The sequence below is a fragment of the Nicotiana tabacum genome, chromosome 17 (assembly GCF_000715075.1).
Source record: "Nicotiana tabacum cultivar K326 chromosome 17, ASM71507v2, whole genome shotgun sequence".
NCBI classification, from domain to species: Eukaryota; Viridiplantae; Streptophyta; class Magnoliopsida; order Solanales; family Solanaceae; genus Nicotiana; species Nicotiana tabacum.
The window spans coordinates 110863322-110986657 of NC_134096.1; the positions used below are offsets into that span (position 1 = coordinate 110863322).

Here is a 123336-nt window from a genome sequence, read left to right on the forward strand (position 1 = left end):
GTTGTAGGAACCTAATTAATAGTCAAACTTTAGATCATATTAAGGATCGTAATGCATTAGGAAGATTATGAATCATAGAGAGGGAATTACTTAAAGAGGAAACGACGTTGCGAGACCTTTTTTTTTGGGGTTTGGGGGGTGTGTTGGGGTTATGTGCCCACATTCAATTAATCTTGACATCAAGATGTTATTAATTCAATGAAAATCTAATCGGGTTCAAAAGAATTTTTTATTTCTACATTCATCTCAACTCTATGTCAATGTTCTCTTTTTTTCTCTTTGCTAAATCATACGAAACATGACATAAAATCTGGTATAACTAAAAATATTACTTATTATTAGGGATGGCAAATATGCGGGTCGGGTCGGATATGGAACATGTCTAAAACGAGTCATGCAAAAACGAATAAATTATTCGACCCGAATCATATTTAATACGGATAAAAAACGGGTTAACCGGCAGGTTATCCATATTATCCATGATTTCTTAAATATGATCACTTTTGGGAGAATTCCTAGTCTCCCATACTTCTCCCATACTTGTATGGAACCCCAATTTGAGGCTTTACAAATGTAAAAGACTAAAAGTTAAACTCATTAGTTATCCATTGGTTATTCATTTTCTAAGTGGATATTATGGTTATATTTGACCCGTTTTTAAATGTTAATTATCCAAACCATTTTTAATGGATAATATGGGTGGATAACTGTTTTCTTTTAACTATTTTGTCACCACTACTTATAATATACTCCTAATTTATTTTTGGTGGGCCACATGAAAAGCAACTCTTAATTAGGGTTGTGCATAATTTGGTAAATACCGAATTACCGTACCGAAATCGAAAATTTTGGTATTTGGTATTCGGTATGGTATTTGATTTAAGTTTTAAAAAATATTGGTATTAGGTATGATATTTGGTATTTTAAAATGAAATACCGATATCGTACCGAAATATATATTATATTACAATACACATATTATTAATTATAACATAAATATAAAAATCTAAAATTTTATTTTTCGTTATTCTCTAAGTTGATCAATTAACTCTAAGCAAGTAACAAGACATTTCTAATGATCAAATTTATTCTTTTATGTACAGTTTTCTCTCTCTGGGTTGATATTTGCTAGTTTTGGACAAAACTTTTACGAACAAATGTTTTTAATTTTATACTTTTGAGTACTTTAATTTAGAATATTACATTCTATGACTCTATGCACAAGTTAGTATTCAAACCGAATAAATCGAAGTTACCAAACCAAATAAACCGAAAGGAGAAAAATCGAACCATACCGAATCTAATTAGGTACGGTTTTGGTATTGTATTTTAAAAAACCGAATACCGAAAATATCGAACCAAAATATCTAAATATCGTACCATACCGACCGACGAACACCCCTAGTCTTTATAGACAAAGCAATGAAACTACAAATCCAAATAGAAATTCACTCTTCTTAATTAGAGAAAGAAAAGATAGTATACTTCATGAGCCAGTGGCAGCTAGAGGTTGCAATTTGTAGTCAATAATACTTGAGCATGTCACTCCTCTGAAATATCTAGTAAAGTATTTATTGGAAAACCTTTGCTCTTTTTTCAACGTTATGTTCAAGGCTTTTGTGTAAGTGTCAAACTGGGAGGAGCTGGAACATATCTAGACTGTCGACCGTGTGATGCTTCAGAATATGCAGGCAGAGGAGTGGAACATCTGCCATCCACATACGTCGACCACGATACCAAAACTCTGGTAATTAATCCAGCAATGAGCTCATCGTTGTAAGGCTTCCCGTCCATACCAACTGTTACACAAGATAGATAATTATTAAATTTTCAAATTGAATATAAATATTCTGACGTGTCGACCCACTTCCTCGCATAGGGTAACGATGGTGCATCATCGAACTGAACAGGCCGGTAATAATCTCTCCCAGGCCCATACCTAAGTTTCATCAAATTAGGACCCATTAGCTTGTTCCACGTCATCAATATGCCACGCATTTTGAGTTTTAAATTAATCTATAAAGTGAAAATAATTTGGGAGTGAGAAAAGCTCCAAAATCGGGCTTCAATGGAGGACACGAGGGGATCATTGACCGGAAGGGAAAGTGGAGGTGACCGTTTGAAATAAATGGGAGGTATAGGGCAGGGAGTATTGCGCGCTATACCTGTTCGACTTAGCTAACGACTGTTACCCAAGACACGTATAGCGTTATACTACCTTTTTTTATTTTGGGAAAATTACTCAAACTATCACTCTATAAACTTTTCCCTCCAAAAATAGCCCAAAATAAAATATCTACTAAAAGAGGCTCAAATATCATTTTGGGCCCAAATAGTTTCAATTAATGTCAGTTTTTTTGTATTCGTTATTTTTGTAATACAGACACCGAGTTTTCACTCTATCTCTCTCACTCTCTCTCTCTCTCTCTTTTTCTCTATGCGATTTTTTGCTAAATTGAACCAAAATTGCTGAAATTGACGACAAAACAAGAAACATTTGCGGTTATTTTTGTCTGATTCCAGATAATTTGGAGTAGAAAATCTCTTGTTTTGTATATTTTTTCGGATTGCATGTATTTTTGGAGAAGCGATGTTGCTTTTTTTTTTGGCATTTGCGACTGAATTGTTTAGTTAGAGTTCATTGTATGTATCTGTTATAGATGATTTTGTTAGTTTTGGTCGAGTTTTGTATCAATTTCTTCACAAACTTCTGTAACCGTTTGTTCATATAATTCTTTTTTAAAATTTTCTCATTGAACCTAGTTTCAATTGTGAAATAGGGCAATATGATAAGACAAACTCGTTCGATGAGTTCATCACCTTATTCAAAGTCGGTTTCAATTGAGAAATCAAGCAACATGACTAGAGAAACTAGGTCGATGAGTTTATCTCCTCATTCAACCCCTGTTTTAGCTGAAAAATCGATTGATGAATGAAATATAGGAAGACAAAATCGTTCCGACAGTGTAAAAGTGTTAGAATCTCGAAAGGATGTTATTGGACAATCTGAGAAAAAGAAGAGCAAAAGGATTAGAGTGGATGATGTTGAAGGTAAGAGGAAATGTGTCGTGGAGAACGAAGTGAATTTGGGTGTCAAACCAAAAAAAAAAAAAAAGGTAAGGTTCAGAAGGCAAAAAAAGTTAAAATTTCTGACAAAGTTTGTAAGGTACATACAATTACAGTTATATTTTTTTCTATTGCTGAATCTTCTTTTAAAATTGGATTTAGTTTGTATTTATTTGTTTTTAATTTGTGTTATTTATTTGTAGCCTTGAAAGCTTTATATTTCAGTTGGTGAGCCGTTTTCTGTTACTCATTGGACATCATACACTAATGTGGACATCGTATCAGTTTTACAGTAAAAGTTGACTGATGTCCAGCTTCGGATGTTTAGGAAAAGCTATTTTGGCTATTTCCTTTATTTACCTCGAGTTGCTATCCAGGCACAACTTATTCGTTCTTTAATGTTTAGGGAGTTGGTTCAAGATAAGTGTGATCAATTTTATGTGAAATTGAATGACGAATGTGTTTTACGTTTTGGTCTTCGGGAATTTGGTGTTGTAAGTGGTTTAAACTGTTGTGGCAATGAATATGTTGAGGGTAACTTCAGTGGACCCAATAGGTTGGTGGATACTTATTTTTCTGGTTTTGAAGTGGTGTCAAAGAAGTCGCTTATTGATTGTTTTGAGAAGAAGAAATGGCAGTCTGATGAAGACGCAATTAAGATTGCAATAATTTATTTCATAAACTCATTTCTAATGTCCACTCAGGCTCAGAAGACATTTATAAGTAAACGTGATTTCCATCATGTCGAGAGTGGTGAGTATGTGTCCTTTCTCTAGGTTAAGATTGTGTTTCGAGCTTTAATGAAATCGGTGAGGGACAGGTTGAGGGAAAGTCTGAGTTTTATAGGATTGGTGGATTTCCTCTTGCACTACATGTGTGGTTCTATGAATGTTGCATTGTAGTTGATCAAAAGTTTGTTGTTCGCATTGGAGATCATACACCAGACATATTGAATTAGGAAATAACAGACAGGCCAACGCGTGAGAACTTCTCTACTGGTTTCTTCAACAGCACATGGAATAAGGTACCAGCTTTTATGTATTGATGGGCTATACATATATGATACACTGTAATTCATTGTGATACATCAAATATATAATTTTTATACATCTTTGATACATCTAGGACTGAAGCATTTTTTGTTACATTTGAAGTTTAAAAATATTTCTCCTACAAGTGAAGAGCTAAGGAGATTTACTTTGCCTGTTGAAGTTAACGATAAGTATCAGAAATATTTGACATCACGTAATAGGGGAAAACTTCCTATTGATGATAGTGATGATTTTGTCACGCCACCCCCGAAACAGATTAAGGAGCCTATCCCACCAAAAAAAGTTGTCGGGTGTCCAACCTGTTGATTATGACCGTGAGTTGCAGAAGTTAAAAGCTGATGTTAAACAGGTTTGTATTGGTTTATATATATATATATATATATATATATATATATATTGTTTTTTGAAAGTTTTGTTAAAAATGTATATTCAAAGTCTATTATTTTTCTTATTTGTTTCCTTTTGTAGCTCCATAAGTAGTTAAAATCCTTCATGGAATATATTTTTGATAAACTCAATGAAGTCTTTGAGTTGATAAATTTTAAGGTATGTGTTTCTTTTTCATTATGAATTTCCTTTTATTTTTTTGGTTAACTTACTGTATCCTTTTTAAAAAAATAGTTTGATGCAAGCGAAGACAAATATGGTGCACATCCAGAGGAAGATACCAGTGATCGTCAAGACAATAATGATTTTGTGAGCAATTGTAATGACTCGGCCGGTCGTTTCGAGAGTTATAGCTTCGATCCCTTATTAACTACTTCTCCCATACCTATTTCTGCTATTGTGACTTGTCGAGAGGGTTCGTTTTGGTTTTGGAGTGTTTTGGGACACTTAATCCCTAAATGGAAGTTTAAGCCTTAGGATTTGAACTGTAGTCGAAACTATGTGAAGACGACTCCAGAATGGAGTTCTGTCGGTTCTGTTAGCTCCGTTAGGTAATTTTGGACTTAGGGGCGTATCCGAATAGTATTTTGGAGGTCTGTAGCTCATTTAGGCTTGAAATGGCGAAAGTCTAAGTTTTGGAGATTTTGACCGGTAGTGGACTTTTTGATATCATGGTTAGATCCCAATTCCGGAAGTTGGAGTAGGTCCGTAGGGTTGAATATGACCTGTGTACAAAATTTGGGGTCAATCGTACGTGGTTTGGTTGGTTTCGGCATCAGTTGTCGGAATTAGAAGTTTCAAGTTCTTTAAGTTTGAATCGGAGGATGATTCGTGAATTTAGCATTGTTTGATGTGGTTTGAGGGCTCGACTATGTTCGTATGGTATTTTAGGATTGGTTGGTATGTTTAGCTGAGGTCCAGGGGGCCTCGGGTAAGTTTCGGGTGCTTAACAGATCAAAAGTTGGGTTTGTGTTGTTTCTGAAGTCTTCAGGAATCTGGTGTTTTCACACCTGCGGCGGGGAGATCGCAGGTGCGGTATCGCACGTGCGGAGAGTCAAGCGTAGAAGCGGAAAAATGGAGGAGCTCCAGGGGTCGCTGGTGCGAGGTGAATTCTGCATCTGCGATGCCCGCAGATGCGATAGAGTGATCGCAGGCGCGGTGAATGACCGCAGAAGCCGACAGTGCTCCGCAGGCGTGCACACGCAGGTGCGGCCCCCTTTCCGCAGATGCGGTCCCAGCCCCCTTAGTGATTTTTTGCACCTGCGATGTTATTTCCGCAGGTGCGGTTGAAGGCCCGCAGAAGCGGGTTTACTCGCAGAAAAAGGACCAAATCGAGGGTTTTATCTCATTTCAATTTTTAGGACGTTAAGAGCTCGGATTAAGGCGAAATTTCGAGGGATTTTCAGACGAAGCTTGTGGGTAACGATTCTTAATTCCTTTATGGTTATATTCCACTAATCTATGGTTGATTTCATTATCTAATTAAGAAATTTGGTTGAGATATTTGGGGAAAATAGGAAGAAGTTCTTCAACTAAGATTTTGGGTTTTGATTGAGATTTTGAAATCGGATTTGGAAAAATTTGGTACGAGTGAACTCATGAGTGAATGGATGTTCATATTTTGTGAATTTTATCCGATTCCGAGACGTGGGCCCGGGGAGACTTTTTGGGGCGATTTTCTAATTTCTTGCTTTAGGTTTGATTTCATTAATTAGATTAATTTATTATAGTTGTATTTATGGTATGTAATTAATTTTGGCTAGATTTGGGCCATTCAGAGCTGGATATTCATGGAAAAGGCATTGTTACCGATTGATTGAGCTTGGTTCAAGGTAAGTGGCTTGCCTAACCTTGTGTGGGGGAAATCCCCTTAGGATTTGGTGTTGTTATGATATGTGAGCGACTTGTACGCGAGGTGACGAGTGCGTACACGGGCTATTTGTGGAAAAATCTGATTTTTACCAAGTAATAGCCTGCTTTTCATCTTATCTGAATATACTAGCATGTGTAGTTATCCTGTTAGCCTAGAATAGTATGTCTACGCGTCCTAATTGCCTATTTAAACTCTTTGCAGCATGTTTAGTAAATCTCACTTCTTTCTTGACTTGTACTTAGTCTAAATTATAGGTTTTCTTGATGTAACTGTTATATTCATTTGTTTGCGTTGTGTATTTACTTTGGGACTACGGGACGGTATCCTGGGAGATCCCCCTGCATATTTACTTTTGATACTACGAGGCGGTTCCTTGAGAGATCTCCCTGCATATTTACTTTTGAGACTACGAGGCGGTTCCTCGGGAGTTCTCCCTATATATTTACTTTTGAGACTACGAGGCGGTACCTCAGGAGATCTCCTTGCACTTTTATTTTGGGACTACGAGACGGTATTTCGGGAGATCCCATACTGTTATCCATGTGTTCTGCGTTGCTACTTTGCTATGTTCTCCTTGTTTAAATTCCAGTCTCTTATTATATTGTTATACTCTCCTGCTTATTTATTATATGCCAGTAGGGCCTTGATCTGACCATGTCACTACTCGGCCGAGGTTAGGCTTGATACTTATTGGGTACCGATGTGGTGTACTCACGCCCTTTCCTGCACATATTTTTCGTGTGCAGATCCAGGTTCCTTTTACCAGCCTCGTCCTTAGTTGCAGTCGATGCTGTTTTTCGGAGAACTTCAAGGTACATCTGCCCGCGCCCGCAGATCCTCGAAGTCCCCCTCTATCCTCCTTTGTTGATTCTTCTCTTATTTCTATAGATACTGATGTATAGAACAGTTAGAACTTCATAGAAAATTATGACTTACGGTGTTCCGGGTCTTGGGAGTATCATGTATATTTCGAGAGTTGATTATTGTATATGCCGAGCGGTATCTCAATTGCTTATTAAAATATTTGTTACTACTAGTTGTTAATTTTCATATTTTTTATTTTATTTTCGCAAGTGTTAGGCTTAGCTAGTCGTAGAGACTAGGTGTCGTCACGACGATTCATGGAGGGAGAATTTGGGTTGTGACAACAATATGGAGTTTGGTGGCAATGAAGATGTTGACATGGATGGTTGTAAGGTGTGTTTAGTTGTGCATTCTCCATTTTTCCTTTTTCTTTTCTTTGTTGTTTTTGATAATTCGATTCTTTTTTTAAAAAAAAAAGGTCGGTGAAAGTGAAGGCAAAGATGTTCCATATTCTCAAGGATATACCAGTGCGCATCATCGTAACAATATTGTGCTCTATGCAGCAGATCAGTTAGGTGCCAATATCATGGAAGAACCTTCTGGTGTGAAAGTTAACATGTTCGTTGCTAAAGTCACTTTCACACCAGATGTAGCACATGTTGGCGCTATTGGTGAGACTGCAGATGAGGCGGTAGGTTTCGGCGGCGTTTGTGGAATTTGAAAGTTTAGAAGTTCTTTAGGCTTGAATCCGGGTGTAATTGGTGTTTTGATGTTGTTTTGAGTGATTCGAAGGTTCGACTAAGTTCGCATAGGGTTATATGACTTGTTGGTATGTTTGGTTGAGGTCCCGGGGGTCTCAGGGTATTTTGGATGCCCATCGGAAGGAAATTTGGACTTAGGCATTGCTGGTTTCTTCTGGTGTTTCGCACCTGTGGTGGGAGCCCGCAGGTGCGGCCCCGCATAAGAGAAGAAGAGGACGCAGATGCGGGCAAGGCTGGGTTGAACTGGATGCGCAGGTGTGAGGTTAGGAGCACATTTGCGTAACCGCAGATGCGGAAGGGGGGCGCAGATGCGGAAAAGGCCTGAGTGGGAAGGATCGCAGAAGCGGGCAGGGCCCGCAGGTGCGAATATGTAACCACAGATGCAGAATCTGGGAGCTTAAGTGGGATCCACACCTACGATGGAATATCCGCAGGTGCGGCATCGCAAATGCGACAGAAGGTCCGCATGTGCGATTTTGCTGGGCAGAACCTATAAATAGAAGACTTCAAGATTTTTCACCATTTTCACATTTTGGAACTCGAATTTTGGAGGATTTTGAAGTGTTTGCTGAGGTAAGTTCCTTGTGCCTATTTATCTTCAATAATGGTGTTTACCCACTAATTTTCCACCTAGTTGGTGAGTTTTTGAAGTGAGATTTGGGATATTAGGGCTTGAGAATTTGAGAGTGAACTTTGGGGTTTTGGAGGGGCAAATGATGTCGGATTTTGATAAATTTGGTATGGTTGGACTCGTGAGTGAATGGGCTTTCCGGTTTTATAACTTTTGTTGGGTTTTGAGACGTGGGCCCAGGGGGAATCTATTTCGGATTTTTGGCTTATAATTTTGTGCTTTTCTTGTGGAATTGATTCTTTTAGCCTACATTAATTATATTGTACTGCTTGTGGCTAGATTCTGGGAGTTTAGAGATTGATTCGAGGGGCAAGGCATTGCGGAGTAGGATTTTGCGCGGTTTGAGGTAAGTAACCGTTTTAAATCTGGTCGTGAGGGAATGAAACCCCGGATTTTGGTATGATGTGACTATTTTGGAGGTGACGCACATGCTATGTGACAGGCGTGTGGGCGTGCACGGTGGGGGATTTTGACTTGGTCCATCCCGTGAGATGGTAAAGTCGAATAGACTATTGTTAATTACATGTTCTCTCTGTGTTATAGAGATTTGACTACAAATCATGTTAGAAATCATGCTTAGGCTATATGATAGTACGATTGGGACCCGCAGAGGTCGTGTACCTGTGAGTTATTTGCTAATTGTTGTCTTGTACTCAGTCATAGTTTTACTTGCACATCATATCTCAGTCTCTTCTTGATTCTTGTTGATACACTATGTCATTTTGTTTGGGCTGATCTTTATGATTTCTGAGGGCCGTGAGACTAGAGAGGAATATGACTGAGTGAGGCCGAGGGCCTGGTTATGAGATATAGATACCGTAGCATGTGAGTTGTCCGTGCGAGCCATGATGTTTATAATTAGCACGTGAGTTGTCCGTGCGGATTCTGATATAATACTGGAGCACGTGAGCAATCCGTGCAGATCATGATATGATACGATAGCGCGTGAGTTGTCCGTGCAGCACGTGAGTTAAGGTTGTAGGAGACCCTTCGGAGTCTGCACACCTCAGTGAGCGCAGGTACCTATTGAGTGTGAGTACTGAGGGATGAGAGCCGAGTGATTGAGCTGTTGTGACGAGTTGAGTGATTGTTGCCTTGAGAGGCTGTACTTGCTTTTTCATTTGTTGATGCACTTAGTTGCTATCTGTCATTGTCGTAAAATTTCTGAAAGATTCTATATCCGGATTTACCTGCACTTTAATTGTATAAGAACTGATTTGATTTGAACTGTTGGATTTGAAAGCATGTCTATTCTTTGCTGGAATTATTGAAAATGAGCTTTATTTGTATAGCTCGTCACTACCTTCTCAGATCTTTATTTATTTTTGTTACTTGCTGAGTTGGTTGTACTCATGTTACACCCTACACTTCATGTGCAAATCCAGGTGTGTTTGATCACGGAGGTCGTTGAGTTCATGCACGATCGAGTACCGGAGACTACGAGGTAGCTACCGACGTCTACAGACCTTGTCTCTCCTTCTATGCTTTCTTTCTTTTCAATAGTGATACTAAAACACTTTTGTATTAGGCTGGATATCTAGATGCTCATGATTCAGCAACACCCTGATATCGGGCTATTTTTCCGCACTTATATTTTCATTTTTAGGGGTTTTACCCCCGTTTTATGCAAAACTCCGGTTATTTTAAATATCTTAATTCATTTCTGTTAAATTTTAAAAATTATTTTGGAAAGGTCGGCTTGCCTAGTATCACGATAGGCGTCATTACGACGGGTTAGGTTTTGGATCGTGACAAGTTGGTAGCAGAGCTTAGGTTACAAATGTCTCACGAGTCATGAGCAGGTTTAGTAGAGTCTTGCGGATCGGTACAGAGTCGTCTGTACTTATCTTCGAGAGGCTGCCAAACCATTAGGAAACTTCACATTCTTGAATCCTTGTCGTGCGAATCTGTTGATTCTGGTGACTAAACATCTGTTATTTTATTCTCTCACAGATAGTGAGGACTCGTACTATGGGGCAGGACGGACAGCCACCAGTACCTCCAGTCATGGCCGCGAGAGGTCGAAGTCGCGGTAGAGGTCATGGTAGGGGCAGAGGTGCAGCTCGCATCGCAGCTAGGGTAGCACCAGCAGATCCACCAGTTTCCCCAGTTCAGGAGTAGGCTCCAGTTGTGGATGAGCCGGTGGGACCAGCTAAGGCACTACCTGTGCCCATGGTGATTCCAGGCCTTCAGGAGGCCTTAGCTCAGATTCTGACCGCGTGTACCAGTCTTGCTCAGGCGGTCTCTGTTCCGGCCACAGCAGCCACTTCTCAGGCCAGGGGAGGTGCTCAGGACTATGTGGTACCTATCATACCTGATGATGAGCAGCGTTGATTGGAGAGGTTTGGGAGACTCCAGCCTCCATCTTTCAGTGGAACCGAGGGAGAGGATGCACATGGTATCTTGGATAGGCGTCAGAGGATACTCCGTACAGCAGGTATTCTAGAGACCAGTGGGGTCTCATTCATTAATTTTCAGTTCTCTGGGGCTGCCTTCAGTTGGTGGGTGGCTTACGAGAGGCGTAGGACGGTCGGCGCAGCACCCCTTACATGGCAACAGTTCTCTGGTCTATTCTTGGAGAAGTTTGTGCCACAGTCCCGCAGAGAGGAGCTGCGCAGGCAGTTCGAGCAGCTTCGTTAGGGTGATATATCCGTGATGCAGTATGAGATGAGATTTTCAGAGTTGGCCCGTCATGCTATCTGGTTGGTTCCCACAGACATGGAGTGGATCATGAGGTTCATAGATGGCCTCACTTTTCAACTGCGATTGCTTATGATTAGAGAGAGTGTGTCTGGTGTTACTTTTGATGAGGTTGTCGACATTGATCGTTAGATTGAGATGGTTCACAGTGAGTAGCGGGTTAAGAGGGAGGCCAAGAGGCCTTGTGGACATGGTGGATTTAGCAGTGTTCCTTCTGGGGGTAGGTCCACCATGGTAGGGGTTGTCCTTTCAGACATGCTCAGACGGCTCGCGCAGTCCACCGTGGTGCATCATCTAGCCACGGGTCACACAGTCATAAGCAGGGCTAGTCGTTATTCAGTGCACTACCAGCGCAGAGTTCTCACCATGCTTCGTCAGCTCAGGTTTCCACGGGTAGCTCCAGTGGGCATCAGGAGCAGCAGTTCCGTCAGAGGAGGGGTTATTTCGAGTGCGGAGATTTTGGTCACATCAAGAGAGATTGCCCTAGGTTTTTGAGTGGGTCTCCACAACAGAATACTCGGCCTATGGCACCAACACCATCAGCTTCACCACCCATCCAGCCAGCTCGAGGTGGGGCTCAGTCAGCTAGGGGTCGCCCGATAAGGGGAGGTCGATCAGGGGGTGGCCATGCCCGTTTCTATGCTCTCCCTGCCAGACCAGATGCCATTGCTTCAGATGCTTTAATTACAGGTATTTTCTCTGTGTGCCACAGGGAGGCTTCTATATTATTTGACCCTGGTTCCACGTATTCATATGTATCATCGTATTTTGCTCATTATCTGGATATGCCCTGTGAGTCTTTAGTTTCATCTGTTCATGTATCTACTCCTGTGGGCGATACTATTATTGTGGACCGTGTATATCGGTCATGTGTGGTGACTATTGGGAGTCTGGAGACTAGATTGGATCTCTTAGTATGTTTGATTTTGACATGATTTTGGGTATGGATTGGTTGTCTCCATGTCGTGTTGTTCTAGACTGTCACGCTAAGACTGTGACGTTGGCGATGCCGGGGTTACCGAGGGTTGAGTGGAGTGGTTTTATAGACTATGTTCCCAGCAGAGTGATTTCATACTTGAAGGCTCAGCGAATGGTTGAGAAGGGTTGTCTATCATATTTGGCTTTTGTGAGGGATGTTAGTACAGAGGTCCCCGCTATTGATTATGTTCCACCGTACCGTATGGAACCAGCTGAGTTGAAGGGATTGAAGGAGCAACTTCATAAACTCCTTGATAAAGGGTTTATTCGGCCTAGCATGTCACCTTGGGGTGCATCAGTTCTATTTGTGAAGAAGAAGGATGGTACTATGAGAATGTGCATTGATTACAGATAGTTGGACAAAGTCACAATCAAGAACAAGTATCCTTTGCCGCGTATTGATGATTTGTTTGACTAGCTTCAGGGAGCGATGGTGTTCTCCAAGATTGATTTGAGGTCAGGGTATCACCAGCTAAAGATTCGGGACTCAGATATTCTTAAGACAGCTTTCAGGACCCGATATGGCCATTATGAGCTCCTTGTGATGTCTTTCGGGCTGACCAACGCCCCAACAACGTTCATGCATTTGATGAACAGTGTATTTCAGCCTTATCTTGACTCGTTTGTTATTGTATTCATTGATGACATCCTGGTGTACTCTCGTAGCCAGGAAGAGCATGCCCAACACCTGAGGATTGTGTTACAACAATTGAGGGAGGATAAGCTTTATGCAAAGTTCTCCAAGTTTGAGTTTTGGCTCAGTTCAGTGGCATTCTTGGGGCACGTGGTATCCAGTGAGGGTATTCAAGTAGACCCAAAGAAGATAGAGGCGGTTCAGAGTTGGCCCAGACCGTCCTCAGCCACGAAGATTCGGAGTTTTCTCGGTCTTGCTGGTTATTACTGCCGTTTTGTGGAGGACTTCTCATCCGTTACATTGCCCTTGACTAAATTGACCCAGAAGGGTACTCCTTTCAGGTGGTCGGAGGAGTGCGAGGAGAGCTTTCAGAAGCTCAAGACTACTTTGACCACGGCTCCAGTTCTAGTTCTACCATCAGCTTCTGGTTCTTACAAGTGTATTGTGATGCCTCGTGGATCGGCATTGGGTGTGTTCTGATGCAGGAGGGTAGAGTGATTGCTTATGCTTCACGTCAGTTGAAGCCCCAAGAGAAGAACTATCATGTCCACGATCTTGAGTTAGCAGCTATTGTTTACACCTTGAATATTTGGCGGCACTATTTGTACGGGGTCCATTATGAGATTTACATTGATCAGCGGAGTTTGTAGCATTTGTTCAAACAAAAGGATCTTAACTTGCGTCAGCGAAGGTGGTTGGGGCTTCTTAAGGACTATGATATCACCATTTTATACCATCCCAGGAAGGCTAATGTGGTGGCCGATGCAACAGAGAGGCCACTGGCATTGGATGTTCAGTCCTTAGCTAGCCAGTGTGTTAGATTGAATGTTTCTGAGCCGAGTCTAATATTGGCTTGTATGGTCTCTCGGTCTTCTCTTTATGATCGTATCAGGAAGTGTCAGTATGATGACCCGCATCTGCTCGTCCTTGAGGAAACGATCCAGCATGGTGATGCTAGGGAGGTCACTATTGGGGATGATGGTGCATTGAGGATGCAGGACGGTCTATGGGTGCCCAATGTAGATGGTTTGCGTGAGTTGATTCTCCAGGAGGCTCACGGTTTGCGGTATTCTATTCATCCGGGTGCCGCGAAGATGTATCAGGACTTGAGACAATATTACCAGTAAAGGAGAATGAAGAAGGACATAGTGAAGTATGTAGCTTGGTGCCTAAATTGCCAGCAGGTGAAGTATGAGCATCAACAACCTAGTGGGTTGCTTCAGAAGTTAGAGATTTGGGAGTGGAAATGGGAGCGGATCACTATGGATTTCGTTGTTGGGATTCCACGGACTCAGCGGAAGTTTGATGCAATTTGGGTGATTGTGGACAGCTGACCAAGTCAGCTTATTTCATTCCTGTGATGACTACATATTTTTCCGAGCAGCTGGATCGAGTGTATATCCGCGAGATCGTCAGGCTTCATGGCGTATCGGTATCTATCATTTTTGATCGGGGTACGCAGTTTACATCACGGTTCTGGAGGGTCTTACAGAATGAGTTGGCACCCGAGTGGAGTTGAGCACAACATTTCACCCTCAGACGGACGGATAGTCCGAGTGCACTATTTAGATATTAGAAGATATGCTTCGTGCGTGTGTGATGGAGTTTAGGGGTTCATGGGTTCAGTTCTTGCCACTAGCAGAGTTTGCCTACAACAACAGTTATCAGTCGAGCATCCAGATGGCACCGTATGAGGCTTTGTATGGTAGGCGGTGTAGGTCTCCAGTGGGTTGGTTCGAGCCGAGCGAGGCTAGATTATTGGGTACGGACTTGGTTCAGGATTCTCTAAAGAAGGTTAGGGTGATTCAGGTTAGACTATGCACAGCCCAGTCCAAACAGAAGAGTTATGTGGATCGAAAGGTTTGCGATATTGCATTCATGGTTGGAGAGCGGGTCTTGCTCCGGGTGTCACCCATGAAAGGTGTTATGAGGTTCGAAAAGAAGGGCAAGCTGAGCTCGAGGTTTATCGGTCCATTTGAGGTATTGCGACGTGTTAGGGAGGTTGCTTATGAGCTTCCCTTACCTCCCAGTCTAGCAGGAGTTCATCCAGTATTCCATGTTTCTATGCTCCAGAAGTATCACGGCGATCCGTCTAATGTATTAGATTTCAACTCAGTCCAGTTGGACAAGGATTTATCTTATGTTGAGGAGCCAGTAGAGATCTTAGATAGGCAAGTTCGAAAGCTGAGGTCGAAGAATATTGCTTCTGTGAAGGTTCAGTGGAGGGGTCGGCCGGTCGAGGAGGCAACTTGGGAGACCGAGCATGATATGCGCAGTCGTTATACTCATCTTTTCACCACTTCAGGTATGTCTTTATGCTCATTCGAGGACGAATGATTGTTTTAAGAAGGAGAGGACGTAACGACCCGGCCAATCATTTTGAGTGTATTAGCCCCGATCCCCAATTTACTGCTTTTCCCGTATCTGTTTCTACTTATGTGACTTGCCAGGAGGTCTTGTTTTTGGTTTCGGAGTGTTTTGGGCACTTAGTCCCTAAAACAGAAGCTTAAGTCTTAGGATTTTGACCGTATTCGAAATTATGTGAAGACGACTGCTAAATCGAGTTTCGTCAGTTCTGTTAGCTCCGTTGAGTGATTTTGGACTAAGGAGCATGTTCGGACTGTAAATTTGATGTCTGTAGCTAATTTAGGCTTGAAATGGCGGAAGTCGAATTTTTGGAAATTTTGACTGAAGGGGTTCACTTTTTGATATCGGAGTCGGATTTCGATTTCGGAAGTTGGAGTAGGTCTGTAATGTTGAATATGACTCGTGTGCAAAATTTGAGGTTAATCGGACGTGGTTTGGTAGGTTTTCGGCGTCGTTTGTGGAATTTGAAAGTTTAGAAGTTCTTTAGGCTTGAATCCGGGTGTAATTGGTATTTTGATGTTGTTTTGAGTGATTCAAAGATTCGACTAAGTTTACATGGGGTTATATAACTTGTTGGTATATTTGGTTAATGTCCCGGGGGCCTCGGGGGTATTTCGGATGCCCATCGGAAGGAAATTTGGACTTAGCATTGCTGGTTTCTTCTGGTGTTTTGCACCTGCGGTGGGAGCCCGCAGGTGCAGCCCCGCAGAAGCGAAGAAGAGGACGCAGATGCAGGCAAGGTTGGGTTAGACTGGATGCGCATGTGCGAGGTTAGGAGCACATCTGCGCAACCGCAGATGCAGAAGGGGAGGCGCAGATGCGGAAAAGGCTTGAGTGGGAAGGATCGCAGAAGTGAGCAGGGGCCGCAAGTGCGAATATGTGACCGCAGATGCGGAATCTGGGAGCTTAAGAGGGATCCGCACCTGCGATGGAATTTCCGTAGGTGCGGCATCGCAGATGCGACAGAAGGTCCGCAGTTGCGGTTTTGCTGAGCAGAACATATAAATAGAAGACTTCAAGATTTTTCACTATTTTCACATTTTGGAACTCAGATTTTGGAGAATTTTGAGGAGGATTTTGAAGTGTTTGTTGAGGTAAGTTCCTTGTGCCTATTTATGTTCAATAATGGTGTTTACCCACTTATTTTATACCTAGTTGGTGAGATTTTGAGGTGAGATTTGTGAGATTAGGGCTTGAGAATTTAAGAGTGAATTTTGGGGTTTTGGAGGGACAAATAATGCCGGATTTTGATAAATTTGATATGGTTGGACTCGTGAGTGATGGGCTTTCGGGTTTTGTTACTTTTTAGGGTTTCGAGACGTGGGCCTTGAGGGCCATGTTGAGCCTATTTCGAATTTTTGGCTTATAATTTTGTGCTTTTCTTGTGGAATTGATTCTTCTAACCTACATTAATTATATTGTACTGCTTGTGGCTACATTCGGGGAGTTTGGAAATTTATTTTAGGGGCAAAGGCATTGCGGAGTAGGATTTTACGCGGTTTGAGGTAAGTAACAGTTTTAAATCTGGTCTTGAGGGCATGAAACCTCGGATTTTGGTATGATGTGATTATTTTGGAGGTGACACACATGCTAGGTGATGGACGTGTGGGCGTGCACCGTAGGGAATTGTGATTTGGTCCGTCCCGTGAGACTGTAAAGTCGAATAGACTATTGTTAATTACCTGTTATCTTTGTGTTATAGAGATTTGACTGCAAATCATGTTAGAAATCATGCTTAGGCTATGTGATAGTACGGTTGGGACCCGCAGAGGTCGTGTACCTGTGAGTTATTTGCTAATTGTTGTCTTGTACTTAGTCATAGTTTTACTTGCGCATCATATCTCAGTCTCTTCTTGATTCCTGTTGATACACTATGTCATTTTTGTTTGGGCTGCTCTTTATGATTTCTGAGGGCCGTGAGACTAGAGAGGTACATGACTGAGTGAGGTCAGGGGCCTGGTTGTGAGGTATAGATACCGTAGCACGTGAGTTGTCCGTGCGAGCCATGATGTTTATACTTAGCGCGTGAGTTGTCCGTGCGGATTCTGATATGATATTGTAGCACGTGAGTTGTCCGTGCGGATCTTGATATGATATGATAGCACGTGAGTTGGCCGTGCGGATTATAGTGCTTGGGCTGTAGGAGCCCCTTGGAGTCTGCACACCTCCAGTGAGCGCATGTACCTATTGAGTGTGAGTACTGAGGGCTGAGAGTCGAGTGATTGAGCTATTGTGACGAGTTGAGTGACTGTTGCCCTGAGAGGTTGTACTTGCTTTTTCATTTGTTGATGCACTTAGTTGCTATTTGTCATTGTCGTAAAATTTTTGAAAGATTTTATATCCGGATTTACCTGCACTTTAACTGTATAAGAACTGATTTGATTTGAACTACCGAATTTGAAAGCCTGTCTATTCTTTGCTGGAATTATTGAAAATGAACTGTATTTGTATAACTCGTCACTAACTTCTTAGTTCTTTATTTATTTCTGTTACTTGCTGGGTTGGTTGTACTCATGCTACACCCTACACTTCATGTGCAGATCCAGGTGTGTTTGATCACGGAGGTCGTTGAGTTCGTGCACGATCGAGTACCGGAGACTACGAGGAAGCTGCCGACGTCCGCAGACCTTGTCTCTCCTTCTATGTTTTCTTTCTTTTCAATATTGATACTTAGACACTGTTGTATTAGACTGGTTATCTAGATGCTCATGACTTAGTGACACCCCGATGTCGGGCTATTTTTTCGCACTTATATTTTATTTGGGTTTTACCCCGTATTTATGAGAAACTCCGGTTATTTATGCAAAATCCGGTTATTTTAAATGTTTTAATTCATTTTTTGTTAAATTTTGGAAGTGTTTTGGAAAGGTCGGATTGCCTAATATCACAATAGGCGCCTTCAGGACGGGTTAGGTTTTGGGTCGTGACATACATAGATGATACAAATATGATACATAGCCGATACAACTTCTTTTTTAATCAAACAGATGTATAATTTATTGATACACAGAGATACATAGGCGATACATAAGAGCTACAAATATGATACATAGCTGATACAACTTCTTTTTTAATCAAACAGATGTATAATTTAAAAAATACACTTGCAACACGATTTTAAATGATAGATCAAATATTTATTTATATCTAAAATTCAAATGACATTCTGCATTGATACAGTTCTTGATATATTGGATTCTTCTAAATCTCTATGATATTCAGTAAAGTAAAATAACAAGTAATTCTAAGTTTGACATATTTCATCCTCTCTTTGGATTATTTCTATAAGTTTTTTTGTTGTGACCTTGTTCTCCACAGTGTCCACATGAAATCAACCTTTTTCGTTCCCTTTCATATATTGGCTTGCACCTCCCCTTCCTTGGCCTTCCTATTGATTTAGTCATGTCTGGTGGCAAGACTTTTTCATCTAGAACTTCAGCAGGAATTTTCCATGTGCTTTCATCAGGAACCAGATAAATTGGAATTTCATAGGTCTTCAATAGGTACTTTTTGGTGTAGTACACCGAGCAATACTCGATGTGATCAATGTATTTGCATTTTAATACTGCCCAAGCATGTGCACATGGCAGCTCATCTAACTGAAACATTCTACAGCTGCAAGTTCGATCTTTTAGATACACCATTCTCTGCTTACCCTTGTCAAGTACTGAATATAAGTAACTCGTCAAAGGGGTCACCAACAAAATTTATCAACTATCATTAGTAGAGACAAAGCATATGCCCTCAAAATACATATACTGTAGAGCCTACAACATTTCAAATAGCTTAATATCATGTCAAACTAACTGATATTTTAGCAGTGGGGTAGGCATAGATGATACAATAAATTGAAATCCTTATATATATGTTGGTGGCTGCCTAAAAGTTGAACAATTTGCTTACATAATGACTAATTTCTTGCATGCCCCAGAAGAAACAGAGAATAGAGGTAGACCAACCAGCTTTGAAAAGAAACAGAAAACCTGAAGCCTTGGGTAACAGAGATACCCTCCATTACTTAACACTATAATATTGCCTTTGTGCAAACAATGAATATTAGAAAACGTTAGCTTTAATCAATTTGGTCTCCATGTGTCGTGCAGGTGGACACTAGTTTAACAGAATCACATAAAGGGTTCAAGATATAACAAATTCGTGAATTCGGCATGATTACATATTATATGCACAAGTATCTACAGATTCTAGTCATACCTTCATCTGATGTGACAATTCGAGATTGTCCATCAGCATTGTATCATATTTTTCCCAAGATCAGTAAATGACTCTATTGCATTCTTTTGGTTTGTAACGTTCCATCGTCCGATCAATTGCCTTATGTACTCCAGCAAAGGCAGTACTAGGAGTTTCCTAGCAGCCTTGAGCGCTGCATTGATCGACTCTGCAATGTTTGAAGTCATTGTCAATGTTCTGTTGACAGTGGAATATGCTCTCGACCATCTTTCATACCCAATGTTGATTAAGTAATCTTTGACCCTCTTATCAATTCTCTCTACCTATGCCATATGGTAATCAAACTTCTCAACTGTGTATGCTTTGGCCATAGCAAAGAATATGTCTTTGAGCTGCAAATGGTTCTTCTTGTAATATTATTTTACATTATTCCATAGATGCCATATGCAGACATAGTGAGGTACTTGTGGATACAATATTGTCATTGCATTTTTAATGTCGTCATGCATGTCCGAGACTATACACATTCCTTCCCTTTTCCCAAATGAATCCTTGAACCTCGCGAAAAACCACTCTCAGGAAGTATTATTCTCTGAATCTACTATGGCATATACGAGTGGTAGGATACGACCTAATAAATTGAATCATATAAAAACATTTGAGTATATACATGAATAATATATGTTCCCTCCGTTTCAATTTATGTGAACTCATTTGAATAGGCACGAAATTTAAGAAAAGAGAGAAGGCTTTTGAGCTTGTGGTATAAAATAAGGCACATATATTTTGTGTGGCTATAAACCATTGCATAAAGGTAAATTGTTTTTAAATATGAAAAATGGTCATTCTTTTTGGTACACACTAAAAAGGAAATAGGTTCACATGTATTGAAACGGAGGGAGTATATATATATTTATTTACATTATTATTCTTATTCTTACCTGCTGGATCTTGTGTGGATGCTATCAATAATGTTCCTTTGTTTGTCGATTTAAGAAAGGTTCCATCTACAACAACAGCTGGTTTGCAATACTGCCATCCTTTTATAGACGGATATAGTGCAGCGAAAGCATACATGAACAGGTTTTCCTCTATTTTTTTCAAACTTACCACCGACATAGGATTTGTAAGAACCAACATATAAAAGTAGCTTGGCAGTTTTTCATATGATTCGCTTGGGTTCCCTCTCAGTAGTTGAACTGCATATTCCTTCAATCTCCATGCTTGTATATATGTCATTTGAAGACCATACTGCCTGTTCATGTCTCCAATTATGTCAGTAGGAGTGTATATTATTTTTGGGTCTTTATACTTGTCTATCAGAAGACTGCCGATGAGTTTTGCAGTAGCTTGACGTTGTGTGTAAGATCTGTCTTTCAGTGGGCATGAGTGCAGTTTGCTGAAATTTCTGACCTTGAAAAGTTTTACTTTTTTCAGGCTCGAAGACTTAAAACACCAATCGCAGTTGTTGTTGATCCACACTAGGCAGTACCTACGACAAGGATATAAACTTTTCCATCAATAAATAGAGCGACATGAAATACAATGATATATAGTGATACACACTGCCATCAACCACAACTTAAAAGTGTATATCCACCGACTTACAAGCAACAACTTATTTTCTGCATAATTATGCTTCTAACATCAACTACGATATACATTGAGATACATAATTATATAGTAAATATTCTGATACATGCTTTCACTTGATCTATGCACCTTAAACTGAAAAATTTCCTTTACTTCCAAGCGCTTCATGACTTTGACTATCGTAGCCTTCTCTTTATAAATTTAACCTTCTTCTACATCTATGTGGTGAGAGTCAGTTATTATTGTATTTTAATCAGATTATGTATCCTGCCAGTCTTCTCCATCCCCAAACTCAATCATATTAATTGTATCGCCATTGTATCTCTCCTGTATAACTGAGCTTTGTCCACACTCTGAGGAAATCACAGCAGAATTTGAATTGTAGTAGATCATATCCATATCCTTTTCACTCGATGTTATACAAAGGGGATACATTGTAAATTTCGAGCTTTTTCTTCAGCTCAAGATATACACATACACCCATATTATTGTGTATCATTATTGGTGGAGAATCGTTTTGGACAGTGTATTTGATTTCAATAACATTCAATGAAGTATCTATCATAAGTTGTTTCGAAATCACGTCTACAAAATCTTTAAAACTAATATTTAGAGTAACTATTACAGCATCAACATTGTAATCTACAAAACTGTTATCAACATTCTATCGGCCACCATACTGAATAAAAATTGGTAAATTTGTCATTGAAGCAGTTGAAATTAGGTCAAAACTCACTAATTCCTTGATTGATTTTGATTGTAGTTCGTAGTTCCTTCATCAAAGTTGTATCTACAGAGAAATCGCGAAAGGAAATTGTTGCTTCTACAGTAAAATTGATCGATTTTTGAGTGAAATTTGGAGCTCCTTTTGAGAATTTTTTGGGAGATAATGCCGCGATTTACAGAATGTAGGTCTCTGTGAAATTGATACGCTTGAAAAACAGGGAAGGAAGGAAGATCTTTAGCGTGATTCTCGAATGGAAGAATCCTTCCTTGGATGTATCTCTAACTTTCGGCTATTTTTGATAAGTGTCTAATTTTGGGCTAGAGGTTGGCAAGTTTGAGTTTAAATTAGCTATTTCTGTACTTTTTCCTTCTATTTTTTCCGCACATTAGTTTGGTTCTTGGACTATAATTATGCGTTATTTCGGTTTCAAACTCTTTGGTAGAAGGCCAATAAAATAGGGAACTTTACATAATTGTCACAGTTTAAAAAAATATAACAAATTGTTAGCATGAAACCCAATATCATAGTTGTGGCAGAAAAATATTTATATTTGTAGCACACGGTTCCATTAAAATAAGAATATTAATTATTAATCTCTAAACATAAGCAATTTGAATGGAAAGTCAATAATTCTTTGTACAAAAATCATGCCTTTTTTTCTCTTTATCTATTTGCTTTCCTTCTTTTTCTTCATCTTCTTAATTTTGTTTTCTGCCGAATTAATATATTTTCTAAATTTATTCCATTCGTTTTCTTTTTAATTATCTTTCTTAAGTTTTTCTCTTCCTTCTTTCTTCCTTTCTTAACATAAAGATGTTACTTCGATAATAATATATGTTAATATATACAAAATGTATATATAAAAAAAATACATTGAATTAACACATAAAATATACATAAAAATACATCTTCAATTAAGATGACACTTATACATGTGAAATATACATAAAAAAATATATCTTAAATTTAATTAAGATGGCATATAAATATACAAAAAAAATATACATAAAAAATACATCCTGAATTAAAATGGCACTTGACATATAAAATATATTTGAAATATACATTAAAAATACATCTTAAAATAAGATCGCACCTCACAAATAAATATACAAAAATTATATACATAAAAATATATTTTGAATTAAAGTAATACTTAATATACAAAGTATAAAAGAAGTATAAATCAATACATTTTGAATTTAGGTTGCATTCACATATGCATTAGATTTTTAAAAATGGAGTGAAAAAGATGAATGTTGGAAAGGGAAAATGAAGATGGACAAAAAAAGTACTTCCTGCGATTAGTGAGTCAGTTAACTTATTAAATATTGAGCTTAATTTTTATAATATGCTAATAATAATAAAAAAGTGTTCTTTATGAATAAATAATAAATGATTACTATTTTTTTAAAATAATAGTTAGATAAAAAAAAACTCAATAAAAAAAATAGCTAGCCCAATAATATTAAAATTTTCTTTTATTTAAAGCAATCTAATTGGATTTAAATAATCAACCAATTATTTCCTATTACTTATTTGGACTAATATACCAAATTTAAGATAAAATCCAATTTTCTAATGGATTCAAATTTGGTAAAATTTTACTTATCTACACTTACGTCGACAAAATTAACTCCAGCTGAATAAAAAAATTAAAATATTCAAAAACGGGCAAACCGTTTTTGACCAGTACGTAGTCGCCAAATATAGATCTTTCTTCATGTTAAAAACAGAGAGAAAATGACGAGAGAGAATACGGGAAATTAAGTGGGGCAAATTAAATGACACAAGTATGCATTACACTAGCATAGGAACACATTATACACCAATACAATTAGATTAATTTGAGAAAACCAAAGTACATAAACATAAAGACTATATCTGTTAAAACTAATCCTTCAAATGTAGGAGTAGTTGAAAAATCTTCTTCAGATGCACACGTGCATTCAAGATTGGAATTTGCATGTGCCATAACCTTAAAAAAAATACAAAACACAGAGAACGCGTCATTAGAATGTTACTATAGTGAACCCTTTTTTCTTGGACACTAATATATACAGTTATATAAATAAATTAACCATGGTAAAAACACTTATTCATTAGTTGTACAAAGGAACAAATTTCAACTCGGAATGTGACTTACTTGGATCAGCGGAGGCGACGACACCAGTACCGGCAAAGTCACAGTTGAATTGGTTGCGGCCCTCCCTTTGGTAATAAGAATTCATGGCAAAGGCAGCGTGAGACCTAATAGTGTTGGGATTAAAGCAGGGACCTCCAGCTTGAATTGGGGTGCAATCAACTCCTTGGCTGCACACATAGTTTATGTTGGATTGTAATTGTGCATCCGTCGCCTCAGCTTTCGGCATGCAGAATTTTTTGCTCTCGGCTGGTCTTACTGGTGATGTTGGTTGCCCGTTGTTGCCACTGCCATTTCTTGGCGCGGGCAATGCTGGTGTTGGTTGAGCCTGTGGGTATCAAAATCACAAAGATGAACTAACAGATAAATAACTAAGTGAAGATTATGTAAATGATTTGAGGTGACAAATGAATGTACTGGTTCTAACTTGGAAACAGGTCAAATCAATAAACCCATTGTAACTCAATTCACCCAAAATTTGCATGGCAACATTAATACGGGTCATAACTTAATCCGTCTAATATTATCCAACCTACTGCATGCCCTTCACATGGGCTGATCCAGCCTTTCGGAGGGTTCATTTGAACCCAGTACTTTTGACGGAGGAGCATAATTTTATATGTAAACAATTTATAAACTTATAATAAATAGTAGACATAAACTCATAACGTTAAATGTATAATGAGTTTAATGTTAGAAATATAAAAATTAAACAGTATAAATCTTGGCCCTTCACCTCTAAGATAATTTAATATGACGTAGAAAATATAAGGCATATCACTGTGATATGTGTGATTAACTTTTAAGCATACTCAAGTTTGAATTACTGGCCGGCCCAGTAAAGGAAAATTAACACATTAAAAAACAGCAGCATAAAGTACTAAAAACGACAGGATTCAAATTTAAAGATAGAAAAATGATGCTCAAATCTTTTTCTTTTTCATTTTCTAAATAGTAAAAAGACATCTCAGAAATGGGCTTAAAGGATTCGACAGCACATGTTCATTAGGTCGTAGCGGTTGAACTTTCCAGCACGCTACCCTTTTTTGTGTACTGAGAAACGATAGTACCGTTACTACTATCTTTTCAATGGAAGGGGAATCCAATGTAAAAAATTTAATATTGTAAGTGGTGGGACTGGTGTCAAGTTTATGAAGTTCCAGCTTGCAACGTATCTGGTTAAAATTTTTTGGTTTATTAGTTCGAGGATAAAAAAACAAACAATGAGCTAAAAATACAAACCTAGCTACTACACCAAAATAATTTGAGGTCCATATTCTAAAGCGTTCGTCTATTAGTATGTGTTATATAAACTAATAAAAAAAGGTATTTGCGCTAACACCGCCATTTTGAATCAATTAATTGTCGGTTACCCTATTCGATAGACAAAGTACATCCAAACCGAGGTAGGTGATATTTTTCACATGAAGCCAAGTGCCCCTCACATGGACAGTTTAACATAATTCATCTAGAGTGGGAACATGCAGTACAACCAGCTGTACTCAACTGGGAAAAGCTACTAACAGTTCAAGATTCTTGAAGCTTCGTCCCAACAAAAGAATAGGAAATACGTGAAACAAATTACAAAAGCTTGACCTTTTAGGAATATCTAAATAAGAATAATTTTGTAAAAACAAATTGAACTTTTTCTTGATTACCAAAATAAAACATATGGACCGCAATTACTTAGCATGAATGGCTAAACAAGAAGGTGCGTGGCGTGGTTTAAAAGAGGTTCCCTTGTTTTAGCTGGATGTCAGAATGGTGTCCAAATTGGACATTAAGCAGCCAGAAGAATATGAAAAAGAAAAGAAATTCAACTTAAGCCTATAATCAACAAACACTATATATATGCAAGAACATTAACCGAACACACACTAGTACTTTAACGCGAAACGGCAATACAAATTCTGAAGCGATGAAAATCAGGTGGTAATGAAGAAAGTTCAAATTACCTGCTCTCCTTTCAAGACTCCAATATTGTAAACCGGGGTAAAATCCGGGCGGAACAATCCAAAATTCCTCTCAGCAGTTGAACCGGGTTTAGTGTTCTCGTTGAACAATCCGAATATGTATGTCTCAATCTTCCTGTGCGGCATCAATGGCGTCCCTGTCCCAGAGTTGTACTTCCTCAACAGCCCACCATTGTAAGAAGCCGCATTTTCCACCGTACATTGAGGCTCAAATGACTCACCCTGAGATGGCCATCCTGTCTCCGCTGCTACAATCTCTACATCTGGGTATTTAAGCCTTACCATCGACATATACACCGCATCTAACAACATGTCGAACGAGTTTGTGTACCATTTCTTAGAAAACCTGTCGTAGACACCCTTGTTTTTTCTGAATAGAAGGAAGTCCTCTTGTTTTGGGTTGTAACCAAAATATGGGTAAGGGTTGACCATAAAAGGTCCTTTAGTCTCGCGCAAGAATTGGAGCATAGGGGCCAGAATACCCACATCCCAACCAGGCCTAAACCTCGCGGCGCTAGGTGGGTTGGATCTTAAAAGGATACCCAGAGAATGAGGAGAGGAGACCTTGATATCCTTTAACCCGGACTGACCAAGAGCTTGGTAAAAGGTTTTCATGGCAGGAACCAGCTTCATCTGGATATCTGGTCCGTCCCAGTGGAGGACTTCATTTCCCACAAGAATAACATCAATCTTGGTTTGTGGGTAAAAGGGCTTGATGTTGGCGTCGATATATCGGCGAGCATAGCTGATGTCCAAGAGGTTGGGGATCTCTCCGTTTGGAACAGTGACGGTAACTGAGATTCCTGTGTTAGCGAAGGCTCGGAGGATGTCTGGGTTGATATCGAAGATTTTGATGCGGTCAATGACGGTCTTGTCTTTGAGAAACTGAGCAACTTGAGCTGGCGGGGGAAGGTTGTTACCTAGTGTGCCATAGTTAACACCGATAGAATTAACAGCCGGGAAAAACAGAGGAGCAACAAAGAATATTAGCACCAACAACATGGACGGTCTTTTGTCTGGCATGTTTGGGTGAAGAAGGGAGAGGGAAAATAGAAGGATTATTAATGAAGTGGAGAAAGAGAAAGAGGGTCAAATTTGGATTTGGACTAGTTTGAAGTTTGAACAAAGGAAGGACGTTCAAAGGCTGTTGGCGATGGAGAGTTCTAGTTTTGAGCTTCGTTAATGCCTTGGGAATCGAGGGGGGCCTATTATTTTGAATTTTGAGGGAGCATCCTATAAACGTGTCGTGGCCACAAAGGTTAAAAGGGATGCCATAATTATTCTGATTACGCGTATGTTGCGCAACGCCACTTGTAAAATGAATATGTCCGAAAAGCAACAATGGACTCTATACACTTTTATTTATAGTAACACCCTCATTATCCAGCGCATGGGATTAACATCATGTTACCCGTGCCGACACGGCCCAAAATAGAAATTATAAGCTATTTTTGTATACTTCAAATTTTAATCTTATAATATTTCGTATTATGTGTACATTATGTTTCTTTATAATTTTAAAATTAAGAAAATAATCTTTTTAGATCTTTGTGCGTAAAAGAAAATCTCTCATATGTAAAAAAAAAAAAAAAGACATAATCATAAAACTAAAAACAAGTTTGTAAGCCGTCACAAAATCAACTGACCTTAATATAGAGAATTTGCAAATTCATATAAAACACAAAGTATGGCGATAGAATATGTCCAAGGCTTATGTCGAGTGATATATGTTAAATTGGTTACGATTAGTCCGGGCTGTGCTCGAGCCCAATAGCCATAGTCAAAGCTATAAAGTTTTCTTTTTCTAAAGTATCAATTTTCTAACCAATTATGTTTGCTACCTCATTTCCATTGTGTTTGATCTTGTAGATATATACAAATCCGCACGAGACGTAATAGTTACATCGAGCAACTTAAACAATTACGTCGACCTTGTTTTCGGATAGTCGAAACAGATTTATACATGCTAGCTATATGATTCAGGTGAGTTTGATTGCATCAAGTTTCTTCTCCTGCAGCACTTTGATAAATTGAAATGATTATAATGTATTCATTTCGACAAATATTGTTTGTTGCCATATAGAGTAGAGTACAATATTCAGCTGAAGAACATGTATTTTATACACCATGGTAACAAAATAAAACATATAAATTCGTTTCAGTATGCAGCTTATCCCTAATGGTCTCACTTATTGCTCTGAGATGAAGATAAGCGATTTCTGTTTCACTTGATGATGGCATCACCAAATCGGTTTTTCCAGCATTGCAACAAGTAGCGCTTTGGTGGGGGAAGTGAAAACCTTCCATATGGAGCAAACATCTTATAGAACGAACCAAAGAACTCTGCTTCTCCAGATAACCAGACATGATATTTAGGTGTGAGAAGTATGTGTACTCATCTCAACTAACATGAACTGCTAAAAATGCATCTAAAACGACTTCATGTTCACACTAATTGTTAGTATAATTGAACACCAAGTAATCAATCCTATGGTCATGGATTAGCATAGTTTATAAATGGTCATTGTTTAGGCCAGAGCCAGCTAGAGCTTGCAATTTGTAGTCAATAATACTCCAGCAGAATGGATAGGAAATTGGGAAGTACAAGTAAACGCGCATGGCAAAGATCGACTCAAACAAAAAGTTGCAGTTGGGATTTACTTTGAGATCTCCAGATTAAGCATTCAGCCATCCCCTCAGGAACCAGTAAAAAGAACACAACTATTTCACGCAACAAAAAAAAAAAAAAAAAAAAAAAAAAAGAAAGAGGAACGTGGGAAATCGTTAAAAGGCTCTGTTTTATTGGAATTTTGCAAGTACAAGTATAATACATGCAGCAGAGGTTGGGGGACTGGAAGTGCAGGGCTTACCGGCTATATTTAAGAACAAGAACACTCTCTTTTACAACATTTAAACAGTAAGCAAAATCTTCCCAATGTGCTTGCTGCTTTCCATTAACTGATGACCCTCAGCAGCTTCTGCTAAAGGGAAGTACTTGTACACCACCGGTTTCACCTTGCCTGCTGCAATTGCTGGCCAAACATTCTTCTCCACTTCTCTCACAATTTGAGCTTTGTTTTTTGCACTTCTACTACGCAAGCCAGCAGCTGTAGAAAAGTCACAAATCGACATAAAATATACTGAAACGCAACCAGAAATGATGTCCATGTCATTCATTCAAAGAAAAACTCCGATGAGTTTAGATTTCAAAGGGAGCTCTCTCAAAGATGTCAGTCAAGGAGTCTTTAACTAACGGGCGGGAAAACTTGCTTTGTTTTAATTTCATTGAAGTAGAAGCAATTTGCATAACCAAAATGGGAAGACAGAAAGAGAAGTCAGAGAATACTAACAGTTGAACATCTGATGAAACTATCGTGCATCATTATGACACGAGATATCAGGGTAAATCAGATAGCTTCGTTTCTCGAGCCTATTCTTAGAATTGAAGCTGCAACTGGGAACTACTGTGTATCCATGGAATTAACCAACTGAATCTACACTCTAAGCCCAAGTGAACACTATACCTTAGAAGTCATTTATTGACATGTGCAATTATTTGAATACATTCTCTGCCCACTCATTGAGCTAGTTGGAGACAAGATAGAAAGAAACTGAAATTGCAGTAGGCTTTTTTTAAAATTTCTCTTTTCCAGTAACTAACGATATTCTTCTTCGATGTATTAGGTAAAACAAATTCATCATGTCAAGCTTAAGAATATACTTTCACAGAAAGTTCTAACTCCAGGTCATCTGCACTTACCCTGCACTGTCAGGCGTCTTGCTAACAAACTGGCAAGATTTACTTGTGTCACTGTGCCTCCCATAAAACCAATAATGAAGAGCCTACCGTCAACATTGAGGCTGTCAAGGTTTCGTTGAAAGTATGAACCTCCAATATTATCTAGTATGACGTCAACACCTGCGTTGAACATTGATATTAGAATATCCTTGATCGATATAAGACATGGGAAGAAATTGAGTGGTGGCCCATTGGCCCCATGAGATATATGATAACCATCATTATTTTCTACAGAAAAATGGATTGTCAAATTTTAACTGATACCACAAAAACCTAGTTCCTAGTATAAGTGATGCCTATCAGAATGATTACCTTTCCCTCCTGTTTCCTCCTTGATGCGTGTAACAAAGTCTTCAGTCTTGTAATTGATGCAAACATCAGCACCAAGTTCTTTGCATGCAGCAAGTTTTTCCTCACTTCCTGGTGAACAAGATTTGACATGGTTAGCTGAATGACTTCAATCACATAATGAGGTACGATATCATCATGAACCTGCTGTGATGAAAACTTTGACTCCAAGGCACTTAGCCATTTGAATGGCAAAGGTACCAATTCCGCTAGAGCCTCCATGTATCTGAAAGTAACCCATGTAGCTATAAGTCATTTCACTTCCTTGATCTTATTCCACGGGAATCAGGGGTATAAAGATGCAACTATGAAGATACTACCCAAATGACTGTGCAAATTTAGTAAATGGCTGATAATCAACAATAGGGTAAAGAAAAAAGGAACTACTGCAAAACAGAAAATTGTATTAAAGAATAGCTTTGGTCTGTCTAATCACCAGGAACGTTTCACCCGACGAAAGCTTGCTCGTCATGAAGACAGTTGACCAAACAGTACATGCCACTTCAGGAAAACTAGCTGCATCTTGTAAAGAAACACCTGATGGAACAGGAAGAACTTGTCCAGTAGGTACAGCTACTTTCTCCGCATAACCTCCACCACCAATGAGAGCACATACCTATTATGTGAAGTTTTTAAATCATCAATGAACTGAAAAAAGTTCCTTTCAAACGTTAGACATGGAAATGTACTCCTAATTTACGAAGAAAAAGAACATAAGCTCAAAAAAAAAAAAAAAATGTGATGTCTCCTGCTAAGGCTTAACAGGAACTTAATTGTATAAGTTTTACCTCACCAAGCTAATGGATTAATTGCAACCTTAGCTAACAAGGGTTTGTTCAAAATCATTCAGGTTAATGTTCTAGGAAATGCTTTCACGTTGAAACTAGGAGGCTTTCACGTTATTTTGCACTCTACTCCTACTCCAGAGCCCTTAGTCTTTTCAAGACAGAGACATTATTTCCCCTCCTCGGTACATAATTAAACCTACTTCCACCACTCTTAGATTCAACCAAATTTATGTCAAACCAAACACCACAACATGGAGAAAATATTACCTCATGGTGAAATATTTTACACCATAATACAACAACAATAACTACCCCATAATCCCAAACTAGGTGGACTCAGCTATATGTATCCTCTAACATTCTGCTCTATTGGGGCTAGTTTTGTTCCAATACTCAATAATTGTTCTCTAAATCTTAGATATCCCTACAATGACATAGAAAACTCTGCCTAAAATATAAAAGAAACCACTGACAAATAACCAAATGTAAGTGCACCAATAATTATAAGTCTATAATCCCAACTAGTTATATTACCATATGGCTTTTGCTTTCTTCATGTTCTGATCATAGCTAAGTCCACATAGATTCCAAAAATATTGTAGGTCTTTTAAAGACAACTTTCATGTTATATTAAGTCATATACCAAGAGAAAAACTACCAATTCAACAATACCAAACAACTCAAAATTAGGCTTAATCCCAAAATAGTTGGGTTTGCTAAATGAATTCTTAAACATCCATTCCGCTCCATTTGAGCCCGGTTTCTAAAAACTAACAATTTCACATATTCAAGAATAAAGTTGACATCTTTATTAGTAATTGAACTGTAATCAAACAAACCTGGTCACCAATTTTCCAGCGAGTAACATCCTTGCCGACGGCTTCAACAGTGCCAGAACATTCAAGACCAGGGTATTCACTGTCACCTTTAGGGGGAGGGTATTTGCCTTGGCGTTGAAGGGTGTCAGCTCTATTAAGGGCAGTAGCTGCTATTCTAATCAACACTTCATCTTCTTTGATTTGTGGGTCTTCCACTTGTTGTATCTGCAACACCTCTGGACCACCTGGGCTTGTGATCACTACAGCCTTCATTCTTATCACTATCAATTTTACAGAGAGTGGACTCACTGAGTTAACAAGGTTTGGGCGATAACTATGGTGTGTCCAGTGGGAGATGCTTACACGACTTTATTACATACGTCTACTATTTTGTGTTTGTGTTCGAAGAAAGCTCTATGTTCTGTCTAATTGCAACATCACCCCCGACCTTATTTTAAAAAAAAAAAGATCAACCCCTCTAATTTTTGATAATTAAATTCTATATATTCTTTAGTCTTTACAACAAAAAAGAGGACAAAAAGATATGAAAAGGGTGTCCGATGTGCATCTCAAGTTGTACGCTGAGAATTAAATTAAAAAAATGTGTCTACTATAACAGAAATATATTTCGAATTTTTTTTTCTTGAAAATGTATTTTGTGTGTTTGGTCAAGTAGTGAAGAAAGTTCTTCGCTGAGAAAAAAGTTCTCTAGAGCTCTATGTTCTGTCTAGTTGCAAGTTGCAACATCACCCCCTCTAAATTTTGATAATTAAATTCTATATATTGGTCTTTACTACAAAAAAGCAAAAGGAGGACAAAAAGAAAATGTAAAGGGTGTCCGATGTGCAGCTCAAATTGTACGCCGAGAAATATATAAATGTGTTTAACTATAACAGAAAATATTTTTTGAAAACTTTATTTTCTGAATTTTTTTTTTCTAGAAAATGTTTTTTTTGTGTGTTTGATTAAGTTGTGAGAAAAGTTCTTTGAATTTTTTTATTGGAGACTGATAATAAATATTAGCAATTTTTATGGTATTTTTATGAAATTTTTTAGTATTAATGAAAGAATATAATGTAGAATAAGTAGTCACCCTATCAGGTTACTTATTAAGGAATTATGAATAAATCTAATAATAAATATTAATTGGCAATCTTATAAAAATGACAAGTAACATGTCATAAATAGGTTAAACTGTCTTTACATATTAACGTATATAACTTAAATTTGGTCAAAAATATATTTAGGCCGACCCCTTTTCTCTCTCACAATGCCCTCCGCCCCAAACAAGAGAAGGGTATTATCACTTTTATCCCGTTTCAGAAACTATTTACATTCGATAGTCGAAAAAAGTGTATCAAATTTATATAATTTTTGTATATAACATACATAACGTATATATACAAAAAATATGCAAAAATTATACTACACTTTTTCGGCTATTATTTCGAGAGAGTGTCATTTTCCCAACAAGAAAAGTCGCAGTGTGCTGCTTTAATATTAAGGATGCATACCAAACACCAAGTAATATTTTCCATGCAATTTATTTTAGTTTGGCCATTTAACACTGTTGGATGGCAAAGGAAAAGTCTTCAATAAAGTTGACATTACTGAAATTTTAGCAGGTTTGTTCATTCTCCACTTTAGTGCAAATTGCACCTAGAGAAGAAGATAACAAGTCTCCAAATGTAGTATCATCTCTCTAGTCAAATTACACTATATAAGAAGCACTAGATGAGGCATAATTCCTTGCATCACTCACTTCTGTTCTCATCCTTTGCCTCAAACTAAAAGTATAAGAAATGAAACCATTTTCCTTTCAATTTGCAGCTATCCTTCTGTTATTGCTTAATACTATTATGATATTAGAAACACAAGCAGCTTATGTTAAACCTCAGCGAGTCACGTGCTATAAACGTTACAGCAAATGCTATCTCAAGTACATAACTTGCCCCTCTGAATGCCCAGAAATTCGCCCAAAAGATCCCTATGCTAAAGAATGTTTTCTTGATTGTTACTCTCCCAAATGTGAAGCAGTATGTAGAAGTAAGAATCTTCAACTCATTCCAACTGTTACTAATGTCAAGCAAAATTTGAGAAGCTTAGCAATTTTTGACCTTTTTTGGTTGCAGAAGTAGTAATTTCTGTTACATTATATTAGCTAATGAATGTTCATTTGTATCAACAGAACGAAAACCAAATTGTGATGGTCCTGGTGCAGCTTGTTACGATCCTCGTTTCATAGGTGGAGATGGGATTGTTTTCTATTTCCACGGAAAGAAAGATGATCATTTCAGCCTAATTTCAGATGTCAATCTTCAAATAAATGCTCGTTTCATTGGCCTTCGTCCTGCTGGCAGAACACGAGATTTCACATGGATCCAAGCTTTAGGCCTCATATTTGGCTCCCATAACTTCACTCTCGAAGCCACAAAGGCAGAATATTGGGATCAAGAAGCTGATCACTTAAAATTCACATATGATGGGATGAGTTTAACGTTCCAATAGGCCATTCATCGGTATGGAATTCCCCTGATGAAAATCTTGAACTTGAAAGGACCTCAGGAACAAATAGTGTAAGAGTTACAATTCAAGAAATAGTGGAAATCTCAGCCAATGTTGTTCCTGTGACAGAAAAAGACGACGCAATACATGGTTATCAAATACCTAAAAATGATAGCTTTGCTCACTTAGAAGTGCAATTCAGGTTCTTTGGTTTGTCTTCAAAAGTTGAAGGCATTCTTGGAAGGACTTACCAGCCAAGTTTCAAGAACCCAGCCAAGCCAGGGGTCGATATGGCGGTTGTTGGTGGTGATGACAAGTACAAGACTAGCTCACTTCTATCAGCTGACTGCAACTCTTGTGTTTTGATCACTCCTGAAAAAAAGGTTGCTGAGAGAGATTTGGCATTAATGGACTATGGCTCTCTGGATTGTACTGGTAGGGGTATTGATGGTGGAAAAGGAATTGTGTGCAAGAAATGATCTTTCTGTCTTATTAATCACATAATAAAAGAAAGGAAGCCAGCCAAATATGGTTATCCAATTAGTACAAGTTCAATTCTTATGTTTTATGCTAGTAATAAGTAATGTAACAGTTTGAATTCAGCATTGTTTGTTCCCATCAATGCCTTGTTTATCTGATGTCAAATTTATTAGTTTGCTTTGGTGTTTTTCATGTATGTTAGAGAAGTTTACTACCCTTAGAATGATGACTCCATTTGACTGTTGATAACTGTTTAATAAACATTAGTTTAAGGAAAAAAACAAAGCAGAAAAAATTCCGAGCCCACAAGTTTCTTGTATTTCCTTAAGGAATTTAATCCGCTCACAATGCTCAAGGTTGCGGATTAATTCCTCCCAGGATAGAATGGAATAACTATTCTGTGATAGCGGCACTTCAAATCACAGAATTTCGGCAACTCAAATGGCGGAGCAAATCACACAAAATGCTTACGTTTTGCTTTTGAAAAACCAATGCAGTATGCAGAAAATTGAGAGGAGAGATTTCAGATTTTTCAGTGGTGGAAAATGAGGCTAAGCCTCTCTATTTATAGACAATGAAAGGGTGAGATGAAGAGGTACAATCCAGGAGGTGCCTCTTCCATTTCCTATTCACACCCAAGAGGTGCCTCTTCCATTTCTCATTCACATCCCTTAATAAAAGCGCAATAATCCCCCACATGAATGGGGAATGAACATATGTGAAAAAACATGCATGAAAATACTGTGTGATTCGCAATTAAGGATTAATCGCATCTGGATAAGTAGGTTTCCCTTTGAACTTTCCGTAGTGAGCTTATGTCGGATATACTCGGTCAATCGGTAGATTTGATATCTTTGAGCCGTCGAACTTTGGTGTATACCTAGACAACCATAAGTCACACAATCAACCCTTAACCGTCTTTGGTTCTCATTGTTGTGTTCGTTTCAGCCATGAACACCACCTGATTTATAAGTGCATAGAGAACTGGCCTTACAAAGTTCTCCTTGAAGCGGCTAACACTTCACACTTACATAGGTGATTCCTAAACTTGTCATCCTGTAGATACACTATTTGATATACCCCGTATCAAATTTAGAAATCATTAAAAAGCCTTAATGCTTTATCCTTGGTACTGAACATTGTCTCATCACGAGAACGGACTAAAATTTTATTTGATAATGTTGAACCGTCATTAATGACTTTGTTTGATCTCCTTGAACCTAGATCTTGGGATCTCCAGTCTTCTAGGTAGAGTTACCGCCACAATGACTTGTTCTCGGCCATAGCCCCATTCCCCTTGATGATTTCTCAACTACCTCTCTAGTTAGGCCTTTTGTAAGCGGATCTGATACATTATCTTTTGACTTTACATAGTAAATTGTGATAATTCCACTAGAGAGTAGTTGTCTAACGGTATTATGCCTTCGTCGAATGTGACGAGATTTTCCGTTATACATAACGCTTCCAGCCCTTCCTATTGTTGCTTGACTGTCGCAATGTATGCATACAGGTGCCACAAGTTTGGGCCAAAATGGAATATCTTCTAAGAAATTTCGGAGCCATTCAGCTTCTTCACCAGCCTTGTCTAAAGCTATAAACTCAAACTCCATTGTAGAGCGGGCGATGCATATCTGTTTGGACGACTTCCAAGACGCTGCTCCTCCACCAATGGTAAAAACGTATCTACTTGTGAATTTTGATTCCGTTGATCCGGTGATCTAATTTGCATCACTATATCCCTCAACAAATGTGGGATAATTATTGTAATGTAATGCATAGTCTTGGGTATATTTCAAATATCCCAAAACTCGTTTCATTGCTATCTAATGAGGTTAGTTGGGATTACTTGTATATCAACTAAGCTTACTTATCGCACAAGCTATATCAGGTTGTGTACAATTTATAATGTACATCAAACTTCCCAACACTCAAGCATATTCCAATTAAGACTTGCTTTGACCTTTATTCTTTACAAGAGTATGGTTTAAATTAATTGGCGTTTTTGCTTCTTTATAGTCCAAATATTTGAACTTTTCAAGTACCATTTTAATATAATGAGATTGAGACAAAGCTAGACCTTGAGGAGTTTGAAGGATCTTAATTCCCAAAATTAAATCGGCAACTTACTAGTAAGAATGCGCTTAGTAGCATTTATGTTAGCAATGTCGTTACTCATTATCAACATATCGTCCACATATAAACAAACAATGACTATTTGATTTGGAGTATTCTTAATGTAAACACATTTATCACACTCATTGATCTTCAAATCATTTGACAATATTGTTTGGTCAAATTTTGCATGCCATTATTTTGGTGCTTGTTTTAGTCCGTAAAGTGACTTAACAAGTCGACACACCTTCTTTTCTTTTCCGAAAACTATAAACCTTTCAGGTTGTTCCATTAGATTTCTTCCTCTTCCTCAAAATCTCCATTTAAGAAGGTTGTCTTTACATCCATCTGATGGATTTGAAGGCCATACACGGCGGCTAACGCTATTAACACCCGGATAGATGTAATCCTTGTTACCGGCGAGTATGTGTCAAAGTAGTCAAGAACTTCTCGTTGTCTAAACCCTTTAATAACTAATCTTGCCTTATATTTGTCAATAATACTATCAGCTTTCATTTTAATTTTGAAAATTCATTTAGAACCCAAAGGTTTATTTTTCGGAGGAAGATCAACCAATTCCCAAGTATGATTACTTAATATGGATTCTATCTCACTATTGACTGCCTCTTTCCAATATTGTGCTTCCGAGGAAGACATTGCTTCTTTGAACGTTTGAGGCTCATTTTCCAATAAAAATGTCAGAAAGTTTGGTCCAAAGGAAGTAGTTGTCCTTTGACGTTTACTACGTCTTGGATTTTCCTTAAACGTACTTTCCTTTTCTTCTTCTCGAGGTCGCTTAGATTTTTCACTAGACGACTCACATTCATTTTTATACGGATAATTATTCTCAAAGAATTCAGCATTATCGGATTCGATTACCGTATTAATATGAATGTCGGGATTTTCTGATTTATGAACCAGAAAACGATATGCTTTACTATTTCTTGCATATCCTATGAAAACGCAATCAACCGTTTTCGGTCCAATCTTCACCCTTTTGGGTTTAGGAATTTGCACTTTAGCCAAACACCCCCACACTTTAAAATATTTTAAGTTGGGTTTCCTACCTTTCCATTTTTCATATGGAATAGATTGCGTTTTGTTATGGGAACTCGATTGAGTATTTGATTCGCTATAAGAATAGCTTCCCCCCACAAGTTCTGGGGTAAACCCGAACTTATCAATAAGGCATTCATCATCTCCTTTAACATTCTATTCTTTCGTTCCACAATTCCATTATATTGCGGTGAGTAAGGGGTAGTTGTTTGGTGAATAATGTCATATTCCAAACATATTTCTTCAAAAGGAGATTCATATTCACCACCCCTATCACTTCTTATCATTTTGATCTTTTTGTTTAGTTGCGTTTCAACTTCATTTTTGTATTGCTTGAATGCCTCAATTGCTTCATCTTTACTATTAAGTAAGTAAATATAGCAATATTTAATATTGTCGTCAATAAAAGTTATGAAATACTTTTTCCCACCGTGAGATGGTATTGACTTCATGTCGCAAATATCTGTGTGAATTAAGTCTAAAGGATTTGAATTCCTTTCAACTGACTTATAAGGATGTTTAACATACTTTGATTCCACACATATTTGACATTTCGAGTTATTGCATTCAAACTTAGGCAATACTTCTAAATTAATCATTTTTCGCAAAGTTTTGAAGTTGACGTGGCCTAAACATTCATGCCATAAATTATTTGACTCAAGTAAGTAAGAAGAAGCTAAAATTTTATTCATATCAATGTCAATTACATTGAGTTTGAAAAGGCCCTCCGTAAGGTAGTCTTTTCCTACATACATTTCATTCTTACTAACTACAACCTTGTGAGAAACAAAAACATACTTAAAGCCATTCTTGACTAGAAGTGATGTCGAGACTAAATTCTTCCGCATTTCAGGAACATGAAGGACATTATTTAGAGTCACAATCTTGCCAGAAGTCATCTTCAAAGCTATCTTGCCCGTTCCTTCAATTTTTGCAGTAGCGGAATTTTCCATAAAAACTGTCTCGTTGGGTCCAGCGGGAGCATAAGAAGTAAAGAACTCCTTGTTAGCACAAACATGACGAGTTTCCCCCGAATCAATCCACCATTCTCTAGGATTTCCGACTAGGTTACACTCCAAAAGCATGGCACATAAATCGTCTATTTCATCATTCTTCTCAATCATGTTTGCTTGACTTTTCTTCTTGTCCTTCTTTGGTGCACGACATTCAGCAGCCTTGTGTACAACCTTTCCACAGTTGTGGAAATTACCTTTGAATTTATTTTTGCTTGGGTAATTCTTTGGACCATACGACTTCTTTCTCTTTTTGCTCGTTGAAGCTTCCTCAACAATTTTTGCACCCATAATTGTTGAATTTCCACGAGACTTCTCAGCAGCCTTGTTGTCCGCTTCAATCCGTAGATGAACAATAAGGTCTTCAAGCGTCATCTCCTTGCACTTATGTTTCAAGTAATTCTTAAAGTCTTTCCACAGCGAAGGCATCTTTTCAATAAATACCGCAACTTGAAACTCTTCATTTATGACCATACCTTCAATTATAAATTTATAATTAGTAAAATAATCAATATCTTGAATAAAAATATTGACTCGGTTTATACCTTCAGCAAGGAGGTCATGAACAATAACTTGCAATTCTTGGACTTGTGTTATGACAGATTTACCGTCAACCATTTTGAAATCCAGAAATTTGGCGGTCACAAACTTCTTTAGTCCAGCATCTTCAGTCTTATACTTCTTTTCAAGAGCATTCCATAATTCTCTTGATGTTTTCATGACGCTATAAACATTATACAAGTTGTCTTCTAAGCAACTTAAAATATAGTTTTTGCATAAGAAGTCACAATGCTTCCATGCCTCAGCGACCACAAATCGCTCATTTTCAGGAGTTTCTTCTTCCAAAACTGGAACGTCTTCGCTGATAAAGCGTTATAAACTGAGTGTGGTCAAGTAGAAGAACATTTTTTGCTGCCAACGCTTAAAGTCCACACCGTAAAACTTTTCGGGTTTTTCTGCCGGTGCCATCGCCGGTGTAGGAGTTGTGTGACTTGAAGACGCAGTTGCCATGGCAGTAGAACCATTCTGTTGTTCCGCACTTGTTGTCATTTTTCTGTAAAAGAAATTGACAAACAAAATTAGTATCCCGGTGAAGTTTTTATATCTTCAAACTGAATACAAGCAATCGAGTTTTTATATCTCCGATTAAGTAGAAAGTCACAAAGACTTTAATCTCAAACTGGAGTAGAAAATACGAAGATTTTAATCTCCAAAACGGGAGTAGAAAATCAAAAAGCTTTTAGTCTCCCAAAGCAGAAAGTAAGATGAATACAAAAATAAATATTAAATTCCTTAAACTTGTTATCACTCTGTATTCAAAACCAGTAAATCAATAAACGTTAGTTTAAGGAAAAAACAAAGCAAAAACAATTCCGCGCCCACAAGTTTCTTGTGTTTTCTTAAAGAATTTAATCCCCTCACAATGCCCAAGGTTGTGGATTAATTTCTCCCAGGATAGAACGGAATAACTATTCTGTGATAGCGGCACTTCAAATCACAGACTTTCGGTGAACTCAAATGGCGGAGCAAATCACACAAAATGCTTACGTTTTGCTTTTGAAAAACCAATGCAGTATGCAGAAAATTGAATGGAGAGATTTCAGATTTTTCAGTGGTGGAAAATGAGGCTAAGCCTATCTATTTATAGAAAATAAAAGGGTGAGATGAAGAGATGCAATTCAAGATGTGCCTCTTCTATTTCCCATTCACACCCCAATGAAAGGGTGAGATGAAGAGGTGCAATCCAAGAGGTGCCTCTTCCATTTCCCATTCACACCCAAGAGGTGCCTCTTCTATTTCCCATTCACACCCCTTAATAAAAATGCAACAATCCCCCACATGAATGGGGAATGAACATATGTGAAAAAACATGCATGAAAATACTGTGTGATTCGCAATTAAGGATTAATCGCATCTGGATAAGTAGGTTTCCCTTTGAACTTTCCGTAGTGAGCTTATGTCGGATATACTCGGTCAATCGGTAGATTTGATATCTTTGAGACGTCGAACTTTGGTGTATATCTAGACAACCATAAGTCACACAATTAACCCTTAACCATCTTTGGTTCTCATTGTTGTGTTCGTTTCAGCCATGAACACCACCTGGTTCATAAGTGCGTAGAGAACTGGCCTTACAGAATTCTCCTTGAAGCGGCTTACACTTCACACTTACATAGGTGATTCCTAAGCGTGTTATCCCGTAGATACACTATTTGATATACCCCGTATCAAATTTAGAAACCATTAAAAAGCCTTAACGCTTTATCCTTGGTATTGAACATTGTCTCATCACTAGAATGGACCAAAAAGAAATTTTATTTGACAATGTTGAAGCATTATTAATGACATTGTTTGATCTCCTTGAACCTAGATCTTGGGATCTCCAGTCTTCTAGGTAGAGTTACCGCCACAGTGACTTGTCTTCGGCCATAATCCCATTCCCTTTGATGACTTCTCAACCGCCTCTCTAGGTAGGCCTTTTGTAAGCGGATCCGATACATTATCTTTTGACTTTACATAGTCAATTGTGATAATTCCACTAGAGCTTAATTGTCTAACGGTATTATGCCTTCATCGAATGTGACGAGATTTCCCGTTATACATAACGCTCCCAGCCCTTCCTATTGTTGCTTGACTGTCGCAATGTATGCATACAGGTGCCACAGGTTTGGGCCAAAATAGAATGTCTTCTAAGAAATTTCGGAGCCATTCAACTTCTTCACCGGCCTTGTATAAAGCTATAAACTTAGACTCCATTGTAGAGCAGGCGATGCATGTCTGTTTGGACGACTTCCAAGACACTGCTCCTCCACCAATGGTAAAAACGTATCCACTTGTGGATTTTGATTCCGGTAATCCAATTTTCATCACTATATCCCTGAACAACTGCGGGATAATTATTGTAATGCAATGCATAGTCTTGGGTATATTTCAAATATCCCAAAACTCGTCTCATTGCTATCCAATGAGCTTGGTTGGGATTACTTGTGTATCGAATAAGCTTACTTATCACACAAGCTATATCAGGTTGTGTACAATTCATAATGTACATCAAACTTCCCAACACTCGAGCATATTCCAATTGAGACTTGCTTTGACCTTATTCTTTATAAGAGTATGGTTTAAATCAATTGGCGTTTTTGCTTCTTTAAAGTCCAAATATTTGAACTTTTCAAGTACCATTTTAATATAATGAGATTGAGACAAAGCTAGACCTTGAGGAGTTTAAAGGATCTTAATTCCCAAAATTAAATCGGCAACTCCTACGTCTTTCATATCAAACTTACTAGTAAGCATGCGCTTAGTAGCATTTATGTTAGCAATATCGTTACTCATTATCAACATATCATCCACATATAAACAAACAATGAATATTTGATTTGGAGTATTCTTAATGTAAACACATTTGTCATACTCATTGATCTTGAAACCATTTGACAACATTGTTTGGTCAAATTTCGCATGCCATTGTTTTGGTGCTTGTTTTATTCCGTAAAGTGACTTAATAAGTCGACACACCTTCTTTTCATTTCCGGAAACTACAAACCCTTCAGGTTGTTCCATATAGATTTCTTCCTCTAAATCTCCATTAAGAAGGCTGTCTTTACATCCATCTGATGGATTTGAAGGCCATACACGGCGGCTAACGCTATTAACACCCGGATAGATGTAATCCTTGTTACCGGCGAATATGTGTCAAAGTAATCAAGACCTTCTCATTGTCTAAACCCTTTAACAACTAATCTTGCCTTATATTTGTCAATAGTATCATCAGCTTTCATTTTCTTTTTGAAAATCCATTTAGAACCCAAAGGTTTATTTCCCGGAAGAAGATCAACCAATTCCCAAATATGATTACTTTTTATGGATTCTATCTAACTATTGACTGCCTATTTCTAATATTGTGCTTCCGAGGAAGACATTGCTTCTTTGAACGTTTGAGGCTCATTTTCCAACAAAAATGTCAGAAAGTCTAGTCCAAAGGAATTAGTTGTCCTTTGACGTTTACTATGTCTTGGATTTTCCTCATTAAACGTACTTTCCTTTTCTTCTTCTCGAGGTCGCTTAGATTTTTCACTAGACGACTCACATTTTTTTTACATGGATAAATATTCTCAAAGAATTCAGCATTATTAGATTCGATTACCATATTAATATGAATGTTGGGATTTTCTGATTACCGAGTGCCAAGTGATGAGTGACTGGGAGGCATGAGTGATTGTGAGGTATGCCCGAGTAGCATGAGTGTTTGTGAGGTATGCCCGAGAGGCATGAGTGATTGTGAGGTTTGCCCGAGGGGCTGTTTATGAGTGATATTTTCCCGAGGGGTTGTTTATGATTTCATCATTTTTGCTCATCTTTGCATTAAGCCTCTATTTGAAAAACTATTGAAAAATATCTTTAAATGATTTTTCTGGAACTGGTTTAACCTAGAAGATTTGATTCAAACACTGATTTTTAAAGCATGTTGTACTTTACTGAATTTTCGTGATATGAACTTTATATATTTTATAGCTCGTCACTACTGCCTAGTCTTTATTTATTGTTGTTACTTACTGAGTTGGCGTACTCACATTACTCCCTGCACCTTGCGTGCAGATCCAGGTGAAGCTGGACACGGTAGCGGATGTTGATTATTCGGGTTGCAGATTTTCTTGGGGATAGCAAGGTAGCTGCTTGGCGATCGCAGCCCCTGTTCTTCTCCCTCTTATCTTCCTTTAGTTGTATTTAGCTATTTTCCAGACTATGTTAGTCTCGATATTATTAGACAAATTGTTGTAGATGCTCATGACTAGTGATACCCCGATGTCGGATTTTTTTTTTCCGCACTTTTGTTTTGATTTGTACTCCTTTATGAAGGTTTTTTTTATGTTAAATAGCCTTGAGATCTTCTTGAAATAAAAATATCAGTTGTTTTGGAAAATGAGTCGGCTTGCCTAGGTTCACGATAGGCACCATCAGGATAAGGGTTAGTTTGGGTCGTGACAGATTGGTATCAGAGCCTATGTTACATAGGTCCCACGAGTCATGAGCGGGTTTAGTAGAGTCTTGCGGATCGGTACGGAGAAGTCTGTACTTATCTTTGAGAGGCTGCAGAACCTTTAGGAAAATTCTACATTCTTGAATTCTTGTTGTGCGAATCTATTGATTCTAGTAACTAAACATCTGTTGTTTCATTCTCTCACAGATGGTGAGGACTCGTACTACCGGGCATAAGGGCCAGCCACCAGTACCACCAGCCAGGGCTGCGAGAGGCTGAGGCCGTGGTAGAGGTTGTGGTAGGGGCAGAGGTGCAGCCCGTACAGCAGATGGAGCAGTACCTGCAGATCCACCAGTTATCCCAGATCAGGACCAGGTTCCAGTTGTTGATGCACCAGCTCAGGCGCCACCTGTGCCTATTGTGATTTTAGGCCTTCAGGAGGCCCTAGCTCAGATTCTGATAGCGTGTACCGGCCTTGCTCAGGTGGTCTCTATCTCGACAGTCGCAGCCACCTCTCAGGCCGAGGGAGGCACTCAGACTCCCGTCGCTCGCACACCCGAGCAGGCTGTTCAGGGACTTCAGACACTGGAGGCACCACCAGGCCAGTCGGTTGTAGCTGCGCATGATTATGTGGTTCCTGTTATGCCTGAGGATGATCAGTGTAGGTTGGAGAGGTTTGGAAGACTCCAGCCACCACCTTTCAGTGGCACAGAGAGAGAGGATGCTTAAGACTTCTTGGACAGGTGTCAGAGGATAATCCTTACTGCTGGTATTCTGGAGACTTGTGGGGTCTCATTCACTACTTTTCAGTTCTCCGGGGCTGCACTCAGATGGTGGGAGACTTACGAGAGGTGTAGGCCTGTTGGCGCAACACCTCTTACTTGGCAGCAGTTCTCCATGGTCTTTTTGGAGAAGTTCGTGCCTCGATCCCGCAGAGAGGAGTTGCGCAGGCAGTTTGAGCGACTTCGCCAGGGTGATATGTCTGTGACACAGTATGAGATGTGGTTCTCCGAGTTGGCTCGTCATGCGATATGGTTGGTTCCCACGGACAGGGAGAGGATAATGAGGTTTATTGATGGTCTCACTTTTCAGCTACAATTGCTTATGACCAGAGAGAGGGTGTCTGGTGCTACCTTTGATGAGGTTGTCAACATTGTTTGACAGATTGAGATGGTCTACGATCAGGAGAGGATTGATAGGGAGGACAAGAGGCCTTGTGGTCAGGGTAGATTCAGCGGTGCTCCTTTTGGGGGTCAGTTTCAGCACGGTAGAGGTCATCATTTCAGACAGGCTCAGTCAGCTCGGCCATTTCACCGTGGTGCATCATCTGGCCACGGTTCTCACAGTTCTCATCAGGGCCACTCATCACTTAGTGCCCTTCTATCTTAGAGTTCGTCCCGTGCTCCACCAATTCAGGGCTCCTCTATGCCAGGTTCTTCTACTGGCTATCCCCGTGCTCGGTGCTCCCCTCATTTCCCGCCACCAGCACCAGGGAGTTGTTTTGAGTGTGGGGATTTTGGTATATGTGGAGGCAGTGTCCTTATCGTCATGGAGGTCTATCTCAGCAGAGGAGTCAGCCTTCGACTTCAGCACTAGTTACTTTACCACCCGCCCAGCCAGTTCGGGGTGGAGGTCAGTCAGCTAGGGGTCGTCCTAGAGGGGGAGGCAGATCAGGGGGTGGCCAGGCCCGTTTCTATGCCCTTCATACCATACTAGATGTTATTGCTTCAGATGCTGTAATTATAGGTATTGTCTTAATTTGTCATAGAGATGCCTCAATATTATTCGACCCTGGTTCCACGTACTCATATGTTTCCTCGTATTTCGCCCATTTTCTGGATATGCCTCATGAGTGTTTAGTTTCATCTGTTCATGTATCTACTTTTGTGGGCGATACTATTATTGTGGACTGTGTATATCGGTCGTGTGTGGTGACTATTGGGGGTCTGGAGACCCAAGTGGACCTTTTGATGCTCAGTATGGTTGACTTTGATGTGATATTGGGTATGGATTGGTTATCTCCATGTCATGCTGTTCTAGATTGTCACGCTAAGATAGTGACATTAGCTGTGCCAGGATTTCCGAGGGTTGAGTGGAGCGATTCTATAAATTATGTACCAAGTAGGGTGATTTCATATTTAAATGCTCAGCATATGGTTGAGAAGGGTTGTCTATCTTATTTGGCGTTTGTGAGGGATCTTAGTACACAGACTCCTGCCATTGATTCTGTTCCGGTGGTACGTGATTTTCCGGATGTGTTTCCTGCAGACCTATCAGGCATGCCGACTGACAGGGATATTGACTTCGGTATTGATTTGGTGCTTGGCACTCGGCCCATTTCTATTCCATTGTATCGTATGGCACCGGCGGAGTTGAAGGAATTGAAAGAACAGCTTCAGGAACTCCTTGATAAGGGGTTTATTCGGCCTAGTGTATCCCCTTGGGGTGCACCGGTTCTATTTGTGAAGAAGAAGGATGGTTCCATGAGGATGTGCATTGATTACAGGCAGTTGAACAAGGTCACAGTCAAGAACAAGTATCCTTTGCCTCGTATTGATGATTTATTTGACCAGCTTCAGGGAGCGAGGGTGTTCTCCAAGATTGATTTGAGGTCCGGTTATCACCAGCTGAAGATTCAGGATTCGGATATTCTTAAGACCGCTTTCAGGACCCGATATGGCCATTATGAGTTCTTAGTGATGTCTTTTGGGCTGACCAATGCCCCAGCGGCGTTCATGCATTTGATGAACAATGTATTCCAGCCCTATTTGGACTCATTAGGTGTTGTATTCATTGATGACATCTTGGTGTACTCTCGTAGCCAGGAGGAGCACGCTCAGCATTTGAGGATTGTATTACAGAGATTGAGGGAGGAGAAACTTTATGCAAAGCTTTCCAAGTGTGAGTTTTGGCTCAGTTCAGTAGCATTCTTGGGACACGTGGTGTCCAGTGAGGGTATTTAGGTGGATCCAAAGAAGATAGAGGCGGTGCAGAGTTAGCCTAGATCGTTCTCAGCCACGGAGATTAGGAGCTTCCTTGATTTGGCGGGTTATTATCGTCGCTTTGTGGAGGGATTTTCATCTATTACATCGCCCTTGACCAAATTGACCCAAAAGGGTGCTCCATTCAGGTGGTCGGATGAATGTGAGGAGAGCTTTCAGAAGCTCAAGACTGCTTTGACCACAGCTCCAGTGTTAGTTCTGCCATCAGCTTCAGGTTCTTACACCATGTATTGTGATGCCTCGAGGATTGGCATTGGTTGTGTTTTGATGCAGGAGGGTAGGGTGATTGCCTACGCCTTGCGCTAGTTGAAGACCCATGAGAAGAACTATCCTATCCATGATCTTGAGTTGGCATCCATTATTCACGCCTTGAAGATTTGGCGTCATTATGTATATGGGGTTCATTGTGAGATCTATACTGATCACCGGAGTTTGCAACATCTGTTTAAGCAGAAGGATCTTAATTTGCGTCAGCGGAGATGGTTGGAGCTTCTTAAGGACTATGATATCACTATTTTATACCATCCGGCGAAGGCCAATATGGTTGCAGATGCTTTGAGTCACCGAGCGGAGAGTTTGGGGAGTTTAGCATATTTTCCAGCAGCAGAAAGACCTTTGGCATTGGATGTTCAGGCCTTAGCGGGCCATCTTGTGAGATTGGACATTTCGGAGCCTAGTCGGGTATTGGCTTGCGTGGTCTCCAGGTCTTCTCTTTATGACCGTATCAGGGAGCGTCAGTATGATGACCCCCACTTACTCGTTCTTCAGGATAAGGTTCGGAGAGGTGATGCTAGGGATCTGACTATTGGTGATGACGGCATGTTGAGGATGCAGGGCCGGACATGTGTGCCTAATGTAGATGGGCTTTGAGAGTTGATTCTTGAGGAGGCCCACAGCTCGCAGTATTACATCCATCCAGGTGCCGCAAAGATGTACCAATATTTGAGGCATCACTATTGGTGGAGGCGGATGAACAAGGATATAGCTGGGTTTGTGGCTCGGTGTCTCAACTGTCAGCAAGTTAAGTATGAACATCAGAGACCGGGTGGCTTGCTTCAGAGATTAGAAATCCCAAAGTGGAAGTGGGAGCAAATCACCATGGACTTCGTAGTTGGGCTCCCACGGACATCGAGGAAATTCGATGTTATTTGGGTGATTGTGGATCGGTTGACCAAGTCCGCGCACTTCATTCCAGTTGGTACTACTTACACTTCAGAGCGGTTGTCTGAGATTTACATCCGAGAGATTGTTCGCCTGCATGGTGTCCCAGTTTCCATCATTTCAGATAGGGGCACTCAGTTTACATCACAGTTTTGGAGGACAGTTCAATGAGAGTTGGGTACTCAGGTTGAGTTGAGCATAACTTTTCACCCTCAGATGGATGGGCAGTCCGAGCGCACTATTCAGATATTGGAGGACATGTTGCGCGCTTGTGTCATTGACTTTGGGGGTTCATGGGACCAGTTTCTTCCACTCGCGGAGTTTGCATATAGCAACAATTATCAGTCGAGTATTTAGATGGCTCCGTATGAGGCTTTATATGGGAGGAGGTGTAGATCTCCAGTTAGATGGTTTGAGCCAGGTGAGGCTAGGCTCTTGGGTACAGACTTAGTCCGGGATGCATTAGATAAGGTGAAATTGATTCAGGAGCGGCTTCGCATGGTGCAGTCTAGGCAGAAGAGCTATGCGGACAGGAAGGTTCGTGATGTATCTTTCATGGTTGGGGAGAAGGTTTTGCTGAAGATGTCACCCATGAAGGGTGTTATGAGATTTGGGAAGAGGGGCAAGTTGAGCCACCGGTTCATTGGGCCTTTTGAGGTGCTTCAGAGGATAGGGGAGGTGGCTTATAAGCTTGCCTTGCCACCCAGCTTGTCGAGTGTGCACCCAGTGTTTCATGTTTTCATGCTTCGAAAGTATATTGGAGATCCGTCCCATGTTTTGGACTTCAGCACAGTTCAGTTGGAGGGTGATATGACTTATTATGTGGAGCCGATGGCCATTTTGGATCGGCAGATTCAGAAGTTGAGGTCAAAGGATATAACTCCAGTGAAGGTGCAGTGGAGAGGTCAGCCTGTGGAGGAGGCCACCTGGGAGACCGAGCGGGAGATGCGGAGCAGATATCCACGCCTATTCGAAACTCCAGGTATGTTTCCAGATCTGTTCGAGGACGAACGGTTGTTTAAGAGTGGGAGGATGTAACGACTCGGCCGGTCGTTTCGAGAGTTATATCCCCGTTTCCCCCATTTCTGCTTCTTTATGTGTTATTTAGCTGTATTGTGTTGTATCGGGTTGGTTGTTTCGGGTCCAGAGTGGTTTCGGAGTGGAATGAGACACTTAGTCTCTTATTTAGAACCTTAAGTTGGAAAAGTCAACCGGATGTTGACCTATGTGTAAACGACCTCGAAAAATAATTATGAAGGTTCCATTAGCTCCGTTAGGTGATTTTGGACTTAGGAGTGCATCCGAAATGTGATTTGGAGGTCCGTGGTAGAATTAGACTTGAATTGACGAAATTGAAAACTTGGCGATTTTTGGTTGGCAATGAAAAATTTGATATCGGGGTCGAAATGGAATTCTGAAAGTTGGAGTAGGTTCGTGGTATCATTTGTGACGTGTGTACAAAATTTAAGGTCATTCGGACGTGGTCTGGTTGGTTTCGGCATCGGATGTCGAATTTGGAACTTTAGAAGTTCTTAGGCTTGAATCCGAGGGTAATTTGGTGATTTGATGTTGTTTTGAGTGATTCAAAGGTTCGACTAAGTTTGTATGTTAATATATGTCTTGTTGGTATTTTTGGTTGAGGTTCCGAAGGCCTCGGGGTGATTTCGAGTGATTAACGGAACAAGTTTGGATATCGGAGGATTGCTGAAGTTGGAACTCAGCTGTCATAATCGCACCTGCGGATGTCTCATCGCAGGTGCGAGCCCGCAGAAGCGAGCGGGATGTCGCAGATGCGAGGTTGGAGGAGCTGGGCAGAAGGCGCAGGTGCGATGAAGTTCCCGTACCTGCGAGGCCGCAAAAGCGCACAAGAGGTCGCAGGTGCGGACAATGTTGAGGTAGGCTGGGTCCGCAGGTGCGTAGGGTAGGTTGCATCTGCGAGTCCGCATATGCAGATAGATAACGCAGAAGCGGAAGTGAGAAAGTCAAGCAGTGGCCACATGTGCGAGGTATTTTTTGCACTTGCGTGGTCGCAGATGCGGAAATGGAGCGCAGGTGCGGAGTCTAGGCGTTTAAGTGACTTGCACAGGTGCGTCTATTTAGACCGCGGGTGCAGGGGCATAGAAGCGAGAAATTGTCCGCATGTGCGAAGAAGCCTCGGCAGAAACAATAAATAGAACCCTTCGCGAATTTGGTTCATTTCCACCATTTTCAAGTCAGTTTTTGGAGTGATATTTGAAGGGTGATTCAAGGGCTATCAGTGAGGTAAGTTGCTTGAGCCCTAATGCTCGTATATATGGTGATTTCCCGTTGTTTAACCATGTAATTAGTGAAAATGAGGGGTTAGGGCTTGGGATTTTGGAGAGTTTAATTTAAGGATTTGAGGGACCAAACGATGTCGGATTTTGATAAATTTCGTATGTATGGACTCGTGAGTGGATGAGCTTCCTAGTTTTGTAAATTTTATCAGATTTTGAGACGTGGGCCCGGGGGGAGGGTTGAGCCAATTTCGGGTTTTGGGCTAATTTGATAATTTTTCTTGTGAAATTCTTTCCATTAGCGTATATTGATGGCATTGCACTGATTGTGAATAGATTCGGAGCATTTGGAGGCCGAGTCGAGAGGCAAGAGCATTGCAGGGGTAGAGATTTGACCGGTTTAAGGTAAGTAACGATTGTAAATCTAGTCCTGAGGGTATGAAACCCCAGATTTCGTATCATTCTACTATTTTGAGGTGACACACATGCTAGGTGACGGGCGTGTGGGCGTGCACTGTTGGGGATTGTGACTTGATCTATCCCGTAGCAACTGTAAAGTTGCATATTTTGTTGAAACTATATAATACTTATATATTTTAGAAAGAGTTTCTGTAAATTGGGCTGAATGCCATGTTTTGGGCCTTGTGCCAGTGCTGTTTGGACCCTTAGAGCTTTTTCTTACTATCCTTTCACTGTTTTCGATTGAAAATCTATACTCAGTCATGGTTATACCTGTTTACTACATAACTCAGTTTTATTACTCTGTTTTAATGCATATATATGTTGTTTTGGGCTGAGTACCCTGTTTTTACTGAGAGCCCGAGTGGCTTAAGAGGTTTATAACTGAGTGAGGCCGATGGCCTTATTTGTGAGGATATTTATGGGATCGGGCTGCACGCCGCAACATGTTTGATATAGGCCGAGGGCCTGAGTGATTTATGCCATGATTTGGCTTGAAATAGCGCTTGGGCTGAAAGAGCCCCTCCAGAGTCTGTACACACCCCCAGTGAGCGCAGGTACCTACTGAGTGCGAGTGACAAGTGACTGGGAGGCATGAGTGATTGTGAGGTATGCCCGAGTGGCATGAGTGATTGTGAGATATGCCCGAGAGGCATGAGTGATTGTGAGGTTTGCCCGAGGGGCTGTATATGAGTGATGTTTTGCCCAGGGGGCTGTTTATGATTTCATCATTTTTGCTCATCTTTGCATTGAGCCTCTATTTGAAAAACTGTTGAAAAATATCTTTAAATGATTTTTCTGGAACTGGGTTTAAACGAGATGATTTGATTCAAACACTGATTTTTAAAGCATGCTGTACTTTACTGAATTTTCGTGATATGAAATTTATATGTTTTATTGCTCGTCACTACTGCTCAGTCTTTATTTATTATTGTTACTTACTGAGTTGGCATACTCACATTACTCCCTGCACCTTGCGTGCAGATCCAGGTATAGCTGGACACGGTAGCGGCTGTTGATTATTTGGGTTGCAGATTTTCTCGGGGATAGCAAAGTAGCCGCTTGGCGATCGCAGCCCCTGTTCTTCTCCCTCTTATCTTTCTTTAGTTGTATTTAGCTATTTTCCAGACTATGTTAGTCTCGATATTATTAGACAAATTGTAGTAGATGCTCATGACTAGTGACACCCCGATGTCAAACTTTTCTTTTCCGCACTTTTGTTTTGATTTGAACTCCTTTACGAAGTTTTTTTTTAATGTTAAATAGCCTTGAGATCTTCTTGAAGTAAAAATATCGGTTGTTTTGGAAAATGAGTCGGCTTGCCTAGTTCCACGATAGGCGCCATCACGACAAGGGTTAGTTTGGGTCGTGACAATTATGCCTTCGTCGAATGTGACGAGATTTCCCGTTATACATAACGCTCCCAACCCTTCCTATTATTGCTTGACTGTCGCAATGTATGCATACAGGTGCCAAGGTTTGGGCCAAAATGGAATATCTTCTAAGAAATTCCGGAGCTATTCAGCTTCTTCACCGACCTTGTCTAAAGCTATAAACTTAGACTCCATTGTAGAGCGGGCGATGCATGTCTGTTTGGACAACTTCCAAGACACTGCTCCTCCACCAATGGTAAAAACGTATCCACTTGTGGATTTTGATTCCGTTGATCCGGTGATCCAATTTGCATCACTATATCCCTCAACAACTACGGGATAATTATTGTAATACAATGCATAGTCTTGGGTATATTTCAAATATCCTAAAACTCATTTCATTGCTATCCAATGAGCTTGGTTGGGATTACTTGTGTATTGACTAAGCTTACTTATGGCACAAGCTATATCAGGTCGTGTACAATTCATAATGTACATAAAACTTCCCAACACTCGAGCATATTCCAATTGAGACTTGCTTTAACCTTTATTCTTTACAAGAGTATGGTTTAAATCAATTGGCGTTTTTGCTTCTTTAAAGTCCAAATATTTGAACTTTTCAAGTACCATTTTAATATAATGAGATTGAGACAAAGCTAAACCTTGAGGAGTTTGAAGGGTCTTAATTCCCAAAATTAAATCGGCAACTCCTAAGTCTTTCATATCAAACTTACTAGTAAGTATGCGCTTAGTAGTATTTATGTTAGCAATGTCGTTACTCATTATCAACATATCATCCACATATAAACATACAATTACTATTTGATTTGGAGTATTCTTAATGTAAATACATTTGTCATACTCATTGATCTTGAAACCATTTGACAACATTGTTTGGTCAAATTTCGCATGCCATTGTTTTGGTACTTGTTTTAGTCCGTAAAGTAACTTAACAAGTCGACACAACTTCTTTTCTTTTTCGGAAACTACAAACCCTTCAAGTTGTTCCATATAGATTTCTTCCTCTAAATCTCCATTTAAGAAGGCTGTCTTTACATCTATCTGATGGATTTGAAGGCTATACACGGCGACTAATGCTATTAACACCCGGATAGATGTAATCCTTGTTACCGGCGAGTATGTGTCAAAGTAATCAAGACCTTCTCGTTGTCTAAACCCTTTAACAACTAATCTTGCCTTATATTTGTCAATAGTACCATCAGCTTTCATTTTCTTTTTGAAAATCCATTTAGAATCCAAAAGTTTATTTCCCGAAGTAAGATCAACCAATTTCCAAGTATGATTACTTAATATGGATTCTATCTCACTATTGACTGCCTCTTTCCAATATTGTGCTTCCGAGGAAGACATTGCTTCTTTGAACGTTTGAGGCTTATTTTCCAACAAAAATGCCAGAAAGTCTGGTCCAAAGGAAGTAGTTGTCCTTTGACGTTTACTACGTCTTGAATTTTCCTCACTAAACGTACTTTCCTTTGCTTCTTCTCGAGGTTGTTTAAATTTTTCACTAGACGACTTGCATTCATCTTTATACGAATGAATATACTCAAAGAATTCAGCATTATCGGATTCGATTACCGTATTAATATAAATGTCGGGATTTTCTGATTTATGAACTAGAAAACGATATGCCTAACTTTTTCTTGCTTATCCTATGAAAACGCAATCAACCATTTTCGATCCAATCTTCACCCTTTTGGATTTAGGAATTTGCACTTTAGCCAAACACCCTCATACTTTAAAATATTTTAAGTTGGGTTTCCTACCTTTCCATTTTTCATATGGAATAGATTGCGTTTTGTTATGGGGAACTCGGTTGAGTATTTGATTTGCTGTAAGAATAGCTTCCCCCCATAAATGCTGGGGTAAACCTCAACTTATCAATAAGGCATTCATCATCTCCTTTAATGTTCTATTCTTTCTTTCCGCAATTTCATTAGATTGCGGTGAGTAAGGGGCAATTGTTTGGTTAATAATGCCATATTCCAAACATATTTCTTAAAAAGGAGATTCATATTCACCACCCCTATCACTTCTTATCATTTTGATCTTTTTGTTTAGTTGTGTTTCAACTTTATTTTTGTATTGCTTGAATGCCTCAATTGCTTCATCTTTACTATTAAGTAAGTAAATATAGCAATATCTAGTACTGCCGTCAATAAAAGTTATGAAATACTTTTTTCCACCGCGAGATGGTATTGACTTCATGTCGCAAATATCTGTGTGAATTAAGTCTAAAGGATTTGAATTTCTTTCAACTGACTTATAAGGATGTTTAACATATTTTGATTTCACACATATTTGACATTTCGAGTTATTGCATTCAAACTTAGGCAATACTTCCAAATTAATCATTTTTCGCAAAGTTTTGAAGTTGACGTGGCCTAAACGTTCATGCCATAAATTATTTGACTCAAGCAAGTAAGAAGAAGCTGAAATTTTATTCATATCAATGGCAATTACATTGAGTTTGAAAAGGCCCTCCGTAAGGTAGCCTTTTCCTACATACATTTCATTCTTACTAACTACAACCTTGTCGGAAATAAAAACATACTTAAAGCCATTCTTGACTAGAAGTGATGTCGAGACTAAATTCTTTCGCATTTCAGAAACATGAAGGACATCATTTAGAGTCACAATCTTGCCAGAAGTCATCTTCAAAGCTATCTTGCCCGTTCCTTCAATTTTTACAGTAGCGGAATTTGCCATAAAAAAATTTTCGTTGGGTCCAGCGGGAGCATAAGAAGTAAACAACTCCTTGTCCTTCTTTGGCGCACGGCATTCAGCAGCCTTGTGTCCAACCTTTTCACAGTTGTGGCAATTACGTTTGAACTTCTTTTTGCTTGGGTAATTCTTTGGACCAGACGACTTCTTTCTCTTTTTGCTTGTTAAAGCTTCCTTAACAATATTTACACCCATAATTGTTGAATTTCCACGAGACTTCTTCTCAGCAGCCTTGTAGTCCTCTTCAATCCATAGACGAACAATAAGGTCTTCAAGCGTCATCTCCTTGCGCTTATGTTTCAAGTAATTCTTAAAGTCCTTCCACAGCGGAGGCAACTTTTCCATAAATGTCGCAACTTGAAACGCTTCATTTATGATCATACCTTCAATAATAAATTTATAATTAGTAAAATAATCAATATCTTGAATAAAAATGTTGACTCGATTTATACCTTCAACAAGGAGGTCATGAGCAATAACTTGCAATTCTTGGACTTGCGTTATGACAGATTTATCGTCAACTATTTTGAAATCCAGAAATTTGGCGGCCACAAACATCTTTAGTCCAGCATCTTCAGTCTTGTACTTCTTTTCAAGAGCATTCCACAATTCTCTTTATATTTTCATGACGCTATAAACATTGTACAAGCCGTCTCCCAAGCAACTTAAAATATAGTTTTTGCATAAGAAGTCAGAATGCTTCCATGCCTCAGTGACCACAAATCGCTCATTTTCAGGAGTTTCTTCTCCTAGAACTGGAACATCTTCGCTGATAAAGCGCTGTAAACTGAGTGTGGTCAGGTAGAAGAACATTTTCTGCTGCCAACGCTTAAACTCCACACCGAAAAACTTTTCGGGTTTTTCTGCCGGTGCAGGAGTTGTGCGATTTGAAGACGCAGTTGCCATTGCAGCAGAACCATTCTGTTGTTCCGCACTTGTTGTCATTTTTCTGTAAACGAAATTGACAAACAGAATTAGTATCTCGGTGAAGTTTTTATATCTTCAAAACGAATACAAGCAATCGAGTTTTTATATCTCCGATTGAGTAGAAAGTCACAAAGACTTTAATCTCAAACTGGAGTAGAAAATCCGAAGATTTTAATCTCCAAAACGGGAGTAGAAAATCAAAAAGCTTTTAGTCTCTCAAAGCAGAAAGTAAGATGAATACAGAAATAAATATTAAATTCCTTAAGCTTGTTGTCATTCTGTATTCAAAACCAGTAAATCAATAAACGTTAGTTTAAGGAAAAAACAAAGCAGAGAAAATTTCGAGCCCACAAGTTTCTTGTGTTTCCTTAAGAAATTTAATCCCCTCATAATGCCTAAAGTTGCGGATTAATTCCTCCTAGGATAGAACGGAATAACTATTCTGTGATAGCGGCACTTCAAATCATATAATTTCGGCGAACTCAAATGGCGGAGCAAATCACATAAAATGCTTACGTTTTGCTTTTGAAAAACCAATGCAGTATGCAGAAAATTGAGGGGAGAGATTTCAGATTTTTCAGTGGTAGAAAATAAGGCTAAGCCTCTCTATTTATAGACAATGAAAGGGTGAGATGAAGAGGTGCAATCCAAGAGGTGCCTCTTCTATTTTTCATTCACACCCCAATGAAAGGGTGAGATGAATAGGTGCAATCCAAGAGGTGCCTCTTCTATTTCCCATTCACATCCAAGAGGTGCCTCTTCCATTTCTCATTCACACCCCTTAATAAAAACGCAACAATATCTAAAGAGGCATTCTGGAACTCATAAGGGATTAACTTAATTATCTATCTCATTCATGAAGTTAATAATTAAAAAAAATGATTAATAGAAGAATCTATGAGGAACTGATCACTTTTCATTGGACAAACACTTCTAATGTAATGGCCTTCTTTCTTGCAATAAAAGTTTACATGCCCCTTTACACCCTTTACATGTTAAAATATTTACACTTTTTTGTATAGTTTAACTGGTATAGCACGTTATTATTTTTATCTTACAACTTATTATATTAGGCTTGGTATTATGAGTTACTTGTTTTAACTCAACTTAACTTGATAATATAAAAGTCCTTCAACTTTTCATTAACTAGGTAAATAAAATTTAGTGCAACAAATGAATGTTGAACACTAGTAGTTAAAAGATTTAAGAGATTTTGATAAAACAAAAATTAAAAGGGGCATAATAAATTGTCTTCTACAAAAAAAAGTAGTTGTCGCTAAAAACAAATATAAAATCATGAATCATGCATCACACTATATTAATCTCTTTCAATCTTAGGTTAGTGTACCCAATCATATTTTCTTTTATATTCCTTTTGGGACGAAGTAATAAAGGTTTGAATTTGATCTAAAACCTCCTTTTCACGTCTTAGAAAAATAAAAACTTCCTTTTCTTCCATTTAATATACTCCTAGTACTTAGAATTAGTGATGAGATTTCTCAAGAAAGGAATTTTTTTTTATAAAGTGTGGGGGCCAGAATGACACGTAGAGAGTATTGCAAAAACTCAATTATTGAATATGCTTTAGACAATTGGACAATCTTATCTTAAACTTGGTTTTCTGAAATTGATTACCCAATCAAATTATCTTACTATTATTTAAATAGAAGTTTGAAACTACCGCGTTTCTTAACTCAACTAGTTTGATTCTGAATATAGTACATCACTTAGTTCAACTACTCAGTTCAATACCATTCATAGGGTTTACTCCACCTTAAAATCGTGTCATTCTTGATTCTTGAAGCTCCAATAACTCTCCCTAGCAACTGGTACTATTTATTTTTCCTTTTATTTATTTCTTTTGTTCTTTTTAATCCTGTATATGTACTTTAAACTACACAGAAACATTTCCTTTTTTATTTTATTACAGATTGTGCAATTTGATCGGAAGAGATGGGTGGGTTTGAGTTAAGATGGGTTGTAAGAGTAACTGTTGTACTAATGATGGTTCCAAAGATTCTTGGTTGGGGAAAAGAAGGACACTATGTTATCTGCAAAATTGCTGAGGTAACTGAATTTTTTTTTCTTTTTAAACTTTTTTGCTGGCCATTTTTTTTCTTTCTGTTATGTACTTTTTGAGTCAATTCTTGAAGAGATTGAATGTTTGGATAAAAGGGTTGTTTAATTTTTGTTATTTTTTATGGATTTAGTCATAAAGGTTGAATCTTTATGTACTTAATTGCAGGATCTTGTGTTGACTAGTTACTTGATTTTGTATTTGGCATTTGCCTGAATACATCGAGTGTTTTGAGAGGTTTTATGGGTGTCCATCCATTGTTGCAGATAATTGTTTGTAAGGAAATGAAAGAGAAGGAAATAGCAAAATAGAGAGAAAAAGATCGTTTTTCATTCGTTCATCAATGCTTTATAATTGTGATTACAACTGAATATGAACAGTGTAGTAGTAGTAGTCTGAATTGAAATTACCATCTTAACAAACTGAACTAGGGTGCTAAAGAAATAAAAATGGAAATTGGGACTATACTGTTAATGATGGAAACTCTGACATACTATTTCGGAAGCTCATGGTACTGCTACATAGTTTTTGCTAGAATCATCTGATTTGGAGGTTACTTGATCTGGCAATTATCTAGTGACATAGAATGTAATTTCCCAGGATACAATCAAATTTTCAACCCAGAAGGATCTTTTCTAATCTAGATCTCTTTTCAACATAATATTCCCATGTATCAAATGTGCTATTTCTGGGAAGTAGTGTCTATATCAGAGAATTTGGGGCCTCCATTTGGTTTTTGCCTTTTCATATTTACCCCCTTTTTAATTCAGTTTTGTTGATGTTCTAAAATAGATAGTCTTTGTGTGCTTCAAGTAATCAGGTACTGGATGAAGATTCTTGTTAGACATTCATATAAACTTGCTTGGTTGAAGCATATATTATATTGACTGATTTTATCTAAAATTTGACACTGCACTTCAAATTGAATTAAGTCTTTAGTATTTTTCTTTGAGTTTAGTGTTTAGATTGTCAAGGAAGTAAGCATATGGAAAAGGATCGCCAATTTTTTTTTTTCAAAAAGTTTGGTCGAGCAAGCTCTTTTATTGGGAGTTAATGTGAATCTTGGGCCTTTCAGGAATATCTAACAGAAGATGCTTTAGCTGCAGTCAAAGAGTTACTCCCAGATCAAGCTGAAGGTGATCTTGCAGCTGTCTGCTCCTGGGCCGATGAGGTTAAGCACCACTACCCGTACTACCGCTGGAGTTCTCCATTACATTATGTAGATACCCCTGATTTCTTGTGCAATTACAAATATTGCCGTAAGTGACACTGCTTATAATTGTACTATATAAATATTTGTTAATTTTTTGGTTCATGTTTAGCTATTCATCTTTGGTATCAAGACTTTATCCCTAGAAATCAATTGAAAAGAGAGGTACAGTAAAAGTTTTATAAGTCGTGTCTGCATTTCCTATTATTATTTGGTGCACTGAAGTCAATGTACCTCAACTGGATCCAGCGTTTCGTAGTTGACATTTTTTTCTGTAATAACGATGAACCCTGATATGACTTATGAAGATAAACTTTTAATGCCGCGCTTTTATATCTTAGCTTTGAGCTGTTAATAACCTTTGGTCTAGCAACTTATCTTTTACCTACTTTCTGATAGGAGACTGCCATGACGGGCATAGACACAAGGACAGGTGTGTCACAGGAGCAATATACAACTATTCAATGCAACTTTCACAGGGATACTATGATTTGAATTCAGAAAAATGTGAGGAAGACCCCCCCCCCCCCCCCCCGTGTTACTGATGCATTTTGGACTGGAACTAATTGGTTTTTGTGACAGACAACTTGACTGAAGCGCTTATGTTCTTGTCTCATTTTGTTGGTGATGTACATCAGGTCAGCTCACTTTTCCGGGAACCTTGGTATATGTAACTGTAAATAAACATAAATGTATGAGTAAGCATATAAATGTTTGGAACTATTGATAAGTTTCTTTTAGTCTTAAATAACAATGTCCATACTGCTATACCTCTGGTGTAGAAATACACCGTATAACTGATGAAAGAGTTATCCACGGTACACGGAATTGAACCATTGGAAATGACATCATTAATTTTCTCTTCATAAACCAGTTGTTTGTTTACCTCCTATCGTGCGGATGTCTTGATTATGATCATGAGACAGGATTACTGATTTAAAAAATTATGACCGTGAGGCAAATTTCACCAAATGCTAACCTTGTACAGCATATATTTGATTTTTTTTTTTAACTTACATCCAAATTTGAGTGGTGATCAGGAAAAAAAAGTCCTGAAAGCTAACTTAGTTTTGTCTTATTTTCTTTTCTGTGTGCAGCCTCTACATGTTGGTTTCACTGGAGATGTTGGTGGAAACACTATAGTAGTCCGTTGGTACAGGAGGAAGACTAATTTGCATCATGTAGGTCGTGAGTTTCTTTCGAGTATCAATTCATTCTGATCTCATTTTTTGGGTCACTGAATAAAATTGTTGAGGTGTAACATCTTCGAGCAGATTTATTCATTTCGTGTTACTATTAAATATACAAAATGTTCATTCATTTATAGTCCCTTTCGTTTGAAATATATTTAGATGGTACCTTCTTTCTACCTCTCGAATTACTTATTCACTTTTCTCTACTCTGAAAACAAATGGCAAGTTCTGAGCATGTTTGCCTCTTCTTAGATTTTAACTGTCAAATGATACTAGAGAAGTTGTATGTGCATCTTAATCTGTATGAGCATAAGAGAAGAGGTGTATCTTTAAACTTAAACTATTTATGTGAACCATGCACAAATTAGATATCTGTTTAGAAATAGTCACTGTAACTTCTTGAATTTACTTCATTCAGGTATGGGATACCATGATTATTGAATCTGCATTGAAGACATACTACAAATCTGACCTCACGTTAATGATACAAGCTCTTCTGAGAAACATCACTGTAAGTTTTAGTTGAGTCTTCATGCAAAGTATTAAATATCTATTCATTAGAGATATGACCTTTACATTTCTAAAGGTGAAGTTGGGAATTGTTATATTGTGCATGAATTGTGGGAGGATTTCATCATCCCAGTGCCACAGTCGCTCATTGAAAAGAGTCTCACACTCTGTTTTATTCTCTTAAAGAAAATATTACTATCCTTTCAGCATAAACCGAGTCTCTGAAGTCGTAGTCAAAATCTACTTCACATGGATTCCACTTTCTGATCCAGCAATATGTAACATATTGTTTTCCCTAGCTTATCTAGAAAATCTTTCTGCAGTATATATGTAAATGGAGATAGTTTAGCAGAGAAAATTAAATTAAAAAAATTCTTTCCCGCCAAATGATCTTTTCTTTTCAAGAAATAAGATGAATGTTACAAAATGGATGTTCAACCACTATCTCTAAGGGGAGTTGCTTCGGTGACCGGAAGTTCCTCAACAACATGTAATTGAGATCTCTACCATGCCTCTTCAAGTTCATGCAATTTTTGTTTTTGTTTTGATTTTTGAATGTATAGAAAGCACCAACTCTCGAACTTGCTAAGCTCAAAATTTAGCAGTTTGAGTATGTCTCTTTTCACTAGCTTCTCAGGACCTGGAGAAGACATTGTGTTCTTGATGCTTGTCAAAAGAAAAGAAACGGTTTAATTGTTGATCCTGTCTTCTATTCTCTTTATTCCCGTCATCACTTGTAATTTATGTATTTGTAACTGGAAATAGGATGAATGGTCCGATGATGTTCCATCTTGGGAAAATTGCAAGAAGATGGTCTGTCCTGACCCGTAAGTTTATTCTTTTTCTTTTCCTTTTGGTCCCTTAGAACCTGCATCCCATTCTCCCGCCCTCTTTTCTTTGTGGATTACGGTGTTCTGATCTTTGACTTTGCTCAATATATGGTCAGAGCAGAGCTAGATGATTTTTATTTCTTGTGTGGAGAATCTTAAGGTAAATATTATTAAAAAAGTGACACCAAGTAGGTGTATTGGTGTGTGCATTACAAAAAGCAAAACCTCAAGACCTTACTCATGCAAGGAATTGAAGAATTCTATCAATATATCCACATCAATTACATTTGTCATCTTGCACCAGTATGCTAATGTAGAGATACAATTTTTTGTAAGTATTTATTTATGAGTTCTTGTCTTCAAGGATTATTGAGTCTCGCATTATAGGGGTGTGATCCTTGCATACATACGTACATACATACATATATATAAAAACAGCGCACTACTTTGAGGAACATGCTTTTACAGGTATGCTTCTGAAAGTGTCCGTTTGGCCTGCAAATTTGCCTACAGAAATGCAACTCCGGGAAGCACTTTAGGAGGTAAAAACTGATTCTCTGGTCTTCTTTCACTTTCTGGCATTTATTTGAATGACATGCTTGACATTCATAAAGATCCAACATTATGTTGGAAAACCCTCTAAATCTTAATTGTCCAAGTAGATCAGTAAAAGATTAAAGACGAAATTGCTTTATGAACAAGGTTCGCTTCTTAATCTGAGTGTCATCAGGGAAAGCCTTTTCTTTGTGGCTCTGACTATGGGAAAACTCAACTTAGAAGAAAATATTCAGTCATGCTATGGTCTGTAATAATTGAGCTCTTGACGCTGTAATGAAATTTGAATTGATAATTATCAACCAATTCTTGAACGTGCTGTTACGTGATGTTGGGAAGTCCTTTTTGCCCTGGTTGATAATAATTAGACTGATGTGTATATCTTTAGTAGTTGTCGTCCTTATCTCTTCACTATTATTACACGATCTTGCTTTGCCTTTAGATAGGTCCATTTTCTTAACAACTTCTCTCTACAAATCAACTACCTACACATGTATTGATCGATATGTGCATGGAATGATGGGAAGCCTAGCTATGTACAGTTACAGTCTTTCTGTAACAGTAATTAGCTGACATTGACCAAATCTCATCATACAATCAGTAATTAGCTGACATTGACTATATTCAGTATAATGCCATGTCTCTTAGTTCACTAATCTTCAATTATCTGTTTGTTGCCTAGACGATTACTTCCTTTCTCGGCTTCCTGTTGTGGAGAAGAGGTTAGCGCAAAGTGGGATCCGCTTGGCCGAAGTTCTCAACAGAATTTTCAGTAAGCAACCATTTGCTGCACAATGAAGATAACAGCGAAGTAATGAAGATAAACTGCAGAAGAAAGTCACAAGTAGGGGACCACGCAATGCAACTTCTTTCGTAACTTGGAGTTTCCCACACTTCAAGAAATGAAGCCTACCTAAAATGCCTTATAAGTCAACCATTACTTAAAAAGGTGTAATAAAATGTACCTTCAAATATACAAGTCACCACATGTGGTAGATGCTGCAGTCACATTAGAATATGCTCTATGTTGCTTTTATGAATAATCTACTTCTATTTACTTAAGATAGGAGGAACCGTTAGCTTGTACACAATAAGAACTATATTGAACATTTTGTATATATATATATAGAACAAGCTCATCTTAGTGGGACATTTCTGTTTCTTGGTACCTGTCAAGTTATAAATCCATTTTTACTTCTTTGAGGATGTTGAGGTTAACATCATTAAGCATTATTTTCTTTATCTGCTTTGCTTTTATTACCCAACCTGGTGTTAAAGCATGGAGCAAAGAGGGTCATATGATGACTTGTCGGATCGCCCAGGTATACATGTATATATAATTTCTTGATATTCATTAAGCAAAACAAAACTTTTAATTCTCCTAATTCTCAAATGTCAATTTTATTCTGTTAACGTAAATATTTTAAGAAGAGTTATTTCATGTGAAAATAGGACCTGTTGAATGATGAGGCAGCTCATGCAGTTAAGATGTTGTTGCCGGAATATGTTAACGGCGACTTATCGGCACTCTGCGTGTGGCCGGACCAAGTCCGGCATTGGTATAAATATAGGTGGTCAAGCCCTCTACACTTCATTGATACCCCTGATAAAGCTTGCAACTTTGACTATGATAGTAAGTCAAATGCTTATATCAAAAATGTGATGTCTTTTCTCTTTTTTCACATTTTGATCCTATAATATTATTACTGGGCAATGAATTCATAGTGTTATTTTATATGGTGAAAAGGGGACTGTCACGATCAACATGGAGTGAAGGATATGTGTGTGGCTGGTGCAATCCAGAACTTTACCGCTCAGCTCTATCATTACCGAGAGGGAACTTCGGATCGCCGATGTAAGAATCAAAATAGTAAATTTTTTATACTGTCAGTAAATAAAACTGAAACTCGAGAGAACTTAAAATTAACTAATTTTACCCATGAAGATTGATGTTCAAGAGCTTGGTGACATTTTCTCGATTCAGTTATGATTCGTTTTAATTAAACTTTTGGGGTTTGATAATTACAGATAATATGACAGAGGCCTTGTTATTCTTGTCACATTTCATGGGAGATATTCATCAAGTATGCACCAACTCTTGTTTGCGTTGGAAACTTCAATTTAAACGTTACATAATTAATAGCAGCTTATGATTTAAAATAAATAAATAAAAATAACTTGTTCCCTTGAGGGTTTTGGTGATTTCAGCCATTGCATGTCGGCTTTACAAGTGACGCAGGAGGAAATACAATTGATTTGCGCTGGTTTAGGCACAAATCAAACTTGCACCATGTAAGCATGTATATTAGTAGAGTTAGATCCATGATTTAAAATTAGTGAATTCAGATTTGTGGATACGATTTATTATATACATAAATTTGTACATATATAGATCAGTATGATCCAAAGTCATTATGTTAAGCTTAAATCCGGCTATGATAATAAGATAAGAAACAAATCTATATACTGTAATTATCAGAGAAAATATTAATGGCTTGTATTATTTGTATTAAAAAAAAAATTGATGGTATAGGTATGGGATAGAGAGATCATTCTAACAGCTGCAAAAGACTACTACGCAAAGGATGTAAACCTCCTTGAAAAAGACATTGAAGGAAACTTCACTGACGTAAGAGCTTTGTTAATTTTGTTTAGATTAAAATTGTCATATATAATAATAATTTTATTTGTAAGATTAATGGGGTTAACGAACATACCACAGGGAATCTGGTCCGATGATCTTGCTTCCTGGAGGGAATGTGGCGATCTCTTTTCCTGTGTCAACAAGTGAGTTCTTCCTCCTTTTTGTTTTTCAGTTTATCGCTCAAATAACTTATTTTCTACTAATGGCGAGTTGTTTAGAATTTCTCCACCCTTAACTAAAAGTATCAAGTAAACTAAGAACCAATGAAGAACCTTTCGCAATGGAGTGATTTACTTTCTTTAGTAGGTTTATCCGGCGCAAATCCAAATTAATCGAGCCAATACGCTTCAGAAATTAGATGATAAACCAAAGAAGAAACTTACTTTCTTCTACTAGTATACCATGTCATTTTGTTGTTTTAATAGAAAGGAGTCACCAAAATCTTGGTAAGGTATGACCCAATTTTATCTGGATCAGGGTCAATGTAGTTGCTTCATTTTAAGTTGTGCCCTTGACCCCCGATTGAATATGTATACCGAACAATCCAAAGGTATAGACAGCACAGATATGAATCTTTAGAGATTTAAAAATAGAACTAACAAAAAAAAGTTTATTTAAAACGTTAAAAAAAAAAAAAACAATATTATGGTAAAAAAATGACTGTTATTTGGGATGGAGGAGTATCAATAAACACTGAATTTGTCATAGTGTAAATGAATATTTACACGATTAATGTGATCTAATCAGGTTATTCGCTTTGTTTTTTCAAGTTGTAATTCCATTATAGCCGGGCATATTCATTATTTTTTTTAGTCATATACATAGATTATATATTGATTATATATAATTATACATAAATAATACATAAATTATGCATATATTATACATCCATCGGCTATTTTTAATTTAAGCGATTGGATGGACGGTTATTTGGGTTAATTATTCTTGAGAAGAGAGGATAATAAGAAGAGAGTAAGCTGGGGCCATGTCAACTTGAATGGGTTGAGAACATGTGGATGGGCTTCCTGAGCTAGTCCACTTCTTATGAAGCCCAATTATTGCAAGTTTCGTTGGGCTCAGACTTGGCAGGTTTTGACCCAACAGGTTTGACATTGGAGCATGCTAAGGTTAGGTCTTAGGATGCCATACTCATTGTCTGAACCTTCCCCAAAAAAGTAAGACAAGTATGAGTCGTAGAAATTATTACTCTATGACAACTATATTTTCTTAGAAATTCCCTCTTTTAAAGTTGAGCATTAAGAATGTAAATTTTCAAAATTTACCACTTTTTTATGAACATTCGATAATAGAAGCCAGTAAGCTAGTGATTAATCCGAATTTGTGTTGATTAGACTTGTTAAGAGGGACCGAAAGATTCTTCCATCTCAGCACTCAAACTTGAGACTTTTGAATTAGGGCGGAAAAAAAAATCTCAATCATCCCACTGCACCTCTTGACGGTGAAACTTACCACTTCAATAATAATTGTACCTTTTCACTTGTCATACTGCTTATATGAAACTTACTTTTGAATGGTTCAGGACAAAAAGCTCCTTCAGACTAGGAAAGTTAAGGTGGAAATCCAAAGATAGAAAAGTCATAGTGTCAAATGTTAGTGTCCAATTTTAATGTTGGTGTTGCCCACTTGTCCTGCTAGTATACGCCAGAAGCGTTAGTTTCCGCTAATTGATGGCGTACAATATTTCAAGACTTTGACAAAGTAAAAAAGAAGATATTTGAGAAAGAACTTTTAAAAAAAAACATGCATCCAGAAAATTTAAGAAAAAGAACAAAGAAAAAGGAAAAATAATATTTGATGTGATTTTCCAGGTTTGCTACGGAAAGCATTAATATAGCTTGCAAATGGGGATACAAAGGTGTTGAAGCTGGTGAAACTTTATCAGGTATATAAACAAATTGGAAAATAAATTATAACATTCCCTCCGTTTTAATTTATATAAATTTATTTGACTGGGTACGGAGTTTAAGAAAAAAGAGAAAACATTTGAACTTGTGGTATAAAATGAGGCACATATATTTTATATGGCTATAAATCATTATATTAAGGTAAATTGTTTTAAAAAATAGAAAGAGGTCATTCCTTTTTATACGAATTAAAGAGGAAATAGATTCACATAAATTAAAATAAAGGAATATATTTTAGCTGCCAAAAAAGGACAGTTTTATGTAACGTTTTTCTTTTATAGATGATTACTTCAATTCAAGACTTCCAATTGTGATGAAACGAATAGCACAAGGTGGAGTGCGATTAGCCATGCTTCTAAACAAGGTTTTCGGAGATTCTCAAGAAGATTCAGTAGCACCAACTTGATCAACCAACTTAATTGCAATTCCTTCGAATAGCAAAATTTAATAAAAAATGAAAAATCATATAGTAGTTAATTTCTTTTTAATATTTGAACCCCCCCAAAAAAAAAAAAAAAATTTAGCCGACAATTGTCATCTGTAGGCATAGGATGCTCTCCAAATAACTCGAGAGGACATATCTTGTATTCCGATTAACCAGTCTTACAGTTCTTGGTTATATTTAAATTCCTGTAGTTACAGATGGGGATGTTAATAAAAGTGTAATTACATGTACCTAGCTTGTCTTATGTTTCAATAAAACAGTAAATGTTTATCTTTCCTATAGTTCTGAGTTTTCGCATGCACACATATAAGGGTGTACAAAGAAAATCGATAAATCGCACTAAACCGATAATTCGAGTCAAACCGGAAAATAAAACCCAATGTGGTTTGGTTTAATTTGGTTTGGTATTGAAAAATAAAATTCGACCATAATTGGTTTGGTTTAGTTTTAACTAAAAAAAATCAAATCGAAACCAAACTAACCCGATAGTACATTTATATAATTTAAAAAAATATTTTATACATATAAATATTTATTGTAATGTAATTTATAAACATTTCTTAAACTTTTTCACAGTTTTGTCTTTTAACGTATAATTTCAAGTTTAGACTTAACATTCTTGAATGATAAATAAATTTTATAACCCATAAATGTAGTAACTCAAACAAAGTTCAAATCAATACTAATGCTAACAAAAAAAATTCAATTCAATACTAGAAATGACGATAGTGTTGGATAATTATTTTAGTTTTACATTGGTTTATAATGAAAATGCATAATTTAGTTTATCTTTTTCTTTAGTGCTTAGTTATGTAATTAATATTAGTACTTATTAGCTATACTTATTTTAGCATGACCTATATAGTATTTTTAGATTATGTTAATTTTCATTATGGCTTATTAATTAGCAATATTTGTTTTATGTAATTTTATTATTTTATCTTTGTTATTGAATATTTCTCACGGTGTAGGATAATACTCGGTATGTTGTTGTTGTATCTTTGTTATTGAATATTTTAGTATAATGCTATGACTTATCACATATTATTGTGTTAGTTTCTTGGAAAACACATTATATAGTTGTATTTTACTGGAACTTAAGAAATATTTGGAGTACAAGTTACATATTTTATGCTATGAAGCTTTACAGGAAAATAACCCGAAAATTCGAAAAACTTGAGAAAACCGAGATTGAAAAACCTGACTTTGTTGGTTTGGTTTGGTTTATAAATTTAAAAACCCGACACCATTGGTTTGGTTTGATAATTGAAAATTTCTAACTAACCCGACCTATGTACTGTTTATCAATATGTATTACTGTAAATAATGAAACAGTAAACTTTCTAAAACAGGAAAAACAGAAACAGAAAGTTAGCAACAACAAAATGTCGAAATAATTTTTGAAAAAAATAATTTTGGAATAAATCGAGCGCACTGAATGCACAGTATGTCCTTAAGAAAATTATTCCCCTCAAGTACCCGAGGTGCAGGAATATTATCCTCCCAGGATAGAACGATTTAACTCACCGGAGTGTTGGTAACAAAAACGTCGATGAAACAGCGAACCACTCGAAGGCTGTAAAATACACTGAAGATTTTGTGTAGAAGAAGAAGAAGAGCAGAAAATTTTCGTGAGGAAAGATTCTGGGATTCAAAGCATATTTATAGACTTTCTGGCATTGTTTCTGAAAAGGTTTGCAATCTTTCAGAAACATCCATGGCTGTTGGAACAGGTGGGAATATTTATGTTTGAAATATTGCGGGAAAACGGATTTAAAATAATCCGAGAAAGAAAACGGATCGGACCGGGTTGCGTCGCGGGTCTTGGGTTATTTCGGGTTGAAATTTTCGTTAATTAATTAAATAATTGAAAGAAATTTTATCCAAAAAGATTAATCAATCAATCGTTGACCAAATCCGAAGCCGAAGCTGAAGCCGAGCCGAGCGAGCGAGCGACGACGACGGCGCGGGGCTTACTTTCTTTCCAGCCCATTTAACACCAAGAGAAGTGCTTTCTCAATATAAGCACTTTCACTTTTCTTTCCACCACCAATGAGGGATACTTTGCTCTTTCCAAAGCAAAAGAGAGCTCACTTTCCCTCCACTTTCTTCCCTCTATTTCCCTTTCACCAATCTTTAATCCCAACAATCTCCCCCACATGAATGGGGAATGGCTATAAGACAAAGGAATGCACAGATGAGTGCGTATTTTACATGCAAGGATTAATTGCATCTGGATAAGTAGGTTTCCCTTTGAACTTTCCGTAGTGAACTTATATCGTATATATTCAGTCAATCGGTAGATTTGATATCTTTGAACCGTCGAGCTTTGTTGTATACCTAGACAACATAAGTCACACAACCAACCCTTAACCATCTATGGTTCTCATGATTGTGTTCGTTTCAGCCATGAACACCGCCTGGTTTCATAAGTACTTAAAGAATGGGCCTTTACTTTCATTCCCCTTGAAGTGGCTTACACTTCACACTCACATAAGTAATTTCTAAATGTGTAATCCTATAGACACACTATCTGAAAATATTCTGCTAGACTTAGCAAATCATTAAAAAGCTTTAAGCTTTATTGACTCATCAAAAAGCCTTAATGCTTTACCTCGATTTCTAAACATTGTCTTCATCACGAGAATGGGTTTAGTTATTTGACAATGTTGAACTGTCATTCATAACTTTGTTTAATCTCTTTGAACCTAACTCTTGGGATTTCCTGTCACGACCCGAAATTTTTACCTTCGGGACCGTGATGGCGCCTAACATTTCACTTGCTAGACAAGCCAACGTTAGAATATAATTAGCCATTTTAACAAAAAATTTAAATTAATTAATAACAAGGAAATAAATGCGAAAATAAAGTCTGAAGTAAAGTGATTAATTCATAATAATCGCGATATCTAAATACCATCCCAGAACTGGATTCATAAGTGCACGAGCTTCTAGAATAATACAAGTAAAGGTCTGAATAAAATTCAAGTTGTTTGAAATATAATACACAACTGAGATAATATAGAAGGAGACTTCAGAACTGCGAACGCTGTGCAGTTATACCTCAAGTTTCCACTGGTAGCTGTATCCGGACAAATCTATAGTACGCCGCTGGGACCAACTCCGAAATCTGCACAAGAAGTGCAGAGTATAGTATCAGTATAACCGACCCCATGTACTGGTAATTGCCGAGCCTAACCTCGACGAAGTAGTGACGAAGCTAAGGCAAGTCGCTTACATTAACCTAGAAGCTAATAATAATAATAATAATAATAATAATAATAATAATAATAATAATAATAATAATAATAATAATAATAATAATAATAATAATAATAATGAGAATAGTAGTAAGACCAGTAAATAATATTAATAATTGAAATCAATTCAGTAGTCACAATCCCTCAACTTGGTTCCATTGCGGCATGCAACTCGTTCCCCCAAGATAAACTTTAAATAAGTCTGTTGCGGCGTACAACTCTATCCCCCAATATAAACTTTTAAATAAGTCTGTTGTGGCGTGCAACCCGATCCCCCAATATATTTACTTTCATTTCTGTTGCGGTGTGCAACCCGATCCCCCAATATATTTTATCAACTCATAAATGTAATAGAAATTACTCCAATAAATACCACGTTCAATGAGAAACTATTAAGCATTAAGGCACACAATAATTATAATTTATTTATGAACAAACAATGACAATTAGCAATTAATTGTGGAAATCATGGAGAAAATAGGCGGTTTAATATTTAGTATGCTACATGTCAAATTGCAATTAAGACACACAAATAAGCATGTGATAATTATTGTAGGAATTCAAGAATTAATATTTGACAAGGAATATGAGTGAAACAATTAATATAATAATTAATTCTTGATTTAAAATGATTTATGATTTTTCAAGTAATTATGCAAATAGTTAATTTGACGACGTATAGACACTCGTCACCTTGCATATACGTCATACACATGCATCTCACATAATAAATAATTTAAGGGTTCTATTCCCCCAAGTCAAGGTTAACCACGACACTTACCTCGTTTTGCAACCAAATTTCAAGAATCCAATAAACCTTTACCTCGCGAATTCGTGTCCGAAATCCTCAAATCTAGTCATAACAATTCAATATACTCAATACAAATCGTAGGAATGAATTCCATATGAATTTACAAATTTTCCGGATAAAAATCTAAAATTTATTTTAAAAATCAATAGTGGGACCTACTTCTCGAATCCCCGAAAAAACTCGCGAAATCCAAACACCTGTTCCGATACGAGTTCAACCATACAAAAATTATCGAATTCCGACATCAGATTGGCTTTCAAATCTTCATTTTACATTTTTGGAAGATTTTATAAAAATCTAATTTTTCTTCCATAAATTCACGGATTCATGATATAAATGAGTATCGAATTATGAAATATAATAAATATAGGATAAGGAACACTTACCCCAATATTTTCCCGTAAAAATTGCCCAAAAATCGTCTTACCCGAGCTCAAAATCGAAAAAGGTGGAAAATGGGTCGAAATCCCATTCCTAGAACTTAAATTCTGTTTGCCCAGATTTTTACTCATCGTGATCGCGGAAATTCGTTCACGATCACGTAGAACAACTTTTGCCCAGTTCCATTTTACTCTTTGCGATCGCGGGAATGGCTTCGCGATCGCGAAGCACAGTTTGCACAGGCTGCCAATTTGCACTACGCGAATGCGACATCCCATACGCGAACGCGAAGCATAACCCCGTAGACCTATGCGATCGCGGACCGTTTCATGCTAACACGAAGAACAAATTTGAGTGCCCCAGCTTCTGCCTCATTTCCTCTTCGCGAACTCGAGACTTCGATTGTAAATGCGAAACTTTGTACTTCGACCTTTCGCGAACGCGTGCCCTCGATCATGAACGCGAAGTACAAAATGTGCCAGTCCAACTTTCCTCTTCGTGATCACAGGAATGGATTTACGATCGCAAAGCACAATGCACCAGATGACAGCAGAAACTAAAAACTAGATTTTTCTCAAAGTTCAAATGGTCCGTAGGCTATCCGAAACTCACCCGAGCCCTCGGGACTCCAAACCAAACATGCACACAAGTCCAAAAACCTCATACGAACTCGCTCGCACGATCAAAACACCAATTTAACACCTAGAATTACAAATCGGACACCAAATCAAATGAAATTTTTAAGAAAACTTTAAAATTTTTATTTTCACAACCGAACGTCCGAATAATGTCAAATCAACTCTGTTTCTCACCAAATTCGACAGACAAGTCATAAATGACATAACGGACCTATGAAAATTTTCATAACTCAAATCCGACCCCGGTATCAATAAAAGTCAATTTGTAGTCAAACTTTAAAATCTTTAAACCTTTAGGCTTCTAGTTTTCGCCAACTGGCGATAATTCAAACTAGGGACATCCAAATTAAATTTCGGGCATACGCCCAAGTCCCAAATCACGATACGGACCTACTGGAGCTGTCAAAACACTGATCTGAGTCCATCTGCTCAGAATGTTGAACAAAGTCAACTCAGTTGAGTTTTAAGGCTCTATTTTACATTTTAATCATTGTTTTCATATAAAACTTTCCGAAAAATTATACGGACTGCGCACGCAAGTCGATGAATGATAAATAGTGCTTTTTGAGGTCTTAGATCACAGAAATAATTATTAAATTTAAAGATGACCTTTTGGGTCATCACATTGTCCACCCTAAAACAAACGTTCGTCCTTGAACGGAGTTAAAAAAAGTACCTGAGCTGGTGAAAAGGTGTGGATATTTACTTCGCATGTCCGACTCGGACTCCCAGGTAGATGCTTCTACCGGCTGACCTCTTCATTGCACCCGAACTGAAGGGTAACTCTTAGACCTCAACTGTCGGACCTGCCGGGCTAGAATAACTACTGGCTCCTCTTCAGAAGTCAAATCTTTGTCTGATTGGACTGAGCTTAAATCTAACACATGGAACGAATCACCATGATATTTTCCAAAGCATAGACACATGGAACACCGGATGAACCGCTGATAAACTAGGTTGTAATGCAAGCTTGTAGGCTAATTCACCCATCCTTTCAAGAATTTCAAAGGGTCCAATATACCTAGGGCTCAACTTACCCTTCTTTTCGAACCTCATTACACCTTTCATAGGTGAAACCCGGATCAATATTCTTTCTCCAACCATGAATGCAATATCACAAACCTTACGGTCGGCATTAACTCTTTTGCCTAGACTGAGTTGTGCGAAGTCGATCCTGAATAACTTTGACTTTATCGAAGGCATCCTGTACCAAATAGGTACCCAACAACCGAGCCTCTCCCGGTTCAAATCATCCAATTGGCGAACGATATTGCCTTCCGTATAATGCCTCATATGGAGCCATCTGAATGCTCGACTGGTAGCTATTATTATAAGCAAACTCCGCAAGTGGCAAGAATTGATCCCAAGAACCTCCAAAGTCTATAACACAAGCGCGTAGCATATCTTCTAATATCTGAATAGTGCGCTCTGACTGTCCGTCTGTCTGTGGATGAAATGTTATACTCAACTCAACCCGCAAGCCTAACTCACGCTATACAGCCCTCCAGAAGTGTGAGGTAAATTGCGTACCTCGATCTGAAATAATAGACACGGGCACACCGTGAAGGTGGACAATCTCACGAATGTAAATTTCAGCTAACCGCTCTGAAGAATAGGTAACTGCCACCGGAATGAAATGTGCTGACTTGGTCAACCTGTCCACAATGACCCAAACTGCGTCAAATTTTCTCTGAGTCCGTGGGAGCCCAACAACAAAATCCATAGTGATACGCTCCCACTTCCACTCAGGAATTTCTAACTTCTGAAGCAAACCACCAGGTCTCTGATGCTCGTACTTGACTTGCTGACAATTCATATACCGACCTACATATGCAACTATATCCTTCTTCATCCTCCTCCACCAATAATGCTGCCACAAATCTTGATACATTTTGGCGGCACCTAGATGAATAGATACCTGGAATTGTGGGCTTCTTCCAGAATTAATTCACGAAGCCCATCCACATTAGGCACACAAATACGACCCTGCATTCGCAGAACTCCTTCTTCCCCCACAACAACCTGTTTGGCATCACCGTGCCACACCGTGTCCTTGAGGATAAGTAAATGAGGATCATCATACTATCTCTCTCTGATACGCTCATTTAAAGAAGACTGAGTGACTATGCAAGCTAGAACCCGACTGGGTTCTGAAACATCTAACCTCACGAACTGATTAGCCAAAGTCTGGACATCTACAGCTAATGATATCTCACCAACCGGAATATAAGCAAGGCTGCCCATACTCACAACCTTTCTACTCAAAGCACCGTTCACCACATTAGCCTTTCCGGGGTGATACAAAATGGTGATATCATAGTCTTTCAACAACTCCAACCTTCTTCTCTGCCTCAAATTGAGATCGTTTTGTTTGAACAGATACTAAAGGCTATGATGATCAGTAAATACCTCACACGAGACACCGTAGAGATAATGCCTCCAAATCTTCAGCGCGTAAACAATGGCTGCCAATTCTAAGTCATGAACATGATAATTCTTCTCGTGAACTTTCAACTGCCGTGATGCATATGCAATCACCTTGCCATCTTGAATCAATACTGCACCAAGCCCAATGCGAGATGCATCACAATACACCGTATAATATCCTGAACCTGTAGGTAATACCAACACCGGCGTCGTAGTTAAAGCAGTCTTGAGCTTCTGAAAGCTCAACTCACACTCGTTTGACCATCTGAATGGGACACCTTTCTGGGTCAGTCTGGTCAATGGGATTGTTGTAGATGAAAACCCTTCCACGAACCGATGATAATAGCCTGCCAAACCTAAGAAACTCCGGATCTCTGTACTTGAAGTAGGTCTAGGCCAATTCTGAACAGCCTCAATCTTCTTATGATCCACCTTTATGCCTTCTACCGATATAACATGCCCCAAAAAGGCAACTGAGTCTAACCAAAATTCACAATTTAAAAATTTTGCATATAACTGATTATTCTTTAAAGTCTGAAGCACACTCCGAAGATGTTGCTCACGCTCCTCTCGACTACTGGAGTAAATTAAGATATCATCAATGAATACAACCACAAAAGAATCCGGATAGGGTTTGAACACCCGATCTATCAAATCCATAAATGTTGCTGGGGTATTTGTCAACCCAAATGACATCACTAGAAATTCATAATGCCCATACCGAGTCCAAAAAGTTGTCTTAGGGACATCAGATGCCCTAATCTTCAACTGATGGTAACCAGACCTCAAGTCGATCTTTGAAAATACCTTGGCACCCTGAAACTGATCGAATAAGTCATCAATTCTTGGCAGTGGATACTTGTTCTTTATAGTAGCCTTTTTCAACTGCCGATAATCTATACACATTCACATTGAACCATCTTTCTTTTTACAAATAATACTTGTGCACTCCAGAGAGAGACACTGGGTCTGATCGAGCAAGTCTTGTAACTGTTCCTTTAATTCTTTCAACTCTGGCAGGGCCATACGGTATGGTGGGGTAGAAAAGGGCTGAGTGCCCGGAGCTAAATCAATACAGAAGTCAATATCTTTGTCGGGTGACATCCCCGACAAATCTGCAGGAAATACTTCTGGAAATTCACAAACAACTGGTACTGAGTCCATAGAAGGAACATCCGCACTGGAATCGTGAATATAAGCCAAATAGGCTAGATACCCTTTCTCGACCATATGTTGAGCCTTCATATAAGAAATAACCATGCTGGTAGAATGACCAGGAGTTCCTTTCCACTATAACCGAGGTAACCCAGGCATGGCTAGGGTCACCGTCTTGGCATGACAATCCAATATAGCATGATAAGGTGACAGCCAATCCATACCCAAGATGATATCAAAATCTACCATATCAAGAAGTAGAAGATCCCTACCAAAATTTACCCCTACCTCCAGACGAGGCACCACTAAAACCACCGAACTGACGAGGCCTCTTATCAGACCTCTTCCCTCTCTCCTGTGCAAGAACCATCTCGATCCCCCTCGCGATATTAGCAGCCGCCTGAAAGGAAATCTCACTTTCGGTGTCCTTGGCCATCTGAAGCCTGATAGCGTGAGTGAGTCCCTCAATAAACCTCCTCACTCTCTCTCCCTCAGTAGGTAGTAAAAGGATAGCATGACGGGCTAAATCCACAAAATGGGATTCATACTGAGTAATAGTCATACTGCCCTATGATAGACGCTTAAATTGCTTGCGGAAATCCTCTTTCAGTGTGATAGGAAGGAACTTCTCCAGAAATAGTTGCGAGAACTGCTCCCAGGTAAGTGCAAGCGATCCGACTGGTCTGGTCAATGTATAATCTCTCCACCACCTCTTGGTGGTACCCGTCATCTAAAATACAGCAAAATCGACTCCATTGGTCTCAACTATACCCATGTTCCGCAGCACCTCATGACAGCAGTCAAGATAATCCTATGGGTCCTCAGAAGGTATACCACTGAAGTGAACTGGAAAGAGCTTAGTAAACTTATACAGTATCAATAAGTCATCAAAAGACATGGCGGGCCTATCACCGGTCCGTGCCGCAACAACTGGCTGAACTACCCCAACTGGCGGGGCTACGGGAGCCTGATTCTGGGGAGCCATCTACTCCGGAGCGGGAATAGTGGGAGTTTATGCTCCTCCCCCAGCCTGTGAGACGGCTAGTGCCACCAGAAATGTACCATTCTGGGCCACGCCCTCCATAAGACTTACCAAACGGACTAGAGCGTCCTGAAGCACTGCAGTAGCTATAAATCCTTTCGGGACCTGAACTGGCCCAACTGGTATAGTTTGAACTGGAACCTCCTCCTGAAGTTCTGCCTGAGGTTTTACAACAAGTGCGGCTGCTCGAGCTCTAGACTGAGCCTTACCTCTGCCTCGACCTCTAGCACGACCTCGGCCTCGACCTCTACCCCTGGCTATAGTTGCCACCGGGGGCTCTGGTCCCTGTCCGTCAGTAGATGTATTACGTGTTCTCACCATTTGCGAGAGAATAAGAATAGAATGGTTCAATTATCGATGATAGAATAAGATCGCACGACATAATAAGAAAGAAGTGATATTGTTCCTAAACTTTATAGCCTCTGAAAGATAAGTACAGACGTCTCTGTGCCGATCCTTCAGACTCTACTAAGTTTGCTTGTGACTCGTGAGACCTATATAACCTAGTGCTCTGATACCAACTGTCACGACCCGAAATTCCTACCTTCGGGACCGTGATGGTGCCTAATATGTCACTTGCTAGACAAGCCAACGTTAGAATATAATTAGCCATTTTAACAAAAAATTTAAATTAATTAATAACAAGGAAACAAATGCGAAAATAAAGTCTGAAATAAAGTGATTAATTTATAATAATCGCGATATCTAAATACCATCCCAGAACTGGAGTCACAAGTGCACGAGCTTCTACAATAATACAAGTAAAGGTATGAATAAAATTCAAGTCGTTTGAAATATAATACACAACTGAGAAAATATAGAAGGGGAATTTAGAACTACGAACGTTGTACAATTATACCTCAAATCTCCACTGGTAGCTGTATCCGGGTAAATCTATAGTACGCCGCTGGGACTAACTCCGAAATATGCACAAAAAGTGCAGAGTGTAGTATCAGTACAAGCAATCTCATGTACTGGTAAGTGCCAAGCCTAACCTCGACGAAGTAGTGACGAGGCTAAGGCAAGTCGCTTACATTAACCTGTATGCAATAATAATAATAATAATAATGAGAATAGTAGTAAGACCAGTAAATAATATTAATAATTGAAATCAATTCAGCATTCACAATCCCTCAACTTGTAGACTTTTAAATAAGTCGGTTACGACGTGCAACCCGATCCCCCAATATATTTTATCAACTCATAAATGTAATATAAATTATTCCAATAAATACCACGTTCAATGAGAAACTATTAAGTATTAAGGCACACAATGATTATAATTTATTTACGAACGAACAATGACAATTAGCAATTAATTGTGAAAATCATGGAGAAAATAGGCGGTTTAATATTTAGTATGCTACATGTCAAATAGCAATTAAGACACATAAGTCAAATAAGCATATGGCAATTATTGCAGGAATTTAAGAATTAATATTTGACAAGGAATATGAGTGAAACAATTAATATAATAATTAATTCATGATTTAAAATGATTTATGATTTTTCAAGTAATTATGCAAAGAATTAATTTGACGACGTATAGACACTCGTCACCTTGCCTATACGCCATACACATGCATCTCACATAACAAATAATTTAAGGGTTCTATTCTCTCAAGTCAAGGTTAATCACGACACTTACCTCGCTTTGCAACGAAATTTCAAGAATTCAATAAACCTTTACCTCGCGAATTTGTGTCCGAAATCCTCAAATCTAGTCATAAACAATTCAATATACTCAATACAAATCGTAAGAATGAATTCCATATGAATTTATAAATTTTTCGGATAAGAATCCGAAATTTATTTTAAAACTAACAGTGGGACCTACGTCTCGAATCCCGAAAAAACTCATAAAATTCGAACACCCGTTTCGATACGAGTTCAACCATATAAAAATTATCGAATTCTGACATCAGATTGGCTTTCAAATCTTCATTTTATATTTTTGGAAGATTTTATAAAAATCTGATTTTTCTTCCATAAATTCACGGATTCATGATGTAAATGAGTATAGAATCATGAATATAATCAATATAGGATAAGGAACACTTACCCCAATATTTTTCCGTGAAAATCGCCCAAAAATCGTCTTACCCGAGCTCAAAATCGAAAATGGTAGAAAATGGGTCGAAATCCCATTTCCAGAAATTAAGTTCTGTTTGCCCAGATTTTTACTCATCGTGATCGCGGAAATTCGTTCGCGAGCGCGTAGAAAAACTTTTGCCCAGGTCCATTTGACTCTTCGTGATCGCGAAGCACAATTTGCACAAGCTGCCAATTTGCACTATGCGAACGCGACATCCCATACGCGAACGCGAAGCATAACCCCGTAGACCTACGCGATCGCAAACCGTTTCATGCGAACGCGAAGAACAAATTTGAGTGACACAGCTTCTGCCTCATTTCCTCTTCACGAGCATGAGGCTTCGATCGGGAACGCGGAGCTTTGCACTTCGACCTTTCGCGAATGTGTGCCCTCGGCCGCGAACGCGAAGCACAAAATGTGCAAGCCCAACTTTCCTCTTTGCGATCGCAGGAATGGCTTCGCGATCGCGAAGCACAATGCACCAGAAGCTAAAAACCAGATTTTCCTCAAAGTTCAAATGGTTCGTAGGCTATCCGAAACTCACCCGAGCCCTCGGGGCTCCAAACCAAACATGCACACAAGTCCAAAAATCTCATACGAACTCGCTCGCGCGATCAAAACACCAATTTAACACCTAGAATTACGAATCAGACACCAAATCAAATGAAATTTTATGAAAATTTTAAAACTTCTATTTTCCCAACCGAACGTCCGAATCATGTCAAATAAACTATGTTTCTCACTAAGACAGACAAGTCATAAATGACATAACGGACCTATGAAAATTTTCAGAACTCGAATCTGACCCCGATATCAATAAAAGTCAATTTGTAGTCAAACTTTGAAATCTTTAAGCCTTTAGGCTTCTAGTTTTCGCCAACTGGTGATAATTCAAACTAGGTACCTCCAAATTAAATTCCGGGCATACGCCCAAGTTTCAAATCACGATACGGACCTACCGGAGCTGTCAAAATACTGATCCGAGTCTGTTTGCTTAAAATGTTGACCAAAGTCAACTCAGTTGAGTTTTAAGGCTCTATTTCACATTTTAATCATTTTTTTCATATAAAACTTTTCGAAAAAATTATACGGATTGCGCACGTAAGTCGAGAAATGATAAATAGTGCTTTTTGAGGTCTTAGATCACGGAAATAATTATTAAATTTAAAGATGACCTTTTGGGTCATCACATTTCCAGTGTGCTAAGTAGAGTTACCGCCATGATGACTTGTCTTAGGTCTTAACCCCATTCCCTTTGATGATATTTCAACTGCCTCTCTAGATAGGCCTTTTTGTAAATGGATCCGACACATTATCTCTTGACTTTACCCGCACCCTTCCGAATCTCAAACTAACCACCCCCGCAAGTCATAAAACAGTAAAAGCACATACCGGGAGTCTTATTTAGGGGAACGAGGTTCTAGAAAGAAAAACGACTGGTCGGGTGGTTACATCTCCACCTCTTAAACAAACGTTCGTCCTCGAACGAGTTTAGATTCATACCTGGAGTGCTGAATAAGTGTGGATATCTGCTCCGTATGTCCTTCTCGGACTCCAAAGTCGCCTCCTTGACTGGTTGGCCCCTCCATTGAACCTTTACCGCAGAAATCCTCTTGGATCTCAACTGGCGATCCTGCCTATCAACAATGGCAATTGGATCCTCTTCATAACCCAGACTCTCATCTAGCTGAATCGTGCTGAAGTCCAACACATGTGACTAGTCGGGATGATACCTCCGGAGCATAGACACATGGAAAATTGGATGAACTCCCGATAGACTGGGAGGCAAAGCAAGCTCATACACAACCTCCCCAACTCGCCTCAACACCTCAAATGGGCCTATAAACCTTGGGCTCAACTCGCCCTTCTTCCCAAATGTCACGACCCAAAATCCAACTAGCCGTGATGGCACCTAACCTCACCCTCTAGGTAAGCCCAATAACAATAATCTGATTCAATTAATATTTAACCGACTCTAATTCACTCCCCAAGGACTGGTAGTACGAATCATGAGCTTCTAAAATTAGAAATTACAAAGCTGGTATGAGATAAATACATCATTTGTTTGAAATATACACAATCATATTTTTATAAATCTAAGGCTACCATGAACAAGAGGCAGCTACAACCAAAACGCAGGTACGTCTTCAAATCCAGCTCCCGTCGATCACATCAACATCAACATCCAATATCTGCACGCAAGGTGCAGAAGTATAGTATGAGTACAACCAACCACATGTACTCAATAAGTAACAAACCTAACCTTAGGTTGAAAGTAGTGACGAGCTGGTACCAAGGTCAGAGTCAACTCCAATAACCAATATCAGTTCATAACAACATAACACAAGTAATAAAAGAAGTAACTCAAAGATAAAATGCTCAGCTTAATCTTGATTTCTGAAAATAGTTCTGTCATTCAAGTATATCAGTGAAAACCCAAATCATTCACCGAAGTTGCCAAAAATATTAGTAAGTTTGAAAACAATAATTTTTCCAAAAATCCTTTTAATAATAAATAATATGTCTCATTTTCTTTCTATATAACTAGTGGAAAATGCATCACTATGTCCATATGCCAAAATGTGTGAGAAGTCATGAATGATGTGATACCGTACAGCATGAGGAAAATGCATCTCTATGCCTGTATGTCAAATGTTCATGTCACTGCGATGCAACTCAGTGAAAAAATCATATGCATACTCTCAGAGTATCATTTCACTCAGTCCTCCCAATCACTCAGTCCTCACAGTCACTCAGTCCTCACAGTCATTCAGTCATCACAGTCACTCAGTCCTCCCAATCGCTTGGCACTCGCACTCAGTAGGTACCTACGCTCACTGAGGGTGTGTACAGACTCCGGAGGGGCTCCTTCAGCCCAAGTGCTATAATTTGCACGGACAACTCACGTGCTATAGTATCAATATCTGTATCTGCACGGACAACTCACGTGCTATAATAAGCCAATCTGGCCTGCTGCGGCGTGCAGCCCGATCCCATAATAATAAAGTATATAAAGCCAAAATGGCCTGTTGCGGCATGCAGTCCGATCCCATAATTATCCTCACAATCAGACCCTCGGCCTCACTCAGTCATCAATCTTTCCAGTCTCTCAGGCTCACAATGTCATGAAACTAGCCCAAAATGATGATATGATGAATCAATATATAGCAACAGAGAATGCGAGATGATATGTAATGAATGAATATGACTGAGTATGAAATTTCATTTTAAACAAATAATTCAACAACAATATGACCTCTGTGGGTCTCAATAATACTAGCACATAGCCTCAACATGATTTTTTTAATATGATTCTCAGCTCAATTTCTTTAACACATAAAATTACATAGAAAATGCCAAGATTATTTGACTACAACATTTCACGGAACCAATTACGTCATAATTTCTATAGTGCATGCCCACACACCCATCACCTAGCATGTGTGTCACCTCAAAACAATTCACATAATACGTATATTCAGGGTTCATACCCTCAGCTCCAAGATTAGAAGAGTTACTTAACTCGAACAAGACGAGTCCAATATTGGGCAAGCTAAACAATGCTCCAGAAATTCCATTCTGCACGTAGCAACTTACGAACGGCTCAAATCTAGTCACAATTAATTCGATTCACTCAATATAAATTATAGGAATTAATTCCATATGAAAATACTAATTTTCCCACAAAATTCGAAATTACACTCAAAAATCGCTAGTGGGGTCCACATCTCAGAATCTGATAAAACTCACAAAATCCGAATCCCCATTCAACCAGGAGTCCAACCATACCAAAATTACTCAAATTCGACCACAACTCGGCCTTCAAATCCTCAATTAAAGTCTATGATTTTTTCTACTATTTTCAACCCAAAACATTAATTTGTTGATAAAAACAACAATAGATTCATGTAATTTAACCAAAACCGAGTTAGAATCACTTACCCCAATCCATATGATAACATCCGCCTCAAAAATTGCTTCAATCTGAGCTCCAAAGCTCCAAATGTGTTAAAATGACCTAAACCTTGAAATATAGCTTCTGCCTAGACATTTACTCTTCGCGATCGCAGAAAATGCTTCGCGATCGTGAAGCATAAAAATTTTCAGCCCAAAATTTGCCCTTCGCGATCGCGAAGAACAAACTCCCCAACTCTTCCAGATAGCCTCTAGTATAATGGTCATAAAATTTTGTAAAAAACTCAAAATGAAAAATGGTTTAACTTTCTGAAACCTACACATCAAGGTCTACAACTTTTATTTTTGGATCATCTCCAAATTCCTTATAGATTGCGAGATATAAGCTTCCAAAGTTGGGTCAGTGCAGTAGAGATTTTGTTCTACGCGATCGCGAAAGAGCTTCCGCAAACGCGATTCACAAGGCCCCAAACTGCTGTTTGCTCTTCGCAAACGCGACCAAATGTTCGCGATCACGATTCACACCTCTGTAGACAAAAACTAGCAATTAAAAATGGACTAGAAATGGTCCGAAACCACCCCGAAACTCACCCGAGCCCCTCGGGACTCAACCAAATATACCAACAAGTCTTAAAACATCATACAAACTTAGTTAAAGCCTCAAATCACATCATACAACGCTAAAACCATGAATCATGCCCCAATTCAAGCTTAATGAAACTAAAAAATTCCAACTTCTACATTCGATGTCGAAACCTATCGAATCAAGTCCAATTGACCTCAAATTTTGCACACAAGTCATAAATGACATAACAGACCTATTCCAATTTCCATAATCAGATTCCGACCCCGATATAAAAAATTTACCTCCCTGGTCAAACTTCCAAACTTAAATTTCTATTTTAGCCATTTCAAGCCTAATTTAGCTACGGGCTTCCAAATAATTTTTCGGACACGTTCCTAAGTCCAAAATCACCATACGGAGCTATTGGAATCATCAAAACACTATTCCGAGGTCGTTTACACATAAGTCGACATCCGGTAACCATTTTAACCTAAGCTTTAAGCCTTGAATTTCATTCTTCCAAACTAACTCCGAAATACCTGAAAACCAAAACCGACAATTCACACAAGTCATAATACATCGTATGAAGTTATTCAAGACTTTAAATTGTAGAAATGAGCATAAATGCCCAAAACAACCGGTCAGGTCGTTACACAAACCTCATGATTCCCTTCACCGGCGAGACTTCAAGAGAACTTTCTCGCCCACCATAAACGATAAATCACGCGCCCTCTGATCCGCGTAACTCTTCTGTCGGGACTGTGCTGCGTGAAGTCGCTCCTGAATCGACTTTACCTTTTCCAAGGCATCCTTCACTAAATCAGTACCGTGCAACCTAGCCTCGCCGGGCTCAAACCACCCGATGGGAGAACGACACCGCCGACCATATAAAGCCTCAAATGGAGCCATCTCGATATTAGACTGATAGCTGTTGTTGTAAGCAAACTCAGCCAAAGGAAAGATTCGATCCCACTGCCCTCCAAAGTCAATCACATATGCTCTGAGCATGTCCTCCAATATCTGAACTGTCCGCTCCGACTGACCGTCGGTCTGCGGATGAAATGCTGTGCTGAGCTCTATGCGGGTCCCCAACTCACTCACTACCGCTCTCCAGAAATGTGATGTAAACTGAGGACCTCTATCTGAAATGATGGAAACGGGCACACCATGCAGCCGAACTATCTCCTGGATATAAATCTGGGACAATCTCTCTGAAGTATATGTAGTCATCACAAGAATAAAGTGTGCTGACTTGGTCAATCTGCCTACAATGACCCAAACTACATCAAACCTCCGCAAAGTCCGCGTCAACCCAACTTCAAAGTCCATAGTGATGTGCTCCCACTTCTACTCGGGTATAGTCATCTGCTGGAGTAGGCCTCCTGGTCTCTGGTGCTCATACTTAACCCGTTGGAAATTTAAGCATCTAGCTACATACTCAACTATGTCTTTCTTTATCCGCCGCCACCAATAATGCTGCCTCAGGTCACGATACATCTTCGTAACGCCTGGATGAATGGAATATCAAGAGCTGTATGCCTCTTCTAGAATCCTCTCCCTCAGGCCATCAATATTAGGAACACACAGATGACCTTGGAGTCACAGAACACCATCCTCGCCAATAGAAACCTCCTTGGCACTACCCTGTAGTACCATCTCCCTGAGAACCATCAAGTGCGGATCATCAAACTGTTGAGCCTTGATCTGCTCCAATAGTGAGGACTGGGCAATGACGCAAGCAAGAACTCGACTGGGCTCTGAAATATCCAACCTCACAAGTCTGTTAGCCAAGGACTGAATGTCTAAGGCTAGTATACTCTCTGCCTTCTTGCTCAAGGCATCCGCGACTACATTCGCCTTGCACGGATAATAAAGAATGGTGATGTCATAATCCTTCAGTAACTCAATCCACCTACGCTTCCTCAAATTGAGATCCCATTGCTTGAACAAATGTTGCAAACTGCGATGATCGGTGTAAAGCTCACAAGACACCCCATATAGATAATGCCTCCAGATCTTAAGAGCATGAACAATCGCGGCCAACTCCAAATTGTGAATCGAATAATCCTTCTCATGGGGCTTCAGTTGACGTGAAGCATATGCAATAACTCGCTCCTCCTGCGTCAATACACAACCCAAACCAATGCGTGAAGCATCGCAATACACAATATACATCCCCGAACCGGAAGGCAACACAAGGACTGGTGTTGTGGTCAAAGCCGTCTTGAGCTTCTGGAAGCTCGCCTCACAATCATCGGACCAACAAAACTGAGCACCCTTCTGGGTCAATCTAGTAAAAGGTGATGCAATAGATGAGAAGCCCTCCACAAACCGGCGATAATAATCTGCTAACCCTAAGAAACTCCTGATCTCAGTCGCCGAAGTAGGACGAGGCCAACTCTGAACTGCCTCAATCTTCTTGGGATCCACCTTAATGCCCTTGCCTGATACCACATGTCCCAAGAATGTCACAGAATCTAACCAAAATTCACACTTGGAGAACTTAGCATATAGCTTCTGTTCCCGCAAGGTCTGAAGCACTACTCTCAAATACTGCTCGTGCTCCTCCATGCTATGTGAGTACATCAAGATGTCATCAATGAAGACAATAACAAAGGAATCAATATAAGTCATGAACACCATGTTCATCAAATCCATAAATGCCGCTGGGGCATTGGTCAAGCTGAAGGACATTACTAGAAACTCATAATGGCCATATCTAGTACGGAAGGCAGTCTTCGGAACATCTGAGTCCGGAATATTCAACTACTAGTATCCCGATCTCAAGTCAATCTTAGAAAATACCCTAGCACCCTGCAACTGGCCAAACAAATTATCAATACGCGGCAACGGGTACTTGTTCTTAATGGTGACTTTGTTCAACTGGCGGTAATCAATGCACATCCGCATAGTCCCATCTTTCTTCTTCACAAATAATACCGGTGCACCCCAAGGTGATACACTCGGCCTGACGAACCCCTTTGCTAACAACTCCTCAAGTTGTTCCTTTAACTCCTTCAATTCTTCCAAAGTCATACGGTATGGTGGGATAGATATAGGATGAGTACTTGGAGCCAAGTCAATACAGAAATTGATATCACAATTCGGTGGCATGCCTGGAAGATTAGAAGGAAATACATCGGAGAACTCCCGGATTAATGGCACCGAATCAATCGTCGGAGACTCTGCGGTGGTATCCCGAACATAGGCTAGATAAGCCATGCAACCCTTCTCGACCATATGTCGAGCCTTCGAAAAAGAGATGACCCGACTAGATGTGCTGATAGATGAACCTTTCCACTCCAACCTCGACAACTCTGGCATCGATAAGGTAACAGTCTTGTCATGGCAATCAAGGATGGCATGATATGTGGATAGCCAGTCCATGCCCAGGATGACCTCAAAGTCGGTCATATCAAGCAACAGAAGATCCGCTCTAGTCTCGTAACCACAGAATGTGACCACACAAGACTGATAGATCCGGTCCACAACAACAGAATCGCCCACAAGAGTGGACACATAGATAGGAGTACCCAAGGACACACGAGGAATATCCAGAAAGCGAGCAAACAAAGATGACACATACGAATAGGTAGACCCTGTATCAAATAATACTGAAGCATCTCTACCGCAAATAGAGATAATACATGTGATCACGGCATTTGAGGCCAATGCATCTGGTCTAGCCGGAAAAGCATAAAATCTGGCTGGAGCGCCACCTGGCTGGCCTCCGTATGCTTGACCTCAACCTCTGGGACGGCCCCTACCCACCTGCCTTCCGCCTCTGGGTGACCGGATGGCCGGTGCGACTACTGGAGCTGTAATCATGGGCTGCTGACCCTGCTGCACTGCCTCGCCCCGAAGCCTGGGGCAATGACTCTTCATGTGACTAGGATCCCCGCACTCATAACAACCTCTCAGAGCGATGGATTTCTGCCCTGAAGTCTGACCCTGATGGCCTGAATACCCACCGGAAGAACCCTGGATAGCTGGTGGGCGATATGAACTCTCTGGAATGGCACTGAAGTAGGCACGGGAAGAACCGTGATAACCGGAGTACCCACTGGAAAAACGCTGAATAGCCGGCGGCCGGTAAGAACTCTCCGGCATAGCACTGAAATAGGGTCGCGCTGGAACACCTTGAGGAGGTGGTGGTGCTGAATATGGGGGCCTGCTGGGCTGACCCCTCCCAAAATGACCTCTATCCCTAGCTGGGGCACCTCTGAACTCTCCAGAAAAATGAGACCTCTTGTCCCGCTGCATCTGCTCTCTACCCTTCTGACGGTAACCCTCAATCCTGCGAGCGATCTCCACTACTACCTGATAGGGAGTCCCCATCCCAACCTCCCAAGCCATGCTAGCCTGAACACTAGAGTGCAGCCCCGCAACGAACCTCCGCACTCGCTCCGCCTCAATAGCAAGTATCATAAGTGCATGGCAGGACAACTCAGAAAATCTTGCCTCATACTCGGTCACTGACATCTGACCCTGCTCGAGCCGCTCAAACTGACACCGCAACTCTTCCCTCTAGGAGGGTGGAATATACCTGTCCAGTAATAGGCATGTGAACTGATCCCAAGTCATAGGAGGAGAATCTGCTTGTCTCCCAAGAAGATAAGCCTTCCACCACCTACGTGCACTGCCCTCCAACTAAAAGGTAGTGAAATCCACCCCGTGAGACTCCAATATGCTTATGTTGTGCAGTCTGTCCCTGCACCTATCAATAAAGTCTTGGGGATCCTCATATCTCTCACCCCCAAAGACTGGAGGGTAAAGCCTAGTCCATCTGTCCAAAAGCTTCTGCGGCTTACCAGCTGTAGCTGGTCTAGGCTCAGGTATGGCCGCTGCAACTGGCTGGGCCCCGCCCACGAGTAGTGTACCCGGGGTCCGATATACTGCAGCTGCATGCCCAGGTGTCTGAGCAATAGGGGTCTGTGCTCCCCCTCCTGCCTGAGATGTGGCTGGGTCTGCTGGAAATAAACCAGCATGGGTCATAGAATCCATGAACCGCAGCATACAACCCATGACCTCCTGAAAGCCCGGTGCTGACATGAAATCCACCGGGGCTGGCTCTGCTGCAGGTACCTCGCTCTTCTCCTCAATGATGGGATCCTCCATTGGATCTACTGGTGGTGCAACTGGGGCAGCTCTGGGATGCCCTCGTCCCCTACCTCAGGCCGGTGCCCTCCCCCGGCCCCTGCCTCATCATCTAGCAACGGGGGGAGCAACTTCTCCCGAATCTGGAACATCCGCCGTACGCGTTCTCACCATCTGTGAGAGAATGAGAGAAAGGAACTTAGTATACCAACAACTGCACGATAGGAGATGAATAAATAGTAGTTTCCTAACACCCTATAGCCTCTCGAAGATAAGCACGGATGTCTCCACACCGATCCGCAAGACTCTATTAGGTCTGCCCATAACTTGTGAGACCTACGTGAATCTAGGGCTCTGATACCATATCGTCACGATCCAATTTCATCATAAGCCGTGATGGCGCCCAACACCGTTGTTAGGCAAGCCAACATTGATAAATCTAGTAGTTTTCATATTTAATATGTTTGCAAAGTTAATAGCTTTCCTCATTGATAAAAGTTTTAGAAATTTACTACTGTAAAGTAATTAAACAAAAACAACTGAGAGAAAATCGAAGTCATGACAATAAATTCAAAGTCACAAGTCTATTAATATGTGTGCCAAGACCTGGTGTCACAAGTGTATGGGCTACTAGAAGAATATACAAAAGAATACTACTCTACTGTCTCAAAGAAATAGACAGAAATATAAATCCAAAAGAGAGACTCCTGCTGTTGTTGAACGGCTCGGAAGGGCAGCTCACCGTGTAGTCTCGAGCTAGAAGTCAAGGCGTGCCGGACTGGTAATGTCAAGACCCAATTTCCCCTCTGTGTGACGTCGTGACAGTACCTAGTCTCTACAACTAGGTAATCCTAACATTTTGCGGAATAATGAAATAAAAATATAAATTTAACCAACTATTCAAAAATACATAACAAATCCCAAAACCCGAAATATCGTGAATCACAAACTACAGAAGGAAAAATCTAGTGTCTCTAGACATCAGAGTCTAACAAAGAAAAATACAGAAGATAATGGACATGAAAAAAAAAAGTAGAAGGGGACTCCGAGGTCTGCGGACGCTGCAGATATACCTTGAAGTCTCCAAAGCTGTCCCGGCTCACTGATAGTGCGGCTGATAAGGTGCACCTGGATCTGCACACGAAAAATATTTGCAGAGAGTAGCATGAGTACACCACAATCGGTACCCAGTAAGTGCCAAGCCTAACCTCGGTCGAGTAGTGATGAGGTCAGGTCAGGGCCCTACTGGTAAATATATAATAAAACAATATAGAATGTAATACCGCAATAAAATAAAGGCTGAAATTTAACAACAATGAAATCATAGAAGGTAACAACTCAGTATATAGAAACACAACAGGGGATCTCCCGAGATACCGTCTCGTAGTCCCAAATGTAAATGTGTAGGGGGATCTCCCAGAATACCGTTCCGTAGTCCCAAAGTAAATATGCAAGACAGGGGGAATCTCCCGGAATACCGTTATGTAGTCCTAAAGTAAATATGCAGTACAGGGGGATCTCCCGGAATACCGTTTTGTAGTCCCAAAGTAAATATGCAGTATAGGGGGATCTCCCGGAATACCATTCTATAGTCCCAAAGTAAATATGCAGTACAGGAGGATCTCCCGGAATATCATTCCGTAGTCCCAAAGTAAATATGCAGCACAGGGGGATCTCCCGGAATACCGTTCCGTAGTCCCAAAGTAAATATGTAACGCGAATGATAGAAATACAACTACATCACCAAATGTTTACAATTTAGACTAAGTACCAGTCAGGGAAGAAGCAGGAAATTCACTAAGCATGCTGCACATAATTCACATAAACAATTAAGACACGTAGACAAGTTGTATTAGACCAATCTTCACCCTTTTGGGTTTAGGAATTTGCACTTTAGCCAAACACCCCCACACTTTAAAATATTTTAAGTTGGGTTTCCTACCTTTCCATTTTTCATATGGAATAGATTGCGTTTTGTTATGGGAACTCGATTGAGTATTTGATTCGCTATAAGAATAGCTTCCCCCCACAAGTTCTGGGGTAAACCCGAACTTATCAATAAGGCATTCATCATCTCCTTTAACGTTCTATTCTTTCGTTCCGCAATTCCATTATATTGCGGTGAGTAAGGGGTAGTTGTTTGGTGAATAATGTCATATTCCAAACATATTTCTTCAAAAGGAGATTCATATTCACCATCCCTATCACTTCTTATCATTTTGATCTTTTTGTTTAGTTGCGTTTCAACTTCATTTTTGTATTGCTTGAATGCCTCAATTGCTTCATCTTTACTATTAAGTAAGTAAATATAGCAATATTTAATATTGTCGTCAATAAAAGTTATGAAATACTTTTTCCCACCGTGAGATGGTATTGACTTCATGTCGCAAATATCTGTGTGAATTAAGTCTAAAGGATTTGAATTCCTTTCAACTGACTTATAAGGATGTTTAACATACTTTGATTCCACACATATTTGACATTTCGAGTTATTGCATTCAAACTTAGGCAATACTTCTAAATTAATCATTTTTCACAAAGTTTTGAAGTTGACGTGGCCTAAACATTCATGCCATAAATTATTTGACTCAAGTAAGTAAGAAGAAGCTAAAATTTTATTCATATCAATGTCAATTATATTGAGTTTGAAAAGGCCCTCCATAAGGTAGTCTTTTCCTACATACATTTCATTCTTACTAACTACAACCTTGTGAGAAACAAAAACATACTTAAAGCCATTCTTGACTAGAAGTGATGTCGAGACTAAATTCTTCCGCATTTCAGGAACATGAAGGACATTATTTAGAGTCACAATCTTGTCAGAAGTCATCTTCAAAGCTATCTTGCCCGTTCCTTCAATTTTTGCAGTAGCGGAATTTGCCATAAAAACTGTCTCGTTGGGTCCAGCGGGAGCATAAGAAGTAAAGAACTCCTTGTTAGCACAAACATGATGAGTTTCCCCCGAATCAATCCACCATTCTCTAGGATTTCCGACTAGGTTACACTCCAAAAGCATGGCACATAAATCGTCTATTTCATCATTCTTCTCAATCATGTTTGCTTGACTTTTCTTCTTGTCCTTCTTTGGTGCACGACATTCAGCAGCCTTGTGTACAACCTTTCCACAGTTGTGGAAATTACCTTTGAACTTATTTTTGCTTGGGTAATTCTTTGGACCATACGACTTCTTTCTCTTTTTGCTCGTTGAAGCTTCCTCAACAATTTTTGCACCCATAATTGTTGAATTTCCACGAGACTTCTCAGCAGCCTTGTTGTCCGCTTCAATCCGTAGACGAACAATAAGGTCTTCAAGCGTCATCTCCTTGCGCTTATGTTTCAAGTAATTCTTAAAGTCTTTCCACAGCGAAGGCATCTTTTCAATAAATACCGCAACTTGAAACTCTTCATTTATGACCATACCTTCAATCATAAATTTATAATTAGTAAAATAATCAATATCTTGAATAAAAATATTGACTCGGTTTATACCTTCAGCAAGGAGGTCATGAACAATAACTTGCAATTCTTGGACTTGTGTTATGATAGATTTACCGTCAACCATTTTGAAATCCAGAAATTTGGCGGTCACAAACTTCTTTAGTCCAGCATCTTCAGTCTTATACTTCTTTTCAAGAGCATTCCATAATTCTCTTGATGTTTTCATGACGCTATAAACATTATACAAGTTGTCTTCTAAGCAACTTAAAATATAGTTTTTGCATAAGAAGTCACAATGCTTCCATGCCTCAGCGACCACAAATCGCTCATTTTCAGGAGTTTCTTCTTCCAAAACTGGAACGTCTTCGCTGATAAAGCGTTATAAACTGAGTGTGGTCAAGTAGAAGAATATTTTTTGCTGCCAACGCTTAAAGTCCACACCATAAAACTTTTCGGGTTTTTCTGCCGGTGCCATCGCCGGTGTAGGAGTTGTGTGACTTGAAGACGCAGTTGCCATGGCAGTAGAACCATTCTGTTGTTCGGCACTTGTTGTCATTTTTCTGTAAAAGAAATTGACAAACAAAATTAGTATCCCAGTGAAGTTTTTATATCTTCAAACTGAATACAAGCAATCGAGTTTTTATATCTCCGATTAAGTAGAAAGTCACAAAGACTTTAATCTCAAACTGGAGTAGAAAATACGAAGATTTTAATCTCCAAAACGGGAGTAGAAAATCAAAAAGCTTTTAGTCTCCCAAAGCAGAAAGTAAGATGAATACAAAAATAAATATTAAATTCCTTAAACTTGTTATCACTCTGTATTCAAAACCAGTAAATCAATAAACGTTAGTTTAAGGAAAAAACAAAGCAAAAACAATTCCGCGCCCACAAGTTTCTTGTGTTTTCTTAAAGAATTTAATCCCCTCACAATGCCCAAGGTTGTGGATTAATTTCTCCCAGGATAGAACGGAATAACTATTCTGTGATAGCGGCACTTCAAATCACAGACTTTCGGTGAACTCAAATGGCGGAGCAAATCACACAAAATGCTTACGTTTTGCTTTTGAAAAACCAATGCAGTATGCAGAAAATTGAATGGAGAGATTTCAGATTTTTCAGTGGTGGAAAATGAGGCTAAGCCTATCTATTTATAGAAAATAAAAGGGTGAGATGAAGAGATGCAATTCAAGATGTGCCTCTTCTATTTCCCATTCACACCCCAATGAAAGGGTGAGATGAAAAGGTGCAATCCAAGAGGTGCCTCTTCCATTTCCCATTCACACCCAAGAGGTGCCTCTTCTATTTTCCATTCACACCCCTTAATAAAAATGCAACAATCCCCCACATGAATGGGGAATGGACATATGTGGAAAAACATGCATGAAAATACTGTGTGATTCGCAATTAAGGATTAATCGCATCTGGATAAGTAGGTTTCCCTTTGAACTTTCCGTAGTGAGCTTATGTCGGATATACTCGGTCAATCGGTAGATTTGATATCTTTGAGCCGTCGAACTTTGGTGTATATCTAGACAACCATAAGTCACACAATTAACCCTTAACCGTCTTTGGTTCTCATTGTTGTGTTCGTTTCAGCCATGAACACCACCTGGTTCATAAGTGCGTAGAGAACTGGCCTTACAGAATTCTCCTTGAAGCGACTTACACTTCACACTTACATAGGTGATTCCTAAGCGTGTTATCTCGTAGATACACTATTTGATATACCCCGTATCAAATTTAGAAACCATTAAAAAGCCTTAACGCTTTATCCTTGGTATTGAACATTGTCTCATCACTAGAATGGACCAAAAAGAAATTTTATTTGACAATGTTGAAGCATTATTAATGACATTGTTTGATCTCCTTGAACCTAGATCTTGGGATCTCCAGTCTTCTAGGTAGAGTTACCGCCACAGTGACTTATCTTCGGCCATAATCCCATTCCCTTTGATGACTTCTCAACCGCCTCTCTAGGTAGGCCTTTTGTAAGCGGATCCGATACATTATCTTTTGACTCTACATAGTCAATTGTGATAATTCCACTAGAGCTTAATTGTCTAACGGTATTATGCCTTCATCGAATGTGACGAGATTTCCCGTTATACATAACGCTCCCAGCCATTCCTATTGTTGCTTGACTGTCGCAATGTATGCATACAGGTGCCACAGGTTTGGGCCAAAATAGAATGTCTTCTAAGAAATTTTGGAGCCATTCAACTTCTTCACCGGCCTTGTATAAAGCTATAAACTTAGACTCCATTGTAGAGCAGGCGATGCATGTCTGTTTGGACGACTTCCAAGACACTGCTCCTCCACCAATGGTAAAAACGTATCCACTTGTGGATTTTGATTCCGGTAATCCAATTTTCATCACTATATCCCTGAACAACTGCGGGATAATTATTGTAATGCAATGCATAGTCTTGGGTATATTTCAAATATCCCAAAACTCGTCTCATTGCTATCCAATGAGCTTGGTTGGGATTACTTGTGTATCGAATAAGCTTACTTATCACACAAGCTATATCAGGTTGTGTACAATTCATAATGTACATCAAACTTCCCAACACTCGAGCATATTCCAATTGAGACTTGCTTTGACCTTATTCTTTATAAGAGTATGGTTTAAATCAATTGGCGTTTTTGCTTCTTTAAAGTCCAAATATTTGAACTTTTCAAGTACCATTTTAATATGATGAGATTGAGACAAAGCTAGACCTTGAGGAGTTTAAAGGATCTTAATTCCCAAAATTAAATCGGCAACTCCTACGTCTTTCATATCAAACTTACTAGTAAGCATGCGCTTAGTAGCATTTATGTTAGCAATATCGTTACTCATTATCAACATATCATCCACATATAAACAAACAATGAATATTTGATTTGGAGTATTCTTAATGTAAACACATTTGTCACACTCATTGATCTTCAAATCATTTGACAATATTGTTTGGTCAAATTTTGCATGCCATTGTTTTGATGCTTGTTTTAGTCCGTAAAGTGACTTAACAAGTCGACACACCTTCTTTTCTTTTCCGAAAACTATAAACCTTTCAGGTTGTTCCATTAGATTTCTTCCTCTTCCTCGAAATCTCCATTTAAGAAGGTTGTCTTTACATCCATCTGATGGATTTGAAGGCCATACACGGCGGCTAACGCTATTAACACCCGGATAGATGTAATCTTTGTTACCGGCGAGTATGTGTCAAAGTAATCAAGAACTTCTCGTTGTCTAAACCCTTTAATAACTAATCTTGCCTTATATTTGTCAATAATACTATCAGCTTTCATTTTAATTTTGAAAATTCATTTAGAACCCAAAGGTTTATTTTTCGGAGGAAGATCAACCAATTCCCAAGTATGATTACTTAATATGGATTCTATCTCACTATTGACTGCCTCTTTCCAATATTGTGCTTCCGAGGAAGACATTGCTTCTTTGAACGTTTGAGGCTCATTTTCCAACAAAAATGTCAGAAAGTCTAGTCCAAAGGAAGTAGTTGTCCTTTGACGTTTACTATGTCTTAGATTTTCCTCATTAAACGTACTTTCCTTTTCTTCTTCTCGAGGTCGCTTAGATTTTTCACTAGACGACTCACATTTTTTTTACATGGATAAATATTCTCAAAGAATTCAGCATTATTAGATTCGATTACCGTATTAATATGAATGTCGGGATTTTCTGATTACCGAGTGCCAAGTGATGAGTGACTGGGAGGCATGAGTGATTGTGAGGTATGCCCGAGTAGCATGAGTGTTTGTGAGGTATGCCCGAGAGGCATGAGTGATTGTGAGGTTTGCCCGAGGGGCTGTTTATGAGTGATATTTTCCCGAGGGGTTGTTTATGATTTCATCATTTTTGCTCATCTTTGCATTAAGCCTCTATTTGAAAAACTATTGAAAAATATCTTTAAATGATTTTTCTGGAACTGGTTTAACCTAGAAGATTTGATTCAAACACTGATTTTTAAAGCATGTTGTACTTTACTGAATTTTCGTGATATGAACTTTATATATTTTATAGCTCGTCACTACTGCCTAGTCTTTATTTATTGTTGTTACTTACTGAGTTGGCGTACTCATATTACTCCCTGCACCTTGCGTGCAGATCCAGGTGAAGCTGGACACGGTAGCGGATGTTGATTATTCGGGTTGCAGATTTTCTTGGGGATAGCATTTCCCATTCACACCCACCGGAAGAACCCTGGATAGCTGGTGGGCGATATGAACTCTCTGGAATGGCACTGAAGTAGGCACGGGAAGAACCGTGATAACCGGAGTACCCACTGGAAAAACGCTGAATAGCCGGCGGCCGGTAAGAACTCTCCGGCATAGCACTGAAATAGGGTCGCGCTGGAACACCTTGAGGAGGTGGTGGTGCTGAATATGGGGGCCTGCTGGGCTGACCCCTCCCAAAATGACCTCTATCCCTAGCTGGGGCACCTCTGAACTCTCCAGAAAAATGAGACCTCTTGTCCCGCTGCATCTGCTCTCTACCCTTCTGACGGTAACCCTCAATCCTGCGAGCGATCTCCACTACTACCTGATAGGGAGTCCCCATCCCAACCTCCCAAGCCATGCTAGCCTGAACACTAGAGTGCAGCCCCGCAACGAACCTCCGCACTCGCTCCGCCTCAATAGCAAGTATCATAAGTGCATGGCAGGACAACTCAGAAAATCTTGCCTCATACTCGGTCACTGACATCTGACCCTGCTCGAGCCGCTCAAACTGACACCGCAACTCTTCCCTCTAGGAGGGTGGAATATACCTGTCCAGTAATAGGCATGTGAACTGATCCCAAGTCATAGGAGGAGAATCTGCTTGTCTCCCAAGAAGATAAGCCTTCCACCACCTACGTGCACTGCCCTCCAACTAAAAGGTAGTGAAATCCACCCCGTGAGACTCCAATATGCTTATGTTGTGCAGTCTGTCCCTGCACCTATCAATAAAGTCTTGGGGATCCTCATATCTCTCACCCCCAAAGACTGGAGGGTAAAGCCTAGTCCATCTGTCCAAAAGCTTCTGCGGCTTACCAGCTGTAGCTGGTCTAGGCTCAGGTATGGCCGCTGCAACTGGCTGGGCCCCGCCCACGAGTAGTGTACCCGGGGTCCGATATACTGCAGCTGCATGCCCAGGTGTCTGAGCAATAGGGGTCTGTGCTCCCCCTCCTGCCTGAGATGTGGCTGGGTCTGCTGGAAATAAACCAGCATGGGTCATAGAATCCATGAACCGCAGCATACAACCCATGACCTCCTGAAAGCCCGGTGCTGACATGAAATCAACCGGGGCTGGCTCTGCTGCAGGTACCTCGCTCTTCTCCTCAATGATGGGATCCTCCATTGGATCTACTGGTGGTGCAACTGGGGCAGCTCTGGGATGCCCTCGTCCCCTACCTCAGGCCGGTGCCCTCCCCCGGCCCCTGCCTCATTATCTAGCAACGGGGGGAGCAACTTCTCCCGAATCTGGAACATCCGCCGTACGCGTTCTCACCATCTGTGAGAGAATGAGAGAAAGGAACTTAGTATACCAACAACTGCACGATAGGAGATGAATAAATAGTAGTTTCCTAACACCCTATAGCCTCTCGAAGATAAGCACGGATGTCTCCACACCGATCCGCAAGACTCTATTAGGTCTGCCCATAACTTGTGAGACCTACGTGAATCTAGGGCTCTGATACCATATCGTCACGATCCAATTTCATCATAAGCCGTGATGGCGCCCAACACCGTTGTTAGGCAAGCCAACATTGATAAATCTAGTAGTTTTCATATTTAATATGTTTGCAAAGTTAATAGCTTTCCTCATTGATAAAAGTTTTAGAAATTTACTACTGTAAAGTAATTAAACAAAAACAACTGAGAGAAAATCGAAGTCATGACAATAAATTCAAAGTCACAAGTCTATTAATATGTGTGCCAAGACCTGGTGTCACAAGTGTATGGGCTACTAGAAGAATATACAAAAGAATACTACTCTACTGTCTCAAAGAAATAGACAGAAATATAAATCCAAAAGAGAGACTCCTGCTGTTGTTGAACGGCTCGGAAGGGCAGCTCACCGTGTAGTCTCGAGCTAGAAGTCAAGGCGTGCCGGACTGGTAATGTCAAGACCCAATTTCCCCTCTGTGTGACGTCGTGACAGTACCTAGTCTCTACAACTAGGTAATCCTAACATTTTGCGGAATAATGAAATAAAAATATAAATTTAACCAACTATTCAAAAATACATAACAAATCCCAAAACCCGAAATATCGTGAATCACAAACTACAGAAGGAAAAATCTAGTGTCTCTAGACATCAGAGTCTAACAAAGAAAAATACAGAAGATAATGGACATGAAAAAAAAAAGTAGAAGGGGACTCCGAGGTCTGCGGACGCTGCAGATATACCTTGAAGTCTCCAAAGCTGTCCCGGCTCACTGATAGTGCGGCTGATAAGGTGCACCTGGATCTGCACACGAAAAATATTTGCAGAGAGTAGCATGAGTACACCACAATCGGTACCCAGTAAGTGCCAAGCCTAACCTCGGTCGAGTAGTGATGAGGTCAGGTCAGGGCCCTACTGGTAAATATATAATAAAACAATATAGAATGTAATACCGCAATAAAATAAAGGCTGAAATTTAACAACAATGAAATCATAGAAGGTAACAACTCAGTATATAGAAACACAACAGGGGATCTCCCGAGATACCGTCTCGTAGTCCCAAATGTAAATGTGTAGGGGGATCTCCCAGAATACCGTTCCGTAGTCCCAAAGTAAATATGCAAGACAGGGGGAATCTCCCGGAATACCGTTATGTAGTCCTAAAGTAAATATGCAGTACAGGGGGATCTCCCGGAATACCGTTTTGTAGTCCCAAAGTAAATATGCAGTATAGGGGGATCTCCCGGAATACCATTCTGTAGTCCCAAAGTAAATATGCAGTACAGGAGGATCTCCCGGAATATCATTCCGTAGTCCCAAAGTAAATATGCAGCACAGGGGGATCTCCCGGAATACCGTTCCGTAGTCCCAAAGTAAATATGTAATGCGAATGATAGAAATACAACTACATCACCAAATGTTTACAATTTAGACTAAGTACCAGTCAGGGAAGAAGCAGGAAATTCACTAAGCATGCTGCACATAATTCACATAAACAATTAAGACACGTAGACAAGTTGTATTAGACTAAACATGATAGCTACACATATTAGAATAACTCAATTAAGAATGAAAATAGATTAGTACTCATTAAAATGGTATAACTCAAAATAACAGGAAAACATATTGTTGCTCATTAAGAAAATCGGATTTTACCACAACTAGCCCGTGTACGTACTCGTCACCTCATGTACACGGCGCTCACATAGCAGAATAATTCCAAATCTTAAGGGGATTTTCTCCACACAAAGTTAGGCAAGCCACTTACCTCGAACCAAGCTCAATCAATCGGTTACAATGCCTTTCCCACGAATATCCGGCTCCGAATGGCCCAAATCTAGCCAAAAGCAATTACATATCATAAAATACAACTAAAATAGACTCATCTAATTAATGAAATCAACACTTTAAAAAAAAAAATCGAAATTAACTTAAAAATTATCCATGGGGCCCACGTCTCGGAATCGGGTAAAAGTTACAAAATAGGAATGCTCATTCCACCACGAGTCTAACCATACCAAAATTACTAAATTCCGATAACAATTCGGCCCTCAAATCCTCAAATTCATCCAAGAGGGTTTTCAACTTTCCCAACTTAATTTACCAATTAAATGATAAAAACAACCATGGATTCAGGTAATTTAACCAATATTGAGTTAAGAACACTTACCCCGTTGTTTCCTCTGAAAATCTCCCAAAAATCGCCTCAATCCGAACTCCAAATCGTTAAAAATGGAAAATGATTTCTTAACTTAAACTTTCTGTCCAGACCTCTCTTCTTTGCGAACGCGACAGGTCCCTCGCTTTCGCGACGCACCACTCGACTGCCCACAAATTTAACCCTTTGCGAATCGACCACGGCTTCGCGAATGCGAAGATTTACCAGCTCAGACCTTCGCAAAGGCGACCACCACCTCGCAAATGCGTAGAACAAGGACCTGGGGTCCCCAAAAGCCTCACTCCTCTTCGCGAACGCGACACCACTCACGCGTTCGCGATGCACACACAGACCATACCTTCGCGTTCGCGTCCTCCCCTTTGCGAACGCGAAGAACAAAACCTCATACTCAGAAAACACTCTTCACGAACGTGTCCTACTCCTCGCGTTCGCGATGCTTCCACTGACCACACCTTCGCGAACGCGAGCTCTTCTTCGCGAACGCGAAGAACAAACTTTTGCAACAAAAACCAGAAAAATCTGCTACTTCTCTAAGTCCAAATATGACCCGTTTAGTATCCGAAACACACCCGAGGCCCCCAGGACCTCAATCAATCATGCCAACAAGTCCTAAAATACTATACGAACTTAGTCGAATACTCAAATTACATCAAACAATGGTAAAATCACAAATCATCCTCCGATTCAAACATAAAGAACTTGTAACTTCCAAATTCGACAACCGATGCCGAAACCAACCAAACCACGTCCAGTTGACCCCAAATTTTACACACAAGTCATATTCAACACTACAGACCTACTCCAACTTACTGAATTGGATTCCGACCCCGATATCAAAATTTCCACTACCGGTCCAAAACTCCAAAATTTTAACTTTTGCCATTTCAAGCCTAAATGAGCTACGGGCCCCCAAAACACATTCCAGATATGCTCCTAAGCCCAAAATCACCCAACGGAGCTAACGGAATTGACGAAATTTTATTCCTGAACCATTTTCACACAGTTACAACTACGATCCAAATTCTAAGACGTAAGCTCTCATTTAGGGACTAAGTGTCCCAAAATACTCTGAAACTCAAAACCAATCATCCCGGCAAGTCACAATAACAAAAATAGATATGGGGAAAGCTGTTAATAGGGGTTCGGAGCTCTAACTCTTAAAACGACCAGCCGGGTCGTTACAGGTAACCATATGCACCTGCCTCAGATCCTGCACATCAAGTGCAGAAGTATAGCGTGAGTACATAAACAACATGTACCCAGTAAGTATCTAGTCTAACCTCGAAGAAGTAGTGACGAGGGGTCGACTTCGACACTTACTAAGGGCCAAAAAACATAATAATGTGAAGTTCTAATTAAGCGTATAATATACGATGATAATAGCGTTCAAAACAAGAAGTAAGTAAGCAAATCCTTCTTTCAAGTAAGAATCAAACCATTTCTCTCATATATTCCTTTCACTTTTCAAGTCCGTGAAATATTATTAAATATAAAAAGGGATTTCGGTATCACTACGCACGAGTTATGCCGAAGACGTACGACCCGATCCAAATATACATAATAATATATTGTGCATTGCCGAGGGTCGAACGGCCCGAACCATATAATATATCAATAAATCCTGCTAAGGCGAATGACCTGCTCCCATGAGAGTAGTGAAAGTTTACCCCGCTCGCGGAATATATTTGCGAAGCGGTTGAACATAAAATTTCTCAATTCATCGTAGTATTTCTCAATTCCTTTCTAAAAATAAGAAATTCAACTTGAAGTTTTAAATATTGAAACCCTCAACTTCCACTTCAATCCAACAACTAGTAAGCATAAACAAGCAACGGTATCAACAAAGCATGGTGTAAGCCTAAATCTACCTGGACATAAGCATGAATAGTAGCTACACATGAACTCTCGTCACATCGTGCGTACGTAGCCCCCACAAATAGAAGTACGTATTGATTAAGTTCACCTATGGGGTTAATTCCCTCTTACAAGGTTAGAAAAAAGACTTACCTCGTCTCAAGGCCTACTTTCCGGTCCAAGGTCGTGCTCAAACCTCCAAATTTGGTGCCAAACGACTCAAAATTAGTCAAATATTATATAAATTAATCAATTTATGCTCAAAAGTTCATATCCCAACTATTAAAGCGATTACCCAACTCTAAATGCAAGATTTCTAAAATTCACCCTCGAGCTCACGTGCCCGGATTCCCGAAATTTTCGAAGAAAGTCGTTACTCATACCCTTAGGAACATAAATATATGATTTTCACTAAGTTCCATAATCATTTTCATTTTAAAATCTCATTTTCCTTTTATCAAAACCTAGGTTTTTCATCTAAACCCATGATTTCTACAACTTTTCATGTTACAATTCACCCGTAATCTATGTATTAAACTCATATTGGGTAGGAATTACTTACCTTACAAAGCTAGGTCGAAATACCCTCCTTAAAAGCTCTCAAATCGCCCAAGAATGTAATAAATGACCCCCAAAAACACCTAAGTCCCGTTTTAAACCTTCACTGCCCAGCTGCCTCCTTCTTCGCGAACGCGGATGGGGCCTCGCGTTCGCGAAGGCAAACGACTCTGGCCCCAAAGACAACACATCGCGAACGCATCCAAGGCATCACGAACGCGTAGGCTAGCTTGGCCTACCCTTCGCGAACGCGAGGGCTGCTCCGGGAACGCGAAGAACAATTAGCGGCCCAAGCTCAGCCCATATTCCTCTACGCGAACGCGAGTCGCCTCACGCGAACACGAAGGTCACCGGTCCTAGACCTTCACGAATGCGGACTAGCTATCGCGAACGCATAGCACAAAGTCCCCTAGCCCCAATTCCTTCTACGAGAACGCGAGAGGCCTTCTGCGTTCGCGAAGAAGAAAATCAGAACTGGAATTTTCTGGTTTTTCTAACTTTGTTCCAAGGGGTCTGAAACTTACTCGAGCCACTCGGGACCCCGTCCAAAAGCACCAACAAGTCTGAAAACGTAATACGGACCTGCTCGAACTCTCGAAATGCGAAAATCAACAACAGATCTAAGAATCGCACCCCAAAACTAAATTGAATCAAAATATGCACTTCAAGTTTTCCAAATTGCTCCGAATGTGCCGAATCATACTTAGACTATTCAGAATAACACCAAATTTTGCGTGCAAATCTTAAATGATATTACAGAACTATTTTCGATCTCGAAATTCCATTTGGACCTCGATATTAGCAAAAATCGCTCCAAACCAAATTTAAAGAACTTCTAAATCTTCAAAGAACCAACCTTCACTATTAGGCGCCGAAACGCTCACAGATCATCCAAAACCTTGTCCGAGCATACGTCCAAGTTCGAAATCATCATACAAACCTATTGGGACCATCAAATACCGATTCTGGGATCGTTTACTCAAAATATTGACCGAAGTCAAACTTGGCCTTTTAAGGCCAACTTAAGGAACTAATTGTCTCGATTTCAACCCGCACCCTACCGAATCTCAAACTAACCACTCCCGCAAGTTATAAAATAGTAAAAGCGCATACAGGGAGTCTTATTTAGGGGAACAAGGTTCTAGAAAGTAAAACGACAGGTCGGATCGTTATACTTAGGAATATGCAAAATTTCACTTTTCACAAGTATGCCTATTTCGTCACAAAGGTACGAAAAATAATGCAATATACAAAATTTACAAACATATATCAATTTTCTTTCACAAGAATTTTTACGACTAGAGACAATAAATAAAGTATAAGGGCAAACAACTCCAAATGTTGGATTGTATCTGCCGTAACATATTTTCTCGCACGGACAACTATATGTTGCATTTTCAAGAGGAATATCTTTATCAACAATAAAAGTTTTGGTCATGACGGAACAACCAAAGCATCAGAAAGGAACATACACAAAGAACATCGTCTATAAAGAAGTCCTAGGTAAGAAATCATCACAATACATATCTATACTATAAGTATATAATTATATTATCTAACTAACCCGACTAAAGTGATCGTTTATGCAGGTTTGATGATGTTGTCTAATCATTTTAAATTCATATCTTATGCTAATGTAATGATATTTTCCGGCATTGAATGATTGTTATATTCTATATAATTCTCTCATTAGTTAAATTACATGTTGCTTCATATACATAATTGCCTAAATCGTTACGTGCCATTAGCAACGTGCAATGCTTTTGGGATTTGCAAATGTCCATGATCATTACAGTTTTACAAGATTGCTTGCATAATCGTCTGTTAAGAAGCTTAGAAACTGAATTTTTTTATTCTTGTCTTGATATTATCACAACTAACCTTTTCTCGTCCTTAGTAGCAGATCCAAAGGCGAAAGAGTTCTTTTGTACTAACTATTTATCTATCATTTTAGTTTGTTCAATGTTATTCATTTATTTGAGATGCAGTTATTCTTTTTGTCTTACTTTATTTTATTTTATTTGGTGTGCAAAATAACTGTAGTTTAACTATCCATCTTTGTTTTCTTTTCTTCTTAGAATGTAGCGATCAATTATTTATTTGGTGTACGAATTTGATCACCTAAATAGCATATATTCTATTACTCAAATTATATATTAGTTTCACTTATGTAATATGATTTATTTGATTTCAATTTCATCTTCTTACGGCTTGTTTGGATGGTTATTACCTGTTGTATTGTTGTAACGATTCGACTTATCGTTTTAAGAATTTACGCCCCGTTCAGCGACTAAAGGTCTCGAGCAGTTTAGTAATATGTATTATGACCCGCGGGTGTGGTCGAGTTTGATTTTTGGAAGATTCAAAATTAAATTAAAAGAACAATTCTTATTTAGAAGCTTAAATGAAAAAAGTTGACCAGAGTTGGACTTTTGAGTAAACGACCCCGGAATTGAGTTTTTTGATTATTCCAATAGTTTCGTATGGTGATTTTGGACTTAGGAGTGTGTCCGAAAAACTATTTGGAAGCCCGTAGTTAAATTAGGCTTGAAATAGTGAAAATATGAGATTTAAGTTGGAAGTTTGACCGGGGAGTTGACTTTTTGATATCGGGGTCGGAATTCAGTTCTGAAAATTTTCATAGGTCTGTTATGTTATGTCATGACCCGAGATTTTTCACCAACGGGACCGTGATGGCGCCTAACATTTCACTTACTAGGCAAGCCAACGTTAGAGAATCATTAAATCAATTCTTTTTTTCCATTCACTAATTAACAATAATTAACTAAGATGACATATAATAAGTACGAAATATCATAAGACTGTATTAATTACTACCACCCGGATCTGGAGTTGCAATTCACGAGCATTCTAGAATTTACTACAAGTAATAGTTTGAAAGAAATACAACTGTCTGAATGAAAGAAACAGGAGAACAAAAAAAGATAGACGAGGACTTCAAGGTCTTTGAACGCCGGCAGATCTACCTTGAGTCTCCGGACAGCGGGCCAATAGCAAAATCTCGATCAACCCGAGTCGGTATCAAAATGTGCACAGAAAGTGTAGAGTGCAGTATCAGTACAACCGACCCCATGTACTGGTAAGTGTCGAGCCTAACATCGACGAAGTAGTGACGAGGCTAAGGCAAAGCACCTACAAATCAACCTGTATAATTTAACAGTCTATATATACATAACAGAAATGAAGAACTAAATAGGAAATGGCGGGAGGGGATCATACTGAGGGGAATACAAGATAAAGAACTACAACAGAATGATCATCGGAGCAGTCAACATACCATGAATCAACAGGAATAGTGAACACAGTCAGAAAAAATGCACGGCATCACCCTTCGTGCTTTTACTCTCAATCTCAGCATAAAATAAATAGAAACGGCACGGCATCACCCTTCGTGCATTAATTCTCATATCATGGCATGACATCACCCTTCGTGCATTAACACTCACAATATGGCACGACATCACCCTTCGTGCATTAACACTCACAATATGGTACGGCATCACCCTTCGTGCATTAACACTCTCCCTTACCATAATGCAATACATAAATAACAACAGGGAGATAAAATAACAAGTACAAACCTTACTTCAATATTTGGTTCCATAATATCAATCTCAACTATGAAATAGAAACTCAATTATCACCAAAAGATCCGTAAACATGATAAGAATGATAAATTGAACAACACTAGTATAACACGTAACAATTAGGCATAGGAATGAGACAATATAAGAAAAACAGAGAAACATGGAAAATAGATAAATTGGCGGCGCATAAGTACTCGTCACCTCACATATACGCCACTCACATGAATGTCACTTAGCAAGTAATCTAAGATTCCTAATTCCCTCAAGTCAGGGTTAGATACAATACTTACCTCGCTCCGAAAGTCACTTAATTCTCAATCACAGCTTTTCCTTTGGAATTCACCTCCAACCACTCGTATCTATTCAAAAATGACTCAATAATGTCAAATATTGCTAAAGGAATCAATTATATTGCATAAATTAAATTTCCCAATTTTTCCTCCAAAAAGTCGAAAAATCGACCCCGGGCTCGTTTGGTCAAAACCCGAGGTTCGGACCAAAATTTATTTACCCATTCACCCCCGAGCCTGAATATATAATTGGTTTTTGAATCCGAACTTAAAAATTGAGGTCTAAATCCCCAAATTTTCGAAATTTCTAGTTTCTACCCTAACCTCTAATTCTACCATGAAAACTCTAGATTTTAGGTTGATAATTCAAGAAAAGTAATGGGTAATTGAAAGAAAATGGTTTAGAATCACTTACCAACACTTTGGGGAAGAAAATGACTCTTGAAAATCGCCTCTACCCATTTGGTTCTTGAAAAATGTTGAAGAAATGGCTTAAACCCGTGTTTGTTTTTGTTTTATGCAATGGGCGACAGTGTGCATCGAGTTCGCGAGGCCACTGTCGCATTCGCGAAGGGTACTGGCTGCCAAGTCTTCGCGTTCGCGAGACACTGCTCGCGTTCGTGATGGTTACTCCCCCTGGCCTTCGCGTTCGCGAGGCATTGCTCACGTTCGCGAAGAAAGAACGACCAACCCACCCCCCAGGTCCCCAAGTGCTTCGCGTTCGCGATGAGCCAGTCGCGTTCGCGAAGGGTAAATCCCCCATCACTTTGCTTTCGCGACCAGGACTTTGCGTTCGCGAAGAAGAAGTCTCAGCCTCACCAGTTTACTATTCGCGTTCGCGAGAGGACCTTCGCGAACGCGAAGAAGGATATGCCAGACACCAGAATCTGCAGAAAACCAGATTTTTCCCAAGTCCAAAACATCCCGTGGCCTATCCGAAACTCACCTGAGCCCTCGGGGCTCCAAACCAAATATGCACACAAGTCTAAAAACATCATACGGACTTGCTCGAGTGATCAAATCGCCAAAATAACACCTAGAACTACTAATTTAGCACCAATTCAAATACAATTTTCAAGAACACTTTAAAGTTTTTATTTTCTCAAATGTATGTCCGAATAACGTCAAATCAACTCCGTTTCTCACCAAATTTCACAGACAGGTCTTAAATATCATATTGAACTTGTACCGGGCTCCAGAACCAAAATACGTACCCGATACTAACAATGACAAATGTCAATCAATTCTTAAAAATAAATAATTTTTAAACTTTTAATTTTCATCAAAAATTCATAACTCAAGCTAGGGACCTCTAAATTTGATTCCGGGCATACGCCCAGGTCCCATAATTCGATACGGACCTATCGGGACCGTCAAAGCACGGATCCGGGCCCATTTACCAAAACATTGACCGAAGTCAACTAAAATCAACCTTTAAGGCAAATATTTTTATTTTTATTAGTTTTTAACATAAAAGATTTCCGGAAACCTGCCGGACTGCGCACGCAAATCGAGGAGGGTAAAAATGAGATTTTTAAGGCTTAAGAACATAGATTCGAGTTCTAAAACATAAGATGACCCTTTTGGGTCATCACATTCTCCACCTCTAAAACAATCGTTCGTCCTCGAACGGACATAGAAAAGTACCTGGGCTGGTGAAAAGGTGGGGATATCTACTCCGTATATCGGACTCGAACTCCCAAGTAGCTGCCTCAATAGGCTGACCGCTCCACTGCACTCGAACTGAAGGGTAACTCTTTGATCTCAACTGGCAAACTTGCCGGGCTAGAATTGCCACCGGCTCCTCCTCGTAAGTCAAATCCTTGTTCAATTGGACAGAGCTGAAATCTAACACATGGGAAGGATCGCCGTGACACTTTCGAAGCATGGACACATGGAATACCGGATGAACAGCTGCTAAACTAGGTGGTAACACAAGCCTGTAAGCCACCTCTCCCACTTTCTCCAGAATATCAAAAGGTCTGATATACCTAGGGCTCAACTTTTCTTTCTTTCCGAACCTCATTACACCCTTTATGGGTGATACCCGAAGTAACACTCTCTCTCTGACCATGAATGCAACATCACGAACTCTACGGTCGGCATAACTCTTCTACCTGGACTGAGTTGTGCGAAGTCGATCCTGAATAATCTTGACCTTATCCAAGGCATCCTGTACTAAGTCTGTGCCCAACAACCGAGCCTCTTCCTCCTTGAACCACCCAACTGGTGACCGACACCGCCTACCATACAATGCCTCATAGGGAGCCATCTGAATGCTCGACGGGTAGCTGTTGTTGTAGGCGAACTCTGCAAGGGGCTAGAACTGATCCCACGATCCTCCGAAGTCTATAACACAAGCGCGGAGCATATCCTCCAAGATCTGAATAGTACACTCGGACTGCCCGTCCGTCTGAGGATGAAATGATGTGCTCAACTCAACCCGCGTACCCAACTCACGTTGAACTGCCCTCCAAAAGTGCGAGGTAAACTGTGTTGCTCGATCAGAAATGATAGACACAGGCACACCGTGAAGATGGACGATCTCCCGAATGTAAATCTCTGCCAACCGCTCCGAGGAATAGGTAACTGCCACAAGAATGAAATGCGCTGACTTAGTCAGCCTATCCATAATGACCCAAACTACATCGAACTTCCTCTGAGTCCATGGGAGTCCAACAACAAAATCCATAGTGATACGCTCCCACTTCCACTCAGAAATATCTAACCTCTGAAGTAAACCACCAGGTCTTTGATGCTCACACTTTACCTGCTGGCAATTTAGGCACCGAGCTACATAGGCAACTATGTCCTTCTTCATTCGCCTCTACCAATAATGATGCCTCAAGTCCTGATACATCTTGGCAGCGCCCAGATGAATAGAATACCGAGAACTATGGCACTCTTCAAGGATCAACTCACAAAGTCCATCCACATTAGGCACACAAACACGACCCTACATCCTCAAAACTTTGTCATCTCCAACAGTAACCTACTTGGCATCACCGTGTCGCACTGTGTCTCTAAGGACAAGTAAATTTGGATCGTCCTCCTGCCGATCTTTGATGCGCTCAAGCAAAGAAGACCGAGCAACTGTACAAGCTAGAACACGGCTGGGCTCAGAAACATCTAACCTCACGAACTAGTTGGCCAAGGCCTGAACATCCAATGCAAGCGATCTCTCACCAACTGGAATATATGCAAGGCTACCCATACTGACTGACTTTCTACTCAAAGCATCGGCCACCACATTGGCCTTCCCGGGATGATACAATATGGTGATATCATAGTCTTTCAATAGCTCCAGCCACCTCCTCTGCCTCAAATTGAGTTCCTTCTGCTTGAACAAATACTGTAAGCTCCGATGATCAGTGAATACCTCACATGGCATGCCATAAAGATAGTGCCTCCAAATCTTCAGCGCGTGAAAAATGGCTGCCAGCTCTAGATCATGAACAATGTAATTCATCTAGTGAACCTTCAGTTGCCGTGAAGCATATGCAATAACCTTGCCACCCTGTATCAATAACACACCCAGACCAATACGAGATGCGTCATAATATACTGTATAAGATCCTGAACCTGTGGGTAACAACAATACTGGTGTCGTGGTCAAAGCAGTCTTGAGCTTCTGAAAGCTTGCTTCACAGTCATCTGACCACCTGAGCAGGGCACCCTTCTTGGTCAATCTGGTCAACGGGGCTGCTATGGATGAAAACCCCTCCATAAATTGACGGTAATAGCCCGCCAAACCCAGGAAACTACGGATCTCTGTAGCTGATATGGGTCTAGGCCAGTTCTGGACTGCCTCAATCTTCTTAGGATCCACCTGAATACCCTCTATTGATACAACGTGACCCAAGAAAGCAACTGAACTCAACCAAAACTCGCATTTTGAGAACTTAGCATATAATTGGCTGTCTTTTAGAGTCTGAAGAACGATCCGAAGGTGCTGCTTATGCTCCTCTCGACTGTGGGAGTAGATTAAGATATCATCAATAAACACAACCACAAAGGAATCCAAGTAGGTTTTGAACACCCGGTTCATCAAATCCATGAATGTTGTTAGGGCATTTGTCAGCCCAAATGACATCACTAGAAACTCATAATGCCCATACCGAGTTCGAAAAGATGTCTTAGGAACATCGGATGCCCTAATCCTCAACTGATGATAGCCAGATCTCAAATCAATCTTTGAAAACACCTTGGCACCCTGAAGCTGATCAAATAAATCATCAATCCTCGGTAATGGATATTTGTTCTTGATGGTGACTTTGTTCAGCTGCCGATAATCTATAGACATCCTCATCGATCTATCTTTCTTCTTCACAAACAACACAGGTGCACCCCAGGGTGAGACACTAGGTCTAATGAAGCCCTTATTAAGCAAATCTTGCAACTGCTCCTTCAATTCTTTCAACTCTGGTGGGGCTATACGATATGGCGGAATAGAAATAGGCTTAGTGGCCGAAGCCAAATCAATGCAAAAATTAATATCCCTGTCGGGTTGTATCCCCGGAAGGTCTACAGGAAACACCTCTGAAAACTCACGAACAACTGGTACCGAATCTATTGAAGGAACCTCCGTACTAGAATCGCGGACATAAGCCAAATAAGCTAGACACCCCTTCTTGACCTCATGCCGAGCCTTCACATAAGAGATAACCCTGCTGGCAGAATGGCCAGGATTCCCTCTCCACTCTAATCGAGGCAACCCCTGCAAGGCTAAGGTCACCGTCTTGGCCATTCTAATGACATCTAATGTGACATCAAAATGGACGGCTTAGGTGACAATCTAATATAGCATGATAAGATGACAACCAATCCATACCCAGTATGACATCAAAATCAACCATATCGAGAAGTAGAAGATCTACACGAGTCTCAAGACTCCCAGTGGTGACCACATACGAACGATAAATATGATCTACAATAATAGTATCTCCCACTGATGTGGAAACATACATAGGAGCACTCAAAGAATCACGGGGCACAACCAAATAGGAAGCAAAATAGGATGACACATACGAGTAAGTAGATCTCGAATCAAATAGAACTGAAGCATCTCTACTGCAAACTGAAACAGTACCTGTGATAATAGAATCAGATGAATCAGCCTCAGGCCTGGCTGGGAAAGCATAACACCGGGGCTGGGCCCCACCACCCTGAACTACGTCCTTGGGACGACCTCTAGCTGGCTGGTCTCCACCTCTAATGGCCTGACCTCCACCTCTAACAGTCTGGCCTCTACCTCTGGATGCCTGACCCCTGCCTCTAGCTGGCTGAGCAGGTGGTGCAGCAACTGGTGCAGGGACCATGGCACATGAACTCTGATGATGTGAGCTGCCCGTTGCTCGAGGGAAAAATCTAGCAATGTGCCTTGGATCACCACAAGTATAACATAGCCTCGGCTGCTGTGACTGCTGACCTTGAAACTGACCCTGTCAACCTGAATAACCACCCTGATAACTCTGGAGTGGAGGTGCACTAATAGGAGCTAGTGATGTACCGTAGGCTAGCTGGTCGGAATAATGCATCTAACGGCCATGACCACCTGAGGCACCGTGGGATGCCTAGAGCGCTGAATGAAACGGCCTGGGAGGATGGCCTCTACCAAAATTACTCCTGTCTCTAGATGAGGCACCACTGAACTCACCAGAATGACGGGGTCTCTTGTTAGACCCCTAACCTCCCTGAGTAAGAACCATTTCGACTCGTCTGGCGACGTTAGAAGCCGCCTAAAAAGAAATCTCACTCCCAGTCTGCTTAGCCATCTGCAATCTGATAGGCTGAGCAAGTCCATCAATAAACCTCCTCACCCCCTCTCTCTCGGTGGGAAGCAGAAGAATGGCATGACGGGTCAAATCCACAAAACGGGTCTCATACTGAGTAACAATCATACTGTCCTGCTGGAGACACTCAAACTGACGGCGACACTCCTCTCTCAATGTGATAGGCAGAAACTTCTCTATGAAGAGCTGAGAGAACTGGTCCCAAGTAAGATTAGGCGACCCAGCTGGTCTGGTTAACAAGTAATATCTCCACCATTTCTTGGCGGAACCAGTCATTTGAAATGCAATAAAATCTACCCTATTGGTCTCGACTATACCCATGTTCCGTAAACCCTCGTTACAGCTGTCAAGATACTCCTGGGGATCCTCTGAAGGAGCACCACTGAAGTGAATAGGAAAGAGCTTGGTAAACCTGTCCAATCTCCACAAAGCCTCAGAAGACATAGTTGGCCCATCTCCGACCTGTGCTGCAATAACCGGTTGAACTAATCCGGCTGACTGAGCTGCTGGAGCCTGATACTGGGGATCTATCTGCTCCGGAGTGGGAGTGGTGGGAGTCTGGGCTCCTCCTCCAGCTCGAGAGACTGTTGGTGCCATGGGAAATGTTCTAGTCTGGGCCACACTCTCCATTAGGCCCACCAAATGGACCAAAGCGTCCTGAAGTACTGGGGTAGCAATGAACCCCTCCGGAACCTGAGCTGGTCCGGCAGGAGTAGTCTGGGCTGGAACCTCGTCGTCAAGCTCTATCTGAGGCTCCATTGCTGGGGTTGCTGCTCGGGCCCTAGGCTGAACCCTGCCCCTGCCTCGGCCTCTGGCACGACCTCGACCTCGACCTCTGCCTTGCGTAGGAGCTGTCACTGGAGACTCTGGTTGCTGCTCAGCTGAAGAAGCGGTACGTGTTCTCACCAACTGCGAGAGAATAAGAGTAGAAGAGTTCAATCAGTATTGAGAAAGCAAAATCGCACGACAGAGAAGAATAGAAGTGAAACTTATTCCTAAACTTCATAGCCTTTGGAAGATAAGCACAGATGTCTCCGTACCGATCCTCAAGACTGTACTAAGATTGCTCGTGAATCGTGAGACCTAGGCAACCTAGTGCTCTGATACCAACTGTCACGACCCAAAATTTCCCACCGACGGGACCGTGATGGCGCCTAACATTTCACTTGCTAGACAAGCCAACGTTAGAGAATCATTAAACCAATTCCTTTTTCCCATTCACTAATTAACAATAATTAACTAAGATGACATATAATAAGTACAAAATATCATAAGACTGTATTAATTACTACCACCCGGATCTGGAGTCGCAATTCACGAGCATTCTAGAATTTACTACAAGTAATAGTCTGAAAGAAATACAACTATCTGAATGAAAGTAACAGGAGAACAAAAAAATATAGATGGGGATTTCAAGGTCTGTGAACGCCGACAGATCTACCTTGAGTCTCCGGACAGCGGACCAATAGCAAAATCTCGATCAACCCGAGCCGGTATCAAAATCTGCACAGAAAGTGTAGAGTGCAGTATCAGTACAACTGACCCCATGTACTGGTAAGTGTCGAGTCTAACCTCGACGAAGTAGTGACGAGGCTAAGGCAAGGCACCTAAACAGGAAATGCCGGGAGGGGAACATACTGAGAGGAATACAAGATAAAGAACTACAACAGAATGATCACCGGAGCAGTCAACATACCATGAATCAACAGGAATAGTGAATACAGTAAGGAATAATGCACGGCATCACCCTTCGTGCTTTTACTCTAAATCTCACCATAAAATAAATAAAAACGGCACGGCATCACCCTTTGTGCATTAACTCTCATATCATTGCACGACATCACCCTTCGTGCATTAACACTCACAATATGGCACGACATCACCCTTCGTGCATTAACACTCACAATATGGCACGGCATCACCCTTCGTGCATTAACACTCTCCCTTACCATAATGCAATACATAAATAACAACAGGGAGATAAAATAACAAGTACAAACCTTACTTCAACATTTGGTTCCATAATATCAATCTCAACTTTGAAATAGAAACTCAATTATCACCAGAAGATTCGTAAACATGATAAGAACGATAAATTGAACAACATTAGTATAACACGTAACAATTAGGCATAGGAATGAGACAATATAAGAAAAACAGAGAAACATGGAAAATAGATAAATTGGCGGCGCATAAGTACTCGTCACCTCACATATACGCCGCTCAAATAAATTTCACTTAGCAAGTAATCTAAGGTTCCTAATTCCCTCAAGTCAGAGTTAGACACAACACTTACCTCGCTCCGAAAGCCACTTAATTCTCAATCACAGCTTTTCCCTTGGAATTCACCTCCAAACCACTCGTATCTATTCAAAAATGACTCAATAATATCAAATATTTCTAAAGGAATCAATTATATTGCATAAATTAAACTTCCCAAATTTTCCTCCAAAAAGTCAAAAAATCGACCTCGGGCCCACTTGGTCAAAACCTGAGGTTAGGACCAAAATCCATTTACCCATTCACCCCCGAGCCAGAATATATAACTGGTTTTGGAATCTGACCTCAAATTGAGGTCTAAATCCCCAAATTTTCGAAATTCCTAGTTTCTACCCTAACCCCTAATTCTACCATGAAAACTCTAGATTTTAGGTTGAAAATTCAAAAAATGTAATGGGTAATTGAAAGAAAATGGTTTATAATCACTTACCAACACTTTGGGGAAGAAAAGGACTCTTGAAAATCGCCTTTACCCATTTGGTTCTTGAAAAATGTTGAAGAAATGGCTTAAACCCGTGTTTGATTCTGTTTTATGCACTGGGCGACAGTGTGTATCGCGTTCGCAAGGCCACTGTCACGTTCCCGAAGGGTACTGGCTGCCAAGCCTTTGCGTTCGCGAGACACTGCTCGCGTTCGCGATGGTTACTCCCCCTGGCTTTCGCGTTCGCGATGAAGGAACGAACAACCCTCCCCCAGGTCCCTAAGTGCTCCGCGTTCACGATTAGTCGGTCGCGTTCGCGAAGGGTAAACCCCCCATCACTTCGCGTTCGTGACAAGGACTTCGCGTTTGCGAAGAAGAAGTCTCGGCCTCACCAGTTTACTCTTCGCGTTCGCGAGAGAACCTTCGCGAACGCGAAGAAGGATATGCCAGACACCAGAATCTGTAGAAAACCAGATATTTCCCCAAGTCCAAAATATCCCGTGGCCTATCCGAAACTCACCTGAGCCCTCAGGGCTCCAAACCAAACATGGACACAAGTCTAAAAATATCATACGGACTTACTTGCATGATCAAATCACCAAAATAACATCTAGAACTACGAATTTAGCACCAATTCAAATGAAATTCTCAAGAACACTTAAAAGTTTCTATTTTCTCAACTGGACGTCCGAATCACGTCAAATCAACTTTGTTTCTCACCAAATTTCACAGACAGGTCTTAAATATCATATTGAAACTGTACCGGGCTCCGAAACCAAAATACGGACCCGATACTAACAATGCCAAATATCAATCAATTCTTAAAAACAAATAATTTCCAAACTTTTAATTTTCATCAAAAAATCATAACTCAAGCTAGGGACCTCCAAATTTGATTCCAGGAATATGCCCAGGTCCCATAATTCGATACGAACCTACCAGGACCTTCAAAGCACAGATCTGGGCCCATTTACCAAAGTCAACTAAAATCAACTTTTAAGGCAAAAATTCTTATTTTCATTAGTTTCAACATAAAAGCTTTCCGAAAACCTGCCCGGACTGTGCACACAAATTGAGGAGGGTAAAAATGAGATATTTTAAGGCTTAAGAATGCAGATTCGAGTTCTAAAACATAAGATGACCCTTTTGGGTCATCACATGTCATTTATGACTTGTGTGCAAAATTTGAGGTCAATCGGATTTGGTTTGATAGGTTTCAGCGTCGAATGTAGAAGTTGAAATTTCTTAGTTTCATTTAGCTTGAATTGGGGTATGATTTGTGGTTTTACCATTGTTTGATGTGATTTGAGGTTTCGACTAAGTTCGTAAAATATTTTGAGACTTGTTGGTATGTTAGGACGGGGTCCCGAGTGGCTCGGGTGAGTTTCGGGGTGGTTTCGGACCATTTCTAGGCCATTTTTAGTTGCTGGTTTTTGGCCACAGAGGTATGCATCGCGATCGCGGACAAAATGTCGCGATCGCGAAGAGCAATTTTCTTGTTTGGACACTGTGAATCGCGATCGCGGAAGCCTTTTCGCGATCGCGTAGAGGAAAATGCTGCTGCACGGACCCAACTTTGAAAGCTTATATCTCATAGTCTATAAGGAACTGGGAGATGAGCAAAACATGAAAGTTGTAGCCCTTGGTGTCTAGTTTTCAGAAAGTTAAACCATTTATAATTTGGAGTTTTGTACAAAACTTTATGACCATTATACAATAGGGTGTCTGGAAGAGCTGGGAACTTGTTTTTCGCGATCGCGAAAGGCAAATTTTAGGTTGAGAAAAGTTGTGCTTCGCGATCGCGAAAAGTAAATACATGGGAAGTAGCTATATTTCGAGGTTTCAGCTATGTTTTAACATATTTGGAGCTATGGAGCTTGGATTGAAGCGATATTTGAGGCGATTTTCACCATATGGATTGAGGTAAGTGTCCTATATCCTAAAGTGTTTATATTTCATGAATCTATGATTATATTCATTGTTAAATTCGGATTTTTATGGAAAAAATCAAGATTTTGGCAAAATCTTCCAACAACAAAAATTTTGGATTTGGAGGTCGAGTTGTTATCAGAATTGGATAAAATTGGTATGGTTGAACTCGTATCGGAGTGTTCGGATTTCGTAAAAATTATGTCGGGTTCCGAGAGGCGGGCCCCGTGCTGACTTTTGTTGACTTTTTAAGGATAAATTTCTAAGTCGACGTTTTATTATCCGGAATTATTTTCGATGAATTTTAATAAAGTGTTACAATTAATTTGGATAGATTTGAGCGGTCCAGAAGTCAATTCAAGCAAGAAGGTGATTTTAGAATATCGGCATAACTTCGAAAAGGTAAGTATCTTGCCTAACTTTGAGTGAAAAAAATTTCCCGTAGGCATTGAGTCTTATGTGCAATTTGTGTAATTGAAAACCATGTATGTGAGGTGACGAGTACGTACTTGGTTTATATGTACAAATTACATTGGTTAAAATCCTTAGACGCCCTTATGTATTAAATTGAAAATTATTGGCACTTATTAAATTCTTTAATTGTCTTGCCTAAATTCTTATTTTGTTGGATTTGTTTTTATATGATGATTTGGTGTGATTGCCACCTTGATTTTTATGTGAAATATTATTTTGTTGAGTTGTTCACTCCCGGATATATTTTTTAAGATTTTGTGCACATTATGATCGAGCCATTGGCTCCTTATTGTGGAAAATAATGTAATGTTAAATTTTATGGCAAATTATAATATTTGAGCACTTGATGTGCAATTTGTGATATATTATAATATTTGAGCACTTGATGTGCAAATCTGTGATATGATATAATATTTGAGCACTTGAGGTGAAATTTATGAGATATGATATTGGCACGTTCAAATATTACAATTTGCCATATTACAATTCGGGTTAGTTGGTTCGAGACCGGAGTGGTTTCAGAGTGAATTGAGACACTTAGTCTCTTAAGTAGAAACTTAAGTTGAAAAGGTCAATCGGATGTTGACCTATGTGTAAACGATCTCGGATTCGAATTATGATAATTCTAATAGCTCCATATGGTGATTTTGGACTTAGGAGCGTGTCCAGAATATAATTGGGAAGCCCGTAGAGGATTTAGGCTTGAAGTGCCGAAAGTTTAATTTTTGAGAAGTTTGATCGGGGGGTTGACTTTTTGATATCGGGGTCGGAATCCGATTCTGAAAATTGGAATACCTCTGTTATGTCATTTATGACTTGTGTGCAAAATTTGAGGTCAATCGGACATGATTTGATAGGTTCCAGAGTCATTTGTAGAAATTAGAAATTTCAAAGTTCATTAGGCTTGAATTGGGGTGTAATTCATGATTTTAATATTGTTTGAGGTTATTTGAGGGTTCGACTAAGTCCGTATGATGTTTTAGGACTTGTTGGTATATTTGGTCGAGGTTCCGAGGGGCTCGGGTGAGTTTTGGATGGTTAACGGATCAAAAATTTCGACTTGAATAGCTGCTGGAAATTTCTGATATCTGATAATGTTTTCCTTTTACGTGATCGCGTGAATGCGTTTGCGATCGCGTAGGCTTAGTTGGTCAGTGAGGATTTTTGTTCTACGCGATCGCATGGGGATATCTGTGATTACGTAGGGTTAATGTGAGGCAGTGGCAATTTATGCTTCACGATCGCGTGAAGCGTGATGTGATCGCGTAGCTCTGGAATTTTGTGACTCGCGAACGCGTGACGAAGGTCGCGTTCACGTAAAGTAAGTGGAGCAGAGTACAAGTCACACATTTTGTTCTTCGCGATCGTGTGGACTATTCCGCGATCACATATGTCTGTGATGTTGTGCATCGAGATCGCGCGGGGAAATCCGCGATCGCGTAGAGTAAAATCTGGGCGATGGAAATTCTTCTTCGCGATCGCGTAGAGCAAATGTCTGGGCAGAGAGTTTAAGTTCGAAAAATGGGACTTCGTCCCATTTTCAGTTTTTGACGATTTGGAGCTCGGATTTGAGGCGATTTTCGGTGATTTTCAGAGGAAACAACGCGATAAGTGTTCTTAACTCAATATTGGTTAAATTACCCGAATCCATGGTTGTTTTTATCATTTAATTGGTGAATTGAGTTGGAAAAATTTGAAAACCCTCTTGGTTTAAATTGAAGATTTGAGGGTCGAGTTGAGGTCGGAGTTTGGTAAAATTGGTATGGTTAGACTCGTGGTTGAATGAGCTTCCAGATTTTGTAACTTTTGTCGAGTTCCGAGGTGCAATTTTTGAGCTAATTTTCGATTTTTTTATGGAAAATCATTATTTTCTTATGGGATTAATTCCAATGAATTTTATTGACTGAAATGAATTATTTATGACCAGATTCGAGGCGTTTGGAGACCAATTCACGAGGAAAGGACATTGCAGAATAAGAATTTCACGGCTTGAGGTAAGTAACGATTGTAAATCTAGTCCTGAGGGTATGGAACCCCGGATTTCGTATCATTTTACTCCTTTGAGGTGACGCACATGCTAGGTGACGGGCGTGTGGGCATGCACCGTTGGGGATTGGTGACTTGGTCCGTCCCGTAGCAACTGTAAAGTTGCATATTTTGTTGAAACTATATGATACATATATGTTTTAGAAAGAGTTTCTGTAAATTGGGCTGAATGCCATGTTTGGGCCTTGCGCCAGTGCTGTTTGGACCCTTAGGGGCTGTTTCTTACTATTCTCTCATTGTTTTCGATTGAAAATCTATACTCAGTCATGTTTATATTTGCTTACCGCATAACTCAGTCTTATGACTCTATTTTGATGCATATAAACGTTTTGGGCCGAATGCCCTGTTTTACTGAAATGCCCGAGTGGCTTGAGAGGTTTATGAGTGAGTGAGGCCGAGGGCCTGATTTGTGAGGATGAGTGTGGATCGGGGCTGCCCGCCTGCAGCATCCTTTATTATTATAGCACGTGAGTTGTCCGTGCATATTATAGCGCTTGGGCTGAAGGAGCCCCTCCGGAGTCTATACACACCCCCAGTGAGCGCAGGTACCTACTGAGTGCGAGTGCCGAGTGCTAAGTGACTGGGAGGCATGAGTGATTGTGAGGTATGCCCGAATGGCAAGAGTGATTGTGAGGTATGCCCGAGTGGCAAGAGTGATCGTGAGGTATGCCCGATTGGCACGAGTGACTGTGAGGTTTGCCCAAGGGGCTGTATATGAGTGATGTTTTGCCCGAGGGTCTGTTTATGATTTCATCAGTTTTTCTCACCTTTGCATTCTTCCTCTGTCTGAAAACTGTTGAAAAGTATCTCTAAATGATTTTTACTGGAACTGGGTTAAATGAGATGTTTTGATTCAAACCCTGATTTTAAAAGTATATGGTATTTTACTGAGATTTCCCGATATGAATGTTATATGCTTTATTGCTCGTCACTACTGCTCAGTCTTTATTTATTGTTGTTACTTACTGAGTTGGTGTACTCACGTTACTCCCTGCACCTTGCGTGCAGATTCAGGTATAGTTGGATACGGTAGCGGTTATTGATTGTTCTGGTTGCAGATTTTCTTGGAGATAGCAAGGTAGCTGTTTGGCGATCGCAGACCCTGCTCTTCTCCCTCTTATCTTCCTCAAGTTGTATTTAGTCATTTTCCAGGTTGAGTTAGCCTTGATATTGTTAGACAGTTTGAAGTAGATGCTCATGACTAGTGACACCCCGATATCGGGCTTTTTCTTCCTCACTTTTATTTTTATTTGAACTCCTTTACGAAGGTTTTTATGTTAAATAACATTGGAATTATCTTTGAAATAAAAATATCGGTTTGTTTTGGAAATGAGTTGGCTTGCCTAGTTTCATGATAGGCGCCATCACGACAGGGGTTAGTTTGGGTCGTGACACATAACCGATTATCATTTCCATCAATTCTGTTGCAGCGTGCAACCCGCTCTCACAATACATTCACATTCGATTCTGTTGCAGCGTACAACCCGCTCTCACAATATATTCCTTTTAATCAAGTCTGTCATATATTTATTTAAATTAAGTATATATAGACTTTTTAATAAGTCTGTTGCGGCGTGCAATTCGATCCCCCAATATTGACTTTTAATAAGTCTGTTGCGGCATGCAACCCGATCCTCCAATATGGACTTTTTAATAAGTCTATTGCGGCGTGCAATCCGATCCTCCAATAGGGACTTTTTAATAAGTCTGTTGCGGCGTGTAACCCGATCCTCCAATATGGACTTTTTAATAAGTCTGGTGCGGCGTACAACCTGATCCTCCAATATGGACTTTTTAATAAGTCTGTTGCGGCGTGCAACCCGATCCTCCAATATGGACTTTTTAATGAGTCTGTTGCGGCGTGCAACCCGATCCTCCCATATATCCATTTCAATCAATTCTTATAGAAAGAAATTTTCCCAATAAATGCAACAATTAATATAAAATTATAAGACAACAAGCATTCAATAATTATGATTTAATTATGAAACAAACAATGACAAATAGTAAATTATTATAGAAATCAAGGAGAAAATAGGCAGTTTAATATTTAATATGCTAAATGTCAAGTAACAATTAAAACACATAATTCAAATAGCATGTAACAATTAATGCAGGAATTCAAGAATTAATATTTGAGAAAGAATAGGAGAGAAACAATTATTATAATAATTAATTTATGATTTAAAATAATTTATAATTTTTTTTTCAAGTAAGCAGGCAAACAATTAATTTGACGACGTATAGACACTCGTCACCTCACCTATACGTCATTCACATGCATTGCACAAACAAATAATTTAAGGGTTCTATTCCCTCAAGTCAAGGTTAACCATGACACTTACCTCGCTTTGCAAATTTCAATCAATTACTCGACCACAGCTTTTCCTTTTAAAATTGTCTCCAAAAGCTTCAAATCTATTCACAAACAATTTGATATACTCAATACGAATCATAGGAATTAATTCTATATGAATTTACAAATTTTTCGTATAAAAATCCGAAATTCATTAAAATATTTGGCAGTGAGACCCACGTCTCAAATCTCGAAAAAACTTATGAAATCCGAACACTCATTCCGAGACGAATCCAACCATACAAAAATTATCCAATTCTGATGTCAAATGGACCTTCAAATCTTAAATTTTTGTTTTAGGAAGATTTTATAAAAATATAATTTTTCTTCCATAAATTCACGAATTCAAGATATAAATGAGTATGAAATCATGAAATATAATCAATATAGGATAAGGAACACTTAACCCAATATTTGCCCGTAAAAATCGCCCAAAATTCGCCTTACCCGAGCTCAAAAATGGAAAAGGGTTGAAAATGGAACGAATCCCATTTTCTAGAACTTAAGTTCTGTTTCTGGGACTTTTACCCTTCGCGAACGCGGTCAGTGCCTCGCGTTCGCGAAGCACAAATTTGTGCTGTCCCATTTTACACTTCGCGAACGCAAAGCTTGCCTAGCTTGGCCTTCGCGAACGTGAGATGCCCTTCGCGAACGCGAAGGCAATAATCCTGGCCAACCTCTTTCCCTTCGCGAACGCGAGGCTTCGGTCGCGAATGCGAAGCTTTGAACCTCAAGCCTTCGTGAACGCGGTCACTCTGTCGCAAACGCGAAACACAAAATGTGTCAGCCCCAATTTGCTCTTTGCGTTCGCGAGAGTACCTTCGCGAACATCCGTTAACCACCCGAAACCAACCCGAGCCCTCGGGGCTCCAAACCAAACATGCACCCAAGTCCTAAAATATTATACGAACTTGCTCGCGCGATCAAATTGCCAAAATAACACCAAGAACTATGAATCGGACACCAAATCAAAGGAAATTTCCAAGAAAACTTTAAAACTTATATTTTTACAACTAGACGTCCGAATCACGTCAAATCAACTCCAATTCTCACCAAATTCGGCAGATAAGTCATAAATATTATAGTGGACCTATAACAGGCTCCGAAATAAAAATACGGACCCGAGGTCAATAAATCCAACATCAGTAATTTCTTAAAAATCATTAAGCTTTCAAGCTTTTAATTTTTCATCAAAATTCCATATCTCGAGCTAAGGACCTCGGAATTTGATTCTGGGCGTACGCTCAAGTACCAAATCACGATACAGACCTACCGGAATTGTCAAAACACTTATCCGGGTCTGTTTGCTCAAAATGTTGACTAAAGTCAACTCAGTTGAGTTTTTAAAGCTCTGTTTCACATTTTAATCCATTTTTCACATAAAAACTTTCCGAAAAATTATACGGGCTGGGCACGCAAGTCGAGGAATTATACATGGTGCTTTTTGAGGTTTTAGAACATAGAATTACTTATTAAATTTAAAGATCACATTTTGGGTCATCACATTAGTGATATTGCATTCATGGTTGGAGAAAGAGTATTGCTCCGGGTTTCACCTATGAAAGGTTTAATGAGGTTCGGAAAGAAGGGCAAGTTGAGCCCTAGTTTTATAAGACCCTTCAAAATTCTTGAAAGGGTGGACGAAGTAGCCTACAAGCTTGCATTACCACCTAGTTTATCAGCGGTTCATCCAGTGTTCCATGTGTCTATGCTCCGAAAATATCATGGTGATCCGTCCCATGTGTTAGATTTCAGCTCAGTCCAATTGGGTAAAGATTTGACTTATGAAGAAGAGCCGGTAGCTATTCTAGCCCTGCAGGTCCGACAGTTGAGGTCTAAGAGTTATCCTTCAGTTTGGGTGTAATGGAGAGGTCAACCAATTGAGAAATAGTCAATCGTGATAACACCATTAGAGAGTAGTTGTCTAACGATATTATGTCTCAGTAATATATGATGAGATTTTTCGTTTTACATAACGCTCCCT

At 39.5% G+C, this 123336-nt stretch overlaps 4 protein-coding genes and 1 pseudogene across 4 annotated transcripts; 3 read left to right on the forward strand and 2 right to left on the reverse strand.

Annotated features, from left to right (window-relative positions):
• Positions 1-23521: 23521 nt before the first annotated feature.
• Positions 23522-27210, reverse strand: LOC107829022 (glucan endo-1,3-beta-glucosidase). Its single transcript, XM_075234835.1, has 3 exons — positions 25863-27210; positions 23911-24235; positions 23522-23742 (listed from the first exon to the last, which is right to left on the reverse strand). The coding sequence occupies exons 1-3, from the start codon at positions 26901-26903 to the stop codon at positions 23714-23716; spliced, it is 1395 nt and encodes a 464-aa protein (XP_075090936.1). The 5' UTR covers positions 26904-27210; the 3' UTR covers positions 23522-23713.
• A 1444-nt stretch (positions 27211-28654) lies between these two features.
• On the reverse strand, positions 28655-32016 carry LOC107829020 (uncharacterized). The gene is made up of 6 exons (XM_016656432.2): positions 31655-32016; positions 30464-30643; positions 30172-30253; positions 29992-30099; positions 29641-29799; positions 28655-28987 (listed from the first exon to the last, which is right to left on the reverse strand). Exons 1-6 carry the CDS (start codon positions 31904-31906, stop codon positions 28791-28793), a joined length of 978 nt encoding a protein of 325 aa, XP_016511918.1. The 5' UTR covers positions 31907-32016; the 3' UTR covers positions 28655-28790.
• A 1398-nt stretch (positions 32017-33414) lies between these two features.
• Positions 33415-34724, forward strand: LOC107829023 (uncharacterized; annotated as a pseudogene).
• A 22666-nt stretch (positions 34725-57390) lies between these two features.
• On the forward strand, positions 57391-63224 carry LOC107783188 (endonuclease 4-like). The gene is made up of 10 exons (XM_075234837.1): positions 57391-57528; positions 57630-57766; positions 58852-59035; positions 59386-59493; positions 59569-59624; positions 60084-60167; positions 60598-60690; positions 61455-61516; positions 61988-62061; positions 62757-63224. The coding sequence occupies exons 2-10, from the start codon at positions 57653-57655 to the stop codon at positions 62870-62872; spliced, it is 891 nt and encodes a 296-aa protein (XP_075090938.1). The 5' UTR covers positions 57391-57528; positions 57630-57652; the 3' UTR covers positions 62873-63224.
• Positions 63225-63243: 19 nt separating this feature from the next.
• Positions 63244-67318, forward strand: LOC107783187 (endonuclease 1). Its single transcript, XM_016604165.2, has 9 exons — positions 63244-63396; positions 63527-63707; positions 63822-63929; positions 64103-64158; positions 64283-64366; positions 64608-64703; positions 64797-64861; positions 66548-66621; positions 66925-67318. Exons 1-9 carry the CDS (start codon positions 63280-63282, stop codon positions 67047-67049), a joined length of 906 nt encoding a protein of 301 aa, XP_016459651.1. The 5' UTR covers positions 63244-63279; the 3' UTR covers positions 67050-67318.
• The last annotated feature ends 56018 nt before the right edge of the window (positions 67319-123336 follow it).

Bases quoted from the DNA above. Each gene is read 5' to 3' on its own strand.
- LOC107829022 (XM_075234835.1), bottom strand. From the start codon at position 26,903: ATGCCAGACAAAAGACCGTCCATGTTGTTGGTGCTAATATTCTTTGTT. The intron at 24,236-25,862 runs GTAATTTGAACT...TGATACCCACAG, and splicing joins GAGTCTTGAAAGGAGAGCAG to GCTCAACCAACACCAGCATT. The intron at 23,743-23,910 runs GTAAGTCACATT...ATTTTTTTTAAG, and splicing joins CGTCGCCTCCGCTGATCCAA to GTTATGGCACATGCAAATTC.
- LOC107829020 (XM_016656432.2), bottom strand. From the start codon at position 31,906: ATGAAGGCTGTAGTGATCACAAGCCCAGGTGGTCCAGAGGTGTTGCAG. The intron at 30,644-31,654 runs GTTTGTTTGATT...TTCACATAATAG, and splicing joins GCTGGAAAATTGGTGACCAG to GTATGTGCTCTCATTGGTGG. The intron at 28,988-29,640 runs GTAAGTGCAGAT...ACTTTTCTACAG, and splicing joins AAGACGCCTGACAGTGCAGG to CTGCTGGCTTGCGTAGTAGA.
- LOC107783188 (XM_075234837.1), top strand. From the start codon at position 57,653: ATGGGTGGGTTTGAGTTAAGATGGGTTGTAAGAGTAACTGTTGTACTA. The intron at 59,494-59,568 runs GTGAGGAAGACC...TTTTTGTGACAG, and splicing joins TGATTTGAATTCAGAAAAAT to ACAACTTGACTGAAGCGCTT. The intron at 61,517-61,987 runs GTAAGTTTATTC...ATGCTTTTACAG, and splicing joins AAGATGGTCTGTCCTGACCC to GTATGCTTCTGAAAGTGTCC.
- LOC107783187 (XM_016604165.2), top strand. From the start codon at position 63,280: ATGTTGAGGTTAACATCATTAAGCATTATTTTCTTTATCTGCTTTGCT. The intron at 63,708-63,821 runs GTAAGTCAAATG...TATGGTGAAAAG, and splicing joins TTGCAACTTTGACTATGATA to GGGACTGTCACGATCAACAT. The intron at 64,159-64,282 runs GTATGCACCAAC...TGGTGATTTCAG, and splicing joins TCATGGGAGATATTCATCAA to CCATTGCATGTCGGCTTTAC.